Source organism: Neolamprologus brichardi, chromosome 14 (assembly GCF_056152115.1).
Source record: "Neolamprologus brichardi isolate AB-2024 chromosome 14, ASM5615211v1, whole genome shotgun sequence".
NCBI lineage: Eukaryota > Metazoa > Chordata > Actinopteri > Cichliformes > Cichlidae > Neolamprologus > Neolamprologus brichardi.
The window spans coordinates 30,500,429-30,622,324 of record NC_142117.1 but is presented as its reverse complement, the minus strand read 5'-3'; the positions used below and the strand labels follow the sequence as shown (position 1 = coordinate 30,622,324).

The 121,896-nt window shown below is 37.9% G+C and overlaps 4 protein-coding genes across 4 annotated transcripts; all 4 read right to left on the bottom strand.

Moving 5' to 3' along the window:
* Positions 1-9,008: 9,008 nt before the first annotated feature.
* On the bottom strand, positions 9,009-85,202 carry b3glcta (beta 3-glucosyltransferase a). The gene is made up of 15 exons (XM_087851103.1): positions 84,992-85,202; positions 74,748-74,785; positions 55,167-55,206; positions 41,083-41,192; positions 32,141-32,217; positions 31,386-31,497; positions 28,845-28,981; positions 28,630-28,693; positions 27,610-27,741; positions 25,018-25,087; positions 21,801-21,914; positions 13,427-13,526; positions 12,886-13,005; positions 11,857-12,001; positions 9,009-9,542 (listed from the first exon to the last, which is right to left on the bottom strand). The coding sequence occupies exons 1-15, from the start codon at positions 85,194-85,196 to the stop codon at positions 9,381-9,383; spliced, it is 1,626 nt and encodes a 541-aa protein (XP_087707229.1). The 5' UTR covers positions 85,197-85,202; the 3' UTR covers positions 9,009-9,380.
* Positions 85,203-89,776: 4,574 nt separating this feature from the next.
* On the bottom strand, positions 89,777-99,354 carry LOC148098977 (uncharacterized). The gene is made up of 8 exons (XM_087851625.1): positions 99,218-99,354; positions 97,010-97,172; positions 96,836-96,931; positions 96,678-96,736; positions 95,831-95,963; positions 95,689-95,728; positions 94,829-94,917; positions 89,777-92,479 (listed from the first exon to the last, which is right to left on the bottom strand). Exons 1-8 carry the CDS (start codon positions 99,227-99,229, stop codon positions 92,262-92,264), a joined length of 810 nt encoding a protein of 269 aa, XP_087707751.1. The 5' UTR covers positions 99,230-99,354; the 3' UTR covers positions 89,777-92,261.
* A 7,020-nt stretch (positions 99,355-106,374) lies between these two features.
* wdr95 (WD40 repeat domain 95) lies at positions 106,375-112,814 on the bottom strand. The gene is made up of 13 exons (XM_087851677.1): positions 112,755-112,814; positions 112,133-112,363; positions 111,609-111,694; positions 111,421-111,513; positions 111,292-111,337; positions 111,171-111,217; positions 109,970-110,087; positions 109,772-109,841; positions 109,029-109,269; positions 108,830-108,935; positions 107,295-107,446; positions 106,994-107,096; positions 106,375-106,437 (listed from the first exon to the last, which is right to left on the bottom strand). The coding sequence occupies exons 1-13, from the start codon at positions 112,812-112,814 to the stop codon at positions 106,375-106,377; spliced, it is 1,416 nt and encodes a 471-aa protein (XP_087707803.1).
* Positions 112,815-116,194: 3,380 nt separating this feature from the next.
* Positions 116,195-119,826, bottom strand: tex26 (testis expressed 26). The gene is made up of 7 exons (XM_035910215.2): positions 119,751-119,826; positions 117,564-117,648; positions 117,306-117,468; positions 117,050-117,206; positions 116,696-116,878; positions 116,444-116,605; positions 116,195-116,328 (listed from the first exon to the last, which is right to left on the bottom strand). The coding sequence occupies exons 1-7, from the start codon at positions 119,824-119,826 to the stop codon at positions 116,195-116,197; spliced, it is 960 nt and encodes a 319-aa protein (XP_035766108.2).
* Between the last annotated feature and the right edge of the window lie 2,070 nt (positions 119,827-121,896).

Below are 121,896 nucleotides of genomic sequence, written 5' to 3'. Positions count from 1 at the left end.
ACAGTAAATGTATCCCTGTACATCCTTATTATTGTTATATTAACTCTAACGAAGTACAAAACTCTGCAAGTGTCTGTTAACTGTTTTTCTTTTTCCGCCTGTGTAGGAACCACTGACAGTTTCATTGCTCAGATTAAAATTTCAAACACACTTGAGGATTCATCGTAATTATTCTTTCACATTTATGACATGGTGAAACTGAAGATGCAAACACTCAAGGGAAATAATGTTTTCACTACAAATAATTTGAACCACTTGTCTCCATCACAGACTTGTACAGTTAATTAGTATGTGAACACTGTGATCAGTCAAAATATAAAGTGGCTACAAAGTAACCTGAATGAAATATAAAACTATATCCTGCTTTAAAAAAATCATGACAGCAGTAGTTCCTTATTTTACATTTTATTACTATAGAAGGCTTTTACCATATTCTCGGGGAGGATGTCATTTGAATACGGCTCCGGATAGGCTCCCTAGGCTAAGAATAGCAGCACTCTGGTGGTACAAGTACAAAGGGTTTACAGACATTCATATAAAATGAAAAATATGCATAAAGGTGCATATATTAAAAACATATCTCACAATTGATATATAATCATAAACTGTAAACCACATTATAATGAAACAAACAAACTATAAGCAGATGATACAAGCACTGGAATATTAATAAGGACTAGACAATGCACCAGGAGGCCTAGTGCATGAAAGGTATTGTATTCAGTTCTAGCTACCATGCTGTGTCTTATTTGCCAATAACTGTCAACATACAGAGCAAGAGTGTTCACGTGGTTTGCTTTCTTTGTATGAAGCCAGCATCACAGCGTAATTTCATGAAAGCCCAACTGCTTATGTGTAGCCTGCCAAGCTTCAAGAGAAGCAGTAATTAACTCAGAGTTAACGTCAACATACAAAAAATAGTTGGTAGTTGCAGCCAAGTCCAACCTGCAGTCAGTGGCGATCCTAGAGTCTGTTGGGCCCCTAAGAAAAGATTAATAGGGGGCCCCTCCACCCAGCAGTCTACCAATAATAATAAATTGCACACTTTGGACTCATTCATTAGGCTACTATCTTAGTTAGGTTAACTAAAAGGTCAAAAGTAAACAAAACGACTGATGTGATGCTAGGAGAAGTTACATTATTCAAGCGTCTCACTTAGCTCACCACAGTGACGCCTAGAGTAGCAGCATTTCATCATTCAACATTACAGTAGTGGTAAACTGCTGTAACTTCAGCCCCACGGGGGGTGATCATTGGCCTGGGGACTCTAGGAGTTGGTTGCCTTGTCTGGTGGCACCTCTGCTTGCAGTTCTATATTATCTGGAATTGTTCCTGTTGGCATTAGCTCCTTTTAAAAAATGTACTTAGCACACTGGTTCGAAACAGCTCTCCCCTCTGGCATGACACCATATTATTCTTGCTAAAGGGCTTCAGGTTACAAGGTTTTGTTATTCATCGTCCACCAGGATTACTAAACCAGTCACAAATGTAATTAAGTAGCCAATATACACTGTTCAAAAATAATGTTTTTAACTGTGTTGTCAAAGTCAAAGTCTGCTTTATTATCAAAAACCACATGTACAGATCATATAGTTCATTTTGGCTTAATAGGAGATCTATGATCTAAAGAACCACACTGTGATTTTCCACTATGGAAAAAAAATAATGTCATCTGTTAGCAATGTTTTTGTTTGTTTGCTTTTTTTGTACAGTGACACTAATATTTCATCTATGAATTTGCTAAAAATAAGCAATGTTTAGAAATGGCTGAGTGCACTTTTTGCTCATGAGTGGCTAAAGCACATGAAGGCAGCAATAATTGTACTAATAATTGTCACATTTCTTACTTCACCAACAACCCACTCATTATTTCCTTATTCATTAATTAGGGAAGGATTAATATAAATATAACAAAGCAAACTAAAATTGCTATTGAGATATTTAAATGGTTGCTTTAAATATTTTAACATAAAATATAATAGAATATTCCCCAATTCCCTATCAGCATACTGTATATTGAAATGGTTTGAGAGGATCTCTTGCACTTTCTTTAGCCTCTTTTCAAGCTTTAGAAAATCTAGTCTGTGACAGAAGACTTTTGAACCAGACTGGGTGAGTAAAATAAAGCAGGATAAAGAAGAAAAAAAGGTCCATGCGAGAAACATCCTGTGTTGGCATGGTAGGTTAAGCAGAGGGCTTTTACATGGAAGAGCAAAGCTGAATGCCATGTGATGCAAAAGTCAGTAGTGACCTTTCAGCACACATGATGGAAGGTGTATAGTCCAGAGAAGGGAGAGCCACAGGAGGGGGGCTGTCTATACTCAGATTTATGTGTGTTAGTAGTGCAGTGTTTCCAGACTTTTCTTCTCTTATTAAATACTATATATCTGCAGAGCTATGCCACTCTGACTTACCCACACCTCACGAAATGGTTACATTTCATGCAGAGATGAAAGTGAACAGGTGGCCATTTTTCTCTACATTCTGTGCCTGAAAGATAAACGAGGGTTAACGCATGTGGGAGGAAATCTGACTAGTTCATTACACCATGCTTCAGGAGCAGTTGCTGTACCGAAGCACCTGCACATGGAGATGCTTTGCACTTTTTATTTCATGACTGGCTATGCTTGCACCATTTCAAAGCAGTAATATTATAACACACTGCCTGAATATCGAATAACTCAGGCAGGGTCACTACCCTTGGAATTGGAGTTGCTTTACAGGTGCCACTGTTAGGATGGAAAAATTCTGGCTGGGCAAACATTATTCAAGGCAAAATTAGTCAAAGGGCATATACACTAACTCTATATGAAGTACCAGTGAAACCACAGGTCATATTTATTGATTCAAGTGCAGTATACAAATATATTATGGTCTGGCTCACAGGATTGCACCTTTCTGACTAATCCTGCAGGCATGTCACACCCCCGTGCAGGGTGTGATGCTCATACAGTTTCTGGAGCTACTGGCGAAATCTCATATAATCCACAACTCCTACTCTTATTTCTCTTAACAAAATAAGCTTCTTAAAGTTAACGTTGTTGCTAAACCCGTGACTATCGACAGAGCTGCTGTCAGATTTGCTCAGACCCTTGTAACCTTTTAACAAATGCGTGCAAAACACTACACATTGATCATCCATGTCATTAGGACTTCAGTCTATACTGTATGTGAATAAATAACATTTTGAAAAGAGAGTTCCTCCAAGCACAATTTCTTTTATAGCAGGAGCTTTTTGAGCTACAATCTGGTTGGTTTTGAGTTGCTTGAGACTTCAAATATGGGACAGGAAACTGTATAATTTAAATGTGATGTGTGATTTTTCAAAGATGAAAATCGGGGAAAATCTGCACTTTGAGCCATTGCACCACCTTGATTTTTTTCTTTTTCACCCATTCTGTTGTAAAATTGCTTTGACAACAGAGCAGTTACAATCACCAATCAACTTCACCTGTCAGACAGATGGCCTCATATTTGTACCTAGAAAACGTTGGCATATAGAGTGACCCAGGACATGTAACTGCAAATCAAGCCCAAAAGATCAATCCTGTATCACCATACTTCACAGTTGGTTTGTGCTGGTATACCAGTTTATGCCAAATGTATTGTTGTGCATTTTGGTCAAACAGTTTTCTTCTCTATCCACAGGACCCGGTTCCAGAAGTTTTATAGTTTCTTGAGATGAAACTTTGCAAACCTGAGTTGGGCTGCCTTGTTCTTTTAGAGAGAAGAAGCTTTCTCCCGACAAATTTTTCAAACACACCACAGCTGTTCAGTCTTTTTTCTAATTGTACTGTCATGAACTTTAAAATTCAAACTGAGGCAGAGCTGTAGCTAGTGAATTTTTTGCAGTTTCTCTGAGAACTGCACTGTCTGACCACTGGGTGAATTTGCTGGAACAGCAACTTCATTAAGATTGACAACTGTCTTGAATGTATTTCACTGGTGAATAATCTTTCTCAGTGTAGAATGATGGACTTGGGCCTGTCTAATATTTACCATCTTCATTCTCCTGGATAAAATTAAAGGTGTACTCAGTTTTTCACATGACTGCATAGAATCCTGTGAAAACTTTCTTTTTCACATGGCTGCAGAAAAACAAACCTCTGTTTTGCAATAATGCTTATTTATTTTATACAGCACTTTTGAGGAGGCCCTTGAGAAGCTAATCCTCTGTCTCAAAGAAAGGATTTTACCTCTTTTCTCTTTGAAGCCACCTTCTCTTTACTCCAACTTTCTTTTGATTGGCAGCCCTTGACAAACAGAAGACCTGAACAGCAGGTGGGTGGGACTGCCAGGCTCACAGCTAGGGATCTGTCCCTGGGATGACATTGTGCAGAGCCAAGAGTAGGAAAACCTGTGAGAAGCTGAGCCATTGGAGCAGGTGGGAGTTGAAGTTTTAGGTTCACAGTGATGAATTTAAGATTATATGAGGGAAAATAAAGAGAGCAAGAAAGTCCATTTTAGAGATTTACTCTTGTTAGTTTGCAACTTGTAATATTTTAGTGGAATTACAATCTAAAATATATGGGAACCAATGCACATCACGCTGTACTGGGGTACCTGGGTGTTACTGGGCTATCGTGAGGAACATTGTAGATTACATATTTTTTTGTATGTTTACCTTTTGCCCCAGCTGTTTGCTCCATGTTAATGCATTAAGCTTTGAAGATATACACCCTATGTTGAAATTGTAGATACAGACGCTCAAAAACACATGCACGCTTGATATACTCCACTTACCTCTTGGACAGCAAATACCATCTCCCCCCACAAGGCAGACAACACGGTGTCCCATACTGCAGCCTGAACAGAGACAGCGGGTGTGTTGTTCCCCTGCCAATAAAGCTGATTAACTCAGAATGATAGTCTCGGTCTCCACTGCACAAACACACGTGTATGGCATTCCTATTTTTCTTTATTTCCTTTCTTTTTTCTATTTGTTTATGTTGAGTGGTTATTTACTGTAATTGGCTGATTTTTTTCCCATCACATATATCATTAATTGCAATTTTAGGGTGATATATGCTTCTGTTTTGCGTTGTTGCTTGATATTATTTTACTTACTGTTTTGGTGTCCTTGCTACTGTGACTTCCATCCATCTTTTGTATAAGTCAAATTTCCCTGCAAGGACAATAAAGCTTATTTGATATAATCTAATCTTCTCTTAGAGCAGGCAGCTGGCGGATGAGAAGAATTCGGAAATATTTTAATAGCTATCAGTAGCTTGACACATGACAGCATACTATTTATTTTACTGTTGGATCAGCAATAAAACCAGTCTTGCATAACTGATGGTTAAGAGCTGGTAAGATTTTGACTTTCAACACTTGTCCTTGGCCTGCCTTTTACTGCACCTGCCTGTTTCCCGGCACATATGCACAAGTTCAACATCTCCTCTACCATCCACTCTCTCTTTTTTTCAAGAGGCCCATCTCAGGCTCAGTATTGTAATTTGACACTGAGTTTACTTTGAGAAATTGCCCAGGCTCAATCATATTATCCTTACTGTGCAGAGCTGAATTATACATATACATGAAAATAATTCATTTGCCAGACACGCCAACATTCATTATTATTTTGATTGTCTTATTCTAAATGGACAAGCAAACAGATGACTTCTGCTAAGGAACACTTTCTGAATGCATAATAATGCATATATAATCAAATTCATTTAGATGGAGTCAGTAAAGCCTGAATAAGAGACACCTATGATGCATCTGTATATGCATATATAAATTCCAGTCCTCAAAACATGTAACATTAATTTCTGGCTGTCTATGTCTGAAACAGAGCGAGAGAGGGAGTGAAAGAGATGTGCATGGTCGCACTTTAAGGAAAGAAACATTAAGAAATCATGAGTTACCATATTAATAAATCTCCTTGCCCTCTCAACCTGACCTTTTCGCTGGCTGTAATTTTGTTAAAAGATTCAGTTTGGCAGATATTACATTTATGTCATTAATGTGATTCACTGAATGACCCGAAAGCATAAATTACTTGCAAGTCATCCTGTAAATCACTATAAAAGAGGGGTTAGTAACTCACAAAAAAGGAAGGAACACAAACGTTATAAAAAGTTTTTTGTTATAGAAATAAAAAAAAAAAAAAAATACAAAGTGACTCTACAGCCAAGTTTACTGATAGAAAACAACTTCAGTGTTATACATGACAAAGAAGCTATTTTAACTAATATGTTCAAGGTCGAAAAGCTACAATGGAACAACTTAAATATGGGTGTTATGTTTAAGAGCAGATGGCTCCCAAGGCTTTATTTTAACTCACTGCAACTGGCAAAAAAAAGGTATTGTAACTATGTAAGAGGAATCACTGCAGGCACTGTTGTTCTTCTGAAGGGATGGAAAACAGACTGACAACAAATGAGAAAAGTGAGTGATGATAAAAGCCTCAGCAGACATGACTATGACAGAGATATGAGATGAGATGTAACTGCAGCAGCTCTTTCATCCGCTCCACTTTGGTGGCCCTGATGGGCACAGTGAATCCCAGCAAGAAAATTCAACACCCTCTCCAACCGGAACCCTTTATGGTTCACAAAAGCTTCTATTCAAATACAGTTTTATGAATAATGTGGCCATGTGTCTTTACAAAGATATGAGAAGACAGTGAATTTTGTGACAAGCTAAACCTTCTGTTCAATGAACGGCTTAAAAGGGAGATATGAATATAAATAGGTGCAAAAAGAGAGTGTGAGATCAAGGCCATAGTTATAATATATATCACAGATTCCCTCAATATTCAGATGGGCTCGAGATGGTTCTGCTCCTCCTTAAATGTACTGAGAAAAGCATCAGCAAACCGCACATCATCAGAAATTATCATTGCTTGATGAGCATAATTATAATTACAATAACTGCCATTATCAGTGTTAATACAATGCATTGCAGCCCTGTGGGATGACTGCCTAAATGGTTTTACTGGCTAGCTTTGTGTAAACATAAAATAGAATATTCCTGTCTGTTGTAATGGGTCACTTACAGTATAAATGCTATGGTTTTATATAAAGAAAACAACAACAACTTCTTTTTCCAAGAAATGTATGTAATGTATGGTAACGTTAAACATACTTTTTGTTATTCTTTGCTAATTTTTTTTCACTAAAATCTCAGCCACCAGGGGCAGTCTTTTCCTAGCTGGTGTGTTATAGTGTTTTTCAGATATGCGCTGCTGCTTAACCTTTACGTATTTTTAGATACTCCCGTTTTCTCAACAGGCTTTTCCATTTTCAGACTGTGGTTGGAAATAATGTGTTCTTAACATCTTGCACGCTTAAAAATAGGTTACACTGATTCATCACGCCATCTTGTGATACAAAGAGATATTACATCAAAGTACAGCTTAGCCCTTGTTCAACTTGAGCTGATACAGCCCCAAAACAATACATACACGTTTTGAATGTTAAGTCATGGCAGCTGTTTCTTTACATTCTTTCAATAGCTTAAATCATTTTCAAATGTAATTTTTAAACACAGGAATTTACAATATATATCTTTAATTGTGTAAATAAGTATTATAATGGATTTTAACAAAATGCTTTTGGCAAAATTGAGGCAAAGAACCATCACCTGCCTCCAAACATCCAGATATTGATTTGTTTTCCCAGCATTGACTCCATGGCCATCTTTTTGCAATGTTTCTAGTTTTAAAGCTGATGTTTCAAGCAAGGTTTTGACTCAACTCTGTAGACTGTACAACTATTACCTCTGAGGATCCTAAATCATGTCGGTTTTTCCAGTAAAAACTGGATTTTTCTTCAGGGGAGGTTACAGTTTAGACTTACCCAAGGTGTTTTGGTTAAATTTCTTTTAAAAGGGTTTGAGTATGTAACCTCAGTAGTATCCTGTAAAATCATTGATGCAAGCTTAACATGGCATTGGAGAATGTCATCCATCTAGTTCAATGTTTTAGACAAGCCAAAAAAGCAAAATTCACCACCTGACAAAGTTGAACCTGGCCAGAATATTGCTGCCGACGTACTATTCTGAATTACACAGAGGATTTCCCTCTGAGCACAGCACCATTTCACCATCACTCATCACTCCATGTGTGGGTGAGTCCCACTAGGAATTTAATTTGTTTCCTGCAAATAGGTTACAATTCATAGGTGTGTTAGAGGATGTCTGCTTGAGTTATTACACTGTTTCAAATGCCTGAAGCCATTAGACTTTTCATGAACTTGCACCAGCCTGCTGTGCTATTAGGACGGTGTAAATTTAGCACCTTAGTGCAGAAAAGATCTGTAAAGAGAGGAACATCTTCTGTTTTACAGTGTGCATTTGAGAGATGGTAATGAGTTTTCCTTTATTAACATTTCAGATTTTCATTAGCCGAGCGTAATAAATATCAAGCCTTTCATAACCCACCGGTCTTCTAAAGCTTTTTTGGCCGTTACTATCACTCCGAGTGTTTTGAGAATGACACATTACAGCTAATTTTTCAAGTTGGCAAACAGCCAGTAGAGGAAAAGTTTAATTTTTAACTGCATGCTCAAGGTCTTTCAAAGACCTTTAACAATGGTCAGCAAATTACTTAGTCCACCAATTAATTAGGAGATAGAGAAAAAATGAAAATGAATTGGTTTTGATGTTGTTAAATAATACATTTATTCTTAATACCTTCTTTATGTTAGTATGCCCATGAAATTTTGTGCCTGTGTCTCTATGAGGAAGGAGAACACCTTGAGAAATAGATGATTATGAAAAACAAAACCCCACAATGTAAATAGACGAGTTTAAAAATAAGACGTTTGTCTGTCTGTGCACAGGAGGACTCTTTTAAAAAGTAAACATTTTAAGGGCACAAATTTTCACAATGCTTCTGAGAGAATTCACGCTGCTTTGTAGCTGCACAGAAGAGACTGCTCATATTGTAGTTTTGCCATCTTAGTCATAGCATTAATTAACCTTTAACAACCTCATCATTTATACATTGCCCAGTTAGACTAAATCCTGCAATAGGTCCCCAAATGAAAGCAAAAAGCAAAATATTTTGAAATATTAATGCCTTTATGACAAAATAGAGCACATTGTACAGCATTAGTGATCATTGTAAAAGACACCATTTCTCCAAAGAAACGATATGCTCCTCTATAAGGTATTAGATTAGGATATAAATATACACATATTCCCAAATTTGACAGCAACCATAACATGCAACTCAGTCATGAAAACACTCAAATATTAAATCACAGACACATGCTCGCATGGTCCTTCTTTATAACAGCTCAACATCAACATTACAAAAAAACAAAACAAAACATTTACATCTGTGAACTGATAATTTTCCCATCACTCGACATACACACACTGTATATACATATAAAAGTATTCATACAGGCTAGTTTATGTGCTTAAATTCATTATAGTTCTGTTTTTGCACTTTTCAATTCATCTTGACTTGCTGTGAAGTCATCCTTAAGCCATTTGTTGAAGACAGCAATGGGGTCAATGTTCCAGTGTTTATGAAAGGAGATGGGCACCTGGTGAGCTAGGAAGTCTCTGGCATAGTCCTCTGGGCGTGCCTGAAAGGTAAGATTAAGCATGGTAATTTATATTTGGAAGCTGTCTCAGGAGACGTAGGAGAAAAGGTATGAAAGCACGAGTTTATGTTCAGATGCCTCCTGAAAATAGAGAAAGTAACACTTATGATGTCTAATTATAGGTCATGCATGCTTGTGGTGTAGCGACTCATTTGACATTTAACTTTTTCACGATTGTGAGAAATTACTTAAAGCCATTTTGGAAAGTCAGAGCAGCAAATGCACAGGTTCAAATGCACTTTTGGATGTGAAACAATCACCTCCCAATCAGCAGGCCCTTTTGTTTTATGTCAAACTGCACAGCCTTTTGTCCCCTTCTCCCATGTACTAGGGAAATAAATGTGGTTTTGATTGGCTCTAGTAACACTGGAATCTCACAAGAAATGTGTGACCTACAAAGAGATGTGCTTATCTATGAATGCATGATATGCCACTCTATAGGCATATTTTACGCCCACTGTCTGTGGTGCCCTGTTGGCACCCTACCTGTATATAAGTATATATATGCTTGCTATACTCCCTCACATGGTGAATAAAAAAAAATAACAGACTTAAGACTGGAAACAAGAAAACTGCACGTAAAGACGAAACATGAGTTATTTACATACCATGTTTACATGGATGTAAACCTGTGGAATTCATATGAGTTATTTACAGATTATGAAATGTACATGACGAGATTTTATAAGTATATGTTTATGCTCCTGGGGATCTGAGCAGAAGAATACTTCACATCGGGTCTATACATAAGCTTTTGGCAGATTATATAAATATTATCTGTCAATGTACACACATGATGTACACGTTAAAGTGAAGAAGCAGTAGGAAATTAAGTGGTCTAAAAACCGATTTAACCCAGTTACATAATCACACATGGTATTAGCAACATTTTAGAGTTTCTTCTTCTCAACCTTAGCTATGTTTGGATAACATCAGGCAAACAGCGATGTCATGGAAATGAGATGATATGAAAATGAGTTTGCAAAGATGAACGATTTTGCTTTCTTCCTTTTTTTGACTGTTTGACCTAAACACACGCATCTGTAATGATGCCCGACCGCAGGAGCACCAGCACAATTGTACTCTGCCTTGTTTCTGAAGCTGTCACTAAAACATAACAGGAAGACAGCAAGTCAAAGGAAAAAAAAATCTCCTGTTATTTTCTTTTGGAAAATGGCTATCTAGCTGTTTTGGAGACTGCTATAAGTCTTCCAATTTTTTTCTGTCTTGCCACTTTCAGCAAAGCATTGCTGGATAAAAAAGATCAATATCCCGTGAAGTGTAAATATATTTTTATCACTGAGAAGGGTGGACATATCCTAGAAGTCCCACAGGACTGCTTCTACCCACAGTAAGTCCTATTCACATGTTAAGCGCTCTGCTTGTCGCCCGTAGCTTTGTAGCTCACTACTGGTTGCTGGTGGACATTCCAGTCTTATGTATTTGACATACCGTGACATATCAGTCAACAGTATCCTCAATCTCAGCTATTCTCTTCCTGTGTTTATGCCCCCATGCTGTCACCCAACCTGTCTGCGTAGCACCCCCTTCATTCAGGCGTATTGATGAGCATTTACCCTTTTGGGTTTGAGGACTCTGGTATTGTTTTTGACACTTTTTTAAGGAACAAATGTGCTTTTCCTACCTACAACTCAAAATGTTAGCAATAAAATGACCTTTTTCACAGAGTATGTGTAGAAACTCTGTGTAGAAGAGTTTCTTCTATACACAGTCCAAACTGCACGTTTATATTAGTGATGCTGTAATTGCCAGGTCCTGATTTGTAAGTACAGTCCACATCAACGCACCCATAATTACAACTAGGAATTTTCTAAGAGCTCAGCTTACCTAAATGAACCAGGGGAAAAGGATAGTAAATATGAGGTTCAGACTGCATCACACTTTCAGAAGTACAAACTCTAATGTGGATGGTTTCACCGTTCACTAGCTTGAAATTACAGAACCTGTGATAGAAAATTACTTTAGCATATGCAGTGCCTAATCAACCAGAAAAACTAAAAAAAATCCTGCGTAGGTGTACAGGGCTTTTGAAAATCAGATATCAGCCAGTTCTCAGTCTGCCTGCAGATGATGAGGCTGAAACACCTAAAAAGAAATGTGGTTTCCTTTGCACGGTCTGTTCCTTAAAAGTCATCACATATCTCAATGTAAAATCTCCTTTATCGTAATACCTGAAGAGAGTTTTCATTAAAGAAAAAAAGATTATTGACATAAAAAAAAAAAATCCTTATATTCTTCACACAAAAAGAATGTATTGTGAGAGTGTGATTACAACCTGGTGGAAGAGAGGACTATGTGTGACGGGAAGCCCGAGAGCATTGAGGCACATGCCCAGCACCATGTCATCTGGCGCGTCATTGCTGTAGCACTTGCAGCCACTCTTAAGAAGTCGCACCACAGCTTCCCTGCTGAACACCATACTGCAGCAATGCATAAACATACAAAAAGGCATGTAAAAGACACACATAACACACTTATCTGAAGTATAAATGATAAATTTAGAAGGATTTTTTTTTTGCCAGGAAATTATATATGCATGCCTTTCTGCTATCATTTTAAGGTCCATTATGCGTATTTCATTCAATTGAGGGGGAGGGCAATAGAATAGAGTAAAATTATGAGCTGAGAGCGAGATGGGTTTTTTCATATAAATTGGCTCTGCGTAACAATGATGCGACAATTCAATGAAAAGAGAAACAATTACAGATGACAAAATGAATATTAAGCTGACAGAAAAATCGCTCATTGCCACTCAGAATGGGTCTTTTTTTCTTTTTTTTTAGATATTATTCTTCAGAAAACTGGCAGCTGTAGTGTTGTGAAGTGTCACAGCAACTGAAGTGTCCCTAAATGGAGTTTCTCACACAGCTCACTCACAGCTCAAGATGTATCTAAAGCACAGATTTTGCCAAATAGGTGAGATTTGTGCTGGCCAAATAAAAGTGAACTACCACTTTTCCTTTCTGCCCACTTTATGATCTTACAGCTGATGTAAGCAAAATGGCACTAAAATCTGATTTTTAATTAAATTGTGGGTGTTTTTCTTTCACCTGCTTTAACAACTGATGGCCATTTGTGATTCAGTGGGGTTTTATTTCATATTTTTATTGAGTTCTTTTACTACAATGCAGTCTCCAAACTCATTTCCCTTAGGGGAGCGCTACACTTTTAAACTAAATTGAAAGGGTTTATCTGTAAATTACAGATTACGTTTTTTTTATTACACACTTTATAGTTCCTCTGCTGCCCCTGAATCTTCCATCATCATCATTCCCAGAGCATTTGAGCAGTGAAACTAACTCACCCACCACCTCCTGTTATGTAACTGTAGCCACCTTGGCTCAAGCCATAGCCGTATCGCTCCCCCAGACTCACTGGTTCAGAGGAGTCATAACAGCTCAGCAAGACTTGCAGTCTGGGGATGCTGGAGAAAGCACAGATCAAACTAATCACACACTCATCATCATCATCATACGCACATTCTGGTGCCTACACACCTAAGAAACTATTCATCTAGAGGGAGAATTAACTGCGCTCCCTCAGGCTATTTTAAACACCCAGAGGCTTCCAAATGAAGAGGCAACCTGACAGAAAGTGAAGCCAGCTGGACATGAAGTTGTATGCTGAGCTTTTTAGATGTTTGATAGAATGGTAATATCTCTGGAACTCCTTTTTACAAAGTGACTTCATTCCAACTGTCTCTCTCTTTCAACCTTTTCACAGCTAAGACAGAATCTGGTAGAAAATTTATGAATAAATGTCAGTCAAACAGTCAGACGAATGAAATTGCAGAGTTTAGGCCACAAATCCCCAAACAAACACATTTCCAAATGGCAAGAACATACCTGATAAGTGTGTCATCATCCACAATGAGGAGCCACTTGGTGTCCGGCACAGCGCTGCTTAGAAATCTTTGAAGGATTGCAAATGTTTTTCCACAGTGGCCTGCAAATACAGACATGCTATCAACAGAATGGCCAGTATGACTTAATCACATATTGACCATCTGGTTTACAAAGATAAATGACCCTGTTAGGAAGAAAATCACAGTTGGTATAAGCAGTTATTTATATGCACAGATGCCTTCATGCACACAAACGCAGGCACAAGGCAGTAGCAACAAAAATTATAGTCATTTATTATTCGGACTGGATTTGAAAGGAGTGAAGCAAACCAATAGTCACAGTTGTTAACTACAGAAAGAGCAATGTTTAACTTAGGAAAGCATACGAGACTTGATTTACAAGCTACGTTTAGATAACAAGTAACTAATTAGAGTTTTAGTCTCTCGATAGGGGCCTTTTTAGAAGGTAAGAAAAATAAGCACGACCATAGTGCTTTTTATTTGTAGCTTTTGCTTGTAGTTCTGCATTAACTTGACAGTGGTGTGGACTGTTTGGGCAAACAAAGAGCAGCTCTGCATTCTGCTCAAAGACACCTCAAAAGTATGCTTGCCTTTACACATGCATGTCAGCAACTGCACAGGTCAAACAGGTGAAGATCTGTTAAAAAAATGATTCACCTCTTCAAGCTTTGGATTGCACAGCAATGAATAAAATCCTCTCTGTGCTTTTCAGTGCAAAGATATGTCTTACAAAGGTTTGTAAGCAAAAAAAGAAAGAAAAAAAGAAAGCTCTTGTCTACATTCTGACATCTCAAAGAAAAAATAAGGTATGTTTGGAATGATGAGCCCGGAGATCAAACTTTTACTCTGGCAAGTTTGACATGACGGCCAGATGGAACAAAATTTTCTGCCAACTCCTGAAAACAAAAACAGTGATGTGGAAGTAAACAACAAATACAAAGAAACCAAAGAAATATGCCCATCAGAATCCAAATATGTGCACCATCAGGGCTGAGAGCTGAGACATGGAAATCTCTGGTGGCAAGCATCACAAAGAATACTGAGGCCTTACTGTTTTATTTATAAGGCACCCAAGGTGTTTTTGCTGGTATCTGAATATAGAATAAGAAGGGACACCTTGAACTGCTGACAGGAATAAAATCCAAAAACACGCTGATCTCTGGTAATCTTATATCTAGTCGAGGGAGTTTAGGGAAGATCAGGGTCGTTGATAGATAGTAGTTTTCTTCTTCATGTTTAATGCAGTCTTTAGAAGAAAAGAGTAAACAACCACAGCTACATTCATATGAACATAATACTACAGAAAGTTTTGCTTTGGCCCAGCTTTGACATTTTTTTTTACCCAAGTATTTGTTCATACTCGGCCGTGAACCGCACTCGTGCTTGCTTGATAAAGTTCCTATGCCACTTTTCCATTTCAAGGTCTTGCATCATTCTCTGCCTCACTTGCTGAGACTATATAAATTTTTAAACTCAGCCTGTTGAGTGTATTTTTTCCATTTTCAAAATAAATGTATACTGTAAAGATGTGGGTTTTCACCAGACTTAATATTTCTTTGTGGTTTCAAACAGATGCATGATGAGCTAGACAGTTCTGAGTTGGGTGAATACTTGTGTTAGATTTGTGTTGTTGATTGTCATTTATGCTTAGAAATATCTACTCATATATGCTTAGAGTTGTATAATCGATGTCATGTTGGTAGAGGTTTGATCCTTAGTAGTCTGTGGAGACTTTGTGTGCATTCCAGAGTGTTCTGGCATTCACACCTACATCCTGGGAGCATGGGAGAGGTCGTACCTTCTCATTTTGTGGTAGGATAAACGTATCTATGTCTGTTTTAGGCTAAGCGCCTTTTGTTTAGATGAACTGCTGGACTTCCAGACCAGCAGGTTTAGGGAAGTCTTTATGGGGTCACACTCTGACCCCACACACACACACACACTTACACAATGCACAGGCAAGGTACTCTTTGTTTGTATGTAGATGTCATATGTTAATGAACTGTGTATATTCATGTGACCTCAATAAAAGAGCAATGTTACGGGGGAACGGACGAGAGCAACTGGGGTCAAGCGAAGGGACGGCGTTTGTCCAGTTCTCTCCCATGCACGAGAAACATAAAGAACTTTGCTTTTGCTGTGTAATTAAACTGTCTTCAACGTTCCAGCGAATAGGTTTAAGCTACAAACCTATCAACTTGTTTTTCAGGACAATGCGAATGAATTTATTTTGCGTCAGATCTGTTTTTACATTGGACTCTTGACAATAATTCTGTCTGCCAGTCTGTGCCTCTTTACTTGATAAATGTGACGGCTTATGCTGCATTTCATTTTCTTTGTGCACATGTAAATGCACGATATGGCTTTAAGATTTGCTCCGAGGGCACAGGCAACAATGTTAGTGATGAACACAGACTCTTGACATATCGATGCCTGACGACGATGAACTTCAAGGATGCTCTCAGCAATCATTAGCATAAAGTTTGAGGCCTTGGGAAAGAAGCAGAAAGAAATGAGCAAAAGAAATGGAAATTAATTTTTTATGTACCGATCATCTCCTCCTTTCCTTGAGAGAGATATATTCCTTTTATGTCTCATTTCACTGCATTCTTATCTAATAATGTAATGGCCACTGTCCTCATGTTGATAAGTACCCGACACTGTTGCATATTTCTAAATATAGATACTGTAAATCAGTGAGGGGTTTTTCTGTTGTCGTGGTTTGTGGCTGGGGCAATCTCATTTAAAGTCTTTTACTAGATCTTTTACATCACACTGCAGAAATCCAATCTACCGTACATCCTCCAGGATGTAAATGCTATTATTAGTTCTGTTTGACTGACATTATGCACTGACAGTAGCTTACGTATCTGGCTATTTACCAGAATCACTGAAGATGCCCCTGCCTTGACGATGGACCGTGGACTGCTGCCATCACAGAAGGCAAAATTGGAAGGGAAGGAGGCACTTTCTTTTAGATTACCTGGGAGAAAGACTTGGCCAACACTGCCCTTTTGCAGAACAAGGTGTAAAACTCAGGGGCAAGTCATACCAACTCTTAGTACTCTCTTAGGTAATAAAGGTAATGTGTTGACTTATGCAAAAGAATAAACTCCATGAGAATCCTGACAGCTTCAATTTCAGTTTTTTGTCAGAGCACAACCAGCTGCAGGCCTGTCTGGTTGGCTGTCTGCAGACTGTGAATGGCATCTTACCCTTACCCCATGTTCTATTGTCTAGAGAGAAATTATCATGAAATATCAGTTCTGCTTCGGGCAATAATTAAACAAATGTTCTTTAACCTAAATGATCTAAATCTTTAGGTAAGATCACATCCACTAGACTAAGGAACACTTCCACACTCTGCAATTAATTATCCATTTTTATTTATTCTTGCTTGCCCACTAAAACTAAGACAAACTGTAGCTTTAGACAACCATTTACGTATTTGATTGGAAGCAGATGATACAAATCTGTTATAGCGGCCTTAGAATTTAATGACAACTTCTCATGACCTTTTCTAGGCTAGTGTAGATGAAGTCTACGTGTATACTACAGTAGGCAGCACCTTAGTTTTTACCCATCAACTGTAAATGGCCGATGGTGTATTTTATATCTTGATAACGTGATAATGAGGTGATGGAAGACTTAAATTCATCCAACAGAAGCAGCTACTAAAAATCTTGGATGGGTTTTAATCTCAGTGGCCTTGATCAGAGGTCAGCTCGAGTTCAGACGTCAGCTTTACTGAAAAACACCTAGTATTTGTTCACATGTATACCATCAGTACATCTACTAGGAGGCTGTTGGGTAGCCCTGGGCAGTATCTTTTTAACACTATCAACATTGTATTTAGCCATATTTATATTTTAGATTTTATATAGTGATCATGTTCCCTTGGTCTGAATGAATTTAGATGTTCTTCTGACTGGACAACCAAAAAACCATTTCAGTAAATACAAAATCAGTAATACATGATATGCTACAGTGTCTATGGTAAGAAACCTCCTCATTGTGGATGACAAGCAGCAAAAGAACAAGTAAACAAAAAAGTCAGTTTCCATCTCCATCAATGAATTCAACATGACTGAGTAAAGTATGAGCATTTTTACACTTTCAATTACCCCTAAGCAAAGCAATCACTCTCCATATACATCAGGTAGTGGCATGTTTAACGATTTCTCTTGGATTTTACTGGTTCTAAATCGATGTGGTTTTACTGTTTCAAGGGAACTGAAAGAGGATTACTTTCACTATAGCGTGGCCCTACTCCAAACAGCTGTGCATTAGCAATGCATAATAAGTTGCTGAGTGCACTGAGGGGGCCCAGGGGACTCCACTGTCACCTTGTTTTACTCTTCACACATACGACCTCCAACTGTACACCAGTTATGTCACCTTAAGAACTTGTGCATTTAAGACTTCACTACTATGAGATGTATACTTCTGCACTTTCCCCATCCACATTAGTAAATTTAACAAGATGCAGGTTTGTTTAGGTAAGAATTCCATATTCTTCTTGCGGAGTTATTTTAAACCCCAATGCAAGTCACAGAACCAACAGAGGCGTCAGCATGATAGAAATCCAGAAATCCTTTAATCGGATTTGCATATACCGTTTTTTTCTTCTGTTGAAGTTTGACTTTAAAAAATCAAAATTATTTCGGTCTGAAGTCTGAGAGCATCGACAGTGCAGAAGAACTATTTGTTTAGTGTTTGAAAAGCAAAGGCTCTCATTTTGGATTTGTTTAAGAGCAAGAAGTGCGTGAGACCTGCCACTATCTACAATGAGGAGGTGGAGATGAGGCGGCTCTCAGGTACGGGGGTTGCATATCAACACCAAACTGCGCTGATAAGAGAGTAACTTTGCTAGAGAAGGTTGGCTTTTATTCTTTGGAAGGCTCAGATCTGCATCATACTAGTACAAATTTACTAGCAAGTACCCAGTGGCAGTTTACATCTATACAGCGAGAGGTTGCAAGAGACATCCTTGTTAAAAGTGCTAAGCTGCCTGGAGACAATAACTGAAGGGAGGCACGGGTCTACACCAGAGCTCTGAACAACAAGTTTTACCTACAGTGGAGTTAAACTGGCAACAGCCGATGCAGCGTCTTACTAAGGTACAGAATGCGGCGTCTTTTGTGTCACTGTGTGCCGATGGCTATGAGGCTGTAGAATAAGTTTTTGCCCAAATGGACTCTGCCTGAAGCAATCAGAAAGGCACCAAAGCAGAGAGTTTGTACCGTTCTTGTAAACTACCCTGGATTGCTTGGTGCATTCTTCAGGTCTATGTATTTTAATTACTTACCTGTTTCCCATTACCATACCCAGTGTGATGCATTCCATAATTCTATAACATTACTATGATTACGTTACATCTGGACAGGTTCTGTCATTGCACCATAGATGCAATGATGAATTAAATACAAATAAGTAAGTTTTTGTGCCTGTATCTCTAAAAGTTACAAATAAATAAATCCTTGATATAAAAATGAAGGACCATAAATAAATTAGCTGAGATATCTTATTTTGCAAAAAAAACCCAAAAACAAAACAGACCTTATTGCTCACACAGAAATGAAGGACGCTTAAGGATGAAGGTAGATGCAAAGAGTATCGGACTAAGCCATATAGAAAATACTTATCATTTCAGTGCACACTACGTTGCATTTCATTTATTTATTGTTCTCGGTAGAACAACAATAAATATATCCATCCATCCCTTTGTAGACCAGCTCTGCATCATTTAGCTCAACAACATCCCCCAGTTCCTCCCTTAGGATAAGCTTGGTATGTTGTTGGATTAAAGACCCTCCTGGGGGATTTTTCAAGGTTTTCAGTCCACCTGAGGATGTATTTTTCTAGCAGAGAAACCAGGTCTGCCCCAGAGTCTCTTCCCAGTCAATCAAGTCTGATGCACCTCCTGCGGGAGCCTCCTTTGAGCTTTGTTACTAAGTGTAGCCAGTTGTTGTTAACCGCTGAACATCATCTATGCTACTTATCCTATCCAAGCTCTAAATGTAGATCCAATTGAAGCACGTAAACAGGAAATTGAAACAGCTGATGTTTCTCAGAAATGAAAAATTATGCTCAAAAACTGTATTCTTTTCATTTGTATGACACTTATCAAAACTGGTGTTACAAGGTGCTTCCCAGAAACATAGAATAAACAAACAAACTAAATGATAAAGCATTTTACATATCAGTCGAAATAGGCCACACTCGAGTGTAACATCAAAATAAGAATGAGAATGAGGTGGTTCCATTGTAAAGAATAAATTAAAATTAACACACATAACCTAAAGGTTAAAAGAATAAGATGCAAGTAGGATATAAAATTTATGTTAAAATGTATATAAAAAGCCTAATGATACAAATGAGACTAGCAGTGGTTTAACAGAAGACACAGACAGGGCCAGCTAGAGATCTTCAGGCAGATCACTTTACAACTGAGGAGCCCTAGCAGCAAATGCTCAATCACCTTTTGCCTTGAAGCAGTTGGTGGGAACAGTTAATCGTGTCTGAGGATCTGCACCTGAACTAGTTAAGATGGGAACATCACTTTGAGTGTATATTCTGGGGCCAGGTGGTGAAGGACTTTAAAAGTAAAGTCCTTCACCAAAAAGTAAAAAAAGTAAAATCTTAAAATCAGTTCTAAAAGTAATGTCAGAAAGCTGCTGCAATCTGAAGTCTAATCTAACCAAGAGAAAATAAAGGCATGGATGACAATCAATGAGTTTCACTAAAATGCAGAAGTGATCATATTTCTTAGATGGCAGTAGCAGGACTGGATGACCTTGCTTATATATGTTTCTTGAGGGTGAGACTAGAATTAAAAAGAACAACCAGGTTTTTGACAGCTGATTTTACATAAACTCGTAAAGGAAAAGGGGGATTCATACTGGGATGAAGCTTGTGCGACACAACAATGAGAATGTGTTTAATTTTAGAAAATTTGGAAAATATTTCTTAATATCAGTTCATTTGTAAGACTGGACAGGGTTTTGATTTTATTAGAGTGATAGAACAATGTGTCACTGGCATAGCACTGGGAAAAAAACTAATGTGCAGGTCCCAGTACAGACCCCTGAGGGTCTCCACAGTACAGAGTAAGCAGCAATGTGGTCACCGTAGAAAAATTCTGTCTGGTCTTCGAAAAGTTTTCAGTCCAGATACACCTGCTCAGTGCTTTGTCCCCTTGATCAAACTTTTATTGTTTACTGTGTCAAATATTGCAGTTACATGGAGTAACATCAGAGAAGAACAGTGACTGGTATCAGCAGTTCATCTGTTACCTTGCTAAGCACAAAATCTTTACTGTGGTGTCTGACTAAACTAAACCTGACTAAAAAACTTTTAAAATGTTCAGATGTAATGCTTCTAGAAGCTGTAGACAGACAATTGTCTATACAAGTTTTGTTGTAATACTTTGAAATCGCTCTTTAAGTTTTTCAGTAAGAAGGATTGAGGCCTGATTTTTTGATGAGTGGTTGCACACAGGCTGTCTTTAAATACTCTGGAGAGTGGCCAAAGGACAGAGAACTGTTAAATATTTAAAGTAGAAAACTGTTAAGTATTTAAAGGGGCAGTGACATCCAAAACTTCAATTAAGCATGTTGGAAAACAGGTAAGTAATTATACAGTACAGCAGGATGGATTTTACATGATGTATACCCATTTTCAAAAAAAAAAGAAAAAAAAAAGAATGGGAAATGGGTATAGATCTTATAAACAGCACTTGTTCATGAATTAAATGCTTGTAAGGAGTGCGACAGCATAACACTGAAACTGCTACATAGGTGAAATGAATAAATAAACCAACTTTAGGAAACCACCAGCTTTAAAACAAATATTTGGAACAAAGACTAGTCATAAAAAGGTGACCTAGTATTTAAGTCCTAGAGATGGTAGAAGTCACCGAGGGATTATTGATTAAAGTGGTCAGTAGGTTAGAAAATTATAGTTCTTGGTCAAGAGAAGCTCATATCAAACAGAAGGCACAAAGCCAGTTTTCTAAAAGAAAAATATAAGTGCCTTACAGAAGAAAAACTGCAGCACACTTCTGCTGCCAACTGAGAAGAGTTTTATTCATGTCACTGTTTTACAGTAAATGGATTTTTATGCTGAAAAGTTGAAATACCCACTGACAAAAGTACTCCCGCTCAATCTGGTTCCAGTTCTCCTGAAATATTGGATTTGAATCACATCCCTTTCATGTGGTGGTGAAAGGTGTATAACTTTTAAGCCTAATTAGCCAGTTCAGCCTGGACCAATATACTAGGCCAGTAAGTGTATCTGTCGGTACAAGTGATGATTGGTGTGATGAAAAGTGAGGCTGTGAAAGGATAACTTACCCCTTTCAGTATTTGGAACACCTAAATTAATGGTTGGTATTGAAGGATCAGCATGATCGCTGTAGTACTCCAAAAATAAGGCGTCCTTTTCCCAAGTCTTCTTTATCACTGGCACTAGAGATAGAAGGAGAAAAATCAATACAGTGTTCAGAGTTTCACAACAAGAAGACCTCATGTTCTGTGCAATGTTTTCTGACCAAATGAAAACATTCTGATATTCTGTGTTTTTAAAGTAAATATTTTATTTAGGGAGATGAATCATTAAGGATAGTGAAATGATAAACAATGTTCCCTTTAATCCTTCGACTTTGTTCAGATTAGATTAATTCAGTATGTACCGACACTGTGCTCTTTTGTTACTTGGGGAAAAGCTTCTTTTGAGTTTGGCTTGGATGACTGGCTTTCAATATTTGATTAGACATATGATTAGTTACACCAAAGTAAATCACAAAACTTTTCAAAGTAACTTGTAAAATAAAGGGTTTCTTCCCTTTACTTTTACATTTCAGAGCTTTGACTCTGGGGATTTTTGTCAGGCTTCAGAAATAATTTAACTTCATTGTGCTTAATGCCCAGTAGCACTGCAAAACCTGCAGCTTTTGGCAGTGGAAAGGTACTGCAGATAGCAGATTACTGTATCTGTATTTTTCAATCTATTTATACGCTGCATTTCAACTAGTTATCACTGGTAGGATAAGGCAGCGGCCCGGGGGTTGGGGAGGTTCAGGTCTGAACTGTATGGTTTTCAGGGTTTTTATCGGTTTTATCATTAACTCGGTTTTCCTGGGTCTTTTCACGTGTGTTATGAATAAATCTTCTTTTTTTTGGTACCGGTACTAGTTTTATTTTGTTGTATTTATCCGCCACACCTTAAAGGCCGGTCTGTGAAAATATTGTCGGGCATAAACCGGTCTGTGGCGCAAAAAAAGGTTGGGGACCGCTGGGATAAGGCACAGTTAGCACCAAGTTGCTGACTTAATTCTTGGTGTTTTCCTCTACATTTTATTAGGATAGAACTCATGAATTTTTGGATATTTGAAAGTTTCTGGGCTGTTTAAGTCACAGAGTATTAATGCAGAGAAACACAGGATACCCTGACATCTACAGCAGCATCAGCAGCTCAAGGCTGTGTTCATCTCTCATAAATCATCAAAAATGAATCAAAGTGGCATGTTTAAGATTAAAAGAATAAACCAAAAAACAAAACAAGTTGTGTTCAGTGCCTGTACAGGTTCTGAACTGATAAGAAACATCAAGTACAATCAAGCTCGAAGTGCACATGTATCTTACATTACCACATTAAACAGCTAAAGCAAACAAGTATATTCCAAAGGCATCATTCAGGTCAGATATTGACTGCTTTAGACAATCATTAGGTTAAAAAGAAAACTTTGAACACAGAGTGAAGCAGCAAACACAACCTATTAAAAAAAAACTGTTAAAAAAAGACAACTGTGGCTCTTGAGGATATAAAATGGCATTTTATCAGACAAATGCCACTTAAACTGAAGCACACCAGTACATTAAAACACAGTTAAAGCAGAGACTGTGTTACAAGATGGCTTGAGGTTCTGTAGTTCTTAAGAAGTGCTGTAAATATTTCATTAAAAGCAAATGGAAAGATAAAGGTGAATAAATTGTGTATCACAGTAAAAATGCAGTATTATTATACTACACTATCTGCATTACACATTTTAACTGGTTTTTAAGAAGGGTAACATGCTTTTCTTTAATGTTTTGCTTCATTCTATATTTTTGTCAACTCATGTTGACTTTATGTTTTGGAGAGAATGAAAGCTATAGAAAACAACAAAACTGACTTGATGGTTCTGCATTTATTTGTGTTTCAAATCAGTGCAGAACCACAAAAACGTCCACATAACAACAGAGCTACATACAGATTTCTTTTTGTGGTAGTACAGGCTAGTTCTAGGTGCTACCTTCTTGTTTAAAAATCAATTTTACAATCACGATTTTGTTGAAAGCAAGCCACTTCAACAACCTTCAACAAAGCACAGTACTTTGAAAAATATGTAAGAAAACCGTTTGTGGAAACAAACTTGTTTCTCCACCTGAGGCAAAAACACACCGTTGACTACAGCGGATGATGTGTGACCAAATGCCTGAACCTAAGATCAGTGGAGCATTAGGAGGAGCAAATAGTGAATGGAAGTAAACTGGTTAAAAAAGCTCAACCCAAAACACAACATGCAAGTTAAATGATGCTAGTTATTGTGAAACTGTTAAAGTGTTAAGCAGTCAGTTATTCTTGTAGTTAATGTTTCTAGGAAGAACACTACCCAGGCTACTTTTGTGCTTACAACTGACTTATGCTGTGTTACTGCTATTGCACAACAATGTTGCTGTTGCTGACAACACGTTTCAATAGGTTCACACTTCTAACTAGGCAATGTGTCATCAATGACAGTAGCTCATAATTGAAAATACCCGTCTTTTATTAACACTCATAAATGGTGATTGTTGTTCAGTATTTTTTTTGTTTATGTATTGCAATTTTTCTTGCAATACCATAATATAGTCTTGAGGCTTTATTTTCTCACCCCTAATGAGAGTTTATCCTACAGAATTTCATTGTCTTCGTAATCGCGACAGCTACAGAAGATTAAAAAGCCTTCACACTGATTGACATCTTAAATTATACGTGATACACTTTCATGTCTCTTGCTTTACACAGCTAAGCTAACCTTTGATGTCTGAATCTAATATTCATTTTCATCTTGTCTGCATTTGAAACTGATAATAGCTGCTTGGCAAAGGAAATGTAATTAAGGTAATTAGTGGAATTACTTTTGAGTGACGCCCTTTACGTATAGTGTTCAATTTGTCTGATCCATCTAAAGTTAATTTGAAATTTGATCTATTGACTTAACCCGCAACAGTTTTATCAGTTTAAAAGTGGAGTACATTTACTATAGATAGCTTAATGTTAGGGAGTGCGTGCCAGTAAGTGGCACTGCTGGATGACTGAGCATTTGGAGCAATAAGGGAGACACAGAAAGAAGTATAGCTAAAGGTATTTTTATCAGTCTAGACATAACAGTGTTGGAAAGATTTACAGAACGAGTTTGCTCATACAATCATATAGGTCAAAGGCAAAGCAAATCAATTATGAGAAAGCAAGAGGACAAGAAATGTGTGCTGTATAAAGGGAAAATGTTCATCATTTCTGGATTTGGTATGAGAGGGAATGACTCACCTCTTTCACTGTGAAACTTCTTGCATGTTTTCACAGCAACAAATATATCTTCTTTATTTACAGGCTCCCCCTTTGATAAAAATAGGAGACATGAGTCAAAGACAAAAGCACACATATCACATATAAGTAAACCTGAAGCTCGACATGTATTGCAGCTAAATAGCTGAAAGACTATATTAAATGTCCAAGTGATTAGTGGGAGTTCATATCTTCAAAGTGAAATTAGAATTGGATTTTTTTCTTTCATATGGTCTAAGGTCATTTGTCCTTCTAGTTGCCTTAGGTTCTCCTTTTGAAACTAAAGACAGACAGTATTTGATAACCGTGCCGCATATTTGAAGGGATGCAGGAATGAATTCAGTTTTCATTTGAAGCATCTGTAGTCTCGGAAATGAAAAAACAACAACAAACCAACAAAAAAAACACACATGATGTGAGAGACAGAAAGCAATGAAAGAAAAACGAACATCTAAATGCAATTTGGCAATTTCCTTCTCAAAAACAATTCACTAAATCACCTTCAGACAGAGTGCATTAAAAATGTATGCCACATTAAAACATCATCAGCAGCTGAACAAACTGTTACTTTTTCAACAATATTAATGAAACAAAATGCTACGCAATGTAAAGATCTCTTGTGCCGTGAAGCCTGAGCTACAAATACAAACTAAAAGACACACAAGGTACATTTAAATATTAACGGAGAAAAGAGATTCTTTGCTTTTTTACGTAATGCATAAAATGTCAGAAACGAGTCAGAAATGCTCGTCACAATCTAAATCTAGAGCTAAAAGTGGCTTCAAACGGATTTTGAGCGGTCCAAAACATAACTTATAAAATGCAGACACACATACACAAAAAAGGAAAAAAAAACAGATCTCAAGGATGCTAAGATTTTGTTTATTCTGGGTCTCACGCCAGAATAACCAAGGCTTTGTTGTTATTCGTTGGCCTGTCTTACTAATTTTTTTGAAAATGACTGTTGTAGGGTGGGAATTTGAACAATCTTCTGCCCTGAAATGTTTAGCATTTTGATAGAAACCGCTCTACAATAAGTTTAGTTATTGCATAAAATAAAAACAACAGGCTTTGCTGTCATTGCCACTTTGGTTGTAATCATTTTGCCCTCTTAAATCTGCCTCTTGAGGCTCCTGATTCTTTTGTCGACGCAGCAGCCGAGTGCTGCTCTTAAGCCACTTGCCAATTTGTCTCACAACTGTTTCGTTCACTGTCCGGTTACGATACATCCCCTCCTGTTCTGTCTGAATGGAAACTTCTCCCTGAATACTTATTAAACCTGTGACCTTCATGTTTCTCTGCCGGCTGCTTGGCTTGTTGTCCTGTTTTCTGTTTAAATTAATGTCGTTTTATGAGGATAGAAGTTCCGTGGAGAGGGAGGTAATAACCACATGAATATAAATCTGACAGTTTGCACTGCAGCAAACATGTACTAGACTCAAGACCACAAATGCACATACACTATGTGATTTGAATAACAAATGAAAAGATCAGATTCAATTTTTGTTTTTTCTGTCAAAACCAGAAGGGAAAATCATGAAAAATTAAAATGGAAAAACTCAGAAATGGGACACTCTCAGCAGCAAGCTCTGGCATCTCAAATTCAACTCGCCTCACCTTCTCCACAAAATTCGAGTCGCATCCATCCCAAACAATCACTTCTTACTAGTATTAGTGATCAGTTTATGGTGTGCGTGGAACCAACTGCTGCAGGCTAAAGAATATCACAGCCTTCTAATAAGTTCACAAACCAAACTTCTCTCAGCTTGAGCAAACATCATACACAGGAGATCCTGTGGAGAATTTTGCTTAGAATTCAGCACAGCATAGTCAGTTACAGCAAATCTAACCAACACAAAAAAATCTACCCCAGCAAGTATGATTAAGCTTCAGTAGGAATCCTACTGACCTTACTTATATTCTGACCGAATCAATTTTTTTTTCCCATTAGTTACACCCACTCACTGGCTCCCACTCAGATACAACAAAAAATAAAAAAAATGTCCTAATGGAAGCTTATAAAGAAAACTAAAACTGCTTTCGTGTTTTGCATGTTTCCCCAGTGCAAAATTTAGACGGTAGAAATATCTGCTACAGATTCATGACATAATAAATGTGCGTGACGATTTAAGTTTCAATGACAAATACAGCAAATATTCAAATATAATGCAAGCGTTCAGGTTAAGACACAGAGCAATGTGTGAGCTTGAAAAGAGGCATTGCATTGCGATGTTTGACATTTGACATTAAATACATAGAAAAATATTTAGATATAAAAAAAAAGGATGTTGCTTCGCATTTGGCTGATATCTAAATTAATTTGGCAAAACAAATGAAAGACTTCCCTCTTTTCTGGTTGCACAGTATGTGGTATAAAAGCAGTACTTCACCGTGAAATGCCAGCGTGGCTCGGATTCAACCTTGGGCAACAGGGCCATCATACATCATTACATGACTGCCAATAGCTCACAGTGAACCATCCTCTGTTTTGTGCTGTCATTTAATTTTGCTCCCTTTTCATTTCCTGGGAATTGAGGACAATCAAACTGATCCAAATACAGAGCAGATACTCACACACAGTGGAGGCTTTTTGCTCACAGTGGTTGCACAGTGGCTGGCCTGGGGAGAGTCCTCTGGCACAGTACACAGCTCAGGAACTGCAGTGAGATGTGGACCCTTCCCATTGTCCCAGATATACAAGGCAACCTGAAAAAATCCAGAATCATGTGGTTAAGCTTATGAGTTAAGGACAGAATGCAATCCTTAAGACATTAATGACTGATTAAAAACATAAACATGTGCTGCTTTTTGTATTATTATTATTGTTGTATTATTTTATATTATAATAAAAAGAACAGTTTAGAAAATTCCAGGAGCATATTCACTATTTAAGCCGAATAACAAAAAAGATTAAGAAGAGGAGAGATTAGAGGAGACTTGAGAACTGGTGAGTATTACTGCATTTCTTCCTGAAGAAGAAAATCTGGGTTTCAAGTTAAATATTCTGCATGGAGAGGACAGAGATGTTACAGAGTAAGAATGTGTCATGAGATGCGACAGCTAGTGCTGTCTGGAACTGTCTAACGTAGCAGAAAAATACAGAAACTGTAAACTTGCCAGCAATGAACTGCTGCAATTCATGCAACATATTACATGTACAGTAATATTTAAAGCACACATTTCATTAAACAAAAAAAAAAGAAAACTCAGAATTCTATATTTTTTTATATAAGGTAGGTAGAAGGTGTAATATTTCTACTCAACTGAAAGAGATCTAACGGCACCACCTTTTTTCAGACTGAGCCAGATAAGTCTGATGTTCTGTTTACTCAACAAAATCCCTAGACGCCTCTCTGGCTGAATTTCAGTGATAAAAAAAATAAGAGCCTCAATACAGCACCATGACAATTCTCCAAAGTAATGAGATTTCACTTCAAGGTTAGATGAATTTCATGCCTTGCTCTTTTTGCGCAAATAAATTATAATGGGCTGGCATTGACTTGAGAGTGAAAAAAGCTGTTAGAAAATGGTTGCAAACCAGTAGGCTTGTGATCTCACTCCATGCAAAACCGCGTGACTTGCATAGTATCTTACCTCATGTTTAAGGTCAATAGTGAAGTCAGATTTAAGTGGCTCCTCTTTCACTTTCTTTGCAAGCCTAAAATAATAAATAAGATTTTGAAATCAAACACAGCAAATAAATAGTAAATACATAAATGTATGGGTAAATATACGTGATAGTGATGTAACCTTATTTTCTAAAGCCTGTATGAAGAATTCAGTTTTACAGATTTATTGCACAGACTCACCGAACAACTAGGGGGATGCTTAAGGCCCAAGAGGCAGCAAAGTCTGGATATTTAAAGATGGAGGGGTTCTCTGCAAAGGCATAATGATGGATGATGGTCGATTCCTCATCAAAGAGGGGCTTACCCAGAAACCACTCCTGATAAATAAGTTTAAGAGACACATTTCACTATGTCACACATAAAAGGTTGTTATTGTTTTTCCCCATTAAAATGCTGTGAAACATCATGAAAAGAAAAATTTGCACTTGTGGCCTAATTTAATTTTCACACTGCACTTGTCAGAAAATCTTTGAAATTATTTCCAGTGAATAAGTTTGTTGCTAACTGGTGAAATAATTCGATTTCTTCACTGAACGAAGTTCAAAGATGACAGATATTGTAGCTGCAAAGGCTCTGATCATGGTTCTTGACATATCTGGTGGAAAAAGAATAATCTGACAGTTTTAGAAAATCCCCCTAGAGCTGAAGTAGATCGAGTTAAAAGGAAATGTCCAACAGTTCAGTAAACATATTCATGCTTCTGATGTAGAATTGTTAGGAAGATCAACGCCATCCTCTGATATCTGTACAGTAAAGTTAGCTGCCAGTTAGCTTATCTTAGCACCACCAGGCCTAAACCCCTGCTACAAATCCTGCCTTTCATAAAGGTTAAAAAAGTCTTCGTGAAGTTTCCACTTTTTGTGTTGTTTTATGCTCACTGTGAACATGACTTGTGCAAAGGTGTTTCTAATATGTTATTTGAACCATTAATATCAATAAGACAGACCAAACTGGGACCAGAATGTCAATGCTGTAGTAGCTTAACCAACTCATGATCCATCATAAATCACAAGTTACTGTAATGTGTGAGAAATATAAAGAAAGTAGTAACCATGGCCATAAAAAGCATGAAAATATGCATCAGAGTAGCACTGACTATATTTCTTCTATTAGCATAATGGAGATAAGAAAACCCCAACCCAACGACGCCTTTCCAATGTGGGAGTCAACCATTAGGACTACTCCATGATTATGACCAATAAGGAATACATGTGGTGGGCAACATGTGTGGCAAAGCAATATTTCAAGGAATAAATATAATTTGGTGTTTCTCTCGTTTTGTGCATGAAAAATGTATTTTATGTTAACAAGTTTGCTAAATGGTTAGTTCTGAATTTTATTCAGTACATCAGGAGTGGAAATGTGGTGAAATTTAAATTCTAAGTAGTGTTTGTGAAGGTTGTGCTGTGAAAATGGAAATCTCTAAAATGACAAATATGACATTCACCTTCAGCAGAGTATGTGTGAAAACCCACTAGGTCATTAAGTAAGCTTCACTAAAATTTGACCATCACTCAACAGTAGCAGGAGTAGCAGTCCTTGGGAATGGTAGATGGATGATAGAGTGGCTGCAGTCTGTGTAATTAAACATTTGCTTTTCTTTATTCAAGCCCAGCAACCAGTGGTCACAGGCTAGTGCACTCTTAGCGGCGGTCACAGCCCTGGATATTATCCCAGTTGCATCAGGAAGGCCATCCAGTATAAAATCTGTGGCAAATCAACATGCGGATCCAGCCACTGAGACAACCCCGGTAAAGACAACCCTCAGTAAATAAGGGAGCAGCCAAAACTACCTTCTTCTCTTCTTTGTTCGATTTAGTTTATCAAATAAATCCACAAATTGCAACTACAGTATATCACAAGTTGCACTGTGTTTAATTACTGTCATGCTCTGGCGCCTAACTGGTTGAAGTTAATTGGAAAGTGGCAACTCATTTTTGTGAGGAGCCTTCGCTGCTTAAAACACTCTGATATGAAATCCAATTTTGTGACTTAACATGAGGCTGACCCCACTAAGCTATTCCACCTGGGAGAGAAGAGTTTGCCTTTGGGCATGTTGTAATGAATCAAGTCATCAGGACGTTGTATCTGTTGCTGGCTTCGCTTTAGAATGAATTTGCGAAGATGCGTTCAATAATGAAACTGATCCCTAAGTTGGAAGTGAAATTGCACGCAGGGTGGAAATTGCCTTTTATGACAATCCAAGGGCACAGCAAAGCGAACTTCTTACAAACAGCTTAAATCTCAAAAACAAATGTTAAAAATGTGCCACAAATTTGTGTTATTTAAATAATTCATAAATGAAGAACTGAAGAAGAAAGTTATTTTGCTGAGCTCAACTAAGAGAAATGACAATTCCAATGCATGAATTTCTGGAGTGCTCATTCAATATTTATACTTGGCATACTCCACCAACCCATATAGATGAAAAATAATTTCATGAGTGGAGGGACAGGCCTTAAATTAGGTCTACAGCTGAGACTGGAGTGACATATCTGACAGGTTACGCTGTGAGCTGGTGGTGCTCAGTGCAGCTCGACTGTTGCAAAGAAGCTGCAGCCAACCTGATACTGTATCTCATATAACTGAAGCAATGATCGGCTAAGCTGGAATGAAAACAGGAAGCTTTGGTCTCACTGATGAATTTCTTAAAAAGCAAGAGAGAAAGCAATGGGAGAGAGAAAGACGGATGTAGATTAAGAGAAAATATTTTATGCTTACTTTATTTTTGTCAACTTTTGCAAGGACTTTGATGAGGGCAATCAAGTTCACGTTTGTTTCTTCCTCAAGAAATACAATCCACGAAGAGTTTTTCCCAAAGGAATGTGATAAGCTGAGGACACACACGCAGGCAGAAATATATAGAGTTAAATAATAAAAACATTTCACTTCACTCTACTCTGAGGAGATATCTGAGGCTGAGGCTCCTGACCCAGTCAGATCAAAGCAGTCACAACATTTCCCCAGAGGACAGAAAGACAAAAAAACAACACAAGCACACAGTTCTTTCAGGGAGGAAAGCCTTTCTATATAATGGTCTGGGAATATTCTATGCTACAAGTCTATGCCATGGATGATGAGGACACATTTAGATGCTGTTACACACCTCCCTAAAATAATCATAAGACATATTTTTGATTTTTTAAAAAGGCTCAGGCATCCAGACAACTGAAGCTAATGCCTTTATCATGCTGTTCATACCGCTGAATACCTGTTGTCACACCTACATGCACATTAAGCAGGTATTTATCATAAAACGAAGCAATAAATCACCGTTACTGTGTTAGTAATGGCTTTTGCACAAATATGGCAACAAAATGTCCACAAAACATCAAAATTTACCTTCAAAATTTCTAATTTACACAGTGGAAATTGACAGAAGACAGTGTTTCTCATATGCAGTCCTCAGCACAAAGCTGAGTTGTGTTAACTGTTTGTTAATCACACCCAATCATTACCAGTTCAGGGATACTTACTAAGGCAGCAGAGGAAGGATGCTCCAGTCGCCTTCATTTTCTGATAAACTGTGAAGAAGCAAAACCACCGGCTGTTTCTGAAAGAAACACAGAAACGACAGATAAGAATTTCCATTCCCTCCATTAGTAGATTTTTTTATGTTCTATATAAGTTTCATAAGACTTATGTCTCTTGTTATTTAACATGTTTCCTTTTTTTTATGTTTTAGCTGTGGGCAGCACGGTGGCACGGTGGTTAGCACTGTTGCCGCACAGCAAGAAGGTCCTGAGTTCAATTCCACCATCAGGCCGGGGTCTTTCTGTGTGGAGTTTGCATGTTCTCCCCGTGTTTGCGTGGGTTCCCTCCGGGTACTCCGGCTTCCTCCCACCGTCCAAAGACATGCAGCTTGTGGGCATAGGTTAATTGGATAATCCAAATTGCCACTAGGTGTGAATGTGCGAGTGAATGACAGTGCGAATGGTTGTCTGTCCCTGTGTGTTGGCCCTGCGACAGACTGGCGACCTGTCCAGGGTGTACCCCGCCTCTCGCCCTATGACAGCTGGGATAGGCTCCAGCGCCCCCCGCGACCCTGAAAAGGATAAGCGGAAGCGAATGGATGGATGTTTTAGCTGATTTCCTCCAAATCCTACACGCTGTACAGTTGTGTAAAAGTTCTTGAGATAGCCCTCATTTCTTTATATTTTAGTTAGAAAACAATTCAGCAATTTTTCATCATGGAAATGCAGTATTTAAGGCAAAAACAGAGTTTGCATCATTCTAACGAGCTTGGAAGTCAATAGTTTGATTTGAGCAGCTTTATTCTTTAACACAGCCTGAACTCTCTTAGACAGGCTTTCTTGAAATTTCTTTAGGTAGTCTTCAGGAACAGTTCTTCAGGCGTTTTGATGGACATTCAAAGCTCTTGTTTGGATATTGGCTGCCTTTTGTTCTATTCTCTTTTAAGATGATCCCACACTGCTTCAATAATAATGAGGTCTGGGCTCTGGGGAGGCCAGTCCATGATTGATAGGTTTCCATTGTGTAGTTTTGGTTTTTTGTTTGTTTTTTTTGTTTTGTTTTGTTTTTTTTTGTTTTTTTTGGGGGGGGGGGGGGGGGGGGGTACTACATTGGCAGCGTGTTGCTGAAAAATTGTGTCAAAAAGTATGGTATTGTATGGTGGATCGAAATTCCGTTTCTGTTTTTACCGTTTTTTTGTGTTTATAATTATGATAATTCCAACAATTACAAACCCCATCACCACTGGATGAACTCCCAGATGCTCTGAGACTGATGAGGCTTCGGAAAACAGTAGATGGATCAACTGACGGGTCAGATTTATCTCTCAGGTCCCGTAACAGATGTTTGGTGGATTTTTTTCCTATTTTCTTAGGGGCATGACTTTCAGGTACCATTCATCTGATGTAGTTCATTTTTTAGATCTTCCACTTCTTCTTTTTTGTCCTCACCTGTGCTTTTTTTTTTCTTTTAAAAAAGGCACACTACACTATATGCCAAATTTTTAGCTAAAACCTTTTTCAGGATCAACTTATTGGTGCAAAAATACAATTTTTTGCCTGTCAAATTGTATTATCTTTGGTATTTTTCATAGATTCAGCCAAAGAAATGGGAACAAATGTGTTTTTGGCACAGGCTGCAAGTAACAAAATGCCTAAAAATACTATTTCAAATGGGCTCTTTGCCAAGTTGTCTGTTATGTGTAGAAACAACATGAGTGGCTTTTTTTATGTCTAAATAATTCATAGGTCAGCATTAAGTGGATTAACGAAAGAAAAAAAAAAAGGTCAGGTACAAGGAGTGGACTGAAAATAAATGAAAAAGCATCCAATGTCCAAAGACAAACTTTGAATACCTTCAAAAAGCCCTGAGAACTCTTGCTTAAGACCAATTACAAGAAAGTAAAGCTAAACATGAAAAACTGAACTGTGCATTAACAGCTTTGCATAATACTGTACTGTGTACAATTTTTCAAATCAGACTGGTGTGTTTTACTGTTCTGCACAGCTCAGCTACTGTTTACTATTAATTTCAGTAAATCAATAAGTAAGTCAATGATTTCACAAAAATATTGTCACTTTGATGAACACATTTGTTAAACTACTCTGCTTATAATTGGGTTTTTCAAGTATCTGGGTTGTGTTGCACATGTAAAACCTCTCATCATACTTTCATGAATCTGGATATGCTCAGTAGAATATTCCAAATGAAATCATCATGCTGAAGTTTTCCCAACAACGATGGTGAGAAATCAGGATATCAGAGCGCATGACATTTCTGCCTTTTGAGATGTTCACTGTATCAGATCAGTTGACTGGCATTAGAAAAAACATGACGAAAAAACTATAAAAAGTCCAGAGCTGCTGCTGCTGCTACTTCCTGTCCTTACACTAAAATATATACTTTGATAAGAAAGAAATAAAAAAGAACAGGATATTTCAGGATGCGTACAGTGCCTACAATCCCTTCTAAATAAAAATTTCCTTTTGAGTGGCCAGAGCTGAGAAATTGTGTGAGGATTGTCTGAGAGAGCCAATGTTTCATTTCACACTGTGAGGAAAACAAAGCAGCAGAGCGTAAGACCCTGTGGTTCATTACAGCATGGTCCACTCATCATGCAGGAAGTCAGGGAGAACAGCCTCCTCTGAGTCGTTCTGTCTAGCGGCAGCATGTTTGATTTAGCTGATGAGGCAGACACTGTGTATACATATTAATCCTGATTAGTCAGCTGAGGTTTATTATCTCTAACCATATTACACAAGTTTACTCTTAAAACGATCACACGTCTGACGTCTGCCATGTTTTATTAAACTGTTCTCTACTTGACATTTACACCATTGCTGTTCCATGAAAAAATAAAGGGGAAAAATAAAATCAAAGACGCATCATCTTCAGATAATAATGCAAACTCAAAACAAGGGCTTTGTCTTCGAAGAGCTATCGACATTCTTTTGATAATAGAGGCATTCAAGAAGACCAGACAGATAGTTTTATAGCAGTTGGGTGCGAGCTGCAAACTGCTAATCAAAAGATAAGAGCCAGTCCTCACGAGGACATGAACAGGACACTGATTGCTTGCTGACTAGGAAGATAATGGGGGTCAGTGGGACCTGGCTGTAATACAGTCATAGGAAGCTTTAACCAATAAGGGCTGGAGGAGAGAAAAAAGATCCAGCAGTCACCTGTAAAAATAAGGACTGCAGTTGAAAAGAAAATCCATTTTTCATACGAACAAATTTTCATCACTGTGGCTTCTTATACGCATGAATTGCTATTACAGTGATGAACAGGAAAACATTAAAAACATGCATATTGCACTACTGCTGGTAAAGGTTTTAGTTTAATCGCATTTTGCTGTAGTCTCAGCGCGTCTCTGTGGATATAAGCATTGGCTAAATGACAAAAACACTATAAATGTAATGTGAATTTTCCCAGAAGGCAGAATGTCAGACTGTAGGAACATGGGCTGTGAACCGACACAGAATGCACAAGTTCCTTTGTGTAAGTCAGTGCAACACAACCTTTAGGAGTCCAATGAGGATAAAACAGAAATATCAGAAAGTTTCCAGTTAACTGACCCTGAAACTTCACATAATTAGAGAAACAGTGTGAGCTCTTAATTATTTAATTATCTGAAACAACATTTTGCCTACATCCAAACTTCATTACCAAAACTATCCAAGGTTATCTCTTTTCTGCATTGTCGTTGCTGTGTTTTTATGTCTCAAAAAATGATTTATAGATATTTTCATGACAGTTTTCTGTTCCACAGAACTGTATACATCTAAAATAACAATAAACAGCAAAAGTACAATCTTAGCAAAGTCTCTTTGGCTTTGATGGCTTTCTTTCACTGTTTCTATAACACCCTGTAAGACTGTTAGAATTCTAAGATTTTCTGTGATGTGTCTCGGAGGTGTGACTGTAGACAGAGACAGCTGGTTATAACCTATGTTTGGCTTGAGATGATAGGCTGGCAGACAGTAATATCAACTGGAGTTTACATTTTATCCATGCTATTCGAACACCTTTTCTGCTTTTGTTTTGGCATATTTTTATTCTGACAGCAATTCAACAAAACAGGATCCTGCAAAACACAAGCAGCTTGCACAAAACTTGGCACTTGGTGATTTTAAGAGCTATTCTAAATGAAAATATTTTAATATGTTAACTGAAATTGGACCTCAGTAATAGAGGCTAGAACTCTCTTGGTGATCATTTAGTAACTACTCATGGTGAGGGACAAATGTGCATTCCCTAACAGAAATGTGTATACTTTATCACTGGTTGAGGAGAAGGGTTCCTCCAGGTTGCTGGTAGTTGGACTGCTCAATGGTAAATGGACTGGTTCTTATATAGAGGTCCCTCGCTATAACGCGGTTCACCTTTCGCGGCCTCGCTGTTTCGCAGATTTTTTTGTGTGTGCAATTGTGCATGCTTTTTTTCAGTGCATTGTGTTCTGCGTCCTGATTGGCTGTAGATCATTGTCTGTCAATCTCGTGCTGTGTCTCCTGTACAGTACAGAATGTGTCCAGCTTGTCAAATTTACATAAATCTTCAATCGCTAGCAGTATGACTCTGAAGTGCTGTACTGTATGTTTGTAAGTTTCTCCCCAACAAACAACAATGTTGACGAAATGTTTTGCACCATCAAAGACACCTGCAGGTGCCTTTGGTTTCATTCTATAACACTGGACTTATTTTTCTACGATGGTTTGAACGTGAGCGTTTAAACAAGAGAGAAAAGTGTGAAAATGTTCATGCCTGTCTGAGAAAAGCATATAAAGTGTGTAGTGAAGGGTTTTAAAACCTTAAAACATCCATAATAGTTGTAAAAAATAAAGTTGGCTACTTTGCGAATTTCACCTATTGCAGGTTATTTTTAGAACGTAATCCCCGCGATAAACGGAGGTCCACTGTATAGTGCTTTTCTAATCTTACCTAGCACTCAAGCTACCTAGCACAGGTGAAACTGCTCTCAAAGAGGTATATGATGCTGCACCGAAAAGCTCCTGCTTTATACAAACTACTGGTGCTACAGTCACCAGTAGTTTGCAGATAAGTTGGCATCTTTTATACAAACACTTGCAAACACTACTGTCAATTGTGTGATGCAAACTGGAATTAGAGAATGTTCACCTTCAAAGTAAAACTTGCATCTTCTGAATTGTGTTGGCTGTAGTGGTATGACACAACTGTTACTCTGAAGGCCAGTCAAAGTGTGTTTATGTGGCACTCAGGGATGTAGTGAATTAAAATGGTGAGTGTTTGCAGACAAGTCAGCGTCTTCCTAACAAACTACAGGGGACCGCAGCAATCCACTAGTGACAAAAGAGATTTCTGGTGCAGCTCTTTGCAAACAATTTCCCCTGTGGACAGTGAGCAAAATTCCAACCTTCACTCGCTGCCAGTCAGTCAGGATATACACTTACTGCCATAGGCACTGGTCAGACTCTAGGAGTGTGTGACTGAGGCCTTACTTGGATGACTACTGTAGATACCTTATTAAGCTATATTTAAGTCTGTCCGTTTATAGACATGAACAGAAAAACAAAAGAGTGAAAGAATGTGAATTCTGATTCATGTCAGGAGCAAAAGTTTAGCTCACTTTTTGTGCTGTGAGATCCTGGTGGATGGATGGGTCAACACAGCGCCAAGTTTTTTTTATGGAGCAAACCACTGCTCCTTCCTCTCCTTGCTCTAACAGTAGTTATTGGTAGTTGCTTTCATCACTGCCACTATCACTCCCTATCATTAACCAACTACTCAAAGATGATTGTGCCTGGATTTATCCAAACCTAAACTATAGCAGCTTCAGATAAGAAAATGTTTTTTTCCATTAAAAAATAAGAGATTTGTCGCAGTGAAGTAATTTTGCTTTGTCAATTTTGGCGTTCAATTAAAAATGAATTTAAAAAGCTGTGCCATTACAGATACAGATGTCCTTGTTTCATTTAGTGGACTTATTAAATGAGAATTATTTTGCTGATTACAATTAAAATTAAATGCACAAGCAAAAGACTACATTTTATTAAGTCATGGAATTAAAAACTGAACACGGTAAAGGTAAACAATGACATAAAAGGTTTTAATGAATAAGAAATGCAAGTATAAGAGGGAAAATTGTTGTTCCCATTGTCCTCTCTCCCCCTTTTTGCATTTGCATTTTTTCCATCTGATATTTCACGCTTTATAAATTCTACTAGATTTTAATTTGGGGTTAAATCATGTTTCATACAGACCCACATTAAATTTTAACGTGTTAACGTGTTGAATATGCAGCCTTTGTGTAACAGCAGCATTCATTCCCCGTGAGCTTTTTTTTTTTAGTGCATTTCAATCAAAATTTTGATTTATCACAAATCTTATAACTCTTTAAAAAGCTGTTAAGCCTTTACTGATGTGTCTTTAAGAAGCTGCCGGCTCTGAAATTAGTTTGTGTAATTGCATGCAACAGATGCTAAAATGCCAGTCATCTCTGAGATCACAAATGCAAACAGAACATGATGTGGCAAGTCTGTCTCGTCTCATAAAACTTGATGTGGATTAGTGTAACTAAATCTCATCGTGACAAGTCTTGTCATCTTGCATAAACTGAGGCCACTGTTTATTACAGCAAACATGGAATCATATTTTTAAAGTGTACCAGCTATTAAAGCATGCAAAAAAAATCTGACCTATAAAAATTTAATTAGACATTAACTCTAATTTCTTATTTTTGGACTTTGTAATTCTTGGTGTAGTGTGCGCCTTTGGGGTTGTTTTCACACAAAGATGAGACAAAAAAGAAGACAATACTGGCTCTAGTAATTTTCAAGGGAAGTTGTTGCTGAAAAATTGATTGCTTTTTTAAAATGGGAAGAGACTTTTTTGAAACGCTTCAGTTGGGTTTTAGAGTAAACCACAGCACAGACACTGCACTCCTTAGAGTGATGATTTTCAGTCATGCTGGAAAATATTTATTGAAATGTCTTTAACAATGTTAAAGGCATTTGAATAAATGTCTTTAAAAGGTATTATTATTTAGCATTTCTGGTCCACTTTTAAAGTGATTTTATTCTTATTACAGGATAGGTCTTTTAGTGTAAAACCTGGCAATTCATGGTCATCCTTTATAAAAATGAGCCATAGATTACCTCAGGGGTCTGTCCTTGGACCTTTTTTTGTTCTCTGTACATGTCACCCTTGAGGTAAGCCATCTGTAGATATAGTGTGAATTTCCACTTCGGTGCAGATGACATGCAGCTGCACATCTCTTTAAACCCCAATGACATTCATCAACTCAACATATTTTATCCATGATCAAATACTGGATGGCACAGAACCTCCTTTAATAAATATGAATAAGACCGATGTAATCTTTACGTGAATCTTTATTTAGTGGTCCTGATGGAGCGCAAGCATATACGACAACACATCATAGGTGTTTGTCCATGAATTTTGGCCAATATTTTAAAAATCTTGTCACTTGCAACAAAGCTCCTGGGCTTGAACAGGCATGTCATCTCTATTGTCTCCTCATTCTTTATGGAACTCAGGAGACTCACCAATATCAGTTCAATTTCTAAAACTCCTTATACACATGTTTGGGTGAAGAAACTACAACAAACTAAACTACAACTTGTCTATAATTTATTTTTAAAAACGCCTAAAACAAACAAACATCTTTACTGCCAGAAGATATTTAAGATCTTCTGGCCACAATCTGAGGTCCTTGACCAAGGCCCTGCTAGCCATCTCAACTCTCAGCTGAGGACAAAGGGTGACCAGGCTTTTCTGATAGGACACCCACTCTCTGGAACAACTTCCCTAAGGAGATCAAATTGACACACTCTTTGTCTTCTTAAATGTCTCTTAAAGACATGTTTTTAGAAGTGGGCTTTCTCGCTGCTTCCAGTTTGAGCTAATTTTATATCATCTGTCCATCTGTCCATCCGTTCACCCATCCATTTTCTTCCACTTATCCACTTTTGCTGTTTTCATTTAGAATTTAATTTTTGTGTTTTAATTGTCTTGTGCTGTAAGGTTTCCCTCTATGTATAAATTTCTTCTTAAATGTTTTGTTACATTTAGCTTGTATTGTTTATTAGTTTATTTATTTATATTACTGTGGCAACACGAATCAGAAAAAATGACTTGCTCTAAATTTGGCACAGCTAGTCAATACTCTGGATACAAGATACATAGCATTGAGCAGGAGACTGAGACAATATTGTTTCCAACTCAGTGACCAATCCAAGAATATTGAGGAAGACAAAAAGTCTTTTAATAGAATAAACACAGCGAGTGATTGCGTCCTTTAATTGAATGTAATACTGTTGTTAGCAACACTGCATTGACTATTTAACTGAATAGATTATATCATACATTGCACTACATTAAATCTGCTCTGAATAGACTTGAAGAAAAAAAGCCAGGCTGACATAATGCTGATGTTCTTACTGGGAGTTTACAAATCCCTTAAAATGCTGAAAACAAACAAACAAACAAACTTTTGATGATGATTATTAAGTAAGTGGTCACAGTGATACATGTGAAAATCAAAGTTAGACAACTCACTGGATTTCCATAACAAATAAAATATTAAAAGCACATGAGAAGCTATTTCAAACTACACTTACTTCATACTTTTGACTTAAAAGTACTTTACAGGTTAATCTGGAACTACCATGAATTATATAATACTAATATTTAATAGTTGATCTGAAGAGCAATGAGTAACGATGCAACTAGTAAACAATTAGCAAAGTGTTTATGTTTAAACCCTTTAGTGTGTAGATTTTAAATGAAAAATGAGTTTAACTGAATGTTATGACACCCTGCAGCAACATAAACAGAAATAACTCATATTCAGATGAGACTGATGCTGAAAGCTGATGTCATGATCAACACATATTTATACTAAAATGTACCACCATAGGAAAAACTCGTGCACATTGAGTCTTACCTTCGTAAAACCGCGTGCCTGCTTGAGCAAATCCTCTCTCCGTCTTTCTGCCTGCCTCACATGGAAGGTGTTGCTTTGACTCTGGATGACGAACACTATCTCCCGCAGGTCTGGAGGAACACAAAGGACAAAAATGTGTGACAGCTCACATACTGTGAAAAAGGATCATGGCAATCGATGACCTTCTGCAAGCAAGGCAAGATAAGAGCCACAGCCTGAATAACAGAGGTGACTTTTGCTAATATCCATTACTGGCCTGGTGATAATAACCAGGACATCAAGAGCTTAATTGGCTTGGGGAGAGAGTATGTAAATGTCACATCCCAGACTGTTTTAGTTAATAAAAGATTAGCAGTCAGAAGTCTTTCTCTGAGGTGCTGTAACACCCAAAGGTTGACACAGCCCAGCTGTTCATTTCTAGCTGGCTTACACAACTGCAAAATCAGTAGAAATAAGTATTGTTCCAGCGATGTTAAGGCCAAGGTTAGGAGAAAGTGATTAGCTCAACAATGTCCTTTGAAATCTGCTAATAGAAGCTATAGAATAGAATGCTGACCAGTGGCAGAGCAGGGGAGGGGGGTGGGGCTTACTGGGCTTAAGCCCGGGTTGTTTTTTCAGAAGCCCGGGGTCTTTTGGAGTGTAATTTTTTCATAGTTAGATGACTGGCTGACAACTGTATAAGACAAAAACTGCACACAATATTCGAAGCACATAGTGCACACTGTGGGAATTAACAACTGTGCATAAATCCCCCCTAATATTGGTATGATCCGAGCTCAGACACTAAGCGACTGAGCGAGGGGGCGGGGGGAGCTACTGCCTGCAAGTGCGCTGTTGGAGAAACGCAGCCAGGCAGACAGAGGAGAACTGAAGTTCGACCAGGTACCAAAGCAAATCATTCGTACTGTACAAATAATGTAAATATGATGGTGTATCACGAAAGATTGATATCAAACTGATCACTTGACCCATATTACGTTACTCGTTCTTCAAGTGAATCAACAAATGGCAAAATAAAACAACAATGCTGTTTCTTTAGAGAGTCTTAGCTTACATGTGTGTTTATTTCATATTTTCAGTTGTTACCCTCCACGGCTAAATAAATTGGTTTCAGTAATGTACTGATATACAAGAATGGACATAAGGGGCTTCTTTCAAAGAAAAAACTATGGTAGATGTTATTTTATATATTAAAACATATAAAATAGGTTCGCTACTGTTCAGTTCAGTATATTTCTATGCAAAACAAGAGGAATTTTAATACACAGCAGTATATTCACAGTTTAAACCAGGGGCGATTCTAGGATCAGAGCTTTGGGGGGGCTGAGCACCAGGAGAGCTGCCCAGCCAGGCAAGATAAACTTTACTTGTCACAGAGACCTCGTCTCCGTCAGTCCCTGCATCCCTAAATGTCTCCAGTTGTCCCAAGTTCTCTCTGTCTCCTTGGTGCATTTAAACCCGTTCCTCCCTGTCCTCGTTGTCTGTTGTCTTCGTCTCCGTTATCAGTCATCATAATTTTACCATCTCTGTGCAAGTCTGCAAATTTCTTTATTAAATCATAAGATTCTTAAATTCATCAAGTCTCTCTGTGCCTGGGTCCTCGTCACAAAATAGGAGATCACCGTTTTGTACATTTTAACACAATTTAATGAGCATATGCTTCAGCCAGTACCTTTTGATTAGCCTTGTCTCGTGGTTTCTTGCCCTGTGGTAATCTTTATTCTGTTTTCACTAAGATATTTGAATGCTAATCAATAAATCAATATTCAATTTAAAAAAAAATTCTAATCCCCACATTTGTAAAAGAAAAGCAAAACACTTTTTTGAAAAGTTTGTAACAAAACCATCAAATCTGATAAAGGTTATTTAAATGCTGCCAAAGAAGAATGGATTGGAATATAAAGAAAAATACATATCCTAACCTCAATTACTGGGGGAGAATAATAAATGATGCTCACAGTGAGTAAAAAGTAAACCGAGTGCATTTTTTGGACAGAGATTCACTTTTAATGTGTATGTATAATATAATACAGATACATAAAAATACACTCCAAAAATAGAAGAGTCCTTTAAATGTACAAATGTACAAAATATTAATTAAAAAAATTATAAAAATGGAGGCAACTGTGCCTATGGTACAATGTATGATAAGATCTTTACTGCAGATACTACTAATATGGCGTTGCAGATTTTTTCTTTTATTTTAATCTATGTCGCCTCATTTGAGGTTGGCAAATCTATCACTGTTTGGTGGTCAACTCTCTCAAGCAGTTTAACAGTTTCTGTTTTGCCTGTCACTATTCCCTGTCTGTTTTCTTACCTGGTTCTTCCTGAAATTGTACTTTCTCCTCACGTTCCCCTCTTTCCTCTCTCCCTCTTTGGACTGACAATCATACACAAATAGATTGTATTAGATGAAAAAATTAAATTAATATGAAAAAAATACTATTGAAATCACTAATAAAAAAGTCCTCTCTCAGTGTACTTTCAACCAAAAGGCAAATAACCAAACCACATGAACATCTAATAAAAGATATAAATACTGAAACTCTGATCCAACATTATTCTTGATTGACGGATCATTTGTTCTTACACTTTTACCTGAATGTGGCTCCTTTTTGAAAAAAACTTCTTTATATCCATTATGAACCTGGCTGTCTGTCTGTATACACATACACACACACACACAACAGGAGTTATAAGGTTAATGGGAATCCAGTCAGTTAGCTAGTTAGTACCTTGGGTTTAATATCGACACATATGACAAAATAAGCAGCTTCTCTCATTCCTTTTCAAACAGGACAGTGGTAACAACAGCAGGCTACAGATAATTTTAAGTTTTAGATTTTAAATAGGCTGCATACATTTCAATGCGAGCAACAGGACGGTCAAATGTAGCTGATTTTACTACTGAGTAGGACGGATTGTAGGGTAGCAAACATCATCGGAAAACACGTTTTCAACACTGCAGGTTACCTGGTGTAATGTTTTTCAGTTAAAAAGAAACATGGTCTGACTCCTACCAACTATATAAAGACTAACTGAAGGTTAAATGCAGCTAACATGTCCTGTTTTAAGCCAGGCACTTCCACCTCCGCTCCGCTGCGTCTCAGCCACTATTGCTCTGGCACAAAGGGCACCAGAGCCAGAGCAGGGGAGAGGCGAGCTGGAACCAACCATTTTGGGGGAGGGGGCATCTATACTTTTGTTGTTAAAATATTACATCTCAACCAAGTACTGTATGCTTTTTATATATTTTTTGTTGCGTATCAAGCAAACACCAAATATTGTCAAAAAAGTAAGAAATCTTTGGGGGTGCTTTGATTCATTTTGGGGGTGCTTCAGCACCCCCAAAATGGGCTAAAATCGCCCCTGGTTTAAAAAAGATATTTACATACACTTTATGGAAAACACAAGAACATTTTTACTGTACAACATCAATTTAGAGTAAACTTGTTTTGTTTTGGATAAATAAATATCGAAATATATTTTGAATTAGTTAAATGTCAGAATAAAGAGAGACAGAGCAGTCAATTTTTTTATCACTTTCATCAAATTTAGGAGTACATATAAACTAAGTTTATTGTTAATTAATAAGAAAACTGCAGATAATTCCATTCTGAGCTGAAGAAGCTTCTGATAGGTTAGTAGAGTCCATGTGAGTAAATTCGTGGCACAGCTGTGGATGCATATAAGGCAAAACACAGAGCCTGTTTCTTTGAAATGGGAAAGTCAAGAGATATCAACCAAAACACCAGGAAAAAAAATTGTGGAGCTCCATAAGTGTGGCTCAGTTTGAATACAATTTGGTGCCATTTACAATTAAGAAATACAGACAGTTTCTCTCTTTACTCTTAAAGTTAACAAATATGTTTTTTATATTTATCGATCTAAAAAAATAAAATTTAGTCTGATTTGATGTTACAATTAAAAAAGTGTTTGTGTTTTTATCTGAAGAGTATGTAAATATCTGGTTTCAACTGTATATTTGATGATGTTGGTGTTTGGTTTGATTGTCAGCACAAAGAGGGAGAGAGAGGATCAGAGAGGGAACAAGAGCAGGTGAGACAGACCTATTAGTCAAATGGTTGTTTACCAAAAGTATCACCATATCATAGGTACTCATGTATCTCGTACCTAGTGTTTCTTTTTAGGTTTGTTATTTTTCAAATTCTATATTTATTAAGTTTTGCAGGCTTGTTTGCACAACAAAGCTAAATAATTATATAAACTTTTCTCAATCTAAATAGTGCACTTTGGTAGAATTAAAAAATAAGTGTAGTGCAGGTCTATGATGATTTTTAGTGCTACTATCATCTAGTTCTGATTCTGGTTCTGTCTTGGTTAAGTCCTAAGTAGTCCTGATTTTGAACTGTTGTAGTCCTGTTTTAATTCTGGATCAATTCTGGGTCTGGTTGAACTGGGTTTAGTCCTCGTGTCTTGATACAGCCTGACTTTGTTCTGCCTTGCTTCTTAATATTAGTTTAAGGTGTCCTGCATATGTGGTATATATTTTTCCCTATATGAAGTCATTCTTCTTTGAACAAAACTCAAAACAGAGCCTATTAATCTTTCAGTCATTTCAACCCCCTCCCCAATCCCACATGCATACTATCCTTTAGGGCTAAGCCCCGGGTGCCCGGGTGTATCAAATGTCTGCCTCCGCCTCTGATGCTGACAACACCTTTAGATTCTACCTTTGTCGTCGACCCAGCTAGCTGCCGTTCCTCTTCATGTGAAATCTATTTACAGGCTAGTAATAGTGACACAGCTCAGTGAAGAATGACATTGGCTACACAAAAAAAGTCCATATAAACCCTGTGGCTCTCACGACCACTACAATCAAACTGAGACCAAAGGACCAGAGGCAGGGAATAAAAAATAAAAAAAAACTAAAAAAACTGTCATTTTATCCAGCTCTGTACAATTACAGCTGACAACTCCTAAATCCTGTAAGCTGTCCATCACATCAAATAGAGTCTGCAGCACCTGGCTGGAATGACTGTTACAACTGAAAATCTTCTCAAGGATTTAAAGCTCAGAGGTAGGTGAAGTAAGAAGGAGAAACTGGGGAGGTGTAAGAGTTATGGCCGGCACCTCAGAAACTTTGGACGTGCAGGTTTCTTGTGTACACGTTTACTTATTATGAGCTCAAACAAACAACACAGTCTGTGCCAAATAATTCTAACGTGCTTTATCTGTGTCCATTAGTTACTTATTTAAACAGAATACAGTCATAGAGAATACACTGCGTCTTGAATTCTAAATACCAGCAGGAATTCTCCAACAATGCTTTCTCAGATTTGTTGAGAAAGTGTATTTTTTTTTAGTCTTTCAAAACAATTAAGTAGCAGCCACCGCTGACAAGTCTACAGTCTTCCCTTCGGAACAGTTGAGCGAGGAAAAAAGGGGAATGGCGAGTGCTGACATTGGCAGGATTAGATGGATTGCCTCCACCTCAATTACACTACTTGAACCTATTCCCATACTGAGTTTGGATATTAGCATCAGGGTCAGGGACAGACACTATGTCAGAGTACAGTATCTGTGTCAAATCTTTTTAATTAAGTGTCGGTGGGTGTGTCGCTGCTTTGCTCAGCTCATAACAAAGATCCCATTCATCCTGGAGCCCTAGTAATGGGGGAGATTACTTGCTAAATCTCAGCATGTCCATCTCCCAACAGATCTAACCTCCACTGAGCTGAGCTTACATAGTGAATACCCCTACACCACCTCTAAATGTCCTTCTGCTGAGTTCGCTAAATGAATGTGCGCGTACGTGCGTGCGCATATGGTTTCACATAAAGCAGTGCATTTTAAAGCCCCAAGTGAGGTACCAGTCTCTTGATACTGCACAGTACAGCAATAATACCAGCTGCAGGAGACTAACAGCAAAATCAGATAAGCAGTTTGCCAATCCCTCATTGTGTAGATAACACGTACCCTACGTCAAAGCAAAGGAGAATGAGGGGTAAAAAAAGAAACTAATTAAAACAGAATTCACTGCTCTCGAGTCCACACTAATGGGTTTCGATTAATCATCAAACAATGGAGAGAAAAGGGGAAGAGGAAAAATCCTGTTATAGTACCCCTCTTCCTTCATCTCTTTTTTTCTCTGTCCTTTCAGGTAAAAATCACCTTTGTATACTCTCTCAATACAATCGATACATCTACCTTTACGTAATTATAGGACCGAGATTTAAAACAATGCCTTCAGCGCTAGCCCTTTTCACTGTGGAGGCAAGATTATACAGGGATGCCTCAAGGCTTAGATCTATATAGATTTACCTTGAGAAAAAGTTACATGTTTTGTAAATGCACTGTGTGTGGTTTGTGTTTGGAGGTTTGCGGCTAGGTTGAGGTTGCTGGTGTGATCGCTCACATGTACGATTTCTAATTTATTGCTATATTGTTGTTGGGCAATTGTGCCAAGAGAGTGTAAGTGCTGGAGATGGTTGTTAGTTGTTGTGCTATCTGACAAATGGGAGGTATTTTTAGGCCCTATTACAGCGGGAATGTCTGACTGTTTCAAGGGAAAAAAAAAAAAGAAAAAAAAAAGCTCGGCATGATTTTCTTACTCCTTCACAGCGTCCTGCAAAGTTAAAAAGCATCCAAGTAGCCCAGTTTTCCTCTTTCCTTTCCTTCACCTGTAATGCAGTTTTGCACTATATAAATTAAGTACCAAGCCTGCTTTTTTGTTTAACAGTTTCTAGTGTATTTCGATAGGATGTCAGATGTTTTCTTTGGTGTTTTTGGTCATGGTCATAGCTTTCAGAGTAACTACGCAAGTTTGACAAGTTGCATTTAATGGTTGTTTGGATGTGCTGCTTTCACAGCTGTCACAGAAAAAGTGCTATTAACCTTAGCAGTAGTAACTGTATTAATAGCAGAATTTCCAGAGGTGAAAGTATGCAATCAATTCATCTATTTAATAACAGGCCCAAGATGTGACGTTGCACCCTGGTGCGAAACACACAACAGAGTGCTTTTTTCTGCAGTTAAATTAAATTATCAAAGGATCCCTCTTGGCTGAAAATAATATGCCTTGAATGAAAGAGATTGAAGGTTCCTGAGGAGATGAATCCAATACCCTAGTCCCCTCAGTGCAGATGATTTTATTTTGCCAGGTCGATGGAACTAGAAAGCAGTATTCGTTTATCTCCCCTCGTTCAGCATTCCACAGAGGCAACTCCATAGAAAAAAAGAAAAAAGAAAAAAAGGACTGTATCAGCCTTGAAATATATTGGATGAAATGAAACACTGGAGAATTCTGCCTCCTTCTCTCTCTCTCTGATCTGATGCTTTTCTCAATTCATGAAACCACTCTTTAAAGGCCATCACCATCTGATCTGTGGAAAACTCCACAGGGAGGCTTCGAGTCTCGTGTGTACTCACAGCTTCAGCATCTCTGCGCATAAGAGGGTATGATCAGGCTGATTAAAGAATCAAGGCTGAAGTGTTTGTATTTCTAGGTATGCACACGGAAAGGAGGGCATAGAGAGAGAGAGAGATACACGGCTGTATATAGATTGTGTTCTTCTAGTGGCCTGGCCGTGCTGTGTTGTCGCCTCACTGACACAAATCAATAGTGACACTTCCTTAGAGCAGGATTGCAGATGTTGCCAAGTGGCAGCGGAGCTGAGAGCCCACTGACCTCTAGGCTCTCCTGCAGCTCTGTCATTTCCATCAGTGTCACGGAGCAGGTGTGTGTAGTCAGTGGAACTGTCACAGAAACATTTCATCTCAGCCCCGAGTATTTCCATCTCCGCAGTCAAATAAACACACGTTTGATGCAAAGGGCAGCGGACATATACAAATATGCTTATATGTTTGGGAGAAGATGGAAATCAGATCCATAGTTCAATTTCAATGACAAAAGTCGGCTAAGATCTAGAGGGATGGGCTTCTGTGGAGGGGGCCATTAGGCTGTTGTGGGAACAATACCACTGCCATGACAGATTCAGAGCCCTTCATTGCCAGCACATAGTGAGAGATGACAGAGGATGTCAATAGCTCATTTCCATACTCAGCAGGCCAAACCCCCCATCCAGCAGCTGATTGTGCTGCTGTAAAACCTGCTACACTCCAGTGACTCACATCATTGGACTCCCCGAGACAAGATGGCCCAGAATCATCTATCTCCCAAAAAATCCCCTCCATCTTTCCCTTCCTCGTGTCCAAAACGCAAGGGACAAAATTCAATCGAGCAAACTGTGTTGCAGTTTTCTGTCCAAACTAACCATGACCACAATACCAACCAGGTCCAGGATTTATTATTCAAAATGAATACACCCTCTCTTTTTTTTTATTCCGTTGAGTTTTAGGAATAAAAATTATTTACCTTCTTGAAAGGTGATCAGTGTGGCAAAGGCCCCTGCTGTAAGTAAAAATGATTTTCTATCACCCATCTTCCTCTATTAATACATACTTTTAATTACCCTGCACAAGATCAATAGAGAGCATGGTGTATTTAACTTTTAGCTTACTGCTGAAAAGGTCAGTATCATAAATATCTCTCAATAAAACACAGGGAGGAAATTGCCAAAGTGGCGAACAACAGACAGGGAGCGGAATGAGGAAGCAAGCCAGCAGACAAAGATAGGGAGTCACTTGCATTGAAAAACAACAACAACAACAAAAGACTGGAAATGAAAGACTGCAAGGAAACAAGCAATCTTTTATAAACATCCTCTTCAAGTAGTAACACAGAAACACACAGAAATTACAAGATGTAAAAGGACAGGCTGAAAAAAGCTGCATCCAACCTGTGATAATCACACTCATTAGAGGTTCTCTGGAGTTCCTGACTCCATGGACAACTCTGCTAAAGACTAATGAGTGCTGAACGCAATCCTTAAACCTCACTTAGAATCAATAATTCAGGAAGCTCAGGCAATTAACGCTTAACAGATTTCAGGTTTTGCTTATGAATCCCATTCGTCACCCATTAAAGTATTGAATGAGTCGAGAATGGATTCGATATCACTTTAAAACTTCTTTTTTTTTCTAATTTCTGTAAAGCTGAATTTTTGGAAATATGTTTGCTTTCATATCTTATTTGGCAATATATGCCACGACTGATTGCATTTCTCAGGATGGTTGCCTGCTTTTTAAATTGCTTTTTAAATTAAATGAAATAAAGCCATCAGCTATGTTCAGGTGTTTTCCACTAATCACATGGCTAGAGATTTAATCCCTGGCTTCTCCACAAGTGTCCTTGGGCAAAATACTAAACAGGATGCTCCCGGTGGCTGGTGAGCACCTTGAATGACAACTGCACCTCCATTGTAAGTATGTGGAAAAAGTGAATGAGACACAAAGCAGCAAAGCAAAGGAGTTTGAGAACTTCTAAGAAGAAAAGACCTGTAAGTGCAAGCCATTTACCACTTGAATAAAGGAAAGACACAGACACAAAAGAGCATTGTCACAAGCAAGCAGCAAAGCACTGTTTGTAGGGAGAAAAAAAAGGAAAATAAGAAATACTAGTCAGAAAAAGGAGTTCAGTCAACATCTTGTGAACATTGAAATGCATTCTATCTTCTCGCGTGTCCTCTTGGCCTGGAGAGGCTGGCTCTGAGCCACTGAATAAATATAATATAGCTGCATACGGGACAGTAACACAGCTCTCCTAGGATTAACGACTGCTATAGTGATAATTGGATTTAAATTCTGGCATTTGGGTTTTGTTCTGAAAAAGGAGATGTAGAATAGAGTTAGTATATAACCTTGACTATATAACAGTATACATTTAGATCCAGATTTAAAACACAGCTTTGGGCAATACACCTTGGATCTGCCCAATGCTGGTACATTCCCATAAAAACAATTTAAGGTTATTTATTTATTATATCAACTTTAAACATCTGGTATGTACAATTTCTAGTACATCAATTTAACATTTTAATAAACATTTTGAAAATGAAAGAAATATACTAGAAAAAAAAAACCACACACAGATACTGGTGATGACCCAAATAAACAGCAAAGGTACCATTAGACTATATTAATGTAATTAATGATGTCTGTATTAAGGTTTCCATTCTATTCTTATAATATGCTGCTAATTAATGTGTCCCTAATAGAAGGGAAAAAAAACACAAAAGTTCAAATGAAAGGTTTTATGACTTCTTATGAAGTCAGTTATGCTTTTCTTACTTCTTACTCTCAGTACCCTTTGGAAACGAGCTACAATAATAAATTTTGAAATCATGCCCCGGCAGCCAGCTGCGATACCTCTAATTAACCTCACACATCTCCACTGATGGTTTTAAAATTAGCCTAATAGTAAAGTAAGTAATGAATTACTATGGTTTAAGTGGTGCCCTGGATAGATTTTAGTCAAAACTGCCTCATTTAGCCATGTATGTAAGTTATAAACACTGCGTTGGATCTACCTAATAAAAATACTTGGAATTGGCAGAAAAGTTATTCTTGTTTAGATGTTTTACCTCCTGATACAGTATTTCTAAATGGCACAAACAATGCACGTGAACTTCTTATGAAGTTGTTTTAATAGGAGATAGTTTTCTGTTTTTCTTACATGTATTGCTATTCATAACTCGGACTTCTCGGCTGTGCCAGTATGCATATAAAACACACGTTTTATCCATTTGATCTTTTTCCTCTTTGGACTAGCAGTGTGATAGTGAAATGAAATGACTGAACTGATTAAGCTAGACAGATAAAGGCCTTACAAGCTTTGGATTTTTTAATTGTTTTTGTCATGCTGAACAATAATTATTTATTTTTTTTACTTCAATACAAACTGATCAAGAGAAAAAAAATAAGATGAGAGACACAAACCTATTGTAATGTAATACAATAGTCTCATTTCGAAATTTGCTCACTTTTATCGACAAGTTGAAGACACGTCCTCCTGCCGGGATAGATTTATGATGGTACTTTGGAGCTTCAATGAAAGCCCAAACAAAACCTTGGAATTTAATGTGCAGAACACATTTAACCGAGTAAAAATACAAAAAAAAATCAGATTCCATTCGGTGATAGCGCAGTGGGAGAGACTTGCAGCCCTGGAAACTGATGGGGAACATGCACATCTAAGCATCTATCTGTATTTGAACAGTTCTATACCCAGTGCATTTAGGTAGGTCACACTCTCAACAATTTAGTAATTTGTTGTTAAGATGTAGCATGCTGCATTTTTAAAGCACTACTTATTGCACAATATGGCCGGTGGGCTCACACTGGGTTTTTTTTTGTTCCATCTATGAATATCTGTAGCATGTACATACTGCACATAATGCATTTACTTTATTTAAAGTCTGCACCCTGTACTCCCTCTGAAGAAAGATTGCTAAATTAATGACTTCTAATACCCATCAAATGTTACTGGGGCTTTTAAAATAAACAATCCAGTCAGACCTCCTGAAGTTTGCTGTATTATTAAAACAAAAGGGAGTCTGGCTCTCCTTGATTCATCTTTTACATTCCTGCCCACAAACAACATTCTCTGCAGGCGAGCGTAGCTTTTCTGGTGTGACAAAGGGAATTACTATGGCAGTGCCAGATAGTGTAGCTCCATTTTTCAGATCGCTGTCTGTTTGTATTTCCTTTCTGTGCCGAGGTGCCAAATGAGAGCATTACGAAGTTGCTTTTGTGTGCTTTTGCGTCTGTGGTGACCCAGTTGAATGAACAGGCAGAGGTCCAGAAAGCGGGCTCCAAACTCCTCTGCAGTCTCCCGAAAATCACTCTCAGATGGTGATTGTGCGAGTCCCCTGAAGCGTGAAAAGCATGCATGAGATCTTTTTATTTGCTCTACTTATGAAATTCCTGGTTGCTGTCAAGTCGTTGAAGAAAGATGGGACTTTATTTATGAAGTCTGCGAAACTCTCAAGATTAAATTTTCAAGGTACGCATAAACAAAACCCATTTTACTATTTTGATTTTGCAGTACTTGCCATTTAAATTTCACACTGTCCAATATTACTCAGTTCAGGTTTTATTATTCATGATTTTATCAAGCAATAATGTCAATTCAATTCTTTCACCATATAGCGCTCTTTAAAATTGAACTATATTAAGCAATAGTTCATCCCTTTGGATGTCATCTGGAATTACGGGTTAGTTCTACTGAGTTAGTCTGATCTGAATGATTAAATACAGTAACATCAAAATACTGTAAATCAAATTGAATACAAGAACTCCACTATCAAAGACAGCAATACCTGTATTTATAATCAAGTACATACAAATATGAATACTTTTAGGAATGTATGGCTGTTTATCATACTCCATTTGCCTATAAAATGTAGGTCAATTAATTGTTTATAATCTCTATGTTTTATTAGTAAAGGGAAAAATTGTGCTTAGACTAAATATGATAACTATTTAGTCTTGTTCCATTACATGGTGCTGTACTATTGCTACCCGGTAGTTAAAAAAGCCAGTGTTCTCATTGCTATGATATCATACCATTCAAAAAAAATGGTAGAGACACAAATAACTTTTACTGTGGTAAAGCACACAGTAAACCAGTGCAACAACCTTTTTATTATCTTGTTATTATAATTATAGTGTACATTATTGCAGAGAATGTTCATCAGAGCACAACCTTCAGTGTCTGGGGCTGTTTGGAGTCAAATGTGTAGCCGTCAGCATGAGATGCTGGATTGCTGCCTTTGGATTAGGGAAGGGTTGTTTCCCTAAAGAAGCTTTACTATACTGTTCAAAAGTAATGGTATATGGCAGCGTGACCTGGAGAGATAACTTGCTGTGGCTTCAGCAGCAATGCAGGTATTGTACAGGTTAGCAAAAAGGATAAGCTTTTAATCTTTTAGTTGATCTACACTCACCAATTAGCATGTAGCAACTATATCGACATAATAGCATCATGCAACAGTTGCTACAGATTTCCTGGTTTCACATCCATGATGTGAGCCTTCTGTTTCACCACATCCCAAAGTTGCTCTGTTATACTGGGATCTGGTGACTGTGGAGGCCATTTGAGTACACTGTAATGTTCAAGAAACTAGTGTGAGATGATCTGAGTTTTGTGACATGGCACCGTAACCTTCTGGAAACAGCCATCAGAAGATGGACACACTGTGCTCATACAGAACTGAGCATGGTCAGTAAAAATAGGCTCAAGTGTTTAATCGATGTCTGGTTTATCCTTGGTTTGATATTCAGCAAGTTCTTTCACCATGTCTGCATGCTTAAATATAGACAAATAGGTCACCTTGAGATTGACTGATTAGATATTTGTTCTATTGAGCAGTTGAAAAGATATACCTAACAAAGTGCCCAGTGAGTGTATGTTCCAGTCCTAACCTGCTCTCATGAGCTCTAGGTCGTTTCTGAAAGAGTGAGATCAAGCAGACAAAATTTGTGATAGCTGTGCTAAGGCTTAGAGATAGGGTGAGGAGCTTGTACATGCAGATGGAGCTCAGAGTAAATCTGTTGCAAGACCCAGACTTCACTGGATTTTATACATCTCATCTCACCCCAATGTTCATAGGAAGTAGGATGTCTGAAACTCCCTGTATAGCCTCTACACCCAGGATCCAGCCACAAATAAGTGATAGAAAACAAATGGAACAATGAGGTGTAATGAATGGATGAAAAAAAAAAACCCATCAGGCTAAAAGTAATTAAGTTATACTTCTAAAGTTGTAGCTATAAGATTTAAAATACTATATTTGTTGACATATTGTCAACTAGTAAAATGACCTTTGGGGTCCAAAATAAGTTCCAGTCAGATCTAGAACTAAATCATTTGTATTTTTTAATTAAGCATTTGAAATTACTGTAAAGTGGTACACATAGTATATGTTGACTAATTTTCTTTGTGTCCTTAGCTGTATCTACAGCAGATAAGGACATACTGTTTATGCATATGCTCCCTTGTCTGAGCACTGCAAGTACAGGATAATATGATTCAGGTTTTCAGTTTCCCTCCTAAACACTAATTTGTTATTTTCCAGTTTCCTTCTGCTTTTAAGTGTTTTATTAGCAAACCACACACACACACACAGAATATTAAAAATTACACACGCTCCACTAACACACAAGTTTTTTTTTTTCACTTTCTATTTTTTACTACTGATTATGAATAAAAGACTTACCCAGCTGATTGTTGTGAATGACGTGCAAATCATCCTGGCTCTGAAAAGACAGAGAGACTTTTTAATAATTCAAATTGCAGTCTTCAAATAATGACCCACATACATTCACTTCTTTGTTTTAACATATCATGTAAAAAGTGTCAAAATATGAATTGTGTGAAAATCTCTTTTTTTTGCAAAATACTCCATTTCCTCTTGCTAATCACTAATTAAGACTTAGTGATACTAAATATGGAATCCCCTACAGGATATTTGGAAATATAATGGGCGACACCCCGCGTCATTAGCCCAGCCTAATTGTGTGGGTTTTGTGCCTGCAGCATTAAGCTCTGTGCATGAGGCTCAATTAAGGCATTCTGCACTGTTCCACCTCCAGAGCTGTCAGCACTGGCTGCAGACCATGGAAGGATGAGTAAATCAATCACAAGCCAGGGAAACTTTGAAGAGCTGTCTTTCACCTCTATCTTTCAGAGTAAAATTTTTCAGTCTTGGGGAAGATTGCATGAATGTCTGAGTTGTGCCTGTTTCCAGAACTCTAGACCGAGAGCTGCAGAGTATTAATAGATAATGACAAACCAAACCCTTTTTTGATTTATGACTTCCTCTAGACTAACAATCATTTCACTGGCAAGCTGTTGCAGCCTTCAGATAGCTTAACTAAGTCATAAATTCACTGTCGGTGGGTGTGTTACAGCAGTTACAGGGGATCACAGTAGTTTGGTGGCATTTGCAAGAAGCAGGCTACATATAAATGTGCTGAGATAGCACATTTACAAACTAACAATTTCTAGATTAGAGGACAGCCCATTAATTTTACCCACTTTCCTCCTGAACACCTTCCTATAACTGTTGTGAGTACACATCATTTATTTTTGTGGTGTGCCCGTTTCCTGCACGTCCCCTCTGTTAATTGATCAAATCTCGAAATTGAGCATTTGACATGAGATGTAGTAAACTGAAAAAAAAGAAGGAAAAGCTGGCATCCATAACGCCATTAACACAGCAGTGATTTGTGCATGTGTGATGCTCTCTGTCTTTTCCTATTTTTTCAGGTGATCAGAGTTAGAGGCAATATATGCACAGGCAGACAAGATCATATCAGGGTGATCTGATTCAGTGGGTACATCAGCTTAATTGGACTCAGTAGCATTAGTCATGCCCACAAGGCTTCTGTCTCATCTTATCAGACATTACTTGTTTGAAATCATTTCGTTAGCTGAAGAGAGAAGGCACCTAAGGAAAAAAAACAGCTCATAAGCAAGGAGAATCTGACTTGTTATCAGATAATTAGTCTTATAAAATCTCTTCAGCTTGAAAATATAGCAGGTTATTATGGAAGAGAAACTACTCAAAAAGTGGAGGTATGAATTAAAGGGGTGTAGAAATTGCTATATATATGGTGGTTGTGACAGAGGCGTGCCACATGCTTTTCACTCTGTCTCTCCCAGCACAACTTCACTCTGGGGCGCAGAAGAAACAGTAAATCACTGCACTGTGACTACAAGGAAAAAATAACTCAAGACACCCATTATGACAAATTACCTGCTCTGTCAAACATTGCCAATTATATTGATTGTATGTGTACAAATCTTTGTGTGTATATAATGTGTACATAAAAATGGTTTTTACACAAGCCTTAACAAGGCCTAATGCTTTGTGACACACTTTAATGAGAAATTTCAAAATAGACCCAGTACCCCTACACCAATCTAAATCATTTTGTAATGTTGCGTCTTTTTTCCGTTTTAAATCAGCTGTTTTGTTATGAACTCTTGTAATACAATCTGTGTTGAGTCAGAAAAAAAAGGAGCCTCCTTATTTATTTCATGTAGACCACTGCTTTGGCACAGCAGGGCTCCTGACGCAGCTGCCTCTGGCCACAAATATTAAAATAAAAAAAAAAAATCCACTGGGTCATCTGACAGCAAAAGCTGAACATTTCCAACACATCATCATCATCCAGCGAGGGACTGTTTTGACTGTTCAATCACATGCAAGAGCACGTTCTTGGCATATTCCTTTTCTCAGTTACCGATCTCTTGTAGTGACGGGGTAGAAATTGTTGCTGGTACAGCTTCCTAGAATCATGTGCTATTGCACTGTGAAACAGCTGCACAGCATTTTACCCTCTGTTTAGCCTTCAAACTCAGCTCCATTACTCAACCCGGAAATTTCAGCTCACATTTCATCTTCTCACCTGCACACGCTGTAAACTCTTTGTGCTTATTTATACAATGTTATTTTCAGCTCTAACACCTGCTTCAGCTACCTGATGTACTTTCTTGATGCATTTTCTTTTATTTGCTTACTTCAGCAAGACATTGCTGTAAACACGATAAGTTTTACATAGAGTATCTATTAACCTCCAGTGTACGGTGGATTTTTAAAAAAGTAAAAAACACAACAAAGTTATGTCAAATAATCTTCATTTAGCATAGAAAACCCCAAAACACTGAGCAGAATGAGAAAACAACGTGCCAGACGTTAAAATCTGAATCTTTTTCTGTTTGTTGTTTTTCTTATACTACTTATAGGTGCATTGCCATCGCATTGCGTTTTATCTCTTATCAATTGACGCATTAAAAAATAAATAAATAGTTGACAGAATGAAAATGAAACCTCAGTGAAGCTTCAGCTCCACTGAGAAAAACAAAAACAAAACAAAAAACCTACCAATAAAAACAGGCATCAAAACATCAAATCTATGTAGGACAGAGAAGGGGAACTCTTAACTGAAACTATGAAAAGCATAAAATGTCAGATTTCTATCATGTTTTGAATATGAGGTCTGACTTTCTGTTTTTAATTACTTCATTTTGTTTAGCTCTCTTCTACTGCAAAGGTTTAATGCCACCTCACTGATGAAATAGAAGATGGAAAGCAGTCAGTACAATGTGCCGTGAGTTTCATTTTCTTTTGAAGGTTGTTTTTTTTTCAAGCTTGTGCAGATGGATCAAATTCTGGGTTGTTGATGTTTAAATGGACTTTTTCTTTCAAAGAGGTCATATTATGCTTTTCTTGAGTGTATTTTACATATTATTTCTGCATGTATAGAATGGTACAAGGTTAGAAGTCTGTAACAAAGAGGATTATTTTCTCCCACAGAAAATGAATTTAATTTTAATCCATTGCTGATGGCATCATAACATATGAGATATATTGCAATATATTACAATATTTAAATGTGTGGCTATAAATTAGAAGTTATAGTCATGAGATTAAAATGATATGATGGTTTTATAAAGTGTTACAGGTGCATAAATATTAAAAATAGCCCATTTTGGTAGGTGGTTGCCAGGCAACAATGATTGTGTCATTATATTTAATGCATAATTCAGGTTTTTTCAATACAAATGAATTGTTACTGTTGTGAAATTAAAATTATCCAATGCTTTAATAAAATGCAAAACATTAGTCATTTTAGCCTGTTGGTAGGTGGTTTGACATCATAATATCTGATATAGATAAGAACCTTCAGGGACCTAACATGTACCTGTGTGCCAAGTGTGGTCGCTGAAGTCTGGATTGTGTAACAAGAGTTGTGTGGACAAAACATACAGACAAAGATTTGGTGTATTACAGTGAGATGCCTGCTTACTAGTTAGAACAGAGGATGAGCAGAGCAAGCACAATTTTCTTCAAAACAAATTCCTGATTTATGCGGCGCAAAGAATCAATGATTAAAATTATGTTTCAACACTGTTACCCGCGTTTTTACTATCTTCTCTCAAACTGACCAAAGGCTGCTGCCTGAACCAGGCATAGTTCAGTGCTGGATTTTTGCAGCAGTTCCCTCGTCTGCAAAAATCAGAAAAGAAGGCATTACATAATGGATAGCTGGCTGACCAATCAAAGCAGACTAGGTTTGATACGGAGGCTTTAGAGAGAAAGAACATAAAACAAAGAGTCTCAGACAAATGGTGAAGTGAAGTGCTGCATGCACGGTAAGAATGAAAAAAGGTTTTTCAAATAGGAAGTGATGTCAACCAATTCCAGAAAACCTCCAGAATAAATTTATGAACCTACAAAAGAGCATATTGCGGCCTCTTTACAAGCTTGATCTATTACCTGCATGTAAACAACATGGAAATAAAATCTGCTTCAACAACAAATTTATATGGTGAAGAAATGAGTCATTGGATTTTACCTAAAATTCCTTTTAAAGCCATCTCTTTGGTTTCACTTCATAAAATCCCTGGGTGACACAAGGGCTACAAATCTTTCTTTGGAAAATGATCTCATATTCCACGCAAGAGTGAACTCACATCAGGTCTCATATCATTTTTACTATTACTGAGAGATTAATTAGTCTCAGCTCACAGAATCCGGCTCTTCTTAGCCTTCTATACTTTTGCACGCAGGTAAGGCTCTTCTTAATCCCATCTGACAGCAGGCTGTCAGCCATTTGCAGCAGGAATCAGACACCCATTGGTGTTAAAAAGAAATTGCTGAGAGTCTATACTGTCCATCTGAAGGGGTTAGTTTCACCATCCCTTGAGCGCTTTTGATCTAAGACACCACAACACTGATGCAGACAGACAGAAAGATTGTGCCTCATGTAGTGTAACCTTAGAACAAAGGCAGCGCCGCAGTAAAGGTACTCAGAGGTGTACATGTGTAAACTGAAGAACGATCCTCAGCCTACCTAATGCGATTGTTACGTAATCAAGGACACCGCAATGACAACCTTTTGATCCCTGCCTTTTATTTGGATGCTCTTCACATACACACAAAGACGAGTTCCTGGCCCTGTTACAGCTCTCAGTCCCCGAGGACACAGACACTTCACTGACATGAGTGACCCGTCAGGTCACATTAGATTTCTGTTTACTGATGGCAAGCATGTTTCAAGGTTGCAGGATTTTCTGGATTTTGACATGTGGAAAATGTGTGATGTTCAGAGAAGCTGATGTCTAGAAGGACTCTGAGCACCTTAAGAATGTGAAAGGTTGGAGATTATATTGGTCTATATTTGTGTTAAAGCTGGGTTCTTGTGTTTTTGTGTAATTTTACACAAAATTATAAAAAACGTTCAGAGTATTACAACTAAAGTAGTATAAAAAGGAAATATTGTGTTTAGGCTTTGGCCAATCTGACAACTTGTATACTAGATACAGTGATGCAATGGGCAAAGCAGAACACATTCACCAAAAATCTGCATGCAAAGTCTTAGTATGCATATGCCTGTGCTTTGTGTAGCTGGAATGGTTTAGAACAGCGAGTAGGAACTAGCTCCAGGAGGAGGGCTGTCTATTTTAAAATTGCAGGTTTAACTATAAATTAAGATGATTCCAAATTGTCACCTTAATTTTATGGATGCTTTTAGAGCTGTTGAGTGGTTTAAGAATCAAAACGTCTTTCATATCCCTCCCCAATTTTAGGGTGTCCAGAGAACTGACAGATTAAAATTTTATTCGTTGCCAATTTTTCACACAAGCAAAACTGCTAATGTGTAATGACTTAATGAGTTAAAACATCTTCTGTCTCAATATTAGCAAGCTATTCTTTTCAGGTTTTCTTCCTAGCCCTTTTCAGCATTTTGTTGACAGCAGTTGAAAAGTATCATATCAAGTCATAGACATTGCTGTTATTGATGCCAAAAATTAGCAAGCACATGCATGTTATGATGTTCCATAGAAGCATTTCAAAAAAGAAGGAAAGACAAATGTCTTGGTCAAGACCTCCCATGAAAGCGATACTGAGCAATCATTCACTTAATATTTATTACTATTAAAATAAAAGTCAAATTTCAACAGACAGCAAGGTGACATCCTTAAGTGTCTGGCACTAATAAATAAGAATGACAAAACCTAGAATACATGAATTTATTTGCACTAATATAAAAACATAAAAGATGCATATTTTCACATTTCAGATGTTGCTTGGCATTTATTTATTCTGGGTTTTCTTTCATATGATGGCTCATGTGGTTAATCAACAAATGGTTTGAGCTCAAGAAAGACAAAACACAACAATGAATTCATGCAACAAATGTTGCCTACATAGCCAAAGCCAAATAAAGCTTTCTCCTCTGAGCCACGGAGCTCTGTCGTCGTCCAAAAAATATTAAACATGTCAGTGAGTCACCAGTGATCCACTTGCACTGGCTGACATGTTCTTTGCTTATGATAAACACGCTGTGGTTTATCTTGAGTTAGTCCCACATGCACCATCCTTCTGCTATACATTCTAAATATGCACCACGTGAAAATGAAAGTAGACCTTAACACAGGTGCTTCTTATTCATGTTTGAGCAACATTTGCAAAAAGCTAAAGTGCCCAGCTCTTCAATGAAATTATTCAACTTTTATGAGAAATGATACTATAATTACTTGTGACGTGTTTTCCTTAATGTTTAACACATTTGTACTTAGTGGAAACCACTGGGTTTGGATCACAGAAGAAGTAGCAGAAGTAGTCAAAGTACAAAGAGACTGAAATGAAAGCGCCTACACAGCAATTCGTTATTTATTGCAAACATTATGTAATATGAATGTTATAAACCAAATTATAGTTGGAGGACAAATCTCACAAACAGGCCTTCTGCTTTCACAAGACTTTTTGCTGTTTTTTTTTTACTTTCCCCCCACAATGCCACCATTGTCAGGTTGATGAGTGCTTCCTTTCATGCACCATTTGTATTGGTCTGTTGCAATACAGTGGAGGAAATAATTATTTGATCGCCTGCTGAATTAGCAAATCTGCTCACTCACAAAGAAATGAACAGTCTCTAATTTTATGGTTGTTTCATTTTAATGGAGTGAGAGAAAACATCAACACATTGCAATAAAACTCACAACTGGATGAATTTCACAACTGGATGTGTTGCACTTGCCCAGTACCACACTGGAATTCACTCAGCTCCTGAGAGGAACCCATTTTTCACAAATGTTTGCAGTCTGCATGCCTATGTGCTTGATTTTATACACTTGTGGCCATGGAAGTGATTGGAACACCTAATTTCAATGATTTGGATGGGTGAGTGAATATGATTGATTGATTATAATCTGTATGTCATAAGGGAGCCAGAGCTTCAATGACATTCAAACCATCACTCAAGTCAATTCATCTTTTATATAATGTATTTTCAAATGGATAGATGGATGGATAAATGAACTGATGGATGATATCTTTTCTGGATTTTTGATTCATATTCTGACTCTCTGAAACTACCATAAAAATTAGAGAGACTGTTTATTTCTTTGGAAGTGAGCAAACTTAGAAATTTAGCAGGGGATCAAACAATGATTGTCCCAACTGTACATATGGTTTAGTAACTATAACACTGTATAGACCAAAGACTATCAATCTAAGCAATGTTTCAGCCATTTTGAGTAAAAATATTTACATCGAACCAAAAACATATCTAAGCCTTACAATGAATCTTCTGACGCATTTTCATTACATTAATAGCATATTTTTTGTTGCATTTGCTAAATTACAGAGCTAAAAAGTATATATGTTTTTTTTAACTTTCCGTATTATTTTAATATAAAAAAAAATAGATGTTGTTATTTCGATTCTTCTAATGTGACAACATTTGCAATAATATAATGACAGAAAGATCTTCTCTCTGCTTCTGCATCAAATAGAAGTAGAAGAAGTCAAATCACCGGGACTACCATGAGAGATTCACTTGATGTAGATTTGTTCTGAAAGCCCTGGTACTTAAGAAGACACAGGCGAAGTGTATAGGGAGATTTAATGCAGGCTATTGTTAGCTAATACTGAGGGTATATCACTGCATGCACCCTTAATCATTTTTACAATTCAGCTAACCAAAATAAATGTAAGTAAGTAATTATATGCATCCAATCAAGTAACTCTAAAATGTAATTAACTGGCATAAAGTTATAGCTGTATCCCTAGCAACAAGCATCATGGATTCGATTAAGAACAAGAGGCTCAGCTTTATTAACAAAAAGTAAGAATGAAAGAATGATGCCACTGAATATAAATTTCACATTTGCAAGGTAATGAATTTAGGATGTTAAATTACAAAGGGATTAATATTTAACTCCTGCAAGCCAGGTTTAATTTTTTTTCTTTTCTTTTCTAGAGACACTGGTCGAGTCTGAAAAGGGGTCTTTCTTGTCAAAAACACAGCACTGATTTACTGAGCTAATAGCTGAAGTGCATTGTTGATTAATCTTTCCATAGGTGACCCGCTGTGTTGGTTTTTGCCCCTGCCTCCTTGCCCGAACTGATATTAAAATATCAGGATAAGTCTTTTTTTTTTTTTCCATGTTGCAGAGTTTAAGGTGAATTTTTTCCCAAACATACACAGTATTTAACTCCTAAACTTTTCCAGAGATTTGGCTCGTCTTATTTGGCAATAACATCGATCTATTGTGTTATTATTCATTTTTTCTTCTATTTCTCACGCAGTGAAATAGTTCAACGAGGGCACTTTTGCTTAGTTTGAAGACTGTTCTCTGAGGGATTTAGCTTTGCTTTTCTAAGCACTGGAGAACTGTTGCCAACACAGGCGACCAGACAGCACAAAATTGTTGACAGTGGTCCAAATCTGGTTGCCTGGGGCAATGGGCAGCCGTTACTGTCAAGCCCTGCTGTGCAGGTTATTCAGGGTCACACTATGCTCCGTGGCCTCTTCATAACATGCCTGATAGATGTTTTTGACAAAATTTTACCTATCAATATTTAGAAAATGAGATCAGTCACACAGGACTACACATTTTTCTTTATTATTTTAACCAACACCTATGTATCTAACAGGTAGACCTACTGTATACCAGTAGGCCTCCATACATTAAGTTGTTTCTCAGCCAGTGCATTTTACACGTGCTATTTATACCAAGACAAAAATGGTTAGACAGACTATAGTTAAACATATCTTTCCTTCCATTATCTGCGATGGCTGCTACACATAATCCCCTCGTGTCTGTGTTTACATTCATCCAATGAGCTGATACACTTCTGCAACGTTTCTCTCTGTAACATCCATTCATTACCAACAGTAAGAGTTGTGGCAGCTGGTCAGGCCGGGTGGGAAAGGTGGTGGGCGGCACAGCTTTGTGAAACGGGAAGATGGAACAGCCATATGAGACTGTGGATGTTTGTATCACTGATTAGGTCTTAGTTTTGGAACCATTACAATCCTAATGATTGCGGCCTATATCTCGGCATAAATTAATCAGAACATTGTTAGTCCTCTGATGACATAGATGGAGGCCTTGTTTCTGCACAGCTAATTAAAACACCCCATTTTAAACCATGTCTGGATAAAGCAAAAATGACACCATTTGATCAAAGGCAGATGGTCACAGTAACAACCAGACAGCAGCCAGCTACACACAGGAGGCATAGACTTCAGACAACAACCCACATTAACTTTCATACAAAACTCTCCTTCTTATCTTACTTACAAACAAGAATACTACTTATCTCAGCCCCAGCTTGTTCCTCTCATGGCACACTTGCCATTTGGAAAAAAAAAACCCAGAGGACCATTTAAAAACACTTTCCACTGTTATTAAGAGTAACTAGATGAAGATATGTGGGCTTCTATTTAACAGCAGTGTTGTATTTTCTTTTAATCATACTTACTGATTAATTAGCTTTAGAAGAAACTGGCATGGCTACTGATTTTGGCTGCTTCCCTATAGGGCTGGGCTATATCATACCGTTCATGGTAATACTGGTGTAATTTTGGGCAACGATAGGAAAATGAAATATCGCGCATGCGCAGTGCCTATGTTTACATACGCACATGGCGGCGACGCACAATGAGAAGAGCGAAAGTGGATCGTTAAATGAAACGGATGAACCAGAATTGGTTTGTAAAAACGCTGCAACTTCAGTGATGTGGAACTGGTTTAGCTTTCGTCCGTCAGATACACATCCATCCATCCATCCATCCATCCATCTTCATCCGCTTTATCCGGGGCCGGGTCGCGGGGGCAGCAGCCTAAGCAAAGAGGCCCAGACCTCCCTCTCCCCAGCCACCTCCTCCAGCTCATCCGGGGGAACACCAAGGCGTTCCCAGGCCAGCCGAGAGATATAATCTCTCCAGCGTGTCCTGGGTCTGCCCCGGGGCCTCCTCCCGGTGGGACATGCCTGGAACACCTCACCCAGGAGGCGCCCAGGGGGCATCCTTACCAGATGCCCAAACCACCTCAGCTGGCTCCTTTCGATGTGGAGAAGCAGCGGCTCTACTCTGAGCCCCTCCCGGATGGCCGAACTTCTCACCCTATCTCTAAGGGAGATGCCAGCCACCCTTCGGAGGAAGCTCATTTCCGCCGCTTGTATCCGCGATCTCGTCCTTTCGGTCACTACCCACAGCTCGTGGCCATAGGTGAGGGTAGGGACGTAGATCGACCGGTAAATTGAGAGCTTCGCTTTTACACTCAGCTCCCTCTTCACCACGACGGACCGGTGCAGCGTCTGCATTACTGCAGCTGCAGCCCCAATCCGTCTGTCGATCTCCGGCTCCCTTCTCCCATCACTCGCGAACAAGACCCCGAGATACTTGAACTCCTCCACTTGGGGCAGGACCTCATCCCCGACCCGGAGTGGGCACTCCACCCTTTTCCGGCTGAGAACCATGGCCTCAGATTTGGAGGTGCTGATCCTCATTCCCGCTGCTTCACACTCGGCTGCGAACCGCTCCAGTGCGAGCTGGAGGCCCTCACCCAGCAGTCAGATACACAACAAAGCACTATTTTTGGTAGAGCATGCTAGCGGGCCGTCGTTATTACCGTGTTGTTTGGAAAATACGGCACACTTAAAATCAATCCTTTGATTTTTCTGAAAATCTACAGTGCCCCTTATAATCCCGTGTGCCTTATGTATGAATTCTGGTTGTGTTTACTGACCTCGAAACGATTTTATGTCGTACAAGGCGCTCGAAAATCTGTCAAATGTTTTAGTACGACTTTCCTAAGCTACAAACCCGCACCGCTTGATGGATAGGCAGGAACCTCGCGGAGTGATACGTACTGTGCTTCAACATAATATTACCATATTGTGTGTGTATAACCTCTTTTTAACTTTAGTGGATATTATACATGGTTATGCTGAGGATATGTCGGCCAATTTCCACTGGAAATGCCTTTTGGTTAAACTGTCAGCAAGGGATTTGCACTGTTACATTTTTATATAACTTTAATGCACATAAAAAACAGCTGCTTGTTTAAGTTAAAATACATTGATGGGTTTTTTTGCACTAATCAAGTTGTGGAGTTGTAAAGCATTTTGTCTAGTGTCAATTATATCGTCAGTTATATCGTTATCGCAAATTTTCAAATGTATATCGTGATAAATATTTTTGGTCATATCGCCCTGCTCTACTTCCCTATTCACAAATGTTCACCACAGCAAGTATCTTTGAATGTTTGATTTGGCAGTTGTTGTTCTTTTAATGCCAGATACTCTCTCTGGTACAACCTCAAAGGGTTTTGAGCTGGCAGTATTTGCTTATTTGGCAAACATGTAAACCACTACATTATGGAGCCATTGCTGAAGGATATAAACACAAAAAAAGTCACTGATTTGTTTAGGGTTTCATTATCTGTAAACTAACAAAACAGTATCCGTACACAACAGTGACAGCTTGCTCCTGTAAATAAAATAAAATGACTTTTTACCCGGGATATTAAATCATTTTTCTCCTCAAAATCTGATCCCAAACAAATATTCTGGGTAGAAACACTTCCAGTCAAACGGAAAATAAAGTGTCCGCAGGAAAACTACGAACACCCTTACTATTTCCATAGAAATTAAGAGGGTAAGTAGCAACCAGGTGCTGCTAATCAGATACATTTTATCAACTGATCATCTGCAACCATGACCACCATTGTAAATCCGGAGGTTTTAGAATTCTGCAGCATTCAGGTGTATGTCAAGAAAATCTTTTTTTAGTGGACATCCCACTAAAAATCCCCCCTTAAGGTCAGACCGAATAAGAGAATTGCAAAAAACCCAAAAGCTACAACTCATGCTAAATGTGAACGTTTCTGCAACTACAATTAGAAAAAGGAGAAAGCCTAAAAAGCCTAAAAAGAACAGGGTAGAATAACTGGATCTGAACAAACCTCAAGACTTTTGGAACAATGTCCTTTGGACAAGCTACACCAAACAGAAGATGTTTGGCTATAATATTCAGCATCATGACTGGCAAAAACCAAACACAACATATCAGTACAAACGGCTCATACCAATTGTAAAGCACGGTGGTGAAGTGGTGGTGACTTTGGGCTTCTTTGTAGCCACCATCACTGAGTTCACCATAAAGTTTTTGTATATCAAAGCACTCTTCAGTCAAATGTGAGGCCATCCATCTAACAGATAAGATTGACTGAAACTGGATCATGCAACAGGACAGTGATCCAAAGCACAGCAGCAAATCTACACCAGAATTGCCGAAAAAGAAAAGAATCAAGGTACTACAATGGCCCAGCTGAAGACCATACCTCTGATTACAATGCAGGACTTTAGGAGACCTGTGCATATATAAATGTATGCAAACTTCAGTGAACTGAAGCAATGTTATAAAGATGAATGGATATGAGAAACTGAAAACAGTCATACAGAAAACAATTACTTCCAGTTAATGCTGTTAAAGGTGGTTGTATAAGCTACTGAATCTTGGGGTGTACTAGGTTCTTCACAGACCCACACAGAGTCCTTTGAAAACTGTCATTTTCCTTTCCTTTTCACATGACTGTAATTGTGAATGCACTTTAATTAGCTTAGGAAAATCAGAAACGGCTTGTTTGTTGTATTTTGTCTCTTCTACCTGTGCTTGGTACCTGCTGTCAATTAAACATAGACAATGACAAGCCAGTCAAAACAGATTACGTTTTTTTTATACATGTGATTGATAACATGACTGATCATCAATCTGTTGAAGTGATGGTATTCTCTTTCAATATAGGTACATTTTTAGGTTAATGTTCCTCACGGTTTCATTCAGACATTACCTCGATTGTGATAGAGAGGATATTGTTGTTATTTAAGATTAGATAGTACATCAAGTTATTTTTCGTTACTGCAGACAGCAGTCTGCTGTTCAGACCTGTGATAGACTGAAAAGTGATGTTTTTTTCACAAAGTTTGATCCAGTGCTACTGTGACTTTTATAAGGACTTAAGACCTGAAGCCAACACATTTAGATGCTATCTGATTAATGGACTTAAGTGCTTATCTGAAACAGGCTTTAGGTATAAGCACATTTTGCATCCTTTTTTAATGATAAAAACTTTATTAATAATAACTTCTAAAAAAGTTACAGTATTTTTGACCGTGAAAAGCAATGATGTACATAATGTGATTCAGACAAAGACTAACTGGGCTACTAAGAATTAAGATTAAATGCTTTTGGCTAATCTATAGCTGCATGTGTGTACACAGGTTTTCTCCAAACATGAGATTTCCAGATATAATAGATAATGTTGGAGCTTAATGCAAATTAGTGTGTGATATCTGGGAACTGCTGGTACTTGGGATTTTTCCCAGGTACTGTGGGATCTTTGAATAAATATTGACAGCGTTCACAAAGGTTTGTTATCTCAGAAAAAATAATCTTTTTTCCTGAGCTGAGGTCACTGCAGACGAGTTGAAGCAATGATTCAGACATCAGACGTCTCTTCTTGAGTTTGATTTCTGCAAATCAACTGCCCAAGGTGAAGAGAATAGGAATAATAAGAAAAACTCTTTTTGCTTCTAGTGACAGCCGTTTAGGCTCTATAGATTAATTCTGGCAGAAAAACAACAACCTGCAAACAACGGAGGAGATGTTATTGCTCAATCAAACACAGTGAGTCAAATAGTGTTTTTTTAAGGAATCACGTTTCTTTATCTTCAAGACTAATCATTATGTCAACCACTGAAATGTACTCAAAACTTGAAACCTACAAAAGACAAAAAGCACTCTTCTCTGCCGGTCACAGTTGAAAATAAGTGGTTGTTATATTTGTTATCTGGATTACTTCACAAAGAAACTATATCATTTTGGAGTAACTGGAATGCTTGTCCCAACCTTCAGAGAACACCATGTCCCATCCTGCACAGTGTACATTCATACTCAAGAAAATGTTTATATTATATAACTTTGTGAAACTATACCACTTAGTCCCAAAAACACATGAAATAACTCATTGACTCACAAAGATGCACTTTCGGTTACATTTGTTCTGCTTGTCTCCATGTGTGTGGTAGATGACTGCTCCCCCACATATATTAACACCACCAGAAGGTGATGCTGACCCTTTCAGAGTGGAACGCTTTCAGGCTGGGTCATGTATTTAATTTTAGAAGTGTATTCATAACTTACAAAGCCTCAAAGTCAAGCATTAGAGAAATGCTTTTCACTGGCTTTGCAGGACCATCAGCAGGAGGTTTGTTCTCACATTGTATAGTTATCTTGCATCCTTCCTCATGAGTCCTCAAAGTACACACAATCAGGGTACTTGTGCTTACATAAGCAAATGTGTAGTATTCTTGTTGTTTCTGAAGCCCTGAAGCGACAGATAATCACAGCGCCTGTGCTTGCCTTTGCCACCTTCTCCAAGTCATTTTCAGTTCAAACTGCTGCAAGTCATCAGCGGCTTCAGGCCATCTTCAAAGGAAAAGGAGGTGGGGAGGGGGTTGATATGCAAGCCACTGACTGTGTTGAAAGATGACAACTGATTACACCGATATTTACAGCTGCAACTGTGTTTCTTGAATTGCATATGATGAGTCTTTTGTTGCAATGGTATAATCAAAAAGCTGATTAAAGCAAAGTATAAATCAAAACTTCTTCTTCCATCGGAAGAAGTAAATAGTAAGCAGCAGTAAAATTGGTTGTAGCTTCTTTGCATTCTGATATTAGCATTTCCCATATCACACACCACACGAGCCATGCAGATTTATTCGGATCTGATGAGCACAGCTGTTTGAAGTCAGTTGGGGAATCCTCTTTCATGCAGCAGCAGATCTTCTGAGCTGACCATTTGGTCTGAAAATCATGTGAAATACGCTCTGAAGAAGTAATTTAGTTAAAAGGCTTACTCTACTAAATATCTATACCAGGGGTAGGAAACCTTTCTGATGACGAGTGCCATTTAAAATTTCCTCAGAAGTCAGTGTGCCATATGATTGCATTAGCAATAAATTTAATAACGCTCTATATGAACAGTTACACACTATATAGAACCACTTTATAGAATTATATTTGTTCGCAGATGTTGGCAGCTATCAGCGAATAGTTATCAGCTATTTTGAAACAAAAAAAAGACACATTTTATCCATAACAAGAACTCCATAACAGCAAATGAACTGTACAACAGAAAATGCAAATGCTATTTATGGTGTTACGGCCCTAGCTGGGCCTCCTGATACTGCCCTTGTGTGGGCGTGGTGCTTTTCTCCGCCTCCTCCTCTCTTGCTCCACCCCTCTGTCTCTCTCTTGCTCTTCTCTCTCCCCAGGACACAGCTGCTGCTCATTGGACTCATTTACCACCTGGGCCCAGTCAGCAATCACTGAGGTTGCTCTGAGGTCATATAAGCTGGGGATGAGCTGTGAGCAGTGTGGGGTGTTTCTCTGGTGTCTTCTGCTTTGTGGTCTTGGTGTGTAGTTATCCTGCCTGAAGTGTGGAAACAGTATAGCTGCTTTATGTCAGTAGTGTGGGCTTGTGGGCCTTCCTTGTGGGCAGCAGTAAAGCCAACTGCTGTTAGTGACAGGGTGAGCGTATGGGCCCCTGGAAGTGCCTCCTCGTGGTGTGGAGTTTTTGTTTGGTTGTTGTGTTCTTTGTTGTTGCACCCTTTTTTCCTTTTTCCAAGTGTTATTGATAAAACGGCGTTGCCGGCTTTTTATGTTAAGATTATCTATAATAAAGACTATTTTATTTACTAAAAACACCTGTCTGTTTTCCTTTCATTCTGTTCTGGACTCATTTGTTACTGGTCCCCTCACTCGCATGCCTAGACCCCTTCGGGGGGACGTAACAATGGTCTCCTCACAGCAATGATAAGAAAAATAAACTGGGCCAATATGGCATGTTTGTTAATACACTCTGATCTCTGGTCTCCCACTCAGAGACACAGGTCACTCATGTGAGAAATCTGCTTACACAGATATGTAGAGCCAAATACTGTCAATAAGGCCTCTGCAATGTTCTGAAGACAGTTAAACTTGTCAGGCAGTGATGTCCAGCAGGTGAAAATGCAAGCTTCATGAACACACACACAGCTATGGATTCCAGCGGCTTCGATGTTATATGTATGATTTCTATATATTTTACGTCAGATAAAAACTTTGGTTGTAAGCTCCAGATAATTATTTAATAAAAGCTAGACATTTTACATGAGAATAAGAAAGTATTTCTTTGTGCCCCCCTTTCCCTGTTAATGCTCTACCTGGCCCCCTGGCAAAACTTTGCTAGACCTGCCCCTGCATAGTTACCAGGTGTCAACTACATAAAAAAAAAAAAAGGTGTTATTTGTCTCTCAGAAACAGTTCATAACTTCCCTTCAACTCATTCATGTCACCTTAAAGGTAAACCTGTTTCTCCATCACCTGTTCAGCTCTGATGATTCAGTAAGGACATCTTCATGTTTCCCTCTCACCAGATAACCAAACCGATATCATGACCAGCAGCTTTTACAGCTGTGGCTCCAGCAAACATCAGCTGATACTTGAAAGTAATATTAAATACATTCTAACAACAGCTGATCAAGCTTAAACGTGCTGCTGTTGTTTAGCGCGACATCCGCCGGTTTCCTCTTTCTGGCGCAAATTGGGCGATAAACAAACAAGAGATATAAGCCGATCAACTGATCATTGATCAGTTTCATGATTGAAGTAGCAACAGGAGAGGGAGGGGGAGAGAATGAGAGAAGAAGAGGCAGCTGTGCAGCGTAACGACAGAATAACTCCAGCTTTGTGTCTTTTTCCATTCTAGCTGAAGTCCGGGACAAACTGTCCCTTTTCACCTCAACACGAAACGCGTAATATTTTCTCTCAATGCGGGACGATTCCATCTTTTTATGGGACGGTTGGCAACTCTACTAACTAACCTTATAAATTAAATAAAGTTCAACATCAGTAACATAGCACCCACCCAGCTGTATAGAAACTCCGTCATGCTAGCTAGTACACAGTACGAGTTATTGTAACTGACTGTAAAAAGTCAGCACAACGAAAAATAAACTACACCTAAACTTGGTTTATATCTGACCCAGATAGACTGCAGGTCATAACTTCTTACCTGAAGTTCAGTTCACCTGACACTCAGACCGGCGGCTGCCTCGGGGCTCTCCTCCTGCCTCCCCTTTCTCTCATCCACCTGCTGGCCTCCACCACTTGCTAATTTTACTGAATCTGTGGAAGCACCGCCATAGCCACCACCAAACAACTGAGTTATTTTTACACACCGGCCAGCATCTGGCCAATCCACCACCTTTCATTGTTTATACCGTTACAAAGAAGAAAAAAAGTCACCGGGCCACCGAGCAAATGCCCAGTATGCCGGATGGCCAGTCCAGCTATGGTCATGCCAACTGTGGCACGCGAACCTAGGGTTGCCGACCCCTGATCTATACAATGGCATTTACATATATATTGCTTCTGAAATTTCTATTGGATATACTAATTAGTATTTGCTTATTTTTAGTGGATTCTTTAAGCACTTCCTGTTTTTGCACTGATGAGGCCCTGTTAATGATCGGAACCACTTATTGCACAATAACAAGTGATTACAAAAACATCAACTAAAAATAAATAAATATGAATACGGACAAGAGAATCAGGAAATCTAAACTGCAAAAACAACTCATTTTTGATGTAAAGCAGGAAACATTTGTTGTTTCATATTACCCCTGCCACAAAAAAGGCTGTACAAGCACTTTTGTAAAATGTCAATAACTATCAGTGGGACAAGCATTTAAAATGCTTTATTCATAAACGGTATAAAATACCAAACATTAAACGAAAGTTGTTTTCTTAAACTTTGCTAATTTCTAAGGATATGTTGCAAAATGTTTTATGTGTGAGTGACCTTCAAGCCTCCTGCCACAGCCCTGATCTATATTTTATGACTTTTCATAACTAAACTGGAGCACTTCCATGACCTAAAAATTTGTAGTCCGTTCTAATTTGTTAATGTTGTTTCTCAGCTCGGAAGATCGGAAATAAATAACCTGGTTCACATTTGACCTGAGTTACACAAAACACAAACACACACACACACACACACACACACACACACATGCTAAATACAACAAATGTATATACAGAAGGCAAAGTGTCTTTATGTCTGAGAAACCTGCTAAAATTTTCTAAATGGTAAATGAATTTTATGTAGTGTTTTCCTATTCATTACACAGTCAAAGTGCTTTCCATTATAAGCAACATTCACTTATGCACCCACATGTCAGTGCATCACTTTTCACTGTAAACATGGTCCAAGGACACTTGGATGTGCAGCCTGGAGTAGGGGTTATTGAACCACTAAACTTCTGAGCAGTGGGTGACCTACCCTGCCCCTTTAGCCACAGCCTGTGCAGTGGGCAGTGAGTGCATTAGGAAATGCATAGTATGCTGGGAGTATAAAGAGATCACGAGCTTTCAAAACCATTAGCAACCTCATGCAAGGGTAAATATAGGAAAAGACAGAAATAAATGTTGAGCTATTTCCCCATGCTTTTTGCAGACATTTAAGTGTATGAATAGATTCATTGCGGCAGTTTAGACATAAAGGAACTCCATAAACTGGTTTCTCTGCTTTTATCATTGTGGCATGATTCACAATCACGTCTTTTTTTCAGCACATTAGCAATTTTATTCTGATTATCTTTTCATTGTTGTAAAAACTCAGCTCTTTTCAGTGCCCCCAATGGGTTTCTTCTCCTGGGTGATTATTATATAAATCGTTTTACTTTATCACTTTGATGGGCAGCAGTGCCAAATGGTTCCCTAGTTAAAAAAGGGGATCATGATTTGAATGAGTATCTTTTCTAATAGATACCCTAATAATTTGATAATTTTATTAAGGAAACTGCCTTGTTTTTTTGTTTAAATTGGATGCCAATAGCTTCTGCAGTTCTCACGAATACAATCCAACAAAGAACCAACTGTTTTAGGGTATTTATATTCAGTTGGATCACACTGGAGGTTTAGTTAAAAACAATTTCTCCATCATTTATAAGAACATGGGGGAACAAAACTGAAAAAGTGTCAAACTAAAAGAGCAAAACTTCCTCAGCAGGAAAAGAATTAGTTGACATCAGTAAAAAAGTAAGACAGTAATTTGCCGTTTTTGTGATGCTAAGCACCTCTGCCAGGAGGCTTACTGTCAACATCTTCTCACACCAATAAGAAGTAGAGCAACTGAAAATGTTAATTATTTATCACGCAGCAACTGCAGACTACAGAAAGTGCAAGAGCAAGAAAACCACACTGAACTTGCAGAAAATCGACTTTGTGCTGAGGAAATCAAACTTCTGATCTAGAGGCCAATATGCGTTCAATTACAAAAACATGGCTAATTTGAGCTGGTCAGTGTAAAGTTTCAGGTATCATATCAAGTTTCATTTTCACATAGGAAACAAAGAATAATGGGGGTCAACTGTTTCTCTTACCTGTGTGTCTTTTCCTGAGCTGCCAGCAGCAAGGTGAACTGAAACAATGGAAAAAGATTATGTTATTCCAAATAATCCAGCAAAAAGAAATAAAATATTCAAAACTGAAACAGTCTCCTTTGTGCTTCAGTCTTCACTATCTAAAAGTCGTCATACAAATGCAACGCTAAAAGAAAACAACTTGTTTATTATTATTTGTGGAAAAACAACATATTTAAAAGGTGTTTGAGGGTTTTCTTCCATTCCGAGTTGCTGCTGGATGTCTGAAAGCACACGGCACTATTTCACCATTCGAGATTATAATTAGAACCTTGAGAGCTTCTATCCAATTACATTGCCATCGATTCAGAGACAAGAAAATCTTCTCAGAAAGGTTCTCAGGATTTCAAATCAATACATCAAAAACGGCAGCGTTGCTGAGAATGAATTAATAAAGCAATTTATATTAAATTACACTGCCTTCACTCCCACATCACTCAGCTTTAAATCTGACTTTAATTAGATGATCTAACATAAAAATTGTTAAATTTCCTCTGCTGACTCACTGCACTGTGGCCATTAAAAAGGTCAACAGAGAGTTCAGATTAAAACCTAAAAGCAGCAGATATGTTTCGAGCTTCAACCGAACCACTATGTAATATCCAAAATATAGGCTCTACAGAAAAAGATAACTATCTGTATTTCATAAGATTGATACAATCTCTGTGAACCATTCTGCAATAATTTGGTCAGATATTGATTCCAGCCATAGTAAGGAAACCCTTAACTAAAATTATTCAACAAGCACAAAAAGTACATTTAAATACTTCTGTCTGCAAAGCCTGGATTGAAGCTGCCAGATCAAAATGAGTGACTGCTATTATTCTTATAATGAAAACACTGAAAATAACAGTGGATGCTGACAGTTTTAAAACTATCTAAAGGGAATGAAGGGATTTTATTTTTCCTAAGGATGTAAGAGACGATCTGATTTTTACTAGTTAGGATTTATTTATGTTTTTAAATGCAAGAAAACCTGTTTATTGCTACTGTTTACAGCAGTTCACAGTTAATTTAAAGTGCTTGTGTGACAAGGACAAAATGACACAAATAGAGAGAAGACACAAAAGATGATGCTGATGAGCTGTTAAATCAACCAAACGTGAATGACATTTAAATAATTAACAGAGAAACAAAACATTGTTTCCACAGCACGTAGTGTCTTAAAAGAAATTCCACAATGACTCAGCAGTGACTTTGTTAATTAGAAATAACATTAGTACCATTATATAATAGTGCAGAATGAACCATCATGCTCAACTTTAAGGCTAATGTGAAAAAAATTACTTAATAATGGTTTCATTTCCTGATTAAATACTTCAGATAAAACGGGTATAAATTGACATAAAAAAAAGCAAATAGATAAACGCATGTACAACAACAATGTTCAGTATAGAAAAAAAAAATCCTGGATAGCAACTTGCCACTGAATAAAGAAAAGCATTTATTTCAAACATTGTTGAACAAGGTCAAATATTTCCCTTTGGAGTGTAAAATCATGGTGCAAATAAAATGGATTTCCAGTGTGTTTCAGGCAGCTTTTGTGATGTGGTCCATGCTCATATTTCAATGAATATAAAGAATGCAATGTATTGACCAGCACTACTGACAAATCTTTGATTTTTTTAGACTATTATATTTTACAGGTAACTCTCTTCAAACATTTCCCACAAAAAGAGTCTGCATCTTATAGACACAGGGTGCCCAAAGAAAAAGAAAAAGGTAAAAGAAAGAAGAGGGGGAGCCTGATCGTATTTATAAAATGAGAAGCTCAAAATAAATCTTGCATAGTGGGAATCACAATTTGGATTAAACTGCCTCCTTTTTCCTTCATTATACACAAGAAGCCAGCAAAACTCAATTTTGTACACCCCCACCCCTCACATCATTACCTGATATCTGTATATCCTAAAAGCTATGTGAAGTTCACAAACATAAAGCGAGAGCCAGCAGGTATGTAGACACTACACACGACATCGTGATATTATATTCTGGTTCCTGTCGTTATTAAAAATGCAACATTTGGTATGAAACTGGGCTTCCTACAGGAATACATACAAGTTAACAATACATTCTGCTACCTCTGCTCAAAATTCCCATCTTTTCATGGCTCACCCTGGAGAGGCAGAGATGCACAGAAAGGAAGAGGGGGAATAACTCCATACATAACATCAGGAGCGGTGACTGGAGCACCTCCATCTCATTGCCTCCTCAGCCTGCATAATCAAGTCTGTTGTTTCCAACCGTGTTTTCAATTGAGCCACACTGAGATGAAGGGGCTTTGATTTCAGAAAGTCTCGAAATTCCTTTACACGATGACGGCGCTGAATGGTTTATCTTTTAAACAAGCCTGAGCAGAATATACGCTGTTGTCAAAATGACAGAACATGTCCAGTGCAATTATCAAGGAAACGCTGCACTCGGGTTTATTCTTAGGAGAATCCAAATTCAAGACTCTGACAAAGAATGTATGCAGATCCTTTATTAAATTCAAACAGGTTGAAGGGTTCTACTGAGAGCCATTTCCTGCTAATGAAAAATGGATTCATAGTAATTAAACAATGGCTTGCTTGTTTGACAATTGGTCAGTGTCTGACTTTAATTACTTCCAGCATTTAATGGGCGCTGAGAGAGCTGGGAAAAATAGAGACACCACATGAAAAGTGCTTTGAAGTAACTAAATCGTATTAACAAAGGCAGTTATTCAGGTGTATTATATTACCTTGAATGCAAATTAGCAATCAGTGTCTGCTTTAAAAGAGCTCTGATAATCACCATGTCCATGTGGGGTATTCAAAGCAACATGAGACAACTAAGGGCTTCCAAATAGACTGAATAGAGAATGCTCTGAACTGCAGCTGCAGTGGTTCAAAAAACACAGTTATTTAATTTGGCAAAAACAATAAAATCTAAAATCCTGTTAGCTTCACAGTGCTGATGTATGTGGCAGGGCTGCCATCCAGAAACCACTTCTGAGACCAGCGTGCAAACACTGCCAAGCTGAGAGCCATTAAACATGGATTCAGCTCTTACCAACCTCTTCTGAAAGGCCATCCATAGCCCTCCTGTCTACACAACAACACTACCTGGCACAAGATGTTGTAAAGTGGCTGGTAAAAAGAACAAACATTTAGGAAAATGAAACATGAGAAAAAATGCACCAATATTTGTCTTGAATAGCACAGGTGGGGAAAAACATACTGCTTTGTTTTCTAATGTTGGCCTATTTCGATCATTAAGTATCTTCAAGTTGAAGACAAAGTTAATTTTCATCCTGCTTTATTAATGTTAAATGTTTTGAAAATATCATCACAACATGAGCCAGGCCACAGCTTTTTTTATCTTCTTCTTCTTTCAGCCGCTCCCTTTAGCAGTCGCAACAGTAGATCATCTGACCCCATCACTTGCATCTTCATCTATCAGTCCAACACTCTGCATGTCCTCCTTCACTACATCCATTAACCCCCTCTGTGGTCTTTGTCTTTTACTCCTGCCTGGCAGCTCCATGTTCAACAGTACATGTCCAAACCATCAACCCTGGCTGTCTAACTTTGTGTCCAAATCACTTAACCTGAGCTGCCCTTCTCGTTTCTAATCTGCAATTAATTTCAACTCTGCCACCTACGGCTCCGCCTACTGTCTTTTTGTCACTGAAACATCTCCAAATCACACATCATATCAGGTTTCTGTACAATTTTGTAAACCTTCCTTTTCATAGTTTCTGCTATCCTTCTGCTAACGACTGTGTGACTGCAGCTCAGTACCTGGAATCTACATCCAAATCCCATCATACCGTTTAAGTCCACTACCAACATCCCCTGATGAACTTCTGTTGGTAAGATCAGTTTTGCCATTCATATCTAATAGATGGGTTAGAGTCAGGGTTACTTCACAGCAAATTAAAAGAACAAATTATAAATATGACAAATGTTCGGATCCCTTTCTACTTTTTCTTTTCCCTCTACATTAAAAATCTGATCCCTTCTGGTTTCCTACTTGTGCGGGCAGACTTTGGCGTTGATTGCGTCTAGGGGTGGTCAATAATGCCTCAAAATTATATCACGAAACTTCAAGAAATTTTGTGATAATGATATTTCACACACAAAAAAAACAAAAACTGCACAACATTTTATCAATGCCTGCACCTTGCAGGCAGCAGCATTTATGAGTGCAAGTAAATGAAGTGCATTCTCTACCCTTCTTTTCCAATGAGTTACTGTCACTGATGACAGACTACCTAATTTGAAGTGTGAATTCATTGAAACAAGGTCCCAGCAGCAGCAGTATTATAGTACAATAGAGGTGACTCATCATGAGTCAAGTGTAAGCACAAAAGTAGTGTTTCCCTTGGAATTTAAAATAAAAGTCTAAAATAAAAATGTAAAATAACTTCTTAGCACTAGTTTAACAATAACTGAAGAAATTTCACCTTGCTTGATTTATTGCTTGTCAACTGTTTGAACTGGTATCATATACTTGGCCAAACTATATGGAACAGCATCAGTAATTTCCTTCCACCATCTTCTCTTCCTGTCACATAAATTGCAGCTAACAAGAGCAGCTAGCGATGCTTGGTTGAGTCATTCGTTTAAATTTGAGTCGCATATCACCACCTGTTAGTTTTTGCCTCTAATGGGGAAACAAGCTTGTTGTTTCCACCCTCGGTGGGAATGGGGACAAATGGCTGCTGGCAGTTGCTACAGTGGGTGAAATCAGTCACAAAAGGTTATATGTTGGTGCATCAAAAACCTGTTTTGCAGATATTTCTGTCACTGGTGGAGTTTGGACACAGGTCGATCTGCTAGTGACCAAGGCAATCACAAGGAGGTTTTTGATGCAGCAACCTCTTTCACCTAGTGACAGTCAGCAACCACTGGGGCAGCACATCAAGGGCTGTTATGATGAATTTTCATCAGTAATGATCAATAATAACCCCAGGCTGACGAAAACTTATCATAACTTATACGTGAGGTAAGATGATTTCAGGATGCCAGCATTTCTCATTGAAAAATTATAGAACTTAGCAGCAACAAGAACAATAAAAGCTATTATAAGCAAATCTCCTCAAAGGGCTGGCACAGATGGCACACAGTTTCACACACAGTTGTAATAATTCATTTGGTTTATATTTTTTGACAACTGCTCTGCAAACTGTTGGGCATGCAAGATGCAGAAGCTTCATCTGGGATTGTGTCATATTAAATTTAAACTTTCTCTCCCAGCTCAAGCACCGCCAGCAGCCATCCAGGATCCATACTAGCAACACATAATCTAGTTAGAGCTATGGCGCTCACTCTCAGTGCAAATGTTTTATTGTTTGTTTGGTTGGTTTTTGAAATATATAAATGCTGATTACATTAAATAAATGTTATCATACTTTTGTAACAGTTTTTAATCATGAAATTATTATTTGTTTATACAGCTTCATGTCTAGTTCACAGACTGTCTCAGATATATAAAGATGCCAATGTACTAAAACCACCAATGCTATAGTGGGTGTCTCCAAGATTAGATTTTGCCAGAATGACGCACAAACACATGCACACATACACACACACACAAACTCACAAGGTGAAAACAACAACCAGACAGCTGCAGAGGGCTCATATAGCAGATTAAGATGCTGTATTCCGCAAATATATTAAAAAGTAATGGACAAGGACAATGCCATACTCAGCAAACATAAGTTGGACCACATCCATTCTTTAACTTGACCTTCATTTTGTTCTGAGCTACAGATCTGTCAAGTCCAGTGACTGTGTCAATATCAGGCTGCAGACATTTAGAGTGACAGGAAAAATACAAGCAACTGCCTTTGTTGTGGGGTTTTTTTCTAATGAAACTAGGTGTTTCCAGAAGCACATTTTGCAATGATGGCACCCTATACTGCACATAAAGATGTGTGTAGCCTTCCAACACGATTTTATAAGAAAATGAAACTACCAGAGCTATAACATCAGTATACACATTCCAAACTAACCAATAATTTCAATAGTTTTAGGTCTATTTTATTAAAATGTAATGCTCATATTTAAAATTATGGTCCCACATTAAATGACAAAGCAGGGTATATTTTTAGGCATAGCTACTTTTTGACTGACATGTCACTACCATATGAGCGCAACATCACAAAACATGTTGCCAATGGGAGAGCAAAGTGTCCAGGTTATCTTGCAACAATATGCAAATGTACAAGTACACAGTCTGCAAAAATGAGAGCACATCAGGTGGTCAAACCCTAATGAGGCTGACAAAATAACAAAAACAGTGGTATAGTAAGACAGCATAAGCACACATTTTACAGTTGAGTTTCAACAGCATGCTAATCGATATGTTTCTATATAAGGGTGAAGTCTTCTGTCAGAAAATTGATGGAGACTGTTGGGTCTTTGAGGTTTTGAGCAGTGGTTGTCTGCTTAAATCTCACAGCTCAGGTAGAGTAACAAACAAGTCTGAAGTATAAATCTTAAATCCGTGTATAACAGGTGATCAGCAGAAGAGAAAGAACAAAACATTTTTTAAGTTCAGATCCTCACTGATCTGCGAGTTAATAAGGTTGCTATGCCATGTGCTGAAATGTATGCATGTTGTTTTATCTGCCTGCCACAAGAGGCTGCAGTTATTTATTAAAGTCAAAGGAATTAATTTGATTTGCAGCCACCTGTGGGCAGCAAAGAAACATTAATAGCTATATTTATACAGACATTTCATATTAGAGAGGAGTAAAGATAAATAATACTAAAATAATGGGAAAAACAAAACATGAATGCGATTTGTGAGTTGCATGGCTGAGTGTGTGTACTTGTGAGTAAAGAAACACACAGTTTGCTCTGCAGTTTCTCTTGTGGACTGATATTGGAACATGAAGCACCCCAACAACTAATTCTGGTGCTTGCATTACATCCATAGCACCTATGCTAGCATTTGCCAACTATTATCCCCCCTCTCTCCAACACTAATATACAAGTAATATCAATATTAAGGACCAGAAATACATCAGATCCAAGCACTGAGGATGAAGACTCACTGAAGAGTTACACGACAGAGGCAAAACTTTGGCTTTCTGCTCCAGGTGTTTCACTCACGCCTTTATTCTCATAACATCTCTAACTGCCATTCCCATTAAAATTAATGCTTCAAGTGATGACTATCACTACAAAAAAATATCACATGCTTTTATTCTTTGCTTTCAGCAGCTGGTAGTTAATTGCTGGCTGCAAGCCTTAGTAGATTTTCTAACTCACTGAATCCAAGTTTTGCACTCTAATAGGGAAACTCCCACAAATACATATGCTGCAGCAGAAATAACGGTGTCCACGCCTTTCTGTCACAAAGATGCCAAAACTAATTTATGCTGGTGCAAACTGTTCCTTAAACTGGCCCTGTGCCTTTTTATGAAGCTAAATTGATGTTTTTAAATCAACAATCTAAACAGCTAAAGGACTTCTAAGCACCAATTTATCACTTAGCCAAAACCTCGTCGTTCATTGTCGATATAGTCATATCTTTTCGCTCCCCCTATGGGATAAGATCTGTTCCAAGACCTGCGAGAGAGTAATCATGAATCTTAATCCTCCTCACCATGTGAGCTGTATGCCTTCAGTCACTTCTAAAAGCCCAAAAGTGACCACAGCTGAAGGTCAGAACAAAGACTATTGTTTAAGAGCTGGCTCAGCTCTCCTTTCTCCCCATCATCGCCCACTTCAATCTCACAGTCCTTTTTACTGTCTCTGAACTGAGTCATCCTAAGGTAGAGGAATGGGGGAAAAAAATTTGAAGATAAATTGGCAATCTGTCACTTAGACACATGATGAAAAAAAATAAAAAATAAAAAAACAAAAACCTTTAAGAAGCTGTTTTCTGGATTGCAATGAAAATGTCAGCAACCAACAAACCAACTGCTCGTGTTTAGACAATTTTTACAGTAAATAAATAACTGGTGTTTTAAATTTAATTGCTCTAAATTAACAACACAGTTTTACCAGCTTCTCCAGCCACAAGTGATAAATGTTGCTGTTCACCATCAGCAAAGGAAAAGCTGAATCCACATTTTTATATAGCTCTACAACCCCATGTATTGTACATCACTGCACTATCTCTAAGTCAACAAGCAATTGCACACTCTATGGAGATACTGCATGTACCACAATTGAAATGCGCCCCATGTGGACCCAGAAAATGCGCTGTGGTCTCAAACTGCTGGTCCCGACTGCATCACACTCAACGTCAAACCACTTGAGTGCACATCAGAAATGACAGTTGGTTGAGGCTCCATGGACAACATCATTGAAAAACAGCAGAGGTGGCACCCTAATGTCACCAAACTGGCTGTTCTCCAGACCTCGGCTGTACTTCAATGTTAGGTCCATGAATATTACATACAGGGGGAGCAGACAAGCAGCCTTGTCTGAGTGTGATGCCCAGCTAAATGTGCTTGACTCAGGGCCAAATACACAAACAGAGCTTTCACCCAGGCACAGGGTCAATTGCAGCAGACACCATGGCTGCTCATACTGCCCAGAATGTAGTGCATGTTTTACATCACACATGCATTGACTTGAGGACTTGTTCAAACTGCTACGGTTTTGTTTAATGTGCAACATCCACAGGTAGGCTTCAAAGCAGCACTTCCTTCTTTTCCAGTTATTAGGAATTAATTGAACTGAGACAAGGCTTGATTTATTTACTTATTTATTTATTTTTGCCAGAAATAAGCATCCAAGGAAGGAAGCTGATCAGAAATTACATGCAATATATGTTTCTCCTTTTTCTAGTGAAATTCTACAAAATAAAAAGTCGTGAACATATTCATATTTGGAATAAGCAAAGCAAAGCAAAGAAAGGAACGTAAAACAGCGGCTAACTGTAGGTTAAAATCTTAATTTTCCTAGGTCGAATCCAATTAATAATGAATGAGTAGTACTGCAGATCCTTGTGTATTTAGCTATTTAGCTTTTGTCACCATGACAATTTTCAGTCCCAGTGAGGCAGGCAGCTCAGCATTTATCTCATCTTGTTCAGGTGGACCTTCACCATGGTACACTGGGCAGATATAATATTGGTCACTCAGTCCAATTCTCTTCCCAGCTGCAGCCACAAATTGTGTGCTGCAACGTCCATGTCACATCACTGAATATGTGACTGTATGTGCACGGAACATGTACACGCAGAAGAACATGCACACATATGCTAATTCAAATATACGTGGAGCATGCATTAATTCGTGTTAAACCAATTCAACTAAAAGATTGAACATATCAATTAAACATTTATCAAGTTGAGAAATCAACTTCATTGAGGGAATTATGAAACAATTTTGCCAATATTTGTGCTACAAATTAAAAACTAATATATATATATATAAATATATATATATAAATATATATATATATATAAATATATATATATATATATATATATATATATAAATATATATATATATAAATATATATATATATATATATATATATATATATATATATATATATATATATATATATATATATATATATATATATATATATATATATATATATATAGTCAAAGCGCAAAGATATCCTTTCACTTGTTTTTCAGTCTGTGGACATAATTTCCTTTTACTCTCTTACAGCGACAAAAATAGGAACAAGTCATGCTTTTAACTGTGGCTTTTGTTTAATCTTCTGTGTTTGTTTTTTAAATTCCAAGCGCACATCCAGGGCGACAAAGATACCCCCAACTTAAAGCTTTTGGGAGCTGTAGCCTGAGGTGCATTGATCCTCGGGCTTGACTCCTGTCGGTGCAACGTCGATATGTCAGGGAAAAAAGCAGCCCCGCTTGTCGCGAGGGGGGATTGATTTCAACAGAAATGCCACGAGAGAGCTTCCAAACCCTCTCCTCTGCCGTTAACTCTAATATAAACTCATTGGTCTACATAAAGCCACATGGCACCCGGTGGAGTGCAAATCGCCTTTAAACTCCTCAGGAAGTTGAGGCGGATCATGGTTCCGCACTTCACACTTAAGAAAATACACTCGCAGCTCGCCTCTTCGCGTTGTTGGCAAAACTGTATCAAGCGCAACACTGTCCCTTGTTTCCAAACAAAAATCAGCTTCGCCTTGAAAAACGGAACAAACTGTTTACTGTTGCCGGGATCGTTACGTCCCTCACAGCTGTCTGGTCCGAGCCCCCTGACTTGAAGATTAGAAAGTAAAGTGAGTACTTACAGAAAGAGAGGAAAAGCAAACAGCCTGCCACTTTGTGACCGACGTGTGGGCTGTTCGACAGCATCCCGGGAGAGTCGTATTTGAGCTGTGTAGGTGGTGGAGGAAGCTCGCAGAGCATGGGCTTTCTGACTGTTAAAAAACAAACAACTGGGCTTTTCCTTTTCACGGAAAACGGGGAGTAGATCTGTGCTCCGGCAGGAGGCATCGCCACTTTCTGTACGAGGCGCAGGGACGCGCTCTGCTGGCGGGATGAATTCACTGAGCTCAGCTGACAGGCTGCCCGGCCAGATGGTAGAAAAAACAGAAACGCTTACTGGAGGCTAACTGCTGCTACCTTCAAGTGCTCCCGTGAAACTCCCGACTTAGCACTAGAGCTGGAAATACATCTTACCGAGCAGTCTTTTTTTAATCAAAACGTGTTCGAAAAGGTCAATGTAGGTTTATCAAAGGTTATAATTATAATTTTAATTAAATGAAATAAAAAATAAGCCGTGAGTTTCTTAAAATTTAACCTATAGCTCCAACTAAAGCATAGCAATAACTTTAGAGAATTCAAAATGCTAAAAAAAAATAAAAAAAAAAACCCACCCAAATAACCCAACTATTTAAAGTTTACTGTTAATTAACGGAGAACCAAATCCACACAGTTAAGAAGCTGATACCAAGAAATGTTCGCCAGCCTGTTAGAAATGTTATGTTTACCTGAGTAACTAATCGGTTATGTAGTTCCAATTCTACTCTGGAGATAACTGTTCAGTTTTGTCACTTCCTCCCCCACAGTAAACATTTGTCATGTCTTACCAGAAGAAATCACACGGGCAACTAGTGACATGAACTAATTGGTTCCAGTTATGCCTTCTTATAAACCATGCCATTGGGTCAGCTTAGATAATTGCCGGATCCTGGAACTGGGACGCCTAAGTAGGATGCAGCCGTTTTTAGAATTTCATCGAGTGGTTTCCTTGCTTTATGTTGAAATATATTCCTGGAAAATGTCAGTAAGAGGTCACAACTTACATTCATGATAATAATGATGTGCAGACTGCACTGCAGACTGTTGGTTTTGCACATAAAGAAACCACAGGGAGACTTTTATCAAAAACTCTCCACACTCACCCAACACTTCTTTGTAGATTTTTATAGATCTCCATAAAGCAGCTGTCTCCATGTTTCTGACTCACATTTTGCAAAGCCTTCATTTTTCACGTTGTTTTTTATACACGCCATTAGTTGTTTTGTTGTTGTTGTTTTTTTAGGTGCACTTGTTCAGTTATTTGCTAATGCAAATATCTTATATCTCAAATATCAGTTAAGACTATTTAGGCATATATTCATATATGACCTGCTGAAGATCAAAATGATACCACTGTTGTTGGTATCAAACAGGCTGCTCTGAGTACTTCACTAACTGCTGATCTACTGAGAATTGTTCAAAAGAACAAAAATAAAGGGAGTAGCAGTTCTTTGGGAAACTGTAGCAGTTCTTTGGTGAAAATGCCTTGTTGAGGTCAGAGGAGAATGACTAGAATGCTTCAAGCTGATGGGAAGCCAAATAACTCAAATAACCACTCGTTACAACCAACTGAACATAAAGCAGATGGGTTATAGTAGAAGAAGATCACTTTGAGCACCACTTCTGTCAGCTAAGAAGAGGAAACTGAGGCTAAAATTCAAACTGACTCACCAAAATTGTACAAAAAGAAGAAAGAAAAAATGTTACTTGGTGTGACGAGGCTTGATTTCTGCTATGGCATTCAGATGGCCGGGTCAAAATCTGGTACAAACAACATGAAAGCATGGATCATGATGTCTGCTTCCAACAGGATAATGCACCATGTCGTGAACTCAAATGATCTCATACTAGTTTTCTGAACAATACGGTAAGTTCACTGAATTCAAATGACCTCCGCAGTCACCGCATCTCAATCCAAACAGAGCACCTGTGGGGTGTGGTGGAACAGAGATCGTGCTCATGTATACACAGCTCACAAATCTGCAGCAATTGTGATGCTACCATGTCAATATGGACCAAAATTTGTGAGGAATGTTTTTAGCACCTTGTTGGATTTGGGCCATGAATTAAAAGGCAGTTCAGAAGGCAAAAGGAAATCCAACCCCATACTTGCAAAGTATATATAATGAAACTGGTAAGTTCAATTAAAAAAAAACCCTTCTTTAGCTCTTTCAATGTCGTTATAGTGTTGCGCATCTAGTTTACTGTTTCCATTTTATTATGTCTTACTGTTTCCTGCTATGACAAGAAACGTATATCTAGTAAAACACCTGCAAAGTCAATGTGCATTTTTGCCTGATTACACTTCTCCTGAACAGACTCTGGTTCCTTCATATCTGGAGTTAATTTGAACTTGTGAGAGTGGGACAGCTTACACCTTTATCATTCTAATTAGGAGACAGTGGATTAGTTACGTCATTAAGTCCCAGCAAAATGTGAGCAGGGGCCTAATTAGCACAATAACTTAAAGCCCTTATGTGCTGGGTTTGAAACTGTGTTATGTCGTAACATAGCCGTTACCAGCTGCATAACCATATTACTTGGTTCTATTGAGAATATGGTAATATTGAGCTTCTTCTGTTATGGTATGAATAGCCAAATCAATAGCTTTCTGTAGCCATGTCAATATGTTGTAAAATGTGACGTTATGGGAACAGATCTAAAAGTTGAGGGGACATTTTTGCATCTGAAACAGAAGCTTAACTAATATTATAGCATGTTAGCTATATTGCATTTTAGTTGGGGGGGGGGTTTTTTGTTGGTTTTTTTTAAGTTTTTTTCTCTTGTATATGTTTTTCAGATTTTTCTCTTCATTTTTTTCATCATTGGAAAGGGAATGCTTTTCTGAGGGCTGCAATGTAGCTTTGCTGTTAATGATCCTGTACAAATTAGGCATCTAAGATCAGCAGTAGTTTAATTGTTTTATTGTTATTTGCTTATTGTGATTTAATGGGGAAAAAAAATCACTGTTAAAACTAAGACAAGTAATGAAAATCAAAATGTCTTTTTATCATTATACAGAAGAATAGGCCCAATTGACTTTAAATTTCAATTGGTGGCAGCACCTCTGTGCTCCAAACTCCATAAATGTTACATTTTGGCAACTGGGGTGGCTCAAATTCACTGCTTTCTGTTATTCATCTTTCACGTGGGATGTGAGAAACACATTTTTCAACATCCTGTGAAGGCAGCATTCATTCAGATGCACTTTGACAGATCTGTCCAGATTTGTGACTATGAACACAGCTAGAAACAAGAAAATCAGGACAGTGTCTTATTTTGTTTTTTTCCCTCCAGTGACAGTACATGAAAGAGCAAGTTGTGAACAGTGACGGTGACTTGATTTTACAGAGACAAAGTAGACTTGACTGGTTTCTAAGTGCTAACATAAGAAGCAACTTGCCCCCAGTCTACTGTTACTGAAGTTACTACATGTTCTGTCTATATTAAACATTAAACGATAACATTAACATGTTTTTGTGTCCTAAATGTGTAACTAATGCAAATTTCTGGAGAGCTTTAACCTGTAATTATAATGTTATTAACTATAAACACAAACTATTATACGATTTAATAGTTACTGTAATCAAAAAACAAATCAGATGTGCATAACCTCCCCTGGGTTTCTCTTCTAATTATTGTTAACATTATATTACAAACCCTCATACTTTCCCAGTTAGAGAAGGACTGGGGCCTATTCAGTCCGAATGATATGTAAGTGATGAATGAGTGAATGCATGTGTAAGAAAAAGAATGATGGATTGCAGGTTTTAAAGTTCTCCATGGATATTGTTTCTACGGTGGTCCAGAAGAAAAAAATAAATACCATAGTGACAGTTTACTTGATGAACTACACACTATGCACACTATCTCATTCCCTCATTTTTCATTGTATGTCACATTTCATTTTGTTTTCACAAAGTTGACTCTGTCTACAACGGTGCATTCCCCTTACTTTTACCTGAAATACATGCATAAATTCCTTCTAAAATATTGCCATCCACACTACTTGGTTTATACAGGCAGGTGACAAATTAAAACCCCTGACCCCTACAGTGAAGTGATTTGGTGGCTCTTGGAGCTATTTTACTAAGAGAATAAGGATCCACTTGTCCCCTTAGAGGGAAATCAATACAGAATGGTTGTGAGAGATTAGCCTTTATCCTGTGATGAAACATTTCTATCCCGATGAGTGGTCTCTTCCAGGATGATGAGACTCCAATCTATAGGGGTCACTAAATGGTTTAATAAGTATGAAAATGTGATGTGAATCACATGGAATGATTTGGATGTATTAGACACATCTTTTTACCACAGTCACTAAAACATAAAGATACTTTCTGTTTTGTTTTGTTTTTTTCCCTTAATTTGCCATTGTCTTTATTCTGATAAAGGTCTCCATCTTTGTTATACTTTAAGCAGGTGTCTCCTGTTTAGACTCAAGGATCAGACAGATCCTTCTCATTCATGTGCTCAGAAAAAACAGAGAAGGGCATTTAATGTAAACAGCAATGCTTTATTTCTAAATGATAAGAATGAAAAATCTGAAAGCAAGCAGACATTTATTAAGAAGACAATATACAGTACTGTGGATGGGGTAATTTATTGAAATGCACTGACATAAAATGTATATGTTTATACAGTGCTATTGATCTTGAAAGTCAATATTGAACCTTTATTCTTCAAAACTGCCTGAACTCTCTTAGATAAGCTCTCCTGTACTTTCTTTAAGTAAGTAGTCTTCATGAATAGTTCTCCAGGCTTCTTGAAGGACATTCAAAGCTCTTCTTTGGATGTTGGTTGTTTTGTTCCATTCTTTGTCAAGATGATCCCACACTGCTTCAGTAATGTTAAGGTTGGAAGTCTGAGGACATCAGCCCGTGGCTGATAGAGGCCCATTATGTGTTTTTCTATCCAGGTATGCATTTCTTCTTTGGGATCATTGTTATGCTGATAAATGAAGTCATTGTCAGCCAGATGTTTTCCAGATGGTACTGCATAGTGGCACTTTTTTGTGTTCCCAATTCTATCAATTTTGACAAGATTCCCATCAACACTGGCTGAAATTCTGCCCAAACAGATGGTTGTAGACACCGACTGTTGTACCTCTTTCTTCAACTCCGTATATATACACTATCTTCAGCTTATGGCCCCCACAGAGTCCTGATCTCAACATCATTGATTGTGTCTGGGATTACATGACGAGACAGAAGGATGCGAGGAAGCCTACATCCACAGAAGATCTGTGATCAGTTCTCCAGGATGTTTGGAACAATCTACGAGCCGAATTCCTTCAACAACTGTGTGCAAGTGTACCTAGAAGAATTGATGCTGTTTGGTCACACCAAATATTGATTTGATTTAGATTTGTCTTTTGTTAATTCAGTGCACTTTGATGTTTAATGAAAATAACTGATTAACATTTCCATTTTTGAAATCATTCTTTGTTTACAGCATTTTTCCTCACCTGCCTAAAACTTTTGCACAGTACTGTGTAATTGTTTTCTACATTCAAAACAAAAACAAATTATTTGTTTTTGTGACAGGCAGCTAACTAAGCACCTAAAATACAATTAAAATTGGTTCTTTGCTTATAGCATATGGCACTGGTTCTTCCCTTGCACTGGGTGACTTTTTAATGCTTGACTGATTCATAAGTCAGTGCTGTCTTTTAACGACCTTCGGAAAGCCTGGAGAATTACTATTATTATTTTTTAAAGGCCACTTTAAAAAATCACAAAAGTCTGACTTCTTGGAACCAAAATATAAAAACATAAGGGGTGGATCAAGAATTTTGCACAGTACTGTATGTTAGTCCGGTAAAAAAAAAATATTAATGAATAATGCACATATAAATCTGCATATACATATACATATTCATATATTTTGGTTAAAAATCTCATTAAAGTGTGCAAACCAGAGTTCTGCTCATTGAAATCACATTTTTTTCCTATGATTCTGTGTTTTTTCCCCAAAAATGTTAAATTCTCAACCAAACAACAAAAAGAAATAAAGAACAATATTAATGAATTCATGTTTTCGCATACTCTCGTACATTTAAATATTTACTAACCAATTATATTTTGGTGACTCTGAGTAACTCATGACTCATGATGTAAGAGTAAAAACAGTGGAAGTGAAAACAATAACGTTTTAGGTTGTAACTAAAAGTATGAGCTATAAGATGTTGTAAAGAGAAATGTCAGGTGATCATTCCCTGTTGCTTTGTCACTTCTCTCAGATAAATACAGGTGTGTGTGGGATCTGTTCTTATGAATTTAGATACTAATGATAAAGTACAGAGATTTGAAAAATAATCATCCTTTGAAAGAATGAAATGCTTTGCTTTAATATTCGACTAGGCTATAAAAATAAAATTTAGCATGTTTCTTTTTCTGTTTGTTCAACACAAAGTAAATCAATATCAATCAATCAATCAATCAAAATTTGTTTACTCAGTGACACGGAAGAAAATGTCATCTTAACAGTTTAAAGTCATGAGTGTCAAAATTCAGCAGTGTTCCTTCCTACTTTGCTTTATGTCAGCGATGTGATCAAAAGTGTTTCAAAATAGAAATGAGAGCAGAACTAATTTTTGTAACAGCAGGTGACCTAGTGTCCTCCTGAATATGAACAGCTTCACATCTTCCATAAATTATATAAATCTCCTTTTGGGTGAACTCGTGCTGTCTTTGTTGGTTTAATGAACTTGGTTTGATTTTCCTGATGAGAGAGTCAACTGTATATGATTACATGAGGCCTAATTGTTTGATATTATTTCATTCTACTGTATTTTCCATGTTCCGTCTTTAAAAGTATTAGATGCTGCAATGACCCAGTTTCCCAATACTGGTCAATACAGTTTCATTTTTTTTCCCCGTTGACTCAGTTCATCAGTGCTGCTTATGATAGGATCAATAGAAGCGAGGGAGAGGTGAGGTGGTTCACTGGTGTGTGGTGGTGCCACAGCATCAAAGCATTTCAGAGTGGAGTGGTTCGATAGCTTGTTAGTATGCCTGACAATTTCATCGCAACGTCTGAAATGCAAAAGAAGACACACTTGCTCTAAATTTAAATCTCCCACTTTTTTCAGCTGAGACTGAGTTAAGACTTGCATTGCATATGTACAGTAGTCTTTGCCATAAGAATATAACTCTGTAACACCCAGCCTTCTATTCCTTTCAGCAAAATTTGCATCATTTTTCTTCTTCTTTTTGCAGGGGAAGTGAAAAAGGCGGATACTGTATCTTGCACAGCTCAGGTAAGTTTTTGTGAAATAATGCAGTTCACCCTTAGTTCCCCTCTATCCTCCTCAGTCATGTCGGGATTGATTGCATGAGATAGACCTGTTTTTACATTCAAAATTTCATGATCTGGCATACTCAGTGGATCAGTCAGAACCTCAAAGGGGACACCAGGATGAATCCAAGATGAAGAAATGTGAATGCTCCAGCTCTCAGCCTGCCCAAAGGTGCCTGTGGGGAGGGAACTAAATGATCAGTTTTGATATTTTACCAGTTTGCACAGTGTGGTGCTGAACACAAGTGACATGGCCAAAACTATGGCTTCTTAAAATGTCACAATGTCTGAATCCATTTAAAGTCATTTTTCTGCAGCGCTATCCAACTGGGCAGCAGACCTTCTAAGAGGTTTGCTGTCCTGTAAATAAAAAAAAAAAAAAAAAAAGGAGATTATTTTTTGAATTTTGCTTTTAGTTTTCTGTGCAATTCAGTCAGTGGATGAAACTTCATTAAAATGCATCTATCTCAAAGAGGTGGTTCAAATTGAGTTTTAAAAGGATATTTATATGTCTCTGTGATGAAAACTTGATATCAAACACATTTTCCTAAGGACTCCAGCTTCAGAAGGCTCCCACTTTACTGTTTCCAGCTGGTTTGTTTAAACATCCTCTTCTGGTTTGGAAAGAAGCAATTACAATTCTAGTCAAACTGTTACAGCTCTTCTGCTCCAGTTGCTGCCACACAAACCAGCACGAAACCAAACGGCAGGTACTGCTTATTTAATTACTAGTTTAAATGATACCTAATGGGTATTTGAAGCTGAGAGAACATATACAGTGGGGCAAAAAAGTATTTAGTCAGCCACCGATTGTGCAAGTTCCCCCACTTAAAATGATGACAGAGGTCAGTAATTTGCACCAGAGGTACACTTCAACTGTGAGAGACAGAATGTGAAAAAAAAATCTATGAATTCACATGGTAGGATTTGTAAAGAATTTATTCGTAAATCAGGGTGGAAAATAAGTATTTGGTCACCTCAAACAAGGAAAATCCCTGGCTCTCACAGACCTGTAACGTCTTCTGTAAGAAGCTTTTCTGTCCCCCACTCGTTACCTGTATGAATGGCACCTGTTTGACCTCATCATCTGTATAAAAGACACCTGTCCACAGCCTCAACCAGTCAGACTCCAAACTCCGCCATGGCCAAGACCAAAGAGCTTTCGAAGGACACCAGGAAAAGAATTGTAGACCTGCACCAGACTGGGAAGAGTGAATCTACAATAGGCAAGCAGCTTGGTGTGAAAAAATCAACTGTGGGAGCAATCATCAGAAAATGGAAGACATACAAGACCACTGATAATCTCCCTCGATCTGGGGCTCCACGCAAGATCTCATCCCGTGGGGTCAAAATGATCATGAGAACGGTGAGCAAAGATCCCAGAACCACACGGGGGGACCTGGTGAATGACCTGCAGAGAGCTGGGACCAAAGTAACAAAGGTCACCATCAGTAACACACTACAACGGCAGGGAATCAAATCCCGCAGTGCCAGACGTGTTCCGCTGCTGAAGCCAGTGCATGTCCAGGCCCGTCTGAAGTTTGCCAGAGAGCACATGGATGATACAGCAGAGGATTGGGAGAATGTCATGTGGTCAGATGAAACCAAAGTAGAACTTTTTGGTATAAACTCAACTCGTCGTGTTTGGAGGAAGAAGAATACTGAGTTGCATCCCAAGAACACCATACCTACTGCGAAGCATGTGGGTGGAAACATCATGCTATGGGGCTGTTTTTCTGCCAAGGGGACAGGACGACTGATCCGTGTTAAGGACAGAATGAATGGGGCCAAGTATCGTGAGATTTTGAGCCAAAACCTCCTTCCATCAGTGAGAACTTTGAAGATGAAACGAGGCTGGGTCTTCCAACATGACAATGATCCAAAACACACCGCCCGGGCAACAAAGGAGTGGCTCCATAAGAAGCATTTGAAAGTCCTGGAGTGGCCTAGCCAGTCTCCAGACCTCAACCCCATAGAAAATCTGTGGCGGGAGTTGAAAGTCCGTGTTGCTCGGCGACAGCCCCAAAACATCACTGCTCTTGAGAAGATCTGCATGGAGGAATGGGCCAAAATACCAGCTACTGTGTGTGCAAACCTGGTAAAGACCTATAGTAAACGTTTGACCTCTGTTATTGCCAACAAAGGTTATGTTACAAAGTATTGAGTAGTATTTTTTGTTATTGACCAAATACTTATTTTCCACCCTGATTTACGAATAAATTCTTTACAAATCCTACCATGTGAATTCATGGATTTTTTTTTCACATTCTGTCTCTCACAGTTGAAGTGTACCTCTGGTGCAAATTACTGACCTCTGTCATCATTTTAAGTGGGGGAACTTGCACAATCGGTGGCTGACTAAATACTTTTTTGCCCCACTGTACATAATACAGAAAGAATTGACCCCCAACCCCTCCAGTTGGTCAGTAGAGCCATGTCTCTCACACTGAATTCATTAACATTAATGCTGTTTTGTTTAATAAAGTCTAGAACAGGAGGATTGACATGTGCAAAATGTCACCTACCTATGAATTCTCCTTGTGTACTCCAAAGACGCACCGTGTAGTCAGTGGATGAGGTAAGCACCACTTGATCATTGTCAACAACGTGCAGGCTGGACCAGAATAAAGAGACATGAGATGAAATGGGATAAGGAATTTCTGGAGGAACACACTAAATCATCTACCCTGTTGGTACGTAAGATGGCAGATGCACCGTGGGCAGCTTCTCACCTATACTGATTGTACGTTTAAGCCCTTCCCACATGCAGTCTCTTCTATACTTTGTTTATGTACTGCAGCAGCAGGAAGTTACCGGTAAGCTGTTTCTGTTGCTGCTGCTGCTGCAGCTGCTGCTGACACCTCAGACTGAGAATGAGTGGATTCACTAAGGATGTACCCATGAGGAATTTTAAGCATGCAACTAACTAAAACTTAAACACACAAAGAGTCTAATTCAGTCAGGTCCACTATAGTCAAAAAAGGGATGGCATTTCCAACTGTAGTAATTTATATTTCATGGCATGGCTCTTTTCCGTGCCTTCCTACACTTTCAAATGCATACATGTAAAGCCAGAGCTGGGGAGAGCAGCAGCAAGACCTCTGAGCAAAAAGAGCAGGCACCAGTGATAACACATATGACACTGATTAAGTTAGACACAGCATGAAAAGAGGAGCTGGCCTGGAGGTGGGTTGCAAAGCAGTTTGCAGATACACGGTAAAGCAGACTAAAACAGCTTAAATACCATGTCCTATATGAAATGTGTGAATTGGATCCTAGAAGAGTGGCTTGTGTGGGCTGGTACTGATGTCAGCTGCCTGGCTTGAGACTGAGCTTGATTTTGTGACCCGCCTGAATTTATGCTCTATTTCTGTATTTTACATACCCAGTAACTGTGTTGGTGTGGGCGCGCCAAAAGGTTTCAGCTAAAGGAATAAAGGAAAAAAAAGTGTCCTGATAAAGACAATATCTAAATTTCACCATTTGCAAAACGAAAGAAGAAATCAAAGAAAAAATAATATACTAACCTCTTAGTGATTTCTTCTCAGGGTCTAGCTTTGCCATGCTGTAGACATAGATGTAACCAATTCTGTCAGCCATGTACAGCAGAACATCCTTCTCTGCTTTGGCCAGTTTTGTTATCTTTTGTTGAAATTTGGACTGAAAAGTGCAGATGAAAATAAAAATTGGAATTTACTTAATACTTCTGTACAGACCGATCACTGATTATTCAAATTCATTATTTGGTAATGGCTCTCTTCAGCTCAAAGGAACAGAATAAAAGGAACAAAATCAAACAATAACAGTTATCTCCCCCGTCGTGACCAAATGTTAGCTTCCCCACCGAGGGACTTAATAGCCTACATTTCACTGAATAACGTTCCTCTTCAAATAATATGACATATACATAATAGAATAAAAGCTGTGTTGACTGTTAATAAAAAAATTGCAAGTGTGCGACCCATTGATGGTTGGTTAATAAACACAGGTGAAGCCAACAACTGTTTTGATTCTGAAGATTTTTGCAGGTCATTTGTGTTAATATCTTTGTGCTGCTTCTTGTGTTATTTGTGCTGACTTAAGCAGAATTGCTTAGGCACACATTGCATTTTATTTCAGCTTTGAGGAGGTTGGAGAACTGCTTGGATGTCCTCATGTTCACCCACCTCCCAAAGCAAGAGGCCCTGCTTTGCATTACTTAGCTGCAAGGAATGTACCTGGTAGTTTCTTAAAATCTAGAGCTAAGCAAAGAACATGCAGACTATATATTATCTTGATTTTTATTCAGCTGTTTTAACAATAAGAGAAAGAAAATAAGTATTCCTTGATTGCCAAAAGGGAAACAGGGAAACGTTGCAGAGTAAAAGATCTTACAGCTTTGAAGCTGCTAACAAACTTTCCTCTGCCGAGCACATTCCAGAGATTTACACAGCCTTTAAGAAGAGAAAAATATATAATTAACATTATAATGGAGGACACTGTAAGGTTGCACAAGTGCAGTCTTGCTTATTAGACCTGTTTATAGCACTGACCTTCGGCCCCAGATGACAGGAGAGCTGTAGTTGAGGAAAGCTCTTTTAAATAGGAATCCTTCAGGAAAACTATGCTTGGAACACTTGTATCCAGACCTAATTGAGAGAGAGAAAATGTGAGACAAATGCAGTGATTTGATCACATTAAATTTCACGTTGAAGCTCCAAAATCACCTTTAACATCTTGCTGTTCAGGTACAATGGGACTAACAAACCGACACTGTATACGTCCAGAATCCACGTTCCACACTATAATCTCGCCATCAGAGCTGCCAGTGGCCACAAAAGATGGGGGACACTGTGCCACACAAAGGATGTCATCCTTATGGCCATTTTTCTGTAGAGAGGCAAACTGTTAGTCTTGGTACAATTGCAAAAAGATTAATTTGTTAATCCTAAACCCAAAACTGCAATTCAGTCTGAGTTATTCAGAGTAATTATCCATCTTTACACAAGGTTAAATGCATAGCTTATGGTTATATTTATGGAGGGGGGTATTGTTAGCATATATAACAAGTAATATATAAAGATTTAAAATATCATGTCACATTTCACCTCTGACACTTCATTTAAGGGGAATAGACTGATCGGAAGGTCAAAGTGATTGGAACACTATGTTCAATCAGTAAAACTATGTTCTATTTTTTTGGGATTGATAACATATGCGCACACACACACACACACACACACACACACATATACATATACACATATATATATATATATATATATATATATATATTAGGGGTGCAACGATACACAAAATTCACGGTTCAGTTCGGTTCGATACTTTGGTGTCACGGTTCGATATTTTTTCGATACAAAAAAAAATATTCATGCCTTTTTAATTTGTCATTTATTAAAATTATAAATATATATTTTAACTCAAAAGTACAGTTTTTAAATTTAATGTTGCTGAAACAACAAAGTAATAAAAAAAAAATCTACCTGATCGAGAAATCACTCATCTTTGGAAAAGAGAGTTTATTACAGAGAAATGGCTCTTTCCAAAATAAAAGCTATACTATACGCTTCTTCTGGGCTATATTCTCAGCAGCATATTAAACATATCAGGTCCCCATAACGAGAATCATGTGCTAAATGACTCGGGTAAAGTTTTTGTCTGCTTCCACTTGTTTTTGCGCTAGGACAGGGGTCTGCAACCTTTAACACCCAAAGAGCCATTTGGACGCGATTTCCATGCAAAAGAAAACACTGGGAGCCGCAAATACTTTTTGACATCTAAAATGAAGATAACACTGTATATATTGTTTGTTTTTTTTACCTTTATGCTTTGTGTAAACAACTAAGGCGTGTTGCTTGAATCCATGAAGTGCTACAGAGAAAATTACATTTTATTTATGTTATTAACACATTTTGAACTCTTAAAGAAATATAACAAAAGGAAAGACACCCAGCTGAACTAAAATGATCCATGTAGCAAACAAAAACTGTTGTGAGCCGCCACCTTTATATCGCCTTTGGGCTTTTGGAGCCTTGACCTGACTTTTAAAAAAAATAATTGGAAAAAAAAGCACTATGCTGCTAAAAAATGAAAAATAGATGTTTGCAAAATTCAGCCTAAATATGTATTTTATCTGATTAATGTGTGTGGCGGGGCGTGGTCTGCAGCGCCGCTGCAGGGGAGGCCGAGGCACCTGAGTCTGCCGTACGGGCTGTACGAAGTCACTTTCATCTTCACGCAGGAGTGTAAGCTGTCATCTGTGAGGCGTGAGCGGTGTTTGTTTTTAACATAGTTCACGGTGGAAAACAGCTGCTGACATAATGTGGATCCGAAGATCCATAATTCGCTTACCTGGGGTTGAAAGTCTCGATAAAGGCACGGCGTTTCTGCGGGTATATCGGCTTCCGCAAGTGTGACGCTTATTTTGAACGATTAAAAAAATAATAGAATATAATTTTATTTTTATATTTCAATATCACAATAATCTTCCAATTTAGAACTACAAGTTAAAAAAAAAGAGCTAACATAAATAAAATACACTTCAGCTAATTACTTAAAAAAAAAAAATTATTTTCCCAAACCATGCGGAGCCGCACTAAAAGGACTAAAGAGCCGCATGCGGCTCTGGAGCCGCAGGTTGCCGACCCCTGTGCTAGGATGATGTCGGACTAAATGTGCAGTAATATTCGTTGTGTTCCCACTAGTGCTGTCAGCGTTAATCTCGTTGAAATGACGTTAACGCCACAACACGGCAAATCTCCGTTAACGAGCTACCGCGGATCGCCCCGTGCGTGGGGCTGGACGGTGTCAACACGTTAACGAGCTAACTGCGCTAACGCACTAGTTCCCACCCATGTAATTGAGCATTGCGTGGCACATCCTACATACTGTTTTACTTTAGTCCATGACGCGCTTACCTTCAGGGTCATACATCACATGAAAACCAAAATAGTTCCAAACGCCAGATCTGAATGAGGGTGGGGGAGGTTCAATTTGCCATGTTGCAACGAGCTTAGCTTCTGTCTGCTAGCTTGCCCTGCGCTCAGTGAATCTGCGTTCGACTACTCCGCCTAGGCTGCACTGTCAAGCGCAGATCCACTGAGCGCTCAACACAGACCGCATCGTCAGAAGAAAAGTTGATCAAATAAATTTTGTATTGTTCGATACACATGCGTACTGAACCTAAAGCACTGTATCGAACGGTTCAATATCGATACGGGTATTGTTGCACCCCTTATATATATATATATATATATATATATATATATATATATATATATATATATATATATAAAGGCTCGCAAAATTTCAAAACCTCTGGTAGCCTTTCGGGCAGGCATTCTTCTGTTTTTGGTAGCCCAAAATAAATTTAAGTAGCCCGAATAAAAAAGAAAGCAATTTTTTAATGTTTTGTTTCCGTTACAATATTATACATTATTATACAGTACATATAATATTATACATTATACAGTATAATATTGTAACGGAAACAAAAAATAATCAAAAAAAATGTTAAAATACAAATCACAACAACTGTATAAAAATTACAACCATCAACTCAAATACTTGGTTCAAATTGAACAGAAATTTCTATGAACTTGTAAGAACTGTGTAGAACATGAATCTGTCTGTGTCAGATCCTGAATCTGAAATTTCCACTGAAGTCACGGGTAAGAAGTAAGTGGAACCAAGATCTAGGCCATTTGCTTTTTGATGTTTGCAAAGGCTGCTAAATTTTGCCAATGGTAGTTCACTCTTTGCAATATAGCACACTGTTCTAAACAGCTTTTTCAGGAGTTCTTGTTGTGCTTGGTTTACTTTGTTTTTTTGCAATTGCTGTTTGTTCTGGGAAAGATACTGCAGACTGGGCAATACAGTGGGGCAAAAAAGTATTTAGTCAGCCACCGATTGTGCAAGTTCCCCCACTTAAAATGATGACAGAGGTCAGTAATTTGCACCAGAGGTACACTTCAACTGTGAGAGACAGAATGTGAAAAAAAAATCCATGAATTCACATGGTAGGATTTGTAAAGAATTTATTCGTAAATCAGGGTGGAAAATAAGTATTTGGTCACCTCAAACAAGGAAAATCCCTGGCTCTCACAGACCTGTAACGTCTTCTGTAAGAAGCTTTTCTGTCCCCCACTCGTTACCTGTATGAATGGCACCTGTTTGACCTCATCATCTGTATAAAAGACACCTGTCCACAGCCTCAACCAGTCAGACTCCAAACTCCGCCATGGCCAAGACCAAAGAGCTTTTGAAGGACACCAGGAAAAGAATTGTAGACCTGCACCAGACTGGGAAGAGTGAATCTACAATAGGCAAGCAGCTTGGTGTGAAAAAATCAACTGTGGGAGCAATCATCAGAAAATGGAAGACATACAAGACCACTGATAATCTCCCTCGATCTGGGGCTCCACGCAAGATCTCATCCCGTGGGGTCAAAATGATCATGAGAACAGTGAGCAAAGATCCCAGAACCACACGGGGGGACCTGGTGAATGACCTGCAGAGAGCTGGGACCAAAGTAACAAAGGTCACCATCAGTAACACACTACAACGGCAGGGAATCAAATCCCGCAGTGCCAGACGTGTTCCGCTGCTGAAGCCAGTGCATGTCCAGGCCCGTCTGAAGTTTGCCAGAGAGCACATGGATGATACAGCAGAGGATTGGGAGAATGTCATGTGGTCAGATGAAACCAAAGTAGAACTTTTTGGTATAAACTCAACTCGTCGTGTTTGGAGGAAGAAGAATACTGAGTTGCTTCCCAAGAACACCATACCTACTGTGAAGCATGGGGGTGGAAACATCATGCTATGGGGCTGTTTTTCTGCCAAGGGGACAGGACGACTGATCCGTGTTAAGGACAGAATGAATGGGGCCAAGTATCGTGAGATTTTGAGCCAAAACCTCCTTCCATCAGTGAGAACTTTGAAGATGAAACGAGGCTGGGTCTTCCAACATGACAATGATCCAAAACACACCGCCCGGGCAACAAAGGAGTGGCTCCGTAAGAAGCATTTGAAAGTCCTGGAGTGGCCTAGCCAGTCTCCAGACCTCAACCCCATAGAAAATCTGTGGCGGGAGTTGAAAGTCCGTGTTGCTCGGCGACAGCCCCAAAACATCACTGCTCTTGAGAAGATCTGCTGGAGGAATGGGCCAAAATACCAGCTACTGTGTGTGCAAACCTGGTAAAGACCTATAGTAAACGTTTGACCTCTGTTATTGCCAACAAAGGTTATGTTACAAAGTATTGAGTTGTATTTTTGTTATTGACCAAATACTTATTTTCCACCCTGATTTACGAATAAATTCTTTACAAATCCTACCATGTGAATTCATGGATTTTTTTTGCACATTCTGTCTCTCACAGTTAAGGTGTACCTCTGGTGCAAATTACTGACCTCTGTCATCATTTTAAGTGGGGGAACTTGCACAATCGGTGGCTGACTAAATACTTTTTTGCCCCACTGTAATGCATTTCTTGCATTTCTCATGGGTCCTGATGGGGTCTTTCTTAAAATTACTGGTCCCAGTAACAAAGGCGCTTATCGACTCAGAAATCAAATGAAACTCACAACACACCTGGCAGAACATTGTTATTTAGCTTGTCATATTCCAGCCACAGAAATTCTTTTGTCCATGAAACCAAATAAGCTGCGCTTTCTTTTTGCCTCATAGTCTGATTTGTCATAATTTTTCCGTTTTGTGGTAGGCTTTTCTTTGGCTGCCCCTTCTTCACCCTGACCTGTCTTATTTGGGTGAGCAGAACTAAAATACCAGCGTAAATCCTGCTGCTTTTACACACGTACTTACATAACGGTCAGCGATTCTTTGCGCACTCAACCTCTCATATGTTTAAGCTTGCTGCGAGAGATTTCACTTGTCGCGTTTGAATAGTAAGCTAATGAGTGATAAGACGATGTCAGAGGAATTGGTGCGCAAATAATCGTCACTCACCAATCAGTGCTGCTGTTCTCTACACACCGTTCGCGCGATCGCAAAATGAAAGTGAAAGCAAAAAGCAAGCGCAAATTCAAACGCGATTTCAATATGTCACATATTGACAGTGACTCATCGATGCCAATGACATAATTACTCAGCTACATTGGCGAAAGAATGTAAAAGCATAGACATATATTTTCCTTCCTATGATAGCCCGACGGGCAGGGCTGAGTTAGATTTTGGTAGCCCGACAGGAAAAATCGCTAGCCCCGGGACGTCGGGCTAGCGATTTTGCGAGCCCTGTATATATATGTGTATATATATATATATATATATATATATATATATATATATATAGAGAGAGAGAGAGAGAGAGAGAGAGAGATAGATAGATAGATAGATATAGAACTATTAATGGGGATTATATACACATACACATATGTTATTTCATTGTATTTCATTATCTACATTACAGTAACGGCTTATAACTACTTAAATACATAACAATTTGAATACATGCACATGTTTCTGAAGAAGTACTATTTATTTTGGAAACCAACCTTTTTTCACTTTTATTACTAAACACATTTACTAAACAATGAATCCTACACATGTACTATATACACTGATACAAATCATATACGGGACCTCTAAGAGCTAGCTTGATTAACTTATGTCATCTCTCAGTTCTTTCATATATTAAAAAAAGAAAAAAGAAAAAGGAAGCAAATTATACAACCAGCTCAATTTGAACAATATATCAGTCTTCTCATTTAACTCTGCGTTATTGTGAATACTTTGTAAAATATTGCCACAACAATTCCTGAATCTTATCAGCTTAGAAATGATCAAGAAGTTTGTGCACCTCATGGAATAAGTAAATGCCAGAAAGGTCAACTTCTGTTAAGCAATAATTTACAGGAAATGAAAAATCAAAGGATTAAAGAGCTGGGAGGAATCAGGATGGAGAATATTTTGAGTTATTTCAGGCCTAATATGAATGTCAAAGAGCTTTCACTGAAGTCTTGATTTTGCCTAAAATATTCAAGCCAAATATGTCACACATGGATTAGCAACTCATTTGATGTCAAACCCCTGAGCAAGCAGACAAGCCCAACATTAGTCCTGCTGCTGTACTTCACACACTGATACAAAGTGATTCATCTCGTTCTTCATGTGCCTATTTCTCACTGCAATCAACAGGAGGATTTTGCTTGGAGTGATGCTGCCAATGTGTAACTGTATACACCACTAACCGGGAAAAGCAGATGGCATTTTGAACTTAGATTATATTCCGTGCCAAAGTGAAATATTTAGCGGAACTAGGTCATGTTTTTAAAGTTTAATGAGATGCAACACAACACTGACCATCTGGAGGAACTGAAAAATTCACACTGAACTGGAGTCTCAGTGGGTAATGGGGAGGAGAGCAGTACATATAAAACAACCCATTGATCTTCCTCCTCCAGGCCATTAATGAAAAACAATTTCAAGAGAGCCTGCTGTAGATAATCAAAGGGGTCACTTTTCTTCTTGGCCACTGTAATGTAGCCTATCTGCTCTGTTAATGGGCGTCTTTGAGGGTGAAAGGAACCATGAGGCATAATGAAAGAGATGGAAGGGCATGGGACTCGCCTCATCCAATGAATCATACGGCATTAATGAGAATCAGTTTTTCTCCTGCAGCTCATGTATGCAGAACGGTGTCCTGCTGTCAGAGATAACTCCACCAAATTAGTCAGGTGAGATCAGATGAAACAAAAACTGTAATTTATGAGCTGATATTTGAGGGGGTTGATTACGCAGCTTTGAGAGCACTAGTCACTTTAAAAAAAATGGAAAGAAGCACTTGGCAGTTTTACCTGGTAATGAAGTGAGGATTTGCTTGGTCTGCGGAGGCGATTAAATGTTTTGTGTCCAAAGCAGCATAATTTGTTTTTTGGGGGTGCAGATTTGCATTGCCTCATCATATCCAGATATGATGGTCAAACAAAAGAGATTATGCTGAGCTTTCCTTTTGAGTCTTATAATAGAACAAAACATACTTCTGAATTTTATAACTACATATATGTCTCCAAATGCCATTATATAAGAACATAGAGTCCTTGTTTATTAATACACTAGAAGGTGGTAAAAGAACACATCTTTTCTGATTCTTCATTAAGAAAAGATTGCATTTTAGTGGTATTGCAATAACAAGTGTTTTTACTTTAGTAAAACTCTTGATATAATTTTATGTATACACAAAATAATAAGAAACCTTATAAGACACTGTAATATTGGTGTTCAAGGTCTGCATTCTGGACTAAATGAGAGAGACTCATTTCAGCAGAATCTCAGATTGTGTGGAACAGAGCGTGTCATGAAATGCAAGTATAGGTGACAGGTTAGAGTTCAGCTGCACTGGAACTAAGACCCAAAGAAGTGATGTGAGGACACTGATGTGTATGGAATAAAATTAGTAAAATGCCAGCATAATTAAGTATTGTCAGACATTTATGAGGACAATTTTATGAGAGGAGTAAAGGTGGAAAACTGAGGAGAGGAGAGTGAGGCGGGAAGGGATATTTCACTGCTTGAGTTTAAAATCTGTCTGCAGGCAGTGCTACACAGCAGGGCAGAGATCAGGGAAGCTTTGTTACCCATCTTTCCCTCTGAGCTTTTCAGCCAGTCAGCAAAAATTATTCTTTGGACTTTCATAAGACTATAGTATTCTTTATATGTCTGTATAATATGAACACAGGACCAGTAGGGAAGCTTTATTTTCAGTGTTTGTAGGTGCAACAGTGACTGAGGCAAAGCATGGTCAGGACTGGCCCGGCAGCCCCTACTAAATAATGTACAAAGATGATTTGTTCTGTGACAGGAAGGATAAAATGCACCACGGTGTGGTGTGTAGCATTCTGATTACACAGGCAAACCTAAGTAAGTACTGAAAAATCAGATGCAGGCTTCAGCTTGTCTAGAAATACAAGAGGTAGGTGTAGCTATTTTCTTTTCCTTAAATGTAGCAATGCCACACTGTGTCAGTTTTCCACATTTAAAATTTCACACAAACGTATGACCAGCAAAATGCTGTGGTAGTCCAAGAATTTACACTGGCACATTATGAGAATGCATTACAATTGTTGTATGAAAAGCATTTTAATGGTGGATGTGATTCAATGTTTTGTATACAACCAGGTTATAACAGTTATTATAAGATTATGTTCCATGATATGATCATGTGCATTGTTGAATACTCTCCAATGTATATTTAAAACAACACACTGACTTCACAATGACACAATAATAATAATAATCTGTGTAATAATCTGTGATTCAGCTAGATAGACTACAACTCTAGTTTTTTAATGTGTTCCACTAGACTCACTTTGCCCTTTTTTCAATTTAGTACAAAAGCCTGTGCTTTGGCTGACATCAGCTTCACCTAAAATACATGTCACAAAGGAACACAAGCTCACTCAGAGGGCACTAAACACTTTTTTAAAGATGTTTTTAACTTGACCTGCTGTTGTTAGACTTGTTGTCAAAAGAATATTTGTAGTAGTGTTCGTAATTACCAGATCATCCTGCCATGAAGCCTGTGGCCTCTGGACATGATGAAGATCCTCAGGTATGTCCTGACAAAGTACAGACGCTTAATCAGCAAACAGGGAGGCATTTTGAATTTTTTATATTAGCAATACCTTTTTTTCCCCTTCATCTTTAAAACAGCCTTTAAGGATAAAATGTGTCATTAGGAATGGGATTAAAAATGTGCATCATTTTTTCTCCTTCATTTGTCTGGTTTTATAAAACAATTTTAAGAAGGGCATATGTGATATGAACGTCTTTTTTTTTCTATTTCAGAATGGAGGTTAGCTGGTAATAACAGTGTAAACAAATCCAAATGGGATGCAACGATGGAAGGATGGAGGAAAGAAGAAATAATTGGATGGGGATTTCTGAAATACAACTGACAGATAATACCTTGAATTCGTTCATTTCTTTTGTACTCACTGGGTAAATGTCAATCTTCCGGTCCCTTCCCGCTGACATCACATAGCTTCAAACATAAATTGCACAAGCTCAGCGTGGATTCAAATTTATTCTAAGCCAAAAACGCTTCCAAATATCACATCATTACTCACAAATTCCTGTGGACTTGGAGAAAGATGCAGTCGCACACCTCACGACATTCAGCATCTACAGGGAGACAAAAAATTCAAAGTAACGTTTCAATGATCAGATAATTTAGTGTTTCAAACTTTCTGAGAGAGTAAAAGAAAAAGAAAAAAGAAACCCATGCCTTTCTTTAATGTCTTCAGGCATAGACCATTGTTGAAGTTCCAGATTTTTAAAGATCCATCTCTACCACCAGTGACGAGTCTGCAGACTCAAGAACATACGATGTGAGAATGGCATCTTATGGCAATGTAATATAAGTATGATAAGGTAGTGGCTTATTGTATTATATAAAAGGTGACACTAAATATTGTATCATACCTTCTCCCTTTGGGATCAAATGTCAAACAAGTGATAGAAGACAGTTCGCGAGAGCCACCAAACTCAAAAAGTTGACACCCAGTGTCAAAATCCCAGACTCTCACAACCTAAAACCAGTAACAGCTCAGGTTTATTAAACACTTGATTTTCAGAATATCTAATATGATGGTGGGGTATGTGTTTTAACAGACACTGAAATCATTATTAATAGAATTCCTAAGGTGGTTAACATGTTGCAAAGCAGTAATTTACTCACAGATCCTTCAGTGCAGCTGACTACCTGACGAAACTCCTTACTGTAACCGCAGCACAAAACAGGCTCATTGTGAGAAACAGTGAAGTGACGGTGAAGCCGCTGCCTGACAGAAGAAAAAGATAAGAAGATGAATGAAATAACTAGAGCGAGATTAGTATTAAGGAGACACAGTCATCTCTGCAAAAATAAGTCTCCATGTTCAGAATGAAAGTAGGATTTTAGTTTAAAATCAACAGCTGTATTGAACTTCAGAGCATATTGGATCCCCTCGCTAACTGAGCTCAAAGGCATGACATCCTACCTTAACTTCAGAGGGAGCATAGTCATATAGTCCGCTGCAATATACAGAGACTTCATTGCAGGGGAATATGCGCATGCAGAAATATCACCATGAATCCGGCTTGCTTTGGGGTCTGCTGTAAACAGGCAACACTGATCCTGAAGATGCCAAATCTGAAGTAAACAGATGAACAGCAGTGAAAGACCTCACACTGTTTACTGTTTATCCTTTTAACCACAGTATAAATTATGTCTTATGAGAGAATAAAAAATACTAGAGTTATACATTTATGTGAAAAATAAAGTAAAATATTTTTTACATCTTACATCTAACTACTATGAGTTCAATAGTTCGTAGATTCACTTTTAGTAGCAAAAACCTGAAGTAATTATTTTCTGTATTACTTGATCAGCTTCTCATATTGGTGTGTGAGAAATTGGTGTGCAGGAATTTTGGCCCACTCGCCATTGTGATACCCTGATTACTTTCTTTGTAGATTTGTTGATGTGTCTGGGATAACCGTCCTGTTGCATTATCCACTTTAGCTTCAGCTGTGAGACAGATGGCCTCAAATTTGTCTCTAGAATACTTTGGTATACAGCTAAATTTATAGCTTACTCTATGACTGTAAGGTGCCCAGGTCTGGTGCAATACAAGCCTAAATCATCACCCCTCCACCACCATGCTCGACTGTTCACATGAGGTGTTTGTTCTAATATGCTGTGTTTGATATTTGCCAAACATAGCATCATTCACTGTGGCTAGAGAGCTCCACTTTGGTTTGGTGTGTACAAGGAACATTATTTCAGATGTCTTGTGATTTGTTAAAATGCAGCTTTGCAATCCTAAACCATGTTGCTGTTCTTTGTAGAAAGAAGAGGCTTTCTCCTAGCAACAAGAACAGTCGTTTTTTTGTTGTTGTTGTTGTTTTGTTTTTTTAAAATAATAATAATCGTGAACATTTCATATGCTAACTCTGACCTGTAGTTTCTGAGATATAGATTTTGGAGTTTTTCTACTTTCTCTGAGAATTGCATGGTCCGAAGTTGGGGTGAATTTGTCTACTCCTGGGAAGATTGATCATTGCATTAACACACAATGATTGCTCCAAATCAGCAATGATGATCGGTCAATCAAGTGTGCTTCATTAGCAGCCCAGGCCAACACCAACGGGGCACTTACTTTTTCACAGAACAGCATAGAAACTTTCTTTTTGACGTGACCGTATATACAGTCAGATGGCTTCTATCACTATTATATTGTACCACTGAATCCTTATTATTATGGTTCATCTGTAATCATCTATCAAGTAATGTGATACAATTGAAACTCACTGTCAAATTTAAAATGTAGTGGACTAAAAAGAAAAGTATAAGTATCCCCACTGGAACATAGTGGCACTAAACTGGCAAAGTTAACCTTATATCAAGTTTTCTAACAGTGTTGGAGAAATCACATGGGCTTGATGACTGTATAACAATAAGAATCACAAATCATTTGTATAATTTGGAAAACATAAAATCACACGTAAAACATAAAAATGAGTCATCAGTCACTTTCACAGTGCAGTCTGTTGACACAGAGAAGATTTGATTGTCTTCTGAGGAGATGCGGATGGAGATGATAGGAGCAGAGTGGCCTTTCAAAATACCAGTTGGTTTTCTAAAATTGAAATTGAATCAGGTGAAAAAATTATTGTGTTTTAAAAACATGATACTTCAAAGAACAAAATCCCAGTGACTCTAGGTCCCTTACCCAGAATAATGTGGATTCCACAGGCGAATAAGTTTATCCATGCCTCCAGTAATCAGCAATCTGTGCTTCTGACAAAGGTCAAAGGTCCTGACACCTTTGTAGATGCTAAAGACAGTCTGATCACATGATGCCCGGACCTGTGGTGTCCAACTCAGCTGGATCTTCTTGGATTTACCTTCATAACAGGTCTCTTTAATTTCACTCAGCTGTTGCTCAGCATCTGTTAAAGGCAGCAGGCAGCCTCAAGAAGGAAAAAACAAAATAAAACATAGACAATACACATTTTATTTAGGCTTTGTGTACAAGCATCAATCAAAACATTCCTTTTGCACCAAGTCATTATCAGAATAAATGACCAAGTCTGCAAGTGGACATGCCCACATGCGGGGTGATCACGCACAGAGACAGGTGGGAATAGATTGGTGAATTTGTGATAAATGAGTCATCATGAGTCATTTCTCACAGCTATCCATCCAGGCAACCTAATGTTCAAAACTGGGTTTAATTACTGAACACTGCAGAATACAAAGAAGTTGATTTTTTAAATCAATTTTTTAACGAGCATCCTAAGGATGCGTGATTTTTGATTTGGTTCTCTCATTACAGACACTGTGTATGCATCCAAAACAGACAAGTAAATATGTACAAGTATGTACCAAGTAACAACAATTAAATGTATGATTTTCTGGTATTGTACTGAACATACTATATAGGAAAGACGGAAAAAGCTGAACAGAAATTACCTATAACAAGAGAAGAAGATTCTTCATTTGATGAGGAGACAACAACCTGAAGACTATGAAAATATTTAATCTAAATTGGGAAAGAAATGTTTCTGTTTTAGGACTTTCATTTCATAATATAGGTCAAATATCACACCATGACCAAACCTCAATATATTTCTTTGTATGGAGCATAACCCCAGAAAGGTAAAACGTCACCTGTGTCACCCAGTCATGATGAACCTTCCATCTAATAAAAGCCAGGTTTGGAGAAAGAACTGCATGGTTAATTGATATGTTTGGTATAGTTTCAGTCTTTGGCAGTTTATTCCATAACCTATAAAAAGAGATGTGGAGATGTTCAGTCAGGCCTGAAAACCATCAGACATTCAGAGATGCAACTTTATTTAGGTTATGTATAATTAGGGGACACATAGAATCTGAGGTATACTTTTAAATCACATAACAATAACCAGCAACATGAAGTTGCCAATTTGACTAATATTCTCTATTTTTCCGTTTACAGATTGTTGCTTTATAATTTGAATTAAATGACAGCAGTAGTAACACTACTAGTAAAATACACGTTTTAATCCTCCATGAAACAAACTCTCAAAAGTGTTAAAAAGTGAATCAAATCAAGGTAACTTACCTTTAAACTGCATGGTAATTAAAATAAAACAAAATAAATTAATAAAAATCACTGAGTTAAAAACCAGGTGGCACCAAAAGTGACTGATGATAAAAATTTCTTCACTTGGCTTTTATAAATATATAAACGTTGAAAATTATACGGTGCTAGAGGAAGCAGTAAATTGGATTTACAGTGTATGTAGAGGATCCTCCACTGATGATCCATATTCCACAATCAGTGGAGGATGAAAAACTGACCTTAACTTTAAAATTAAAAAAAAGAGAGAAAAAGAAAATCTCAAGAAAGCAAATCATAATAGTCATCTTATAATAGCCTCAGTATTGCAGTTACCATGCAACTGAAGTGGTGTGGGAGTCATAGTAAAGTGGGTGATATTACTCAGTAGAGCAACCCAAACTTTTAATTGCTGTGTATTATGCTCCAGAATCACCAAACACATTTTAAATATATCTTGTCTTCTGAGGTATTCTCATTTCTTTTTAACTTGCAAATTCTTTTTGATCAAGCAAGATCACAATTTGGGAGAAAAACTAATACTAAAGTACTGAAATATGATTGTCTATGAATGGTTAATGCCTCTCCCAGGCTTTTCTTTGATCATCTAGTAGTGGAGAAAATCAGAGGTAATACTTAACTTTGAATAGCCAAAATGTTTTGCTTAAAGTCACAAAAATATCTTCACATGCATTCATAATATGAACAAATTAAAAACAGAAACAAAACTTGAATTTAAGTGAGTGTAAGTATTTGAAAAAGCAACATTACCTGAAGGTATCTCCAGCAGAGGATATTAAAATAATAGTCACACATCCCTAAGAGACAAGCGGTTAGATCTCTGCCAGATTTTTGTTTGATAATTCAATCAGCTTTTAATAACAAGACCTACTTCAGAGTCTCCATACAGAACACAGCATTTATCCTGGCCATTGTAGCTATGAGCAGAAAAACAAACACTGTGTAAAGAATTCATTTAGGTAATCATAAGACGATGCTAGTGTGAAGAATTGCTGCTCACTTGTAGTCCACTGTCAGGGGTATTGTTTCTAGTTCACTGATCTGACAATAAGGCTCCAGAGAGAAAAGGTTATAAAGCTGGAGCTCTCTGTCCCTGCACGATAGTAAAGATATCCACATAAACAAACTTAGCAGAGCCCGGGACCTGTAGTTAACAAGAGTAAATTTTATTTCACCACTTCTCATTACCCTGTCCCGATTATCAGCTTGTTGTACTCGCTCATCAGAGCAAAGTCACTTGCCCATTTTGACTTTGTATTTGTTGGATCTTCATTCTGTGAGAATTAACAAATACATTAAAAACTCATATTTACAAAATTCAAGGTCACTTTGAAATTACAATTGACCTGCTGTTCTGAGTTTGCTGTTTGTTATGTTAGCTAAATAATATGAATATGCTACAATCACTGTTAGAACAATTTTAAAGGTTTAAATGCTTTTCAAAAAAAATTGTTTTATTTAAATGCCCTCGTCACTGATGTGCTGCATATTCCAGTATCAGTAATTATTTCCACAGTGTCACAATACCTGCCTATTTTAGGAATTTACTGGTCTTTTTAAAAAATATATACATTGGCAAGCTGGTTTGAAAGAATGTTCAACAGGAACTATTTAACTCAATGCTGAATGCAACAGACTTTAAAAAGTCATCAGGAATTAATCATGGTGTTGACAGTAAGCATTCAGGTAAATGTGCACAAGCTGAAACATACAAACAGGTGTTTGGTCTTCTGGGGTTTAAGTTCAGGACTCCAGTGGCAAGCACACCCGTCTTCTCGCACTGTTACGATGGTGCCATCATGAGTAGACTGGATGTTGACAATAGGAATCCCATGATTAAAGGAATTCATGGTGGCTGGCAGAATGAAGGCCACCTGGTGGTTGCGTCTTGCAGTTTCCTCCTGCCCTTTATACTGCTGCAGCATGTATGTGCAGAACTCACCCTGTATCACATTATGTTGTGTGTTAGAAATGCCAGTGTTCTTCTGTAGATTATTATTATTACATTTGTATCAGTTCTTTATGGAATTATTTTTAGCCTTTTCTTTACTAACCTAAAATTTTTTATTAAATTAAAGGTCATAATCCAATGTCCATGGAAGATACATTACTATTACTGCACAAGATGAATATATTAGTTTACAGTCAACCTAGGGCTAGGAGGACTCTGATAATTATTAGTTATACTTGGTTCACAAATCCCCACTAACCAAAGTAATTTTACTGCTGTGTAGCTTTTTATTTTATTTTATTGCATAATCCTGGTTTTTACATACATGGGAAAGTGTTTTGAAGGGGTGTATGCTTCACAAAAAAAAAAAAAAAAAATCTCACCCATGAAATCGTCCCTTTGCCTAAATAATCAATCTTCTTAAATAACCCTTGAATCTCCATGTAGGTCTGTGAAATTTAAAGAGTGGAAGAATGAACTGACACTTTTCTACGGTAAATTCTTCAGGCAATTTCCTTAATTGCAGATAAAAGGAAATACAGATGAGGCAGATTTTAAAAAATCTGAGACAGAGATGCAAAAAGAGGTGTGATGCTATCTTACTGCATTAGGTAAATCCAAACACTTCTTCATCATAGGTCCAAATTTGGCCACATCAATGTATCTCAATCCACCTGATTCAAATTCCTTTGCAAGAAAAAAAGAATCAAATCACATTTCAGAAATGAATAACCAGACAATAATTTTTTTAAAAAAACAGAAGAGATCACACAATACCTCAAACGCTAGTTTCAGTTTCTCAAGGGTCTGAAGTGATATTTTCTCATCAATCTTAATCAGAAGGAGGGAATTGTGACAGTTACTATTATGCAAGGAAGCCTGGATTATTACAATAAATCAGCATGGTGAAAAATAAAACAAGTAATTAAGTGTAATTAGCAAATATGCTTCTTCCATTTTTTTCCACTCCATTTAAGCAGTTCTTAAAATCTGAGTGCTAAAAATGCAAATTAAAAGTATTTATTTATGTATATATTTATTTTACACTGAACCATTATCAGCACATATGATTAGGGCTCAACCTTAGAGTATAATTACTATCTGTAATGGTCACCACAGGCACCACCAGCAATGTCAATGTCAAGATGCTTCCACAAGGCCGGATGGCAGGCCATGCTCTCTGTGTTAATGGCCTATCCTCAGATTTTCCATGGTTTCCTAGCAACTGGTCCTTGATCCATGAAGCTCTTTGATCTATCATTAATAAATAACACGGATAAACAGCCTAATTCCTCAAGGATGAAACTAGGGTTGAGGTTTCCCCACGGTATCTTCTGAACTGGGGAGATAATTGTTTAATCAGTCAGAGTGATGGAAGGACTAAAAGTGTTCACATAACCTCGACTGCCTTGCAGATCCCTTTATAAGAGATGCATAACTTTGAACTCCTGAGCCTTTTCTGCCTAATCTGTTAAGGCGCACTGCTCATTACATTAGCTAGGAGTCTGACTGACATCTGCAACTGAAACCCACAAAGTTGAGCTGCTGCATTTGCACCAGCCTCCCACATAATTCTATCATTTTTGTCAGCTTGAAAGCTTGAATTTGAATCTACTGGGGACCTTTTAAGTAGTTGGCTCAGCCACAATGTTTGCTTTACTTTGGCCTGAAACATGGCCATCCTGGGCTCTGGGATAGATTGTCCTGCCCGATGTGCTGTCAGGGAGCAAGTAAATTGATCATCAACTTGATTTAAAATGGCATTTTTGGCACCAGCTCACATCCATGCTGCTACTGGTAGGATGTGCTTCAGCTGTAGTCAAGTTTAGAAGCTCTTTGGGATCTGTAACAGGGTCTGTAAAGTCAAGTTCAGAACTGCAGCACTCTAGTGACATCTTCAGGCTAAATGTAGCAACTCTAGAAACGAAAGCTCATGGGCAAGGGGTGAAAATCTATAATGATGTTATCCCACCTGGACTTTGTTCTTGGAGAGATGGTTTGGTTAACATTTATTCACTCATTTCATTTCGCATTAAGCTTGATATTTAGAGTTTTACCTTGAGGTTGTAAGTTGAATTGATGAGGTGATATTGCTGTCTCGTGATTTTCTCATTATCTCCGAGTGTGACAGAGTGTCTCCGTCTGCTCTGTTTGAGCAGCTCTTTCACCAACCAGTCAGGCTGTTCTTTTCCATCCGCGCTGTCAGTCAGTTGTCTTGGTACTGAAGAATCATCTGCTTTCTCATCCCGATATCCCAGCCCAGATGTGTTTCTTGTCCTCTCCTCTAAACCACTCAGTTCTGAGAGGATGCTGGAGGATTTGATATATGGGTAAGTAACGTTTGACCTTCAGTTATACAAGAAGGGACTTATTAGAAGAATCAAAATTCTCACATGTTTGAAAAAGAAACATTAGCGATGTTGCATATGATCTGTTTAATCCTAGGAATGTGATTATGATTCCCAGGTGACAGTGCTTCCTGCATTACAGGATAACTACTAAGTACTACCACAGATGGCAACACAAGCCCCATGACTACAGCAAACATTTTGTAACCAAGACTGAGAATAAAGCAAGGCTTCAACTTTTATCACTTGTCTAGACATTTAAACTCTGTTGGAGCTGACATTTAAAAGCAATGTGATTTCCAGTGGCGGCAGGGTAAACAATAACAGAGCAGATTACCTGTGTACATGTTGAGTCTCTAATCTTCCTGAAGCTGAAGAAGAGCGAACCTTTTTCCCCAAAGGCATTCTTTTTCATTCCTGTATCTTAAAGGTTGGTGTGACGTAAAAGGCACATTTTAGTGTTAAACATTTCTTCAAAGAGACCTCCAAACAGACGTTAATCAGTCAGATCTTACACTAGCTCACCTGATACTCACTTATGCATTACACCTGAACAGAGCAGGTGGCCCCGTGGTAACTAAGACACCAAAAGTGACAACTGAGACTACACAGCTTAAAACAAGACCCAGTGCTTGCAAAGAATCAGGGCTGTGACCATGTAAACATTGCAAATGGATAGAAATAAGCTATTGAGATATTGTGCTGTATTTTAAACTACTGTGCCACGTTTTAACTTTGTTAGGGATAAGAGAAATATTTTTTAATGTGTATCTGCTCATTATATTGTTTTATGTACTTTAATAAAGGCTTGTAGAGCAAGGTCACTTTTAACTCACAAACTAAGTGCTCAGCCAGACTGAAAAACAGGAAGTTTTAGTGCACAGCCATATTAATAGATAAGACACTGAAATGAGGAACTTGCCATATAAGCAACGTTTGAGACTGTGTGACGTGTAAAGTACCAAAATAACACCTATATGAAGCACAGTTTATGATTCTAATGTTAGAGAGCTCTTGCAACTGGCATTTGAGCTGTGCAGAGGTCTCTCTCTTCCGGAAGATGATTGAATAAAAGAAATATCAATATTTTAACACACTATGAGTCGGTTTTCTCTGTTCTGTCATGGGGACAAAAGAATCGGGGTTTAATAACTTTCACTTTATTTAATTTACATTGCAAACCTACAGTTGCTAATATGTGTCAACAAAGGTTAAGCATTTTTCTTTTATTGTTATCAAGCTGTATAAGAATTGAGTTAAGTTCGATTGGGGAATATATGTTATATAAAACTAAGAGGAGCACGAGAACATTTGATTATTGGGCACAGACGTTAGGTCACAATTATCACGCACACAAAAACTAAATCAGCAAAAATGAATTCTATCATATTTAATTCATAATATTATTGTGCTGATTTTACAGAGTGAACTGAGATTACATAAAAACACAAACAGCTAATATAAAATGATGAAATTCAGTGAGGTCCTGGCCAGCTTGAGCTCCACTCTGGCGAGTCTGAGTCACGCACAGCTGGTGGAAGTTTATTGACTTTCTCCTTATTGTTTGGACAGACATCTTTACTCAAAACCACTTTTAGAGCCTCCTGCTCTGTAAAGCCAAAAGATAAAAACCAACATAAGCACATCTGTCAAACCACAATCACTGAACAATCTGTTATAAAGCTAAAACATCAAAAAATAAAATAAAATAAATTGGTGCTAACCCCTTTTAGGTAAAATTCTGTGTAACTGCTCCAGCTCCTGGGGTGTCAGAGACTTCATCACAGATGTGACAGTATTGACTGGCTTTCCGAAAAAATGGTCATAGGTTGTTACATTAGCACGATTCTTCTGAATCTGCAAGTTTCTTGGTACAACAGTGGGAACTGTAACATAGAGAATCATCATCTAATACACTGCAAATCACCAGAGCTGCTGTTTGCATGCATCTTCTATAGTTTTTGAGTAGACAGTACCTATACCGGGGCAAGTCACATTTGGCTCTGTTTTGCAGCAGTGAGAAACACTGACCACGAGTTCAGATTTTTGGTTTGGCTGGCGATAATTGGCCCTCATCACAGTGTCAGTAGAGAGTGATATGCAGTGCCTGTTGTGCATAGGTGCAGACCATCTGGCTGCTTTTTCAGTGTCATTGTACTCTGTCAAGAAGAAAATACCATGACAAAAAGAAAATGAATGGCAAATGGAAAATGAACTGTAGAGAGAAATATCATGAAATGTTATGACATCTGGATATTCCTGTATGCACGGATGTCTTCAGCCATTCTGACGAGTTCTCGTATACATGAGATTGACTGAAAATTGTGTACCTTGAGGTGTACCCATGAAGTCACATTTGTAAGTAGAGAGGTACTGTGCGGTTAGGGCCTTACGGATCTCACCCTCAGAAGGGAGGCATTTCAAAGGGAATGCAATATGGTCAGAGTTTCTTGCAACAACCCTTGGCAGCCTCCACATCATGAAAGACTTTTTGGAAAAATAGCTTAATTTAAAGGTTACAATACACTGTGAAAGGTCAAGCATGCCATTTCACTATAAATGTAAAAACTGAGGGTTGGTGCTAACCTTGCTGGGATGCGGGTTATTTCTCCTCTGCCCTGAGGCTGTTCCTGTACGAATGCATTCAGGTTTACAGGCAGGCTTCCAGCTAAAGTCCTTACTGTATATACTTGAACCAAAAGGTCCAGACTGTGAATATGAGTCTATCAATGACGTTGACAGGGGCTTCCTACATAAGTACCAGCACAGACACATAATTACACACACAACCATGCATAATGTGTATGCTTATTTAGAGCCTCATAAGTCCATGATTTTACTTACAGGAAAATATCTTCAGCTGAACTTGGCTGGTAGACGAATTGCCTTTTGTGAGTTGTTTCATATGGATCCCACCACTGTTTCCCCCCTGGAAAAAATACTACTATACTGTAACTACTTTTTTTTAAAGTATTTCAATCAGTGTAGACATGGCACAATCTAAACATCTAAACCTGAGTTCAAATTAAACTTTTTGATCTACATAGTAACAACAGTATAACAAAGGCTACACAGGCTACTGTATACCTCTGTAATGTAACTGTGCTTAAAATAAATGTTACTTTTTGATCTATTAAAATGTAGACTTCTACGTTCTGTAGTTCTCTGTAATTTTAGTATTATGCAGATTTTGCTTGAAATATTAACACGGACTTCAAAAATCACATAAAACAAAAACATACTGGAAAATTTACTGTTAGTCAATTTGGTCAAAATTGCCACGTAAAACATGAGTAGTAATTGGTGCATCTGTTTGATAAGGGAGTATGAAATGGGATATTGTGACTGTGGTGCATGTGCTTGTATTATAAGGATTTGTTAGAGGTGCCTTATATATATATAGTAACAGACATATAAGGTGCCTTATATGCAATATTCTCTCTAATTTTTCATGTGTCTGAGCGAACGCACAAACTCCCTGAGCGATCCCTTGGACCACTGTGAGCAACAGTAGACATGTGCACTGTGGTCACGCCAGCATCGAATCCATTTAACTTACATGGTTTATTAAAATATATATATATATATATATATATATATATATATATATATATATATATATATATATATATATAAAGCGGACTTGTATTATGAGTATGGGTCTGTGGTCTGGGAGAGAGTCTGTAACTCTCTGTCTGCAAAATACAGTATATAAAGACCAATGTTGGGCAATTAATTAGTTACTTCTTAAAAAATTGTTTTGCAAACAACAAAGCTTTTTGCAGCTGTTTACCTAAAAATGCTGCCAAGGCGTTTATTTAAACAAACATTTCAAAATATTTACAGAACAACCAGCTGTTCTGCATCAAATTTGATGCCACACAAATTATTTGTGCTACTCCAAAAAATCATTTCTGTCCACTATGAGATAAAGGAGAACAACAAAAGCCTGATACCTGCAGGCCTGACAACAGGAGATGTATCACTGCTGTAACACCTGTAACATTCAGCAGTCGCCTCATTGTTCTGACGCACACAACAAAACTATTGACTACACTACACACTAACTACACAAGATTTGCGCTAAACGTTGCAAATCTCTCGCATTTCAAAACCGCCGTCACTCCTAAAACTTCCTGGAGTGCTTTCGAGCGTTTTCCTTATATGTTTTTACCGTTTCTTCCCGCAGTAAATATAAACAACGATAGTATTCAGGAAGAAAACCAAACATTGCATATATTTTTATCATAACTCTGGTTTTACGTGGCCTATCAACACAATTTAAAAACGGGTAGAAAGTCCACACTTTTTCCATCAATTGTTCCGTCTGTCCTGCTCACATCTCCAATGGTTGTACACGTTGTCATTAACGTGGCTTCACTCCACATCAGCCACGCCGCTTTGCTAGCTAAAACACCGGTGTCCGCACATAAGGACCCTGTCATAGCCTGTCAACGACGTTGATTAGCTGCGCATTTACGTGAATGTGAATTGCGTGATTGGCTGGACTATGGGATTGGCATCGTTCTAATCCCATACTGGAGCAGCCAGTGATTTACTGACTAACACTGCAAAACAGAATTGTTAAAGTTTTAATTTTAATTTCAATTCAGGTTAGATTGTTTTTTGTGCGCAACGCAGATTTTTTCTGCGCAGAGACCGTGCCATCAGTGCGCAATTGCGCACGTGCGCAGTTTAGAGGGAACATTGCATATGTCTGTTACAGGTGATAGTGGGCAAAACAATTCCAAACTTCTCAAATCTTATAATCTGACAAATACTCATATTACAACCACAAACAACTAAAAATAACACCCCAAAATAATAAAAACTAAACATTTTAAAACAAGAAAAAACAAAACATAAAAAAGCAGATAAGTAAGTTTAAAAAACACAAAACTGGTATAACATGTACGTTAATTAAACAAAACCTTTTGATGTTACAATAACATGCAAAATAAATGTAAGAAAACATTTTAAGTTCCATACTGGGTTTCTTTTTGTGTTTAACTATCCTTGGTTTAACATTACCTTGCGTTGCCATTGGTGACTGCTGGTTTGTTTTAGCATCTCCTCTTATAGCTGATTTCAGTGTACTTAAATCCATTTAATTTTTAGATGAAAAGTCACCTTACCTCCTGATGAAAAGCATATGCTGACAATTCCTGTGAGTATTAAAATTAGAGCATTATACGTACACAAGCTTTATCTACACAGTGTCAAAGCTGATCCAAGCAGGATGTAGTATGCACTGTGGTTATGGAGACCTACAACATTTAAACAGAAGCACAGCAGGGGAGATGTTGAATTAAAAATTTAGCATTGTTACAGGCGCCTTATATGTCTGTTACTGGTGATAGTGGGTAGTAACTAAGTACATTTGGGTATATTCTTCGGTAATCAATATTCAACTCATCAACAATTCAAAGAGAAATAACTTACAGCAATAGATTTAATAGTTCCTGAACATTTTATAAATAAAAAACATTAAAAGAGAAACGGGCAATTCTTCTGTACTGCACTTCTTTCAACTGTATTACACATCTTTTAACTGTATAAACTAAACTTTAGATAATATCATGATTTGTTTTTTCTAAAAATAGTACATGACATAAAATAAGATATTTCATAGTTGCAGGAGGTAAACATTTAACATTTTGGCTTTGTTCATCCATCCTTGTCCACACAAAAAATTGACTTCAGAAGTTTTTACTATTAGAAGTCACCTCAAAGCTTTGGTATTATTACTTTTGCTGCCTCTAAAAATGATAACACTACATTCCCTAACTTAAAAGTGAGTGCTTCCTAAACCTAATAACTAGTTTGACCACTTTTGGCAGCAATGACTATAGTATATACAATCAAGCATTTGTGATAACTGGCAATGAGTCTTAGAATTGTTTTAATTCAGGCCCAGTGAAGGATTTTCAAACATGAATGACCTGTTTAAGGTCACGCAAAAGCATTTCAATTGGATTTAACCTTGGTCTCTGAGTAGGCCGCTCTAAAACCATCCTTTTATTTATTATTTTTTGAGACATTCAGAGACTTAGACTTGTGCATAACCAAACTGTACTTCACAGCTTTGGGTCACAAACTGATGGCCGGATATTATTCTTCAGGATTTTCTGATAGAAAGCAGAATTCATGGTTCCATCAGTTTCGACAAGTTGGCCAGAACCTGAAGCAGTATAGCATCCTGAAATCATCACACTAGCACCACCATGTCTGACTGCTGGTATGATGTCCTTTTTATGAAATGCTATGCTAGTTTTATGCAAGGCTTCCAAAAAGTTGTACTTTTGTCCCATCAGTCCACAGAATATTTTCTCAAAAGTTTTGGGATGTTCTTTGGAGGATGTTTTTTTTGGCAAATGCGAGACAAGCCTATGTATTCTTGTTGATCAGCAGTAAACTCACCCATGGATGCTACTTTTTCCCAGTCTCTTTCTTATTGTTGAATTATGAACACTGACCTTATTGGCACATTCCATTTACCTCATACGTTGGGTGACAGAACTCAGGAGTGATGTTACTCCCGAGTTAGTGCATTTTAGTAATAAATATAAAGAAAAACAGTATTTGATTTGCTTCTCAACAAGGAAGAGCCATTCCTGTGTCTCAAACAATACAGCATAATACTTGCTTTTTGTAATATGCTGTATTTGTATTATGCACAGCTGCAGGTTGTTGGGGCTGGTACTTTCAGAAAAGAAAATTGGAGTCGAAGGGACATTCCAGACCAACAAAAAAAGCATCTTAAGGCAACTGTTGTTAATTACAAAAAAATTAATTGAACTGAAATAAATATAACAATTGCAACTGGGAACTTGGAAATTCCGACTTAATCTGAAATGCAGGATAACTGAGGGAAGTGAGACTGCGAGGTTTTTTTTAGATATTGTTATGGGTTCTTTTATGACCTCATGGACGAGTTGTCAATCCACTCTTTTGACTCCTTTTAGTAGGCTGGATATCCTGGGAAGGTTTCCTGTACAAAGTTGTTGCATGATGTGCTTTTTGAGATCTTTAAGACCACTAGTGGTGTGCGGATCGATACTGAAATATCGATTCTTCTGATACCAGTAAGTTATGTTGTAGAATCGATTCTCATATTAAAATATCGATATTTTAGTACTTTGGGGTAAATTTGTAGTTTATCATTAAAAGGAACACA

Bases quoted from the DNA above. Each gene is read 5' to 3' on its own strand.
- LOC148098977 (XM_087851625.1), bottom strand. The intron at 95,964-96,677 runs GTAAGATCTTTT...TGCACTTTTCAG, and splicing joins TTGTTAGCAGCTTCAAAGCT to TCCAAATTTCAACAAAAGAT. The intron at 94,918-95,688 runs GTATGTAAAATA...ATTCTGGTCCAG, and splicing joins CACACCAACACAGTTACTGG to CCTGCACGTTGTTGACAATG.
- wdr95 (XM_087851677.1), bottom strand. From the start codon at position 112,814: ATGGAGATTCAAGGGTTATTTAAGAAGATTGATTATTTAGGCAAAGGG. The intron at 112,364-112,754 runs GTGAGATTTTTT...AATGTGATACAG, and splicing joins GCAAAGGGACGATTTCATGG to GGTGAGTTCTGCACATACAT. The intron at 109,270-109,771 runs GTAATTTCTGTT...TTCCTTCTTGAG, and splicing joins ATCTTCTTCTCTTGTTATAG to GCTGCCTGCTGCCTTTAACA.
- b3glcta (XM_087851103.1), bottom strand. From the start codon at position 85,196: ATGCCTCCTGCCGGAGCACAGATCTACTCCCCGTTTTCCGTGAAAAGG. The intron at 21,915-25,017 runs GTGAGTCATTCC...TTCTATCTCTAG, and splicing joins GAAGTTTCACAGTGAAAGAG to TGCCAGTGATAAAGAAGACT. The intron at 12,002-12,885 runs GTGAGTTAGTTT...GCATTGCTGCAG, and splicing joins TACATAACAGGAGGTGGTGG to TATGGTGTTCAGCAGGGAAG.
- tex26 (XM_035910215.2), bottom strand. From the start codon at position 119,826: ATGGATTTAAGTACACTGAAATCAGCTATAAGAGGAGATGCTAAAACA. The intron at 117,207-117,305 runs GTTAGCACCAAC...TTTTCCAAAAAG, and splicing joins ATAACCCGCATCCCAGCAAG to TCTTTCATGATGTGGAGGCT. The intron at 116,879-117,049 runs GTACACAATTTT...TCTTCTTGACAG, and splicing joins CTTCATGGGTACACCTCAAG to AGTACAATGACACTGAAAAA.